The sequence below is a fragment of the Amblyomma maculatum genome, chromosome 10, assembly GCF_055883805.1.
Source record: "Amblyomma maculatum isolate TAMU_Amacu chromosome 10, ASM5588380v1, whole genome shotgun sequence".
Taxonomy (NCBI): domain Eukaryota; kingdom Metazoa; phylum Arthropoda; class Arachnida; order Ixodida; family Ixodidae; genus Amblyomma; species Amblyomma maculatum.
The window spans coordinates 122,502,611-122,646,789 of record NC_139353.1 but is presented as its reverse complement, the minus strand read 5'-3'; positions in this window follow the sequence as shown (position 1 = coordinate 122,646,789).

Sequence of the window (144,179 nt, the reverse complement as noted above, 5' to 3'; positions counted from 1 at the left end):
TCACTGAACAGGGTTGGCCAAGAGAAAAGTGGGCCACAGCTTCGAGATATTTTGTACATGTGGTCACAGGACAGGGTTGGCCAAGAAAAAAGTGGGCCACAGCTTTGAGATATTTTGTACATGTGGTCACAGGACAGGTTTGGCCAAGAGAAAAGTGGGCCACGGCTTTGAAATATTTTTTACGTGTGGTCACAGGACAGCGTTGGTCAAGATAAAAGTGGGCCACAGCTTCGAGATATTTTGTACATGTGGTCACAGGACAGGTTTGACCAAGAGACAAGTGGGCCACAGCTTTGAGATATTTTGTACTTGTGGTCACAGGACAGGGTTGGCCAAGAGAAAAGTGGGCCACAGCTTTGAGATATTTTGTACATGTGGTCACAGGACAGGTTTGGCCAAAAGACAAGTGGTCCACAGCTTTGAGATATTTTGTACATGTGGTCACAGGACAGGGTTGGCCAAGAGACAAGTGGTCCACAGCTTTGAGATATTTTGTACATGTGGTCACAGGACAGGTTTGGCCAAGAGACAAGTGGGCCACAGCATTGAGATATTTTGTACATGTGGTCACAGGACAGGGTTGGCCAAGAGAAAAGTGGGCCACAGCTTTGAGATATTTTGTACATGTGGTCACAGGACAGGTTTGGCCGAAAGTCAAGTGGTCCACAGCTTTGAGATATTTTGTACATGTGGTCACAGGACAGGGTTGGCCAAGAGAAAAGTGGGCCACAGCTTTAGGATATTTTGTACATGTGGTCAGAGGACAGGGTTGGCCAAGAGAAAAGTGGGCCACAGCTTTGAGATATTTTGTACATGTGGTCACAGGACAGGGTTGGCAAAAAGAAAAGTGGGCCACAGCTTTGAGATATTTTGTACATGTGGTCACAGGACAGGGTTGGCCAAGAAAAAAGTGGGCCACAACTTTGAGATATTTTGTACATGTGGTCACAGGACAGGTTTGGCCAAGAGACAAGTGGGCCACAGCTTTGAGATATTTTGTACATGTGTTCACTGGACAGGGTTGGCCAAGAGAAAAGAGGGCCACAGCTTCGAGATATTTTGTACATGTGGTCACAGGACAGGGTTGTCCAAGAGAAATGTGGGCCACAGCTTTGAGATATTTTGTACATGTGGTCACATGACAGGGTTGGCCAAGAAAAAAGTGGGCGCAGCTTTGAGATATTTTGTACATGTGGTCAGAGGACATTGTTGGCCATGAGAAAAGTGGGCCACAGCTTTGAGATATTTTGTACATGTGGTCACAGGACAGGGTTGGCACAGAGAAAAGTGGGCCACAGCTTTGAGATATTTTGTACATGTGGTCACTGGACAGGTTTGACCAAGAGACAAGTGGGCCACAGCTTTGAGATATTTTGTACTTGTGGTCACAGGACAGGGTTGGCCAAGAGACAAGTGGGCCACAGCTTTGAGATATTTTGTACATGTGGTCACAGGACAGGGTTGGCCAAGAGAAAAGTGGGCCACAGCTTTGAGATATTTTCTACATGTGGTCACAGGACAGGTTTGGCCAAGAGACAAGTGGTCCACAGCTTTGAGATATTTTGTACATGTGGTCACAGGACAGGTTTGGCCAAGAGACAAGTGGGCCACAGCTTTGAGATATTTTGTACATGTGGTCACATGACAGGGTTGGCCAAAAAAAAGTGGGTTACAGCTTTGAGATATTTTGTACATGTGGTCAGAGGACATTGTTGGCCAAGAGAAAAGTGGGCCACAGCTTTGAGATATTTTGTACATGTGGTCACAGGACAGGGTTGGCCAAGAGAAAAGTGGGCCGCAGCTTTGAGATATTTTGTACATGTGGTCATAGGACCGGTTTGGCCAAGAGACAAGTGGTCCACAGCTTTGAGATATTTTGTACATGTGGTCACAGGACAGGTTTGGCCAAAAGTCAAGTGGTCCACAGCTTTGAGATATTTTGTACATGTGGTCACAGGACAGGGTTGGCCAAGAGAAAAGTGGGCCACAGCTTTAGGATATTTTGTACATGTGGTCAGAGGACAGGGTTGGCCAAGAGAAAAGTGGGCCACAGCTTTGAGATATTTTGTACATGTGGTCACAGGACAGGGTTGGCAAAAAGAAAAGTGGGCCACAGCTTTGAGATATTTTGTACATGTGGTCACAGGACAGGGTTGGCCAAGAAAAAAGTGGGCCACAACTTTGAGATATTTTGTACATGTGGTCACTGAACAGGGTTGGCCAAGAGAAAAGTGGGCCACAGCTTTGAGGTATTTTGTACATGTGGTCACAGGAAGGGGTTGGCCAAGAGAAAAGTGGGCCACAGCTTTGAGATATTTTTTACGCGTGGTCACAGGACAGCGTTGGCCAAGAGAAAAGTGGTCCACAGCTTTGAGATATTTTGTTCATGTGGTCACAGGACAGAGTTGGCCAAGAGAAAAGTGGGCCACAGCTTTAGGATATTTTGTACATGTGGTCAGAGGACAGGGTTGGCCAAGAGAAAAGTGGGCCACAGCTTTGAGATATTTTGTACATGTGGTCACAGGACAGGGTTGGCAAAAAGAAAAGTGGGCCACAGCTTTGAGATATTTTGTACATGTGGTCACAGGACAGGGTTGGCCAAGAAAAAAGTGGGCCACAACTTTGAGATATTTTGTACATGTGGTCACTGAACAGGGTTGGCCAAGAGAAAAGTGGGCCACAGCTTCGAGATATTTTGTACATGTGGTCACAGGACAGGGTTGGCCAAGAAAAAAGTGGGCCACAGCTTTGAGATATTTTGTACATGTGGTCACAGGACAGGTTTGGCCAAGAGAAAAGTGGGCCACGGCTTTGAAATATTTTTTACGTGTGGTCACAGGACAGCGTTGGTCAAGATAAAAGTGGGCCACAGCTTCGAGATATTTTGTACATGTGGTCACAGGACAGGTTTGACCAAGAGACAAGTGGGCCACAGCTTTGAGATATTTTGTACTTGTGGTCACAGGACAGGGTTGGCCAAGAGAAAAGTGGGCCACAGCTTTGAGATATTTTGTACATGTGGTCACAGGACAGGTTTGGCCAAAAGACAAGTGGTCCACAGCTTTGAGATATTTTGTACATGTGGTCACAGGACAGGGTTGGCCAAGAGACAAGTGGTCCACAGCTTTGAGATATTTTGTACATGTGGTCACAGGACAGGTTTGGCCAAGAGACAAGTGGGCCACAGCATTGAGATATTTTGTACATGTGGTCACAGGACAGGGTTGGCCAAGAGAAAAGTGGGCCACAGCTTTGAGATATTTTGTACATGTGGTCACAGGACAGGTTTGGCCGAAAGTCAAGTGGTCCACAGCTTTGAGATATTTTGTACATGTGGTCACAGGACAGGGTTGGCCAAGAGAAAAGTGGGCCACAGCTTTAGGATATTTTGTACATGTGGTCAGAGGACAGGGTTGGCCAAGAGAAAAGTGGGCCACAGCTTTGAGATATTTTGTACATGTGGTCACAGGACAGGGTTGGCAAAAAGAAAAGTGGGCCACAGCTTTGAGATATTTTGTACATGTGGTCACAGGACAGGGTTGGCCAAGAAAAAAGTGGGCCACAACTTTGAGATATTTTGTACATGTGGTCACAGGACAGGTTTGGCCAAGAGACAAGTGGGCCACAGCTTTGAGATATTTTGTACATGTGTTCACTGGACAGGGTTGGCCAAGAGAAAAGAGGGCCACAGCTTCGAGATATTTTGTACATGTGGTCACAGGACAGGGTTGTCCAAGAGAAATGTGGGCCACAGCTTTGAGATATTTTGTACATGTGGTCACATGACAGGGTTGGCCAAGAAAAAAGTGGGCGCAGCTTTGAGATATTTTGTACATGTGGTCAGAGGACATTGTTGGCCATGAGAAAAGTGGGCCACAGCTTTGAGATATTTTGTACATGTGGTCACAGGACAGGGTTGGCACAGAGAAAAGTGGGCCACAGCTTTGAGATATTTTGTACATGTGGTCACTGGACAGGTTTGACCAAGAGACAAGTGGGCCACAGCTTTGAGATATTTTGTACTTGTGGTCACAGGACAGGGTTGGCCAAGAGACAAGTGGGCCACAGCTTTGAGATATTTTGTACATGTGGTCACAGGACAGGGTTGGCCAAGAGAAAAGTGGGCCACAGCTTTGAGATATTTTCTACATGTGGTCACAGGACAGGTTTGGCCAAGAGACAAGTGGTCCACAGCTTTGAGATATTTTGTACATGTGGTCACAGGACAGGTTTGGCCAAGAGACAAGTGGGCCACAGCTTTGAGATATTTTGTACATGTGGTCACATGACAGGGTTGGCCAAAAAAAAGTGGGTTACAGCTTTGAGATATTTTGTACATGTGGTCAGAGGACATTGTTGGCCAAGAGAAAAGTGGGCCACAGCTTTGAGATATTTTGTACATGTGGTCACAGGACAGGGTTGGCCAAGAGAAAAGTGGGCCGCAGCTTTGAAATATTTTGTACATGTGGTCATAGGACCGGTTTGGCCAAGAGACAAGTGGTCCACAGCTTTGAGATATTTTGTACATATGGTCACAGGACAGAGTTGGCCAATAGAAAAGTGGGCCACAGCTTTGAGATATTTTGTACATGTGGTCAGAGGACAGGGTTGGCCAAGAGAAAAGTGGGCCACAGTTTGAGATATTTTGTACATGTGGTCACAGGACAGGGTTGGCCAAGAGAAAAGTGGGCCACAGCTTTGAGACATTTTGTACATGTGGTCACAGGACAGGTTTGGCCAAGAGACAAGTGGTCCACAGCTTTGAGACATTTTGTACATGTGGTCACAGGACAGGTTTGGCCAAGAGACAAGTGGTCCACAGCTTTGAGATATTTTGTACATGTGGTCACAGGACAGGTTTGGCCAAGAGACAAGTGGGCCACAGCTTTGAGATATTTTTGACATGTGGTCACAGGACAGGGTTGGCCAAGAGAAAAGTGGGCCACAGCATTGAGATATTTTGTACATGTGGTCACAGGACAGGTTTGGCCAAAAGACAAGTGGTCCACAGCTTTGAGATATTTTGTACATGTGGTCACAGGACAGGGTTGGCCAAGAGAAAAGTGGGCCACAGCTTTAAGATATTTTGTACATGTGGTCAGAGGACAGGGTTGGCCAAGAGAAAAGTGGGCCACAGCTTTGAGATATTTTGTACATATGGTCACAGGACAGGTTTGGCAAAGAGAAAAGTGGGCCACAGCTTTGAGATATTTTGTACATGTGGTCACAGGACAGGGTTGGCCAAGAAAAAATTGAGCCACAACTTTGAGATATTTTGTACATGTGGTCACAGAACAGGGTTGGCCAAGAGAAAAGTGGGCCACAGCTTTGAGGTATTTTGTACATGTGGTCACAGGAAGGGGTTGGCCAAGAGAAAAGTGGGCCACAGCTTTGAGATATTTTTTACGCGTGGTCACAGGACAGCGTTGGCCAAGAGAAAAGTGGTCCACAGCTTTGAGATATTTTGTACATGTGGTCACAGGACAGGTTTGGCCAAGAGACAAGTGGGCCACAGCTTTGAGATATTTTTGACATGTGGTCACAGGACAGGGTTGGCCAAGAGAAAAGTGGGCCACAGCATTGAGATATTTTGTACATGTGGTCACAGGACAGGTTTGGCCAAAAGACAAGTGGTCCACAGCTTTGAGATATTTTGTACATGTGGTCACAGGACAGGGTTGGCCAAGAGAAAAGTGGGCCACAGCTTTAAGATATTTTGTACATGTGGTCAGAGGACAGGGTTGGCCAAGAGAAAAGTGGGCCACAGCTTTGAGATATTTTGTACATATGGTCACAGGACAGGTTTGGCAAAGAGAAAAGTGGGCCACAGCTTTGAGATATTTTGTACATGTGGTCACAGGACAGGGTTGGCCAAGAAAAAATTGAGCCACAACTTTGAGATATTTTGTACATGTGGTCACAGAACAGGGTTGGCCAAGAGAAAAGTGGGCCACAGCTTTGAGGTATTTTGTACATGTGGTCACAGGAAGGGGTTGGCCAAGAGAAAAGTGGGCCACAGCTTTGAGATATTTTTTACGCGTGGTCACAGGACAGCGTTGGCCAAGAGAAAAGTGGTCCACAGCTTTGAGATATTTTGTACATGTGGTCACAGGACAGAGTTGGCCAAGACAAAAGTGGGCCACAGCTTTGAGATATTTTGTACATGTGGTCACAGGACAGGGTTGGCCAAGAGAAAAGTGGGCCACAGCTATGAGATATTTTGTACATGTGGTCACAGGACAGGTTTGGCCAAGAGAAAAGTGGGCCACAGCTTTGAGATATTTTTTACGTGTGGTCACAGGACAGCATTGGCCAAGATAAAAGTGGGCCACAGCTTTGAGATATTTTGTACATGTGGTCACAGGACAGGGTTGGCCAAGAGAAAAGTGGGCCACAGCTTCGAGATATTTTGTACATGTGGTCACAGGACAGGGTTGTCCAAGAGAAATGTGGGCCACAGCTTTGAGATATTTTGTACATGTGGTCACATGACAGGGTTGGCCAAGAAAAAAGTGGGCCACAGCTTTGAGATATTTTGTACATGTGGTCAGAGGACATTGTTGGCCATGAGAAAAGTGGGCCACAGCTTTGAGATATTTTGTACATGTGGTCACAGGACAGGGTTGGCCAAGAGACAAGTGGTCCACAGCTTTGAGATATTTTGTACATATGGTCACAGGACAGGGTTGCCCAAGAGAAAAGTGGGCCACAGCTTTCAGATATTTTTACATGTGGTCAGAGGACAGGGTTGGCCAAGAGAAAAGTGGGCCACAGTTTGAGATAATTTGTACATGTGGTCACAGGACAGGGTTGGCAAAGAGAAAAGTGGGCCACAGCTTTGAGATATTTTCTACATGTGGTCACAGGACAGGTTTGGCCAAGAGACAAGTGGTCCACAGCTTTGAGATATTTTGTACATGTGGTCACAGGACAGGTTTGGCCAAAAGTCAAGTGGTCCACAGCTTTGAGATATTTTGTACATGTGGTCACAGGACAGGGTTGGCCAAGAGAAAAGTGGGCCACAGCTTTAGGATATTTTGTACATGTGGTCAGAGGACAGGGTTGGCCAAGAGAAAAGTGGGCCACAGCTTTGAGATATTTTGTACATGTGGTCACAGGACAGGGTTGGCAAAAAGAAAAGTGGGCCACAGCTTTGAGATATTTTGTACATGTGGTCACAGGACAGGGTTGGCCAAGAAAAAAGTGGGCCACAACTTTGAGATATTTTGTACATGTGGTCACTGAACAGGGTTGGCCAAGAGAAAAGTGGGCCACAGCTTTGAGGTATTTTGTACATGTGGTCACAGGAAGGGGTTGGCCAAGAGAAAAGTGGGCCACAGCTTTGAGATATTTTTTACGCGTGGTCACAGGACAGCGTTGGCCAAGAGAAAAGTGGTCCACAGCTTTGAGATATTTTGTTCATGTGGTCACAGGACAGAGTTGGCCAAGAGAAAAGTGGGCCACAGCTTTAGGATATTTTGTACATGTGGTCAGAGGACAGGGTTGGCCAAGAGAAAAGTGGGCCACAGCTTTGAGATATTTTGTACATGTGGTCACAGGACAGGGTTGGCAAAAAGAAAAGTGGGCCACAGCTTTGAGATATTTTGTACATGTGGTCACAGGACAGGGTTGGCCAAGAAAAAAGTGGGCCACAACTTTGAGATATTTTGTACATGTGGTCACTGAACAGGGTTGGCCAAGAGAAAAGTGGGCCACAGCTTCGAGATATTTTGTACATGTGGTCACAGGACAGGGTTGGCCAAGAAAAAAGTGGGCCACAGCTTTGAGATATTTTGTACATGTGGTCACAGGACAGGTTTGGCCAAGAGAAAAGTGGGCCACGGCTTTGAAATATTTTTTACGTGTGGTCACAGGACAGCGTTGGTCAAGATAAAAGTGGGCCACAGCTTCGAGATATTTTGTACATGTGGTCACAGGACAGGTTTGACCAAGAGACAAGTGGGCCACAGCTTTGAGATATTTTGTACTTGTGGTCACAGGACAGGGTTGGCCAAGAGAAAAGTGGGCCACAGCTTTGAGATATTTTGTACATGTGGTCACAGGACAGGTTTGGCCAAAAGACAAGTGGTCCACAGCTTTGAGATATTTTGTACATGTGGTCACAGGACAGGGTTGGCCAAGAGACAAGTGGTCCACAGCTTTGAGATATTTTGTACATGTGGTCACAGGACAGGTTTGGCCAAGAGACAAGTGGGCCACAGCATTGAGATATTTTGTACATGTGGTCACAGGACAGGGTTGGCCAAGAGAAAAGTGGGCCACAGCTTTGAGATATTTTGTACATGTGGTCACAGGACAGGTTTGGCCGAAAGTCAAGTGGTCCACAGCTTTGAGATATTTTGTACATGTGGTCACAGGACAGGGTTGGCCAAGAGAAAAGTGGGCCACAGCTTTAGGATATTTTGTACATGTGGTCAGAGGACAGGGTTGGCCAAGAGAAAAGTGGGCCACAGCTTTGAGATATTTTGTACATGTGGTCACAGGACAGGGTTGGCAAAAAGAAAAGTGGGCCACAGCTTTGAGATATTTTGTACATGTGGTCACAGGACAGGGTTGGCCAAGAAAAAAGTGGGCCACAACTTTGAGATATTTTGTACATGTGGTCACAGGACAGGTTTGGCCAAGAGACAAGTGGGCCACAGCTTTGAGATATTTTGTACATGTGTTCACTGGACAGGGTTGGCCAAGAGAAAAGAGGGCCACAGCTTCGAGATATTTTGTACATGTGGTCACAGGACAGGGTTGTCCAAGAGAAATGTGGGCCACAGCTTTGAGATATTTTGTACATGTGGTCACATGACAGGGTTGGCCAAGAAAAAAGTGGGCGCAGCTTTGAGATATTTTGTACATGTGGTCAGAGGACATTGTTGGCCATGAGAAAAGTGGGCCACAGCTTTGAGATATTTTGTACATGTGGTCACAGGACAGGGTTGGCACAGAGAAAAGTGGGCCACAGCTTTGAGATATTTTGTACATGTGGTCACTGGACAGGTTTGACCAAGAGACAAGTGGGCCACAGCTTTGAGATATTTTGTACTTGTGGTCACAGGACAGGGTTGGCCAAGAGACAAGTGGTCCACAGCTTTGAGATATTTTGTACATGTGGTCACAGGACAGGGTTGGCCAAGAGAAAAGTGGGCCACAGCTTTGAGATATTTTCTACATGTGGTCACAGGACAGGTTTGGCCAAGAGACAAGTGGTCCACAGCTTTGAGATATTTTGTACATGTGGTCACAGGACAGGTTTGGCCAAGAGACAAGTGGGCCACAGCTTTGAGATATTTTGTACATGTGGTCACATGACAGGGTTGGCCAAAAAAAAGTGGGTTACAGCTTTGAGATATTTTGTACATGTGGTCAGAGGACATTGTTGGCCAAGAGAAAAGTGGGCCACAGCTTTGAGATATTTTGTACATGTGGTCACAGGACAGGGTTGGCCAAGAGAAAAGTGGGCCGCAGCTTTGAGATATTTTGTACATGTGGTCATAGGACCGGTTTGGCCAAGAGACAAGTGGTCCACAGCTTTGAGATATTTTGTACATATGGTCACAGGACAGAGTTGGCCAATAGAAAAGTGGGCCACAGCTTTGAGATATTTTGTACATGTGGTCAGAGGACAGGGTTGGCCAAGAGAAAAGTGGGCCACAGTTTGAGATATTTTGTACATGTGGTCACAGGACAGGGTTGGCCAAGAGAAAAGTGGGCCACAGCTTTGAGACATTTTGTACATGTGGTCACAGGACAGGTTTGGCCAAGAGACAAGTGGTCCACAGCTTTGAGACATTTTGTACATGTGGTCACAGGACAGGTTTGGCCAAGAGACAAGTGGGCCACAGCTTTGAGATATTTTGTACGTGTGGTCACAGGACAGGGTTGGCCAAGAGAAAAGTGGGCCACAGCTTTGAGATATTTTGTACATGGGGTCACAGGACAGGTTTGGCCAAGAGACAAGTGGTCCACAGCTTTGAGATATTTTGTACATGTGGTCACAGGACAGGTTTGGCCAAGAGACAAGTGGGCCACAGCTTTGAGATATTTTTGACATGTGGTCACAGGACAGGGTTGGCCAAGAGAAAAGTGGGCCACATCTTTGAGATATTTTGTACATGTGGTCACAGGACAGGTTTGACCAAAAGACAAGTGGTCCACAGCTTTGAGATATTTTGTACATGTGGTCACAGGACAGGGTTGGCCAAGAGAAAAGTGGGCCACAGCTTTAAGATATTTTGTACATGTGGTCAGAGGACAGGGTTGGCCAAGAGAAAAGTGGGCCACAGCTTTGAGATATTTTGTACATATGGTCACAGGACAGGGTTGGCAAAGAGAAAAGTGGGCCACAGCTTTGAGATATTTTGTACATGTGGTCACAGGACAGGGTTGGCCAAGAAAAAATTGAGCCACAACTTTGAGATATTTTTTACATGTGGTCACAGAACAGGGTTGGCCAAGAGAAAAGTGGGCCACAGCTTTGAGGTATTTTGTACATGTGGTCACAGGAAGGGGTTGGCCAAGAGAAAAGTGGCCCACAGCTTTGAGATATTTTTTACGCGTGGTCACAGGACAGCGTTGGCCAAGAGAAAAGTGGTCCACAGCTTTGAGATATTTTGTACATGTGGTCACAGGACAGAGTTGGCCAATACAAAAGTGGGCCACAGCTTTGAGATATTTTGTACATGTGGTCACAGGACAGGGTTGGCCAAGAGAAAAGTGGGCCACAGCTTTGAGATATTTTGTACATGTGGTCACAGGACAGGTTTGGCCAAGAGAAAAGTGGGCCACAGCTTTGAGATATTTTTTACGTGTGGTCACAGGACAGCATTGGCCAAGATAAAAGTGGGCCACAGCTTTGAGATATTTTGTACATGTGGTCACAGGACAGGGTTGGCCAAGAGAAAAGTGGGCCACAGCTTCGAGATATTTTGTACATGTGGTCACAGGACAGGGTTGTCCAAGAGAAATGTGGGCCACAGCTTTGAGATATTTTGTACATGTGGTCACAGGACAGGGTTGGCCAAGAGAAAAGTGGGCCACAGCTTTGAGATATTTTGTACATGTGGTCACAGGACAGGTTTGGCCAAGAGAAAAGTGGGCCACAGCTTTGAGATATTTTTTACGTGTGGTCACAGGACAGCATTGGCCAAGATAAAAGTGGGCCAGGGCTTTGAGATATTTTGTACATGTGGTCACAGGACAGGGTTGGCCAAGAGAAAAGTGGTCCACAGCTTTGAGATATTTTGTACATGTGGTCACAGGACAGGTTTGGCCAAGAGACAAGTGGGCCACAGCATTGAGATATTTTGTACATGTGGTCACAGGACAGGGTTGGCCAAGAGAAAAGTGGGCCACAGCTTTGAGATATTTTGTACATGTGGTCACAGGACAGGTTTGGCCAAAGGTCAAGTGGTCCACAGCTTTGAGATATTTTGTACATGTGGTCACAGGACAGGGTTGGCCAAGAGAAAAGTGGGCCACAGCTTTAGGATATTTTGTACATGTGGTCAGAGGACAGGGTTGGCCAAGAGAAAAGTGGGCCACAGCTTTGAGATATTTTGTACATGTGGTCACAGGACAGGGTTGGCAAAAAGAAAAGTGGGCCACAGCTTTGAGATATTTTGTACATGTGGTCACAGGACAGGGTTGGCCAAGAAAAAAGTGGGCCACAACTTTGAGATATTTTGTACATGTGGTCACTGAACAGGGTTGGCCAAGAGAAAAGTGGGCCACAGCTTTGAGGTATTTTGTACATGTGGTCACAGGAAGGGGTTGGCCAAGAGAAAAGTGGGCCACAGCTTTGAGATATTTTTTACGCGTGGTCACAGGACAGCGTTGGCCAAGAGAAAAGTGGTCCACAGCTTTGAGATATTTTGTTCATGTGGTCACAGGACAGAGTTGGCCAAGAGAAAAGTGGGCCACAGCTTCGAGATATTTTGTACATGTGGTCACAGGACAGGGTTGGCCAAAAAAAAAGTGGGCCACAGCTTTGAGATATTTTGTACATGTGGTCACAGGACAGGTTTGGCCAAGAGAAAAGTGGGCCACGGCTTTGAAATATTTTTTACGTGTGGTCACAGGACAGCGTTGGTCAAGATAAAAGTGGGCCACAGCTTTGAGATATATTGTACATGTGGTCAGAGGACATTGTTGGCCATGAGAAAAGTGGGCCACAGCTTTGAGATATTTTGTACATGTGGTCACAGGACAGGGTTGGCCAAGAGAAATGTGGGCCACAGCTTTGAGATATTTTGTACATGTGGTCACAGGACAGGTTTGGCCAAGAGACAAGTGGTCCACAGCTTTGAGATATTTTGTACATGTGGTCACAGGACAGGTTTGACCAAGAGACAAGTGGGCCACAGCTTTGAGATATTTTGTACTTGTGGTCACAGGACAGGGTTGGCCAAGAGACAAGTGGTCCACAGCTTTGAGATATTTTGTACATGTGGTCACAGGACAGGTTTGGCCAAGAGAAAAGTGGGCCACAGCTTTGAGATATTTTCTACATGTGGTCACAGGACAGGTTTGGCCAAGAGACAAGTGGTCCACAGCTTTGAGATATTTTGTACATGTGGTCACAGGACAGGTTTGGCCAAGAGACAAGTGGGCCACAGCTTTGAGATATTTTGTACATGTGGTCACATGACAGGGTTGGCCAAGAAAAAAGTGGGCCACAGCTTTGAGATATTTTGTACATGTGGTCAGAGGACATTGTTGGCCAAGAGAAAAGTGGGCCACAGCTTTGAGATATTTTGTACATGTGGTCACAGGACAGGGTTGGCCAAGAGAAAAGTGGGCCGCAGCTTTGAGATATTTTGTACATGTGGTCATAGGACCGGTTTGGCCAAGAGACAAGTGGTCCACAGCTTTGAGATATTTTGTACATATGGTCACAGGACAGGGTTGGCCAATAGAAAAGTGGGCCACAGCTTTGAGATATTTTGTACATGTGCTCAGAGGACAGGGTTGGCCAAGAGAAAAGTGGGCCACAGTTTGAGATATTTTGTACATGTGGTCACAGGACAGGGTTGGCCAAGAGAAAAGTGGGCCACAGCTTTGAGACATTTTGTACATGTGGTCACAGGACAGGTTTGGCCAAGAGACAAGTGGTCCACAGCTTTGAGACATTTTGTACATGTGGTCACAGGACAGGTTTGGCCAAGAGACAAGTGGGCCACAGCTTTGAGATATTTTGTACGTGTGGTCACAGGACAGGGTTGGCCAAGAGAAAAGTGGGCCACAGCTTTGAGATATTTTGTACATGGGGTCACAGGACAGGTTTGGCCAAGAGAGAAGTGGTCCACAGCTTTGAGATATTTTGTACATGTGGTCACAGGACAGGTTTGGCCAAGAGACAAGTGGGCCACAGCTTTGAGATATTTTTGACATGTGGTCACAGGACAGGGTTGGCCAAGAGAAAAGTGGGCCACAGCTTTGAGATATTTTGTACATGTGGTCACAGGACAGGTTTGGCCAAAAGACAAGTGGTCCACAGCTTTGAGATATTTTGTACATGTGGTCACAGGACAGGGTTGGCCAAGAGAAAAGTGGGCCACAGCTTTAAGATATTTTGTACATGTGGTCAGAGGACAGGGTTGGCCAAGAGACAAGTGGGCCACAGCTTTGAGATATTTTGTACATGTGTTGACTGGACAGGGTTGGCCAAGAGAAAAGAGGGCCACAGCTTCGAGATATTTTGTACATGTGGTCACAGGACAGGGTTGTCCAAGAGAAATGTGGGCCACAGCTTTGAGATATTTTGTACATGTGGTCACATGACAGGGTTGGCCAAGAAAAAAGTGGTCCACAGCTTTGAGATATTTTGTACATGTGGTCACAGGACAGGTTTGGCCAAAAGTCAAGTGGTCCACAGCTTTGAGATATTTTGTACATGTGGTCACAGGACAGGGTTGGCCAAGAGAAAAGTGGGCCACAGCTTTAGGATATTTTGTACATGTGGTCAGAGGACAGGGTTGGCCAAGAGAAAAGTGGGCCACAGCTTTGAGATATTTTGTACATGTGGTCACAGGACAGGGTTGGCAAAAAGAAAAGTGGGCCACAGCTTTGAGATATTTTGTACATGTGGTCACAGGACAGGGTTGGCCAAGAAAAAAGTGGGCCACAACTTTGAGATATTTTGTACATGTGGTCACTGAACAGGGTTGGCCAAGAGAAAAGTGGGCCACAGCTTTGAGGTATTTTGTACATGTGGTCACAGGAAGGGGTTGGCCAAGAGAAAAGTGGGCCACAGCTTTGAGATATTTTTTACGCGTGGTCACAGGACAGCGTTGGCCAAGAGAAAAGTGGTCCACAGCTTTGAGATATTTTGTTCATGTGGTCACAGGACAGAGTTGGCCAAGAGAAAAGTGGGCCACAGCTTTAGGATATTTTGTACATGTGGTCAGAGGACAGGGTTGGCCAAGAGAAAAGTGGGCCACAGCTTTGAGATATTTTGTACATGTGGTCACAGGACAGGGTTGGCAAAAAGAAAAGTGGGCCACAGCTTTGAGATATTTTGTACATGTGGTCACAGGACAGGGTTGGCCAAGAAAAAAGTGGGCCACAACTTTGAGATATTTTGTACATGTGGTCACTGAACAGGGTTGGCCAAGAGAAAAGTGGGCCACAGCTTCGAGATATTTTGTACATGTGGTCACAGGACAGGGTTGGCCAAGAAAAAAGTGGGCCACAGCTTTGAGATATTTTGTACATGTGGTCACAGGACAGGTTTGGCCAAGAGAAAAGTGGGCCACGGCTTTGAAATATTTTTTACGTGTGGTCACAGGACAGCGTTGGTCAAGATAAAAGTGGGCCACAGCTTCGAGATATTTTGTACATGTGGTCACAGGACAGGTTTGACCAAGAGACAAGTGGGCCACAGCTTTGAGATATTTTGTACTTGTGGTCACAGGACAGGGTTGGCCAAGAGAAAAGTGGGCCACAGCTTTGAGATATTTTGTACATGTGGTCACAGGACAGGTTTGGCCAAAAGACAAGTGGTCCACAGCTTTGAGATATTTTGTACATGTGGTCACAGGACAGGGTTGGCCAAGAGACAAGTGGTCCACAGCTTTGAGATATTTTGTACATGTGGTCACAGGACAGGTTTGGCCAAGAGACAAGTGGGCCACAGCATTGAGATATTTTGTACATGTGGTCACAGGACAGGGTTGGCCAAGAGAAAAGTGGGCCACAGCTTTGAGATATTTTGTACATGTGGTCACAGGACAGGTTTGGCCGAAAGTCAAGTGGTCCACAGCTTTGAGATATTTTGTACATGTGGTCACAGGACAGGGTTGGCCAAGAGAAAAGTGGGCCACAGCTTTAGGATATTTTGTACATGTGGTCAGAGGACAGGGTTGGCCAAGAGAAAAGTGGGCCACAGCTTTGAGATATTTTGTACATGTGGTCACAGGACAGGGTTGGCAAAAAGAAAAGTGGGCCACAGCTTTGAGATATTTTGTACATGTGGTCACAGGACAGGGTTGGCCAAGAAAAAAGTGGGCCACAACTTTGAGATATTTTGTACATGTGGTCACAGGACAGGTTTGGCCAAGAGACAAGTGGGCCACAGCTTTGAGATATTTTGTACATGTGTTCACTGGACAGGGTTGGCCAAGAGAAAAGAGGGCCACAGCTTCGAGATATTTTGTACATGTGGTCACAGGACAGGGTTGTCCAAGAGAAATGTGGGCCACAGCTTTGAGATATTTTGTACATGTGGTCACATGACAGGGTTGGACAAGAAAAAAGTGGGCGCAGCTTTGAGATATTTTGTACATGTGGTCAGAGGACATTGTTGGCCATGAGAAAAGTGGGCCACAGCTTTGAGATATTTTGTACATGTGGTCACAGGACAGGGTTGGCACAGAGAAAAGTGGGCCACAGCTTTGAGATATTTTGTACATGTGGTCACTGGACAGGTTTGACCAAGAGACAAGTGGGCCACAGCTTTGAGATATTTTGTACTTGTGGTCACAGGACAGGGTTGGCCAAGAGACAAGTGGTCCACAGCTTTGAGATATTTTGTACATGTGGTCACAGGACAGGGTTGGCCAAGAGAAAAGTGGGCCACAGCTTTGAGATATTTTCTACATGTGGTCACAGGACAGGTTTGGCCAAGAGACAAGTGGTCCACAGCTTTGAGATATTTTGTACATGTGGTCACAGGACAGGTTTGGCCAAGAGACAAGTGGGCCACAGCTTTGAGATATTTTGTACATGTGGTCACATGACAGGGTTGGCCAAAAAAAAGTGGGTTACAGCTTTGAGATATTTTGTACATGTGGTCAGAGGACATTGTTGGCCAAGAGAAAAGTGGGCCACAGCTTTGAGATATTTTGTACATGTGGTCACAGGACAGGGTTGGCCAAGAGAAAAGTGGGCCGCAGCTTTGAGATATTTTGTACATGTGGTCATAGGACCGGTTTGGCCAAGAGACAAGTGGTCCACAGCTTTGAGATATTTTGTACATATGGTCACAGGACAGAGTTGGCCAATAGAAAAGTGGGCCACAGCTTTGAGATATTTTGTACATGTGGTCAGAGGACAGGGTTGGCCAAGAGAAAAGTGGGCCACAGTTTGAGATATTTTGTACATGTGGTCACAGGACGGGGTTGGCCAAGAGAAAAGTGGGCCACAGCTTTGAGACATTTTGTACATGTGGTCACAGGACAGGTTTGGCCAAGAGACAAGTGGTCCACAGCTTTGAGACATTTTGTACATGTGGTCACAGGACAGGTTTGGCCAAGAGACAAGTGGGCCACAGCTTTGAGATATTTTGTACGTGTGGTCACAGGACAGGGTTGGCCAAGAGAAAAGTGGGCCACAGCTTTGAGATATTTTGTACATGTGGTCACAGGACAGGTTTGGCCAAGAGAAAAGTGGGCCACAGCTTTGAGATATTTTTTACGTGTGGTCACAGGACAGCATTGGCCAAGATAAAAGTGGGCCACAGCTTTGAGATATTTTGTACATGTGGTCACAGGACAGGGTTGGCCAAGAGAAAAGTGGGCCACAGCTTCGAGATATTTTGTACATGTGGTCACAGGACAGGGTTGTCCAAGAGAAATGTGGGCCACAGCTTAGAGATATTTTGTACATGTGGTCACATGACAGGGTTGGCCAAGAAAAAAGTGGGCCACAGCTTTGAGATATTTTGTACATGTGGTCAGAGGACATTGTTGGCCATGAGAAAAGTGGGCCACAGCTTTGAGATATTTTGTACATGTGGTCACAGGACAGGGTTGGCCAAGAGACAAGTGGTCCACAGCTTTGAGATATTTTGTACATATGGTCACAGGACAGGGTTGCCCAAGAGAAAAGTGGGCCACAGCTTTGAGATATTTTTACATGTGGTCAGAGGACAGGGTTGGCCAAGAGAAAAGTGGGCCACAGTTTGAGATATTTTGTACATGTGGTCACAGGACAGGGTTGGCCAAGAGAAAAGTGGGCCACAGCTTTGAGACATTTTGTACATGTGGTCACAGGACAGGTTTGGCCAAGAGACAAGTGGTCCACAGCTTTGAGACATTTTGTACATGTGGTCACAGGACAGGTTTGGCCAAGAGACAAGTGGGCCACAGCTTTGAGATATTTTGTACGTGTGGTCACAGGACAGGGTTGGCCAAGAGAAAAGTGGGCCACAGCTTTGAGATATTTTGTACATGGGGTCACAGGACAGGTTTGGCCAAGAGACAAGTGGTCCACAGCTTTGAGATATTTTGTACATGTGGTCACAGGACAGGTTTGGCCAAGAGACAAGTGGGCCACAGCTTTGAGATATTTTTGACATGTGGTCACAGGACAGGGTTGGCCAAGAGAAAAGTGGGCCACAGCTTTGAGATATTTTGTACATGTGGTCACAGGACAGGTTTGGCCAAAAGACAAGTGGTCCACAGCTTTGAGATATTTTGTACATGTGGTCACAGGACAGGGTTGGCCAAGAGAAAAGTGGGCCACAGCTTTAAGAAATTTTGTACATGTGGTAAGAGGACAGGGTTGGCCAAGAGAAAAGTGGGCCACAGCTTTGAGATATTTTGTACATATGGTCACAGGACAGGGTTGGCAAAGAGAAAAGTGGGCCACAGCTTTCAGATATTTTGTACATGTGGTCACAGGACAGGGTTGGCCAAGAAAAAATTGAGCCACAACTTTGAGATATTTTGTACATGTGGTCACAGAACAGGGTTGGCCAAGAGAAAAGTGGGCCACAGCTTTGAGGTATTTTGTACATGTGGTCACAGGAAGGGGTTGGCCAAGAGAAAAGTGGGCCACAGCTTTGAGATATTTTTTACGCGTGGTCACAGGACAGCGTTGGCCAAGAGAAAAGTGGTCCACAGCTTTGAGATATTTTGTACATGTGGTCACAGGACAGAGTTGGCCAAGACAAAAGTGGGCCACAGCTTTGAGATATTTTGTACATGTGGTCACAGGACAGGGTTGGCCAAGAGAAAAGTGGGCCACAGCTTTGAGATATTTTGTACATGTGGTCACAGGACAGGTTTGGCCAAGAGAAAAGTGGGCCACAGCTTTGAGATATTTTTTACGTGTGGTCACAGGACAGCATTGGCCAAGATAAAAGTGGGCCACAGCTTTGAGATATTTTGTACATGTGGTCACAGGACAGGGTTGGCCAAGAGAAAAGTGGGCCACAGCTTCGAGATATTTTGTACATGTGGTCACAGGACAGGGTTGGCAAAAAGAAAAGTGGGCCACAGCTTTGAGATATTTTGTACATGTGGTCACAGGACAGGGTTGGCCAAGGAAAAAGTGGGCCACAACTTTGAGATATTTTGTACATGTGGTCACAGGACAGGTTTGGCCAAGAGACAAGTGGGCCACAGCTTTGAGATATTTTGTACATGTGGTCACAGGACAGGGTTGGCCAAGAGAAAAGAGGGCCACAGCTTCGAGATATTTTGTACATGTGGTCACAGGACAGGGTTGTCCAAGAGAAATGTGGGCCACAGCTTTGAGATATTTTGTACATGTGGTCACATGACAGGGTTGGCCAAGAAAAAAGTGGGCCACAGCTTTGAGATATTTTGTACATGTGGTCAGAGGACATTGTTGGCCATGAGAAAAGTGGGCCACAGCTTTGAGATATTTTGTACATGTGGTCACAGGACAGGGTTGGCCAAGGAAAAAGTGGGCCACAACTTTGAGATATTTTGTACATGTGGTCACAGGACAGGTTTGGCCAAGAGACAAGTGGGCCACAGCTTTGAGATATTTTGTACATGTGGTCACAGGACAGGGTTGGCCAAGAGAAAAGAGGGCCACAGCTTTGAGATATTTTGTACATGTGGTCACAGGACAGGTTTGGCCAAGAGACAAGTGGTCCACAGCTTTGAGATATTTTGTACATGTGGTCACAGGACAGGTTTGACCAAGAGACAAGTGGGCCACAGCTTTGAGATATTTTGTACTTGTGGTCACAGGACAGGGTTGGCCAAGATACAAGTGGTCCACAGCTTTGAGATATTTTGTACATGTGGTCACAGGACAGGGTTGGCCAAGAGAAAAGTGGGCCACAGCTTTGAGATATTTTCTACATGTGGTCACAGGACAGGTTTGGCCAAGAGACAAGTGGTCCACAGCTTTGAGATATTTTGTACATGTGGTCACAGGACAGGTTTGGCCAAGAGACAAGTGGGCCACAGCTTTGAGATATTTTGTACATGTGGTCACATGACAGGGTTGGCCAAGAAAAAAGTGGGCCACAGCTTTGAGATATTTTGTACATGTGGTCAGAGGACATTGTTGGCCAAGAGAAAAGTGGGCCACAGCTTTGAGATATTTTGTACATGTGGTCACAGGACAGGGCTGGCCAAGAGAAAAGTGGGCCGCAGCTTTGAGATATTTTGTACATGTGGTCATAGGACCGGTTTGGCCAAGAGACAAGTGGTCCACAGCTTTGAGATATTTTGTACATATGGTCACAGGACAGGGTTGGCCAATAGAAAAGTGGGCCACAGCTTTGAGATATTTTGTACATGTGGTCAGAGGACAGGGTTGGCCAAGAGAAAAGTGGGCCACAGTTTGAGATGTTTTGTACATGTGGTCACAGGACAGGGTTGGCCAAGAGAAAAGTGGGCCACAGCTTTGAGACATTTTGTACATGTGGTCACAGGACAGGTTTGGCCAAGAGACAAGTGGTCCACAGCTTTGAGACATTTTGTACATGTGGTCACAGGACAGGTTTGGCCAAGAGACAAGTGGGCCACAGCTTTGAGATATTTTGTACGTGTGGTCACAGGACAGGGTTGGCCAAGAGAAAAGTGGGCCACAGCTTTGAGATATTTTGTACATGGGGTCACAGGACAGGTTTGGCCAAGAGACAAGTGGTCCACAGCTTTGAGATATTTTGTACATGTGGTCACAGGACAGGTTTGGCCAAGAGACAAGTGGGCCACAGCTTTGAGATATTTTTGACATGTGGTCACAGGACAGGGTTGGCCAAGAGAAAAGTGGGCCACAGCTTTGAGATATTTTGTACATGTGTTCACAGGACAGGTTTGGCCAAAAGACAAGTGGTCCACAGCTTTGAGATATTTTGTACATGTGGTCACAGGACAGGGTTGGCCAAGAGAAAAGTGGGCCACAGCTTTAAGATATTTTGTACATGAGTCAGAGGACAGGGTTGGCCAAGAGAAAAGTGGGCCACAGCTTTGAGATATTTTGTACATATGGTCACAGGACAGGGTTGGCAAAGAGAAAAGTGGGCCACAGCTTTGAGATATTTTGTACATGTGGTCACAGGACAGGGTTGGCCAAGAAAAAATTGAGCCACAACTTTGAGATATTTTGTACATGTGGTCACAGGACAGGTTTGGCCAAGAGAAAAGTGGGCCACAGCTTTGAGATATTTTTTACGTGTGGTCACAGGACAGCATTGGCCAAGATAAAAGTGGGCCACAGCTTTGAGATATTTTGTACATGTGGTCACAGGACAGGGTTGGCCAAGAGAAAAGTCGGCCACAGCTTGGAGATATTTTGTACATGTGGTCACAGGAAGGGGTTGGCCAAGAGAAAAGTGGGCCACAGCTTTGAGATATTTTTTACGCGTGGTCACAGGACAGCGTTGGCCAAGAGAAAAGTGGTCCACAGCTTTGAGATATTTTGTACATGTGGTCACAGGACAGATTTGGCCAAGACAAAAGTGGGCCACAGCTTTGAGATATTTTGTACATGTGGTCACAGGACAGGGTTGGCCAAGAGAAAAGTGGGCCACAGCTTTGAGATATTTTGTACATGTGGTCACAGGACAGGTTTGGCCAAGAGAAAAGTGGGCCACAGCTTTGAGATATTTTTTACGTGTGGTCACAGGACAGCATTGGCCAAGATAAAAGTGGGCCACAGCTTTGAGATATTTTGTACATGTGGTCACAGGACAGGGTTGGCCAAGAGAAAAGTGGGCCACAGCTTCGAGATATTTTGTACATGTGGTCACAGGACAGGGTTGTCCAAGAGAAATGTGGGCCACAGCTTTGAAATATTTTGTACATGTGGTCACATGACAGGGTTGGCCAAGAAAAAAGTGGGCCACAGCTTTGAGATATTTTGTACATGTGGTCAGAGGACATTGTTGGCCATGAGAAAAGTGGGCCACAGCTTTGAGATATTTTGTACATGTGGTCACAGGACAGGGTTGGCCAAGAGACAAGTGGTCCACAGCTTTGAGATATTTTGTACATATGGTCACAGGACAGGGTTGCCCAAGAGAAAAGTGGGCCACAGCTTTGAGAAATTTTTACATGTGGTCAGAGGACAGGGTTGGCCAAGAGAAAAGTGGGCCACAGCTTTGAGATATTTTGTACATGTGGTCACAGGACAGGGTTGGCAAAAAGAAAAGTGGGCCACAGCTTTGAGATATTTTGTACATGTGGTCACAGGACAGGGTTGGCCAAGAAAAAAGTGGGCCACAACTTTGAGATATTTTGTACATGTGGTCACTGAACAGGGTTGGCCAAGAGAAAAGTGGTCCACAGCTTTGAGATATTTTGTTCATGTGGTCACAGGACAGAGTTGGCCAAGAGAAAAGTGGGCCACAGCTTCGAGATATTTTGTACATGTGGTCACAGGACAGGGTTGGCCAAGAAAAAAGTGGGCCACAGCTTTGAGATATTTTGTACATGTGGTCACAGGACAGGTTTGGCCAAGAGAAAAGTGGGCCACGGCTTTGAAATATTTTTTACGTGTGGTCACAGGACAGCGTTGGTCAAGATAAAAGTGGGCCACAGCTTTGAGATATTTTGTACATGTGGTCACAGGACAGGTTTGACCAAGAGACAAGTGGGCCACAGCTTTGAGATATTTTGTACTTGTGGTCACAGGACAGGGTTGGCCAAGAGAAAAGTGGGCCACAGCTTTGAGATATTTTGTACATGTGGTCACAGGACAGGTTTGGCCAAAAGACAAGTGGTCCACAGCTTTGAGATATTTTGTACATGTGGTCACAGGACAGGGTTGGCCAAGAGACAAGTGGTCCACAGCTTTGAGATATTTTGTACATGTGGTCACAGGACAGGTTTGGCCAAGAGACAAGTGGGCCACAGCGTTGAGATATTTTGTACATGTGGTCACAGGACAGGGTTGGCCAAGAGAAAAGTGGGCCACAGCTTTGAGATATTTTGTACATGTGGTCACAGGACAGCTTGAGCCAAAAGTCAAGTGGTCCACAGCTTTGAGATATTTTGTACATGTGGTCACAGGACAGGGTTGGCCAAGAGAAAAGTGGGCCACAGCTTTAGGATATTTTGTACATGTGGTCAGAGGACAGGGTTGGCCAAGAGAAAAGTGGGCCACAGCTTTGAGATATTTTGTACATGTGGTCACAGGACAGGGTTGGCAAAAAGAAAAGTGGGCCACAGCTTTGAGATATTTTGTACATGTGGTCACAGGACAGGGTTGGCCAAGAAAAAAGTGGGCCACAACTTTGAGATATTTTGTACATGTGGTCACAGGACAGGTTTGGCCAAGAGACAAGTGGGCCACAGCTTTGAGATATTTTGTACATGTGGTCACAGGACAGGGTTGGCCAAGAGAAAAGAGGGCCACAGCTTCGAGATATTTTGTACATGTGGTCACAGGACAGGGTTGGCCAAGAAAAAAGTGGGCCACAGCTTTGAGATATTTTGTACATGTGGTCACAGGACAGGTTTGGCCAAGAGAAATGTGGGCCACAGCTTTGAGATATTTTGTACATGTGGTCACATGACAGGGTTGGCCAAGAAAAAAGTGGGCCACAGCTTTGAGATATTTTGTACATGTGGTCAGAGGACATTGTTGGCCATGAGAAAAGTGGGCCACAGCTTTGAGATATTTTGTACATGTGGTCACAGGACATGGTTGGCCAAGAGAAAAGTGGGCCACAGCTTTGAGATATTTTGTACATGTGGTCACAGGACAGGTTTGGCCAAGAGACAAGTGGTCCACAGCTTTGAGATATTTTGTACATGTGGTCACAGGACAGGTTTGACCAAGAGACAAGTGGGCCACAGCTTTGAGATATTTTGTACTTGTGGTCACAGGACAGGGTTGGCCAAGAGACAAGTGGTCCACAGCTTTGAGATATTTTGTACATGTGGTCACAGGACAGGGTTGGCCAAGAGAAAAGTGGGCCACAGCTTTGAGATATTTTCTACATGTGGTCACAGGACAGGTTTGGCCAAGAGACAAGTGGTCCACAGCTTTGAGATATTTTGTACATGTGGTCACAGGACAGGTTTGGCCAAGAGACAAGTGGGCCACAGCTTTGAGATATTTTGTACATGTGGTCACATGAGAGGGTTGGCCAAGAAAAAAGTGGGCCACAGCTTTGAGATATTTTGTACATGTGGTCAGAGGACATTGTTGGCCAAGAGAAAAGTGGGCCACAGCTTTGAGATATTTTGTACATGTGGTCACAGGACAGGGTTGGCCAAGAGAAAAGTGGGCCGCAGCTTTGAGATATTTTGTACATGTGGTCATAGGACCGGTTTGGCCAAGAGACAAGTGGTCCACAGCTTTGAGATATTTTGTACATATGGTCACAGGACAGGGTTGGCCAATAGAAAAGTGGGCCACAGCTTTGAGATATTTTGTACATGTGGTCAGAGGACAGGGTTGGCCAAGAGAAAAGTGGGCCACAGTTCGAGATATTTTGTACATGTGGTCACAGGACAGGGTTGGCCAAGAGAAAAGTGGGCCACAGCTTTGAGACATTTTGTACATGTGGTCACAGGACAGGTTTGGCCAAGAGACAAGTGGTCCACAGCTTTGAGACATTTTGTACATGTGGTCACAGGACAGGTTTGGCCAAGAGACAAGTGGGCCACAGCTTTGAGATATTTTGTACGTGTGGTCACAGGACAGGGTTGGCCAAGAGAAAAGTGGGCCACAGCTTTGAGATATTTTGTACATGGGGTCACAGGACAGGTTTGGCCAAGAGACAAGTGGTCCACAGCTTTGAGATATTTTGTACATGTGGTCACAGGACAGGTTTGGCCAAGAGACAAGTGGGCCACAGCTTTGAGATATTTTTGACATGTGGTCACAGGACAGGGTTGGCCAAGAGAAAAGTGGGCCAAAGCTTTGAGATATTTTGTACATGTGGTCACAGGACAGGTTTGGCCAAAAGACAAGTGGTCCACAGCTTTGAGATATTTTGTACATGTGGTCACAGGACAGGGTTGGCCAAGAGAAAAGTGGGCCACAGCTTTAAGATATTTTGTACATGTGGTCAGAGGACAGGGTTGGCCAAGAGAAAAGTGGGCCACAGCTTTGAGATATTTTGTACATATGGTCACAGGACAGGGTTGGCAAAGAGAAAAGTGGGCCACAGCTTTGAGATATTTTGTACATGTGGTCACAGGACAGGTTTGGCCAAGAAAAAATTGAGCCACAACTTTGAGATATTTTGTACATGTGGTCACAGAAGAGGGTTGGCCAAGAGAAAAGTGGGCCACAGCTTTGAGGTATTTTGTACATGTGGTCACAGGAAGGGGTTGGCCAAGAGAAAAGTGGGCCACAGCTTTGAGATATTTTTTACGCGTGGTCACAGGACAGCGTTGGCCAAGAGAAAAGTGGGCCACAGCTTTGAGATATTTTGTACATGTGGTCACCGGACAGGGTTGGCCAAGAGAAAAGTGGGCCACAGCTTTGAGATATTTTGTACATGTGGTCACAGGACAGGTTTGGCCAAGAGAAAAGTGGGCCACAGCTTTGAGATATTTTTTACGTGTGGTCACAGGACAGCATTGGCCAAGATAAAAGTGGGCCACAGCTTTGAGATATTTTGTACATGTGGTCACAGGACAGGGTTGGCCAAGAGAAAAGTGGGCCACAGCTTCGAGATATTTTGTACATGTGGTCACAGGACAGGGTTGTCCAAGAGAAATGTGGGCCACAGCTTAGAGATATTTTGTACATGTGGTCACATGACAGGGTTGGCCAAGAAAAAAGTGGGCCACAGCTTTGAGATATTTTGTACATGTGGTCAGAGGACATTGTTGGCCATGAGAAAAGTGGGCCACAGCTTTGAGATATTTTGTACATGTGGTCACAGGACAGGGTTGGCCAAGAGACAAGTGGTCCACAGCTTTGAGATATTTTGTACATATGGTCACAGGACAGGGTTGCCCAAGAGAAAAGTGGGCCACAGCTTTGAGATATTTTTACATGTGGTCAGAGGACAGGGTTGGCCAAGAGAAAAGTGGGCCACAGTTTGAGATATTTTGTACATGTGGTCACAGGACAGGGTTGGCCAAGAGAAAAGTGGGCCACAGCTTTGAGACATTTTGTACATGTGGTCACAGGACAGGTTTGGCCAAGAGACAAGTGGTCCACAGCTTTGAGACATTTTGTACATGTGGTCACAGGACAGGTTTGGCCAAGAGACAAGTGGGCCACAGCTTTGAGATATTTTGTACGTGTGGTCACAGGACAGGGTTGGCCAAGAGAAAAGTGGGCCACAGCTTTGAGATATTTTGTACATGGGGTCACAGGACAGGTTTGGCCAAGAGACAAGTGGTCCACAGCTTTGAGATATTTTGTACATGTGGTCACAGGACAGGTTTGGCCAAGAGACAAGTGGGCCACAGCTTTGAGATATTTTTGACATGTGGTCACAGGACAGGGTTGGCCAAGAGAAAAGTGGGCCACAGCTTTGAGATATTTTGTACATGTGGTCACAGGACAGGTTTGGCCAAAAGACAAGTGCTCCACAGCTTTGAGATATTTTGTACATGTGGTCACAGGACAGGGTTGGCCAAGAGAAAAGTGGGCCACAGCTTTAAGAAATTTTGTACATGTGGTAAGAGGACAGGGTTGGCCAAGAGAAAAGTGGGCCACAGCTTTGAGATATTTTGTACATATGGTCACAGGACAGGGTTGGCAAAGAGAAAAGTGGGCCACAGCTTTCAGATATTTTGTACATGTGGTCACAGGACAGGGTTGGCCAAGAAAAAATTGAGCCACAACTTTGAGATATTTTGTACATGTGGTCACAGAACAGGGTTGGCCAAGAGAAAAGTGGGCCACAGCTTTGAGGTATTTTGTACATGTGGTCACAGGAAGGGGTTGGCCAAGAGAAAAGTGGGCCACAGCTTTGAGATATTTTTTACGCGTGGTCACAGGACAGCGTTGGCCAAGAGAAAAGTGGTCCACAGCTTTGAGATATTTTGTACATGTGGTCACAGGACAGAGTTGGCCAAGACAAAAGTGGGCCACAGCTTTGAGATATTTTGTACATGTGGTCACAGGACAGGGTTGGCCAAGAGAAAAGTGGGCCACAGCTTTGAGATATTTTGTACATGTGGTCACAGGACAGGTTTGGCCAAGAGAAAAGTGGGCCACAGCTTTGAGATATTTTTTACGTGTGGTCACAGGACAGCATTGGCCAAGATAAAAGTGGGCCACAGCTTTGAGATATTTTGTACATGTGGTCACAGGACAGGGTTGGCCAAGAGAAAAGTGGGCCACAGCTTCGAGATATTTTGTACATGTGGTCACAGGACAGGGTTGTCCAAGAGAAATGTGGGCCACAGCTTTGAGATATTTTGTACATGTGGTCACATGACAGGGTTGGCCAAGAAAAAAGTGGGCCACAGCTTTGAGATATTTTGTACATGTGGTCAGAGGACATTGTTGGCCATGAGAAAAGTGGGCCACAGCTTTGAGATATTTTGTACATGTGGTCACAGGACAGGGTTGGCCAAGAGACAAGTGGTCCACAGCTTTGAGATATTTTGTACATATGGTCACAGGACAGGGTTGCCCAAGAGAAAAGTGGGCCACAGCTTTGAGATATTTTTACATGTGGTCAGAGGACAGGGTTGGCCAAGAGAAAAGTGGGCCACAGTTTGAGATAATTTGTACATGTGGTCACAGGACAGGGTTGGCAAAGAGAAAAGTGGGCCACAGCTTTGAGATATTTTCTACATGTGGTCACAGGACAGGTTTGGCCAAGAGACAAGTGGTCCACAGCTTTGAGATATTTTGTACATGTGGTCACAGGACAGGTTTGGCCAAAAGTCAAGTGGTCCACAGCTTTGAGATATTTTGTACATGTGGTCACAGGACAGGGTTGGCCAAGAGAAAAGTGGGCCACAGCTTTAGGATATTTTGTACATGTGGTCAGAGGACAGGGTTGGCCAAGAGAAAAGTGGGCCACAGCTTTGAGATATTTTGTACATGTGGTCACAGGACAGGGTTGGCAAAAAGAAAAGTGGGCCACAGCTTTGAGATATTTTGTACATGTGGTCACAGGACAGGGTTGGCCAAGAAAAAAGTGGGCCACAACTTTGAGATATTTTGTACATGTGGTCACTGAACAGGGTTGGCCAAGAGAAAAGTGGGCCACAGCTTTGAGGTATTTTGTACATGTGGTCACAGGAAGGGGTTGGCCAAGAGAAAAGTGGGCCACAGCTTTGAGATATTTTTTACGCGTGGTCACAGGACAGCATTGGCCAAGAGAAAAGTGGTCCACAGCTTTGAGATATTTTGTTCATGTGGTCACAGGACAGAGTTGGCCAAGAGAAAAGTGGGCCACAGCTTCGAGATATTTTGTACATGTGGTCACAGGACAGGGTTGGCCAAGAAAAAAGTGGGCCACAGCTTTGAGATATTTTGTACATGTGGTCACAGGACAGGTTTGGCCAAGAGAAAAGTGGGCCACGGCTTTGAAATATTTTTTACGTGTGGTCACAGGACAGCGTTGGTCAAGATAAAAGTGGGCCACAGCTTTGAGATATTTTGTACATGTGGTCACAGGACAGGTTTGACTAGAGACAAGTGGGCCACAGCTTTGAAATATTTTGTACTTGTGGTCACAGGACAGGGTTGGCCAAGAGAAAAGTGGGCCACAGCTTTGAGATATTTTGTACATGTGGTCACAGGACAGGTTTGGCCAAAAGACAAGTGGTCCACAGCTTTGAGATATTTTGTACATGTGGTCACAGGACAGGGTTGGCCAAGAGACAAGTGGTCCACAGCTTTGAGATATTTTTTACATGTGGTCACAGGACAGGTTTGGCCAAGAGACAAGTGGGCCACAGCGTTGAGATATTTTGTACATGTGGTCACAGGACAGGGTTGGCCAAGAGAAAAGTGGGCCACAGCTTTGAGATATTTTGTACATGTGGTCACAGGACAGGTTTGGCCGAAAGTCAAGTGGTCCACAGCTTTGAGATATTTTGTACATGTGGTCACAGGACAGGGTTGGCCAAGAGAAAAGTGGGCCACAGCTTTAGGATATTTTGTACATGTGGTCAGAGGACAGGGTTGGCCAAGAGAAAAGTGGGCCACAGCTTTGAGATATTTTGTACATGTGGTCACAGGACAGGGTTGGCAAAAAGAAAAGTGGGCCACAGCTTTGAGATATTTTGTACATGTGGTCACAGGACAGGGTTGGCCAAGAAAAAAGTGGGCCACAACTTTGAGATATTTTGTACATGTGGTCACAGGACAGGTTTGGCCAAGAGACAAGTGGGCCACAGCTTTGAGATATTTTGTACATGTGTTCACAGGACAGGGTTGGCCAAGAGAAAAGAGGGCCACAGCTTCGAGATATTTTGTACATGTGGTCACAGGACAGGGTTGTCCAAGAGAAATGTGGGCCACAGCTTTGAGATATTTTGTACATGTGGTCACATGACAGGGTTGGCCAAGAAAAAAGTGGGCCACAGCTTTGAGATATTTTGTACATGTGGTCAGAGGACATTGTTGGCCATGAGAAAAGTGGGCCACAGCTTTGAGATATTTTGTACATGTGGTCACAGGACAGGGTTGGCCAAGAGAAAAGTGGGCCACAGCTTTGAGATATTTTGTACATGTGGTCACAGGACAGGTTTGGCCAAGAGACAAGTGGTCCACAGCTTTGAGATATTTTGTACATGTGGTCACAGGACAGGTTTGACCAAGAGACAAGTGGGCCACAGCTTTGAGATATTTTGTACTTGTGGTCACAGGACAGGGTTGGCCAAGAGACAAGTGGTCCACAGCTTTGAGATATTTTGTACATGTGGTCACAGGACAGGGTTGGCCAAGAGAAAAGTGGGCCACAGCTTTGAGATATTTTCTACATGTGGTCACAGGACAGGTTTGGCCAAGAGACAAGTGGTCCACAGCTTTGAGATATTTTGTACATGTGGTCACAGGACAGGTTTGGCCAAGAGACAAGTGGGCCACAGCTTTGAGATATTTTGTACATGTGGTCACATGACAGGGTTGGCCAAGAAAAAAGTGGGCCACAGCTTTGAGATATTTTGTACATGTGGTCAGAGGACATTGTTGGCCAAGAGAAAAGTGGGCCACAGCTTTGAGATATTTTGTACATGTGGTCACAGGACAGGGTTGGCCAAGAGAAAAGTGGGCCGCAGCTTTGAGATATTTTGTACATGTGGTCATAGGACCGGTTTGGCCAAGAGACAAGTGGTCCACAGCTTTGAGATATTTTGTACATATGGTCACAGGACAGGGTTGGCCAATAGAAAAGTGGGCCACAGCTTTGAGATATTTTGTACATGTGGTCAGAGGACAGGGTTGGCCAAGAGAAAAGTGGGCCACAGTTTGAGATATTTTGTACATGTGGTCACAGGACAGGGTTGGCCAAGAGAAAAGTGGGCCACAGCTTTGAGACATTTTGTACATGTGGTCACAGGACAGGTTTGGCCAAGAGACAAGTGGTCCACAGCTTTGAGACATTTTGTACATGTGGTCACAGGACAGGTTTGGCCAAGAGACAAGTGGGCCACAGCTTTGAGATATTTTGTACGTGTGGTCACAGGACAGGGTTGGCCAAGAGAAAAGTGGGCCACAGCTTTGAGATATTTTGTACATGGGGTCACAGGACAGGTTTGGCCAAGAGACAAGTGGTCCACAGCTTTGAGATATTTTGTACATGTGGTCACAGGACAGGTTTGGCCAAGAGACAAGTGGGCCACAGCTTTGAGATATTTTTGACATGTGGTCACAGGACAGGGTTGGCCAAGAGAAAAGTGGGCCACATCTTTGAGATATTTTGTACATGTGGTCACAGGACAGGTTTGGCCAAAAGACAAGTGGTCCACAGCTTTGAGATATTTTGTACATGTGGTCACAGGACAGGGTTGGCCAAGAGAAAAGTGGGCCACAGCTTTAAGATATTTTGTACATGTGGTCAGAGGACAGGGTTGGCCAAGAGAAAAGTGGGCCACAGCTTTGAGATATTTTGTACATATGGTCACAGGACAGGGTTGGCAAAGAGAAAAGTGGGCCACAGCTTTGAGATATTTTGTACATGTGGTCACAGGACAGGGTTGGCCAAGAAAAAATTAAGCCACAACTTTGAGATATTTTGTACATGTGGTCACAGAACAGGGTTGGCCAAGAGAAAAGTGGGCCACAGCTTTGAGGTATTTTGTACATGTGGTCACAGGAAGGGGTTGGCCAAGAGAAAAGTGGGCCACAGCTTTGAGATATTTTTTACGCGTGGTCACAGGACAGCGTTGGCCAAGAGAAAAGTGGTCCACAGCTTTGAGATATTTTGTACATGTGGTCACAACAGAGTTGGCCAACACAAAAGTGGGCCACAGCTTTGAGATATTTTGTACATGTGGTCACAGGACAGGGTTGGCCAAGAGAAAATTGGGCCACAGCTTTGAGATATTTTGTACATGTGGTCACAGGACAGGGTTGGCCAAGAGAAAAGTGGGCCACAGCTTTGAGACATTTTGTACATGTGGTCACAGGACAGGTTTGGCCAAGAGACAAGTGGTCCACAGCTTTGAGACATTTTGTACATGTGGTCACAGGACAGGTTTGGCCAAGAGACAAGTGGGCCACAGCTTTGAGATATTTTGTACGTGTGGTCACAGGACAGGGTTGGCCAAGAGAAAAGTGGGCCACAGCTTTGAGATATTTTGTACATGGGGTCACAGGACAGGTTTGGCCAAGAGACAAGTGGTCCACAGCTTTGAGATATTTTGTACATGTGGTCACAGGACAGGTTTGGCCAAGAGACAAGTGGGCCACAGCTTTGAGATATTTTTGACATGTGGTCACAGGACAGGGTTGGCCAAGAGAAAAGTGGGCCACAGCATTGAGATATTTTGTACATGTGGTCACAGGACAGGTTTGGCCAAAAGACAAGTGGTCCACAGCTTTGAGATATTTTGTACATGTGGTCACAGGACAGGGTTGGCCAAGAGAAAAGTGGGCCACAGCTTTAAGATATTTTGTACATGTGGTCAGAGGACAGGGTTGGCCAAGAGAAAAGTGGGCCACAGCTTTGAGATATTTTGTACATATGGTCACAGGACAGGTTTGGCAAAGAGAAAAGTGGGCCACAGCTTTGAGATATTTTGTGCATGTGGTCACAGGACAGGGTTGGCCAAGAAAAAATTGAGCCACAACTTTGAGATATTTTGTACATGTGGTCACAGAACAGGGTTGGCCAAGAGAAAAGTGGGCCACAGCTTTGAGGTATTTTGTACATGTGGTCACAGGAAGGGGTTGGCCAAGAGAAAAGTGGGCCACAGCTTTGAGATATTTTTTACGCGTGGTCACAGGACAGCGTTGGCCAAGAGAAAAGTGGTCCACAGCTTTGAGATATTTTGTACATGTGGTCACAGGACAGAGTTGGCCAAGACAAAAGTGGGCCACAGCTTTGAGATATTTTGTACATGTGGTCACAGGACAGGGTTGGCCAAGAGAAAAGTGGGCCACAGCTTTGAGATATTTTGTACATGTGGTCACAGGACAGGTTTGGCCAAGAGAAAAGTGGGCCACAGCTTTGAGATATTTTTTACGTGTGGTCACAGGACAGCATTGGCCAAGATAAAAGTGGGCCACAGCTTTGAGATATTTTGTACATGTGGTCACAGGACAGGGTTGGCCAAGAGAAAAGTGGGCCACAGCTTCGAGATATTTTGTACATGTGGTCACAGGACAGGGTTGTCCAAGAGAAATGTGGGCCACAGCTTTGAGATATTTTGTACATGTGGTCACATGACAGGGTTGGCCAAGAAAAAAGTGGGCCACAGCTTTGAGATATTTTGTACATGTGGTCAGAGGACATTGTTGGCCATGAGAAAAGTGGGCCACAGCTTTGAGATATTTTGTACATGTGGTCACAGGACAGGGTTGGCCAAGAGACAAGTGGTCCACAGCTTTGAGATATTTTGTACATATGGTCACAGGACAGGGTTGCCCAAGAGAAAAGTGGGCCACAGCTTTCAGATATTTTTACATGTGGTCAGAGGACAGGGTTGGCCAAGAGAAAAGTGGGCCACAGTTTGAGATAATTTGTACATGTGGTCACAGGACAGGGTTGGCAAAGAGAAAAGTGGGCCACAGCTTTGAGATATTTTCTACATGTGGTCACAGGACAGGTTTGGCCAAGAGACAAGTGGTCCACAGCTTTGAGATATTTTGTACATGTGGTCACAGGACAGGTTTGGCCAAAAGTCAAGTGGTCCACAGCTTTGAGATATTTTGTACATGTGGTCACAGGACAGGGTTGGCCAAGAGCAAAGTGGGCCACAGCTTTAGGATATTTTGTACATGTGGTCAGAGGACAGGGTTGGCCAAGAGAAAAGTGGGCCACAGCTTTGAGATATTTTGTACATGTGGTCACAGGACAGGGTTGGCAAAAAGAAAAGTGGGCCACAGCTTTGAGATATTTTGTACATGTGGTCACAGGACAGGGTTGGCCAAGAAAAAAGTGGGCCACAACTTTGAGATATTTTGTACATGTGGTCACTGAACAGGGTTGGCCAAGAGAAAAGTGGGCCACAGCTTTGAGGTATTTTGTACATGTGGTCACAGGAAGGGGTTGGCCAAGAGAAAAGTGGGCCACAGCTTTGAGATATTTTTTACGCGTGGTCAAAGGACAGCGTTGGCCAAGAGAAAAGTGGTCCACAGCTTTGAGATATTTTGTTCATGTGGTCACAGGACAGAGTTGGCCAAGAGAAAAGTGGGCCACAGCTTTAGGATATTTTGTACATGTGGTCAGAGGACAGGGTTGGCCAAGAGAAAAGTGGGCCACAGCTTTGAGATATTTTGTACATGTGGTCACAGGACAGGGTTGGCAAAAAGAAAAGTGGGCCACAGCTTTGAGATATTTTGTACATGTGGTCACAGGACAGGGTTGGCCAAGAAAAAAGTGGGCCACAACTTTGAGATATTTTGTACATGTGGTCACTGAACAGGGTTGGCCAAGAGAAAAGTGGGCCACAGCTTCGAGATATTTTGTACATGTGGTCACAGGACAGGGTTGGCCAAGAAAAAAGTGGGCCACAGCTTTGAGATATTTTGTACATGTGGTCACAGGACAGGTTTGGCCAAGAGAAAAGTGGGCCACGGCTTTGAAATATTTTTTACGTGTGGTCACAGGACAGCGTTGGTCAAGATAAAAGTGGGCCACAGCTTCGAGATATTTTGTACATGTGGTCACAGGACAGGTTTGACCAAGAGACAAGTGGGCCACAGCTTTGAGATATTTTGTACTTGTGGTCACAGGACAGGGTTGGCCAAGAGAAAAGTGGGCCACAGCTTTGAGATATTTTGTACATGTGGTCACAGGACAGGTTTGGCCAAAAGACAAGTGGTCCACAGCTTTGAGATATTTTGTACATGTGGTCACAGGACAGGGTTGGCCAAGAGACAAGTGGTCCACAGCTTTGAGATATTTTGTACATGTGGTCACAGGACAGGTTTGGCCAAGAGACAAGTGGGCCACAGCATTGAGATATTTTGTACATGTGGTCACAGGACAGGGTTGGCCAAGAGAAAAGTGGGCCACAGCTTTGAGATATTTTGTACATGTGGTCACAGGACAGGTTTGGCCGAAAGTCAAGTGGTCCACAGCTTTGAGATATTTTGTACATGTGGTCACAGGACAGGGTTGGCCAAGAGAAAAGTGGGCCACAGCTTTAGGATATTTTGTACATGTGGTCAGAGGACAGGGTTGGCCAAGAGAAAAGTGGGCCACAGCTTTGAGATATTTTGTACATGTGGTCACAGGACAGGGTTGGCAAAAAGAAAAGTGGGCCACAGCTTTGAGATATTTTGTACATGTGGTCACAGGACAGGGTTGGCCAAGAAAAAAGTGGGCCACAACTTTGAGATATTTTGTACATGTGGTCACAGGACAGGTTTGGCCAAGAGACAAGTGGGCCACAGCTTTGAGATATTTTGTACATGTGTTCACTGGACAGGGTTGGCCAAGAGAAAAGAGGGCCACAGCTTCGAGATATTTTGTACATGTGGTCACAGGACAGGGTTGTCCAAGAGAAATGTGGGCCACAGCTTTGAGATATTTTGTACATGTGGTCACATGACAGGGTTGGCCAAGAAAAAAGTGGGCGCAGCTTTGAGATATTTTGTACATGTGGTCAGAGGACATTGTTGGCCATGAGAAAAGTGGGCCACAGCTTTGAGATATTTTGTACATGTGGTCACAGGACAGGGTTGGCACAGAGAAAAGTGGGCCACAGCTTTGAGATATTTTGTACATGTGGTCACTGGACAGGTTTGACCAAGAGACAAGTGGGCCACAGCTTTGAGATATTTTGTACTTGTGGTCACAGGACAGGGTTGGCCAAGAGACAAGTGGGCCACAGCTTTTAGATATTTTGTACATGTGGTCACAGGACAGGGTTGGCCAAGAGAAAAGTGGGCCACAGCTTTGAGATATTTTCTACATGTGGTCACAGGACAGGTTTGGCCAAGAGACAAGTGGTCCACAGCTTTGAGATATTTTGTACATGTGGTCACAGGACAGGTTTGGCCAAGAGACAAGTGGGCCACAGCTTTGAGATATTTTGTACATGTGGTCACATGACAGGGTTGGCCAAAAAAAAGTGGGTTACAGCTTTGAGATATTTTGTACATGTGGTCAGAGGACATTGTTGGCCAAGAGAAAAGTGGGCCACAGCTTTGAGATATTTTGTACATGTGGTCACAGGACAGGGTTGGCCAAGAGAAAAGTGGGCCGCAGCTTTGAGATATTTTGTACATGTGGTCATAGGACCGGTTTGGCCAAGAGACAAGTGGTCCACAGCTTTGAGATATTTTGTACATATGGTCACAGGACAGAGTTGGCCAATAGAAAAGTGGGCCACAGCTTTGAGATATTTTGTACATGTGGTCAGAGGACAGGGTTGGCCAAGAGAAAAGTGGGCCACAGTTTGAGATATTTTGTACATGTGGTCACAGGACAGGGTTGGCCAAGAGAAAAGTGGGCCACAGCTTTGAGACATTTTGTACATGTGGTCACAGGACAGGTTTGGCCAAGAGACAAGTGGTCCACAGCTTTGAGACATTTTGTACATGTGGTCACAGGACAGGTTTGGCCAAGAGACAAGTGGTCCACAGCTTTGAGATATTTTGTACATGTGGTCACAGGACAGGTTTGGCCAAGAGACAAGTGGGCCACAGCTTTGAGATATTTTTGACATGTGGTCACAGGACAGGGTTGGCCAAGAGAAAAGTGGGCCACAGCATTGAGATATTTTGTACATGTGGTCACAGGACAGGTTTGGCCAAAAGACAAGTGGTCCACAGCTTTGAGATATTTTGTACATGTGGTCACAGGACAGGGTTGGCCAAGAGAAAAGTGGGCCACAGCTTTAAGATATTTTGTACATGTGGTCAGAGGACAGGGTTGGCCAAGAGAAAAGTGGGCCACAGCTTTGAGATATTTTGTACATATGGTCACAGGACAGGTTTGGCAAAGAGAAAAGTGGGCCACAGCTTTGAGATATTTTGTACATGTGGTCACAGGACAGGGTTGGCCAAGAAAAAATTGAGCCACAACTTTGAGATATTTTGTACATGTGGTCACAGAACAGGGTTGGCCAAGAGAAAAGTGGGCCACAGCTTTGAGGTATTTTGTACATGTGGTCACAGGAAGGGGTTGGCCAAGAGAAAAGTGGGCCACAGCTTTGAGATATTTTTTACGCGTGGTCACAGGACAGCGTTGGCCAAGAGAAAAGTGGTCCACAGCTTTGAGATATTTTGTACATGTGGTCACAGGACAGGTTTGGCCAAGAGACAAGTGGGCCACAGCTTTGAGATATTTTTGACATGTGGTCACAGGACAGGGTTGGCCAAGAGAAAAGTGGGCCACAGCATTGAGATATTTTGTACATGTGGTCACAGGACAGGTTTGGCCAAAAGACAAGTGGTCCACAGCTTTGAGATATTTTGTACATGTGGTCACAGGACAGGGTTGGCCAAGAGAAAAGTGGGCCACAGCTTTAAGATATTTTGTACATGTGGTCAGAGGACAGGGTTGGCCAAGAGAAAAGTGGGCCACAGCTTTGAGATATTTTGTACATATGGTCACAGGACAGGTTTGGCAAAGAGAAAAGTGGGCCACAGCTTTGAGATATTTTGTACATGTGGTCACAGGACAGGGTTGGCCAAGAAAAAATTGAGCCACAACTTTGAGATATTTTGTACATGTGGTCACAGAACAGGGTTGGCCAAGAGAAAAGTGGGCCACAGCTTTGAGGTATTTTGTACATGTGGTCACAGGAAGGGGTTGGCCAAGAGAAAAGTGGGCCACAGCTTTGAGATATTTTTTACGCGTGGTCACAGGACAGCGTTGGCCAAGAGAAAAGTGGTCCACAGCTTTGAGATATTTTGTACATGTGGTCACAGGACAGAGTTGGCCAAGACAAAAGTGGGCCACAGCTTTGAGATATTTTGTACATGTGGTCACAGGACAGGGTTGGCCAAGAGAAAAGTGGGCCACAGCTTTGAGATATTTTGTACATGTGGTCACAGGACAGGTTTGGCCAAGAGAAAAGTGGGCCACAGCTTTGAGATATTTTTTACGTGTGGTCACAGGACAGCATTGGCCAAGATAAAAGTGGGCCACAGCTTTGAGATATTTTGTACATGTGGTCACAGGACAGGGTTGGCCAAGAGAAAAGTGGGCCACAGCTTCGAGATATTTTGTACATGTGGTCACAGGACAGGGTTGTCCAAGAGAAATGTGGGCCACAGCTTTGAGATATTTTGTACATGTGGTCACATGACAGGGTTGGCCAAGAAAAAAGTGGGCCACAGCTTTGAGATATTTTGTACATGTGGTCAGAGGACATTGTTGGCCATGAGAAAAGTGGGCCACAGCTTTGAGATATTTTGTACATGTGGTCACAGGACAGGGTTGGCCAAGAGACAAGTGGTCCACAGCTTTGAGATATTTTGTACATATGGTCACAGGACAGGGTTGCCCAAGAGAAAAGTGGGCCACAGCTTTCAGATATTTTTACATGTGGTCAGAGGACAGGGTTGGCCAAGAGAAAAGTGGGCCACAGTTTGAGATAATTTGTACATGTGGTCACAGGACAGGGTTGGCAAAGAGAAAAGTGGGCCACAGCTTTGAGATATTTTCTACATGTGGTCACAGGACAGGTTTGGCCAAGAGACAAGTGGTCCACAGCTTTGAGATATTTTGTACATGTGGTCACAGGACAGGTTTGGCCAAAAGTCAAGTGGTCCACAGCTTTGAGATATTTTGTACATGTGGTCACAGGACAGGGTTGGCCAAGAGAAAAGTGGGCCACAGCTTTAGGATATTTTGTACATGTGGTCAGAGGACAGGGTTGGCCAAGAGAAAAGTGGGCCACAGCTTTGAGATATTTTGTACATGTGGTCACAGGACAGGGTTGGCAAAAAGAAAAGTGGGCCACAGCTTTGAGATATTTTGTACATGTGGTCACAGGACAGGGTTGGCCAAGAAAAAAGTGGGCCACAACTTTGAGATATTTTGTACATGTGGTCACTGAACAGGGTTGGCCAAGAGAAAAGTGGGCCACAGCTTTGAGGTATTTTGTACATGTGGTCACAGGAAGGGGTTGGCCAAGAGAAAAGTGGGCCACAGCTTTGAGATATTTTTTACGCGTGGTCACAGGACAGCGTTGGCCAAGAGAAAAGTGGTCCACAGCTTTGAGATATTTTGTTCATGTGGTCACAGGACAGAGTTGGCCAAGAGAAAAGTGGGCCACAGCTTTAGGATATTTTGTACATGTGGTCAGAGGACAGGGTTGGCCAAGAGAAAAGTGGGCCACAGCTTTGAGATATTTTGTACATGTGGTCACAGGACAGGGTTGGCCAAGAGAAAAGTGGGCCACAGCTTTAGGATATTTTGTACATGTGGTCAGAGGACAGGGTTGGCCAAGAGTAAAGTGGGCCACAGCTTTGAGATATTTTGTACATGTGGTCACAGGACAGGGTTGGCAAAAAGAAAAGTGGGCCACAGCTTTGAGATATTTTGTACATGTGGTCACAGGACAGGGTTGGCCAAGAAAAAAGTGGGCCACAACTTTGAGATATTTTGTACATGTGGTCACTGAACAGGGTTGGCCAAGAGAAAAGTGGGCCACAGCTTTGAGGTATTTTGTACATGTGGTCACAGGAAGGGGTTGGCCAAGAGAAAAGTGGGCCACAGCTTTGAGATATTTTTTACGCGTGGTCACAGGACAGCGTTGGCCAAGAGAAAAGTGGTCCACAGCTTTGAGATATTTTGTTCATGTGGTCACAGGACAGAGTTGGCCAAGAGAAAAGTGGGCCACAGCTTTAGGATATTTTGTACATGTGGTCAGAGGACAGGGTTGGCCAAGAGAAAAGTGGGCCACAGCTTTGAGATATTTTGTACATGTGGTCACAGGACAGGGTTGGCAAAAAGAAAAGTGGGCCACAGCTTTGAGATATTTCGTACATGTGGTCACAGGACAGGGTTGGCCAAGAAAAAAGTGGGCCACAACTTTGAGATATTTTGTACATGTGGTCACTGAACAGGGTTGGCCAAGAGAAAAGTGGGCCACAGCTTCGAGATATTTTGTACATGTGGTCACAGGACAGGGTTGGCCAAGAAAAAAGTGGGCCACAGCTTTGAGATATTTTGTACATGTGGTCACAGGACAGGTTTGGCCAAGAGAAAAGTGGGCCACGGCTTTGAAATATTTTTTACGTGTGGTCACAGGACAGCGTTGGTCAAGATAAAAGTGGGCCACAGCTTCGAGATATTTTGTACATGTGGTCACAGGACAGGTTTGACCAAGAGACAAGTGGGCCACAGCTTTGAGATATTTTGTACTTGTGGTCACAGGACAGGGTTGGCCAAGAGAAAAGTGGGCCACAGCTTTGAGATATTTTGTACATGTGGTCACAGGACAGGTTTGGCCAAAAGACAAGTGGTCCACAGCTTTGAGATATTTTGTACATGTGGTCACAGGACAGGGTTGGCCAAGAGACAAGTGGTCCACAGCTTTGAGATATTTTGTACATGTGGTCACAGGACAGGTTTGGCCAAGAGACAAGTGGGCCACAGCATTGAGATATTTTGTACATGTGGTCACAGGACAGGGTTGGCCAAGAGAAAAGTGGGCCACAGCTTTGAGATATTTTGTACATGTGGTCACAGGACAGGTTTGGCCGAAAGTCAAGTGGTCCACAGCTTTGAGATATTTTGTACATGTGGTCACAGGACAGGGTTGGCCAAGAGAAAAGTGGGCCACAGCTTTAGGATATTTTGTACATGTGGTCAGAGGACAGGGTTGGCCAAGAGAAAAGTGGGCCACAGCTTTGAGATATTTTGTACATGTGGTCACAGGACAGGGTTGGCAAAAAGAAAAGTGGGCCACAGCTTTGAGATATTTTGTACATGTGGTCACAGGACAGGGTTGGCCAAGAAAAAAGTGGGCCACAACTTTGAGATATTTTGTACATGTGGTCACAGGACAGGTTTGGCCAAGAGACAAGTGGGCCACAGCTTTGAGATATTTTGTACATGTGTTCACTGGACAGGGTTGGCCAAGAGAAAAGAGGGCCACAGCTTCGAGATATTTTGTACATGTGGTCACAGGACAGGGTTGTCCAAGAGAAATGTGGGCCACAGCTTTGAGATATTTTGTACATGTGGTCACATGACAGGGTTGGCCAAGAAAAAAGTGGGCGCAGCTTTGAGATATTTTGTACATGTGGTCAGAGGACATTGTTGGCCATGAGAAAAGTGGGCCACAGCTTTGAGATATTTTGTACATGTGGTCACAGGACAGGGTTGGCACAGAGAAAAGTGGGCCACAGCTTTGAGATATTTTGTACATGTGGTCACTGGACAGGTTTGACCAAGAGACAAGTGGGCCACAGCTTTGAGATATTTTGTACTTGTGGTCACAGGACAGGGTTGGCCAAGAGACAAGTGGGCCACAGCTTTGAGATATTTTGTACATGTGGTCACAGGACAGGGTTGGCCAAGAGAAAAGTGGGCCACAGCTTTGAGATATTTTCTACATGTGGTCACAGGACAGGTTTGGCCAAGAGACAAGTGGTCCACAGCTTTGAGATATTTTGTACATGTGGTCACAGGACAGGTTTGGCCAAGAGACAAGTGGGCCACAGCTTTGAGATATTTTGTACATGTGGTCACATGACAGGGTTGGCCAAAAAAAAGTGGGTTACAGCTTTGAGATATTTTGTACATGTGGTCAGAGGACATTGTTGGCCAAGAGAAAAGTGGGCCACAGCTTTGAGATATTTTGTACATGTGGTCACAGGACAGGGTTGGCCAAGAGAAAAGTGGGCCGCAGCTTTGAGATATTTTGTACATGTGGTCATAGGACCGGTTTGGCCAAGAGACAAGTGGTCCACAGCTTTGAGATATTTTGTACATGTGGTCACAGGACAGGTTTGGCCAAAAGTCAAGTGGTCCACAGCTTTGAGATATTTTGTACATGTGGTCACAGGACAGGGTTGGCCAAGAGAAAAGTGGGCCACAGCTTTAGGATATTTTGTACATGTGGTCAGAGGACAGGGTTGGCCAAGAGAAAAGTGGGCCACAGCTTTGAGATATTTTGTACATGTGGTCACAGGACAGGGTTGGCAAAAAGAAAAGTGGGCCACAGCTTTGAGATATTTTGTACATGTGGTCACAGGACAGGGTTGGCCAAGAAAAAAGTGGGCCACAACTTTGAGATATTTTGTACATGTGGTCACTGAACAGGGTTGGCCAAGAGAAAAGTGGGCCACAGCTTTGAGGTATTTTGTACATGTGGTCACAGGAAGGGGTTGGCCAAGAGAAAAGTGGGCCACAGCTTTGAGATATTTTTTACGCGTGGTCACAGGACAGCGTTGGCCAAGAGAAAAGTGGTCCACAGCTTTGAGATATTTTGTTCATGTGGTCACAGGACAGAGTTGGCCAAGAGAAAAGTGGGCCACAGCTTTAGGATATTTTGTACATGTGGTCAGAGGACAGGGTTGGCCAAGAGAAAAGTGGGCCACAGCTTTGAGATATTTTGTACATGTGGTCACAGGACAGGGTTGGCAAAAAGAAAAGTGGGCCACAGCTTTGAGATATTTTGTACATGTGGTCACAGGACAGGGTTGGCCAAGAAAAAAGTGGGCCACAACTTTGAGATATTTTGTACATGTGGTCACTGAACAGGGTTGGCCAAGAGAAAAGTGGGCCACAGCTTCGAGATATTTTGTACATGTGGTCACAGGACAGGGTTGGCCAAGAAAAAAGTGGGCCACAGCTTTGAGATATTTTGTACATGTGGTCACAGGACAGGTTTGGCCAAGAGAAAAGTGGGCCACGGCTTTGAAATATTTTTTACGTGTGGTCACAGGACAGCGTTGGTCAAGATAAAAGTGGGCCACAGCTTCGAGATATTTTGTACATGTGGTCACAGGACAGGTTTGACCAAGAGACAAGTGGGCCACAGCTTTGAGATATTTTGTACTTGTGGTCACAGGACAGGGTTGGCCAAGAGAAAAGTGGGCCACAGCTTTGAGATATTTTGTACATGTGGTCACAGGACAGGTTTGGCCAAAAGACAAGTGGTCCACAGCTTTGAGATATTTTGTACATGTGGTCACAGGACAGGGTTGGCCAAGAGACAAGTGGTCCACAGCTTTGAGATATTTTGTACATGTGGTCACAGGACAGGTTTGGCCAAGAGACAAGTGGGCCACAGCATTGAGATATTTTGTACATGTGGTCACAGGACAGGGTTGGCCAAGAGAAAAGTGGGCCACAGCTTTGAGATATTTTGTACATGTGGTCACAGGACAGGTTTGGCCGAAAGTCAAGTGGTCCACAGCTTTGAGATATTTTGTACATGTGGTCACAGGACAGGGTTGGCCAAGAGAAAAGTGGGCCACAGCTTTAGGATATTTTGTACATGTGGTCAGAGGACAGGGTTGGCCAAGAGAAAAGTGGGCCACAGCTTTGAGATATTTTGTACATGTGGTCACAGGACAGGGTTGGCAAAAAGAAAAGTGGGCCACAGCTTTGAGATATTTTGTACATGTGGTCACAGGACAGGGTTGGCCAAGAAAAAAGTGGGCCACAACTTTGAGATATTTTGTACATGTGGTCACAGGACAGGTTTGGCCAAGAGACAAGTGGGCCACAGCTTTGAGATATTTTGTACATGTGTTCACTGGACAGGGTTGGCCAAGAGAAAAGAGGGCCACAGCTTCGAGATATTTTGTACATGTGGTCACAGGACAGGGTTGTCCAAGAGAAATGTGGGCCACAGCTTTGAGATATTTTGTACATGTGGTCACATGACAGGGTTGGCCAAGAAAAAAGTGGGCGCAGCTTTGAGATATTTTGTACATGTGGTCAGAGGACATTGTTGGCCATGAGAAAAGTGGGCCACAGCTTTGAGATATTTTGTACATGTGGTCACAGGACAGGGTTGGCACAGAGAAAAGTGGGCCACAGCTTTGAGATATTTTGTACATGTGGTCACTGGACAGGTTTGACCAAGAGACAAGTGGGCCACAGCTTTGAGATATTTTGTACTTGTGGTCACAGGACAGGGTTGGCCAAGAGACAAGTGGGCCACAGCTTTGAGATATTTTGTCATGTGGTCACAGGACAGGGTTGGCCAAGAGAAAAGTGGGCCACAGCTTTGAGATATTTTCTACATGTGGTCACAGGACAGGTTTGGCCAAGAGACAAGTGGTCCACAGCTTTGAGATATTTTGTACATGTGGTCACAGGACAGGTTTGGCCAAGAGACAAGTGGGCCACAGCTTTGAGATATTTTGTACATGTGGTCACATGACAGGGTTGGCCAAAAAAAAGTGGGTTACAGCTTTGAGATATTTTGTACATGTGGTCAGAGGACATTGTTGGCCAAGAGAAAAGTGGGCCACAGCTTTGAGATATTTTGTACATGTGGTCACAGGACAGGGTTGGCCAAGAGAAAAGTGGGCCGCAGCTTTGAAATATTTTGTACATGTGGTCATAGGACCGGTTTGGCCAAGAGACAAGTGGTCCACAGCTTTGAGATATTTTGTACATATGGTCACAGGACAGAGTTGGCCAATAGAAAAGTGGGCCACAGCTTTGAGATATTTTGTACATGTGGTCAGAGGACAGGGTTGGCCAAGAGAAAAGTGGGCCACAGTTTGAGATATTTTGTACATGTGGTCACAGGACAGCGTTGGCCAAGAAAAAAGTGGGCCACAACTTTGAGATATTTTGTACATGTGGTCACTGAACAGGGTTGGCCAAGAGAAAAGTGGGCCACAGCTTTGAGGTATTTTGTACATGTGGTCACAGGAAGGGGTTGGCCAAGAGAAAAGTGGGCCACAGCTTTGAGATATTTTTTACGCGTGGTCACAGGACAGCGTTGGCCAAGAGAAAAGTGGTCCACAGCTTTGAGATATTTTGTTCATGTGGTCACAGGACAGAGTTGGCCAAGAGAAAAGTGGGCCACAGCTTTAGGATATTTTGTACATGTGGTCAGAGGACAGGGTTGGCCAAGAGAAAAGTGGGCCACAGCTTTGAGATATTTTGTACATGTGGTCACAGGACAGGGTTGGCAAAAAGAAAAGTGGGCCACAGCTTTGAGATATTTTGTACATGTGGTCACAGGACAGGGTTGGCCAAGAAAAAAGTGGGCCACAACTTTGAGATATTTTGTACATGTGGTCACTGAACAGGGTTGGCCAAGAGAAAAGTGGGCCACAGCTTCGAGATATTTTGTACATGTGGTCACAGGACAGGGTTGGCCAAGAAAAAAGTGGGCCACAGCTTTGAGATATTTTGTACATGTGGTCACAGGACAGGTTTGGCCAAGAGAAAAGTGGGCCACGGCTTTGAAATATTTTTTACGTGTGGTCACAGGACAGCGTTGGTCAAGATAAAAGTGGGCCACAGCTTCGAGATATTTTGTACATGTGGTCACAGGACAGGTTTGACCAAGAGACAAGTGGGCCACAGCTTTGAGATATTTTGTACTTGTGGTCACAGGACAGGGTTGGCCAAGAGAAAAGTGGGCCACAGCTTTGAGATATTTTGTACATGTGGTCACAGGACAGGTTTGGCCAAAAGACAAGTGGTCCACAGCTTTGAGATATTTTGTACATGTGGTCACAGGACAGGGTTGGCCAAGAGACAAGTGGTCCACAGCTTTGAGATATTTTGTACATGTGGTCACAGGACAGGTTTGGCCAAGAGACAAGTGGGCCACAGCATTGAGATATTTTGTACATGTGGTCACAGGACAGGGTTGGCCAAGAGAAAAGTGGGCCACAGCTTTGAGATATTTTGTACATGTGGTCACAGGACAGGTTTGGCCGAAAGTCAAGTGGTCCACAGCTTTGAGATATTTTGTACATGTGGTCACAGGACAGGGTTGGCCAAGAGAAAAGTGGGCCACAGCTTTAGGATATTTTGTACATGTGGTCAGAGGACAGGGTTGGCCAAGAGAAAAGTGGGCCACAGCTTTGAGATATTTTGTACATGTGGTCACAGGACAGGGTTGGCAAAAAGAAAAGTGGGCCACAGCTTTGAGATATTTTGTACATGTGGTCACAGGACAGGGTTGGCCAAGAAAAAAGTGGGCCACAACTTTGAGATATTTTGTACATGTGGTCACAGGACAGGTTTGGCCAAGAGACAAGTGGGCCACAGCTTTGAGATATTTTGTACATGTGTTCACTGGACAGGGTTGGCCAAGAGAAAAGAGGGCCACAGCTTCGAGATATTTTGTACATGTGGTCACAGGACAGGGTTGTCCAAGAGAAATGTGGGCCACAGCTTTGAGATATTTTGTACATGTGGTCACATGACAGGGTTGGCCAAGAAAAAAGTGGGCGCAGCTTTGAGATATTTTGTACATGTGGTCAGAGGACATTGTTGGCCATGAGAAAAGTGGGCCACAGCTTTGAGATATTTTGTACATGTGGTCACAGGACAGGGTTGGCACAGAGAAAAGTGGGCCACAGCTTTGAGATATTTTGTACATGTGGTCACTGGACAGGTTTGACCAAGAGACAAGTGGGCCACAGCTTTGAGATATTTTGTACTTGTGGTCACAGGACAGGGTTGGCCAAGAGACAAGTGGGCCACAGCTTTGAGATATTTTGTCATGTGGTCACAGGACAGGGTTGGCCAAGAGAAAAGTGGGCCACAGCTTTGAGATATTTTCTACATGTGGTCACAGGACAGGTTTGGCCAAGAGACAAGTGGTCCACAGCTTTGAGATATTTTGTACATGTGGTCACAGGACAGGTTTGGCCAAGAGACAAGTGGGCCACAGCTTTGAGATATTTTGTACATGTGGTCACATGACAGGGTTGGCCAAAAAAAAGTGGGTTACAGCTTTGAGATATTTTGTACATGTGGTCAGAGGACATTGTTGGCCAAGAGAAAAGTGGGCCACAGCTTTGAGATATTTTGTACATGTGGTCACAGGACAGGGTTGGCCAAGAGAAAAGTGGGCCGCAGCTTTGAAATATTTTGTACATGTGGTCATAGGACCGGTTTGGCCAAGAGACAAGTGGTCCACAGCTTTGAGATATTTTGTACATATGGTCACAGGACAGAGTTGGCCAATAGAAAAGTGGGCCACAGCTTTGAGATATTTTGTACATGTGGTCAGAGGACAGGGTTGGCCAAGAGAAAAGTGGGCCACAGTTTGAGATATTTTGTACATGTGGTCACAGGACAGCGTTGGCCAAGAGAAAAGTGGGCCACAGCTTTGAGACATTTTGTACATGTGGTCACAGGACAGGTTTGGCCAAGAGACAAGTGGTCCACAGCTTTGAGACATTTTGTACATGTGGTCACAGGACAGGTTTGGCCAAGAGACAAGTGGTCCACAGCTTTGAGATATTTTGTACATGTGGTCACAGGACAGGTTTGGCCAAGAGACAAGTGGGCCACAGCTTTGAGATATTTTTGACATGTGGTCACAGGACAGGGTTGGCCAAGAGAAAAGTGGGCCACAGCATTGAGATATTTTGTACATGTGGTCACAGGACAGGTTTGGCCAAAAGACAAGTGGTCCACAGCTTTGAGATATTTTGTACATGTGGTCACAGGACAGGGTTGGCCAAGAGAAAAGTGGGCCACAGCTTTAAGATATTTTGTACATGTGGTCAGAGGACAGGGTTGGCCAAGAGAAAAGTGGGCCACAGCTTTGAGATATTTTGTACATATGGTCACAGGACAGGTTTGGCAAAGAGAAAAGTGGGCCACAGCTTTGAGATATTTTGTACATGTGGTCACAGGACAGGGTTGGCCAAGAAAAAATTGAGCCACAACTTTGAGATATTTTGTACATGTGGTCACAGAACAGGGTTGGCCAAGAGAAAAGTGGGCCACAGCTTTGAGGTATTTTGTACATGTGGTCACAGGAAGGGGTTGGCCAAGAGAAAAGTGGGCCACAGCTTTGAGATATTTTTTACGCGTGGTCACAGGACAGCGTTGGCCAAGAGAAAAGTGGTCCACAGCTTTGAGATATTTTGTACATGTGGTCACAGGACAGGTTTGGCCAAGAGACAAGTGGGCCACAGCTTTGAGATATTTTTGACATGTGGTCACAGGACAGGGTTGGCCAAGAGAAAAGTGGGCCACAGCATTGAGATATTTTGTACATGTGGTCACAGGACAGGTTTGGCCAAAAGACAAGTGGTCCACAGCTTTGAGATATTTTGTACATGTGGTCACAGGACAGGGTTGGCCAAGAGAAAAGTGGGCCACAGCTTTAAGATATTTTGTACATGTGGTCAGAGGACAGGGTTGGCCAAGAGAAAAGTGGGCCACAGCTTTGAGATATTTTGTACATATGGTCACAGGACAGGTTTGGCAAAGAGAAAAGTGGGCCACAGCTTTGAGATATTTTGTACATGTGGTCACAGGACAGGGTTGGCCAAGAAAAAATTGAGCCACAACTTTGAGATATTTTGTACATGTGGTCACAGAACAGGGTTGGCCAAGAGAAAAGTGGGCCACAGCTTTGAGGTATTTTGTACATGTGGTCACAGGAAGGGGTTGGCCAAGAGAAAAGTGGGCCACAGCTTTGAGATATTTTTTACGCGTGGTCACAGGACAGCGTTGGCCAAGAGAAAAGTGGTCCACAGCTTTGAGATATTTTGTACATGTGGTCACAGGACAGAGTTGGCCAAGACAAAAGTGGGCCACAGCTTTGAGATATTTTGTACATGTGGTCACAGGACAGGGTTGGCCAAGAGAAAAGTGGGCCACAGCTATGAGATATTTTGTACATGTGGTCACAGGACAGGTTTGGCCAAGAGAAAAGTGGGCCACAGCTTTGAGATATTTTTTACGTGTGGTCACAGGACAGCATTGGCCAAGATAAAAGTGGGCCACAGCTTTGAGATATTTTGTACATGTGGTCACAGGACAGGGTTGGCCAAGAGAAAAGTGGGCCACAGCTTCGAGATATTTTGTACATGTGGTCACAGGACAGGGTTGTCCAAGAGAAATGTGGGCCACAGCTTTGAGATATTTTGTACATGTGGTCACATGACAGGGTTGGCCAAGAAAAAAGTGGGCCACAGCTTTGAGATATTTTGTACATGTGGTCAGAGGACATTGTTGGCCATGAGAAAAGTGGGCCACAGCTTTGAGATATTTTGTACATGTGGTCACAGGACAGGGTTGGCCAAGAGACAAGTGGTCCACAGCTTTGAGATATTTTGTACATATGGTCACAGGACAGGGTTGCCCAAGAGAAAAGTGGGCCACAGCTTTCAGATATTTTTACATGTGGTCAGAGGACAGGGTTGGCCAAGAGAAAAGTGGGCCACAGTTTGAGATAATTTGTACATGTGGTCACAGGACAGGGTTGGCAAAGAGAAAAGTGGGCCACAGCTTTGAGATATTTTCTACATGTGGTCACAGGACAGGTTTGGCCAAGAGACAAGTGGTCCACAGCTTTGAGATATTTTGTACATGTGGTCACAGGACAGGTTTGGCCAAAAGTCAAGTGGTCCACAGCTTTGAGATATTTTGTACATGTGGTCACAGGACAGGGTTGGCCAAGAGAAAAGTGGGCCACAGCTTTAGGATATTTTGTACATGTGGTCAGAGGACAGGGTTGGCCAAGAGAAAAGTGGGCCACAGCTTTGAGATATTTTGTACATGTGGTCACAGGACAGGGTTGGCAAAAAGAAAAGTGGGCCACAGCTTTGAGATATTTTGTACATGTGGTCACAGGACAGGGTTGGCCAAGAAAAAAGTGGGCCACAACTTTGAGATATTTTGTACATGTGGTCACTGAACAGGGTTGGCCAAGAGAAAAGTGGGCCACAGCTTTGAGGTATTTTGTACATGTGGTCACAGGAAGGGGTTGGCCAAGAGAAAAGTGGGCCACAGCTTTGAGATATTTTTTACGCGTGGTCACAGGACAGCGTTGGCCAAGAGAAAAGTGGTCCACAGCTTTGAGATATTTTGTTCATGTGGTCACAGGACAGAGTTGGCCAAGAGAAAAGTGGGCCACAGCTTTAGGATATTTTGTACATGTGGTCAGAGGACAGGGTTGGCCAAGAGAAAAGTGGGCCACAGCTTTGAGATATTTTGTACATGTGGTCACAGGACAGGGTTGGCAAAAAGAAAAGTGGGCCACAGCTTTGAGATATTTTGTACATGTGGTCACAGGACAGGGTTGGCCAAGAAAAAAGTGGGCCACAACTTTGAGATATTTTGTACATGTGGTCACTGAACAGGGTTGGCCAAGAGAAAAGTGGGCCACAGCTTCGAGATATTTTGTACATGTGGTCACAGGACAGGGTTGGCCAAGAAAAAAGTGGGCCACAGCTTTGAGATATTTTGTACATGTGGTCACAGGACAGGTTTGGCCAAGAGAAAAGTGGGCCACGGCTTTGAAATATTTTTTACGTGTGGTCACAGGACAGCGTTGGTCAAGATAAAAGTGGGCCACAGCTTCGAGATATTTTGTACATGTGGTCACAGGACAGGTTTGACCAAGAGACAAGTGGGCCACAGCTTTGAGATATTTTGTACTTGTGGTCACAGGACAGGGTTGGCCAAGAGAAAAGTGGGCCACAGCTTTGAGATATTTTGTACATGTGGTCACAGGACAGGTTTGGCCAAAAGACAAGTGGTCCACAGCTTTGAGATATTTTGTACATGTGGTCACAGGACAGGGTTGGCCAAGAGACAAGTGGTCCACAGCTTTGAGATATTTTGTACATGTGGTCACAGGACAGGTTTGGCCAAGAGACAAGTGGGCCACAGCATTGAGATATTTTGTACATGTGGTCACAGGACAGGGTTGGCCAAGAGAAAAGTGGGCCACAGCTTTGAGATATTTTGTACATGTGGTCACAGGACAGGTTTGGCCGAAAGTCAAGTGGTCCACAGCTTTGAGATATTTTGTACATGTGGTCACAGGACAGGGTTGGCCAAGAGAAAAGTGGGCCACAGCTTTAGGATATTTTGTACATGTGGTCAGAGGACAGGGTTGGCCAAGAGAAAAGTGGGCCACAGCTTTGAGATATTTTGTACATGTGGTCACAGGACAGGGTTGGCAAAAAGAAAAGTGGGCCACAGCTTTGAGATATTTTGTACATGTGGTCACAGGACAGGGTTGGCCAAGAAAAAAGTGAGCCACAACTTTGAGATATTTTGTACATGTGGTCACAGGACAGGTTTGGCCAAGAGACAAGTGGGCCACAGCTTTGAGATATTTTGTACATGTGTTCACTGGACAGGGTTGGCCAAGAGAAAAGAGGGCCACAGCTTCGAGATATTTTGTACATGTGGTCACAGGACAGGGTTGTCCAAGAGAAATGTGGGCCACAGCTTTGAGATATTTTGTACATGTGGTCACATGACAGGGTTGGCCAAGAAAAAAGTGGGCGCAGCTTTGAGATATTTTGTACATGTGGTCAGAGGACATTGTTGGCCATGAGAAAAGTGGGCCACAGCTTTGAGATATTTTGTACATGTGGTCACAGGACAGGGTTGGCACAGAGAAAAGTGGGCCACAGCTTTGAGATATTTTGTACATGTGGTCACTGGACAGGTTTGACCAAGAGACAAGTGGGCCACAGCTTTGAGATATTTTGTACTTGTGGTCACAGGACAGGGTTGGCCAAGAGACAAGTGGTCCACAGCTTTGAGATATTTTGTACATGTGGTCACAGGACAGGGTTGGCCAAGAGAAAAGTGGGCCACAGCTTTGAGATATTTTCTACATGTGGTCACAGGACAGGTTTGGCCAAGAGACAAGTGGTCCACAGCTTTGAGATATTTTGTACATGTGGTCACAGGACAGGTTTGGCCAAGAGACAAGTGGGCCACAGCTTTGAGATATTTTGTACATGTGGTCACATGACAGGGTTGGCCAAAAAAAAGTGGGTTACAGCTTTGAGATATTTTGTACATGTGGTCAGAGGACATTGTTGGCCAAGAGAAAAGTGGGCCACAGCTTTGAGATATTTTGTACATGTGGTCACAGGACAGGGTTGGCCAAGAGAAAAGTTGGCCGCAGCTTTGAGATATTTTGTACATGTGGTCATAGGACCGGTTTGGCCAAGAGACAAGTGGTCCACAGCTTTGAGATATTTTGTACATATGGTCACAGGACAGAGTTGGCCAATAGAAAAGTGGGCCACAGCTTTGAGATATTTTGTACATGTGGTCAGAGGACAGGGTTGGCCAAGAGAAAAGTGGGCCACAGTTTGAGATATTTTGTACATGTGGTCACAGGACAGGGTTGGCCAAGAGAAAAGTGGGCCACAGCTTTGAGACATTTTGTACATGTGGTCACAGGACAGGTTTGGCCAAGAGACAAGTGGTCCACAGCTTTGAGACATTTTGTACATGTGGTCACAGGACAGGTTTGGCCAAGAGACAAGTGGGCCACAGCTTTGAGATATTTTGTACGTGTGGTCACAGGACAGGGTTGGCCAAGAGAAAAGTGGGCCACAGCTTTGAGATATTTTGTACATGGGGTCACAGGACAGGTTTGGCCAAGAGACAAGTGGTCCACAGCTTTGAGATATTTTGTACATGTGGTCACAGGACAGGTTTGGCCAAGAGACAAGTGGGCCACAGCTTTGAGATATTTTTGACATGTGGTCACAGGACAGGGTTGGCCAAGAGAAAAGTGGGCCACATCTTTGAGATATTTTGTACATGTGGTCACAGGACAGGTTTGACCAAAAGACAAGTGGTCCACAGCTTTGAGATATTTTGTACATGTGGTCACAGGACAGGGTTGGCCAAGAGAAAAGTGGGCCACAGCTTTAAGATATTTTGTACATGTGGTCAGAGGACAGGGTTGGCCAAGAGAAAAGTGGGCCACAGCTTTGAGATATTTTGTACATATGGTCACAGGACAGGGTTGGCAAAGAGAAAAGTGGGCCACAGCTTTGAGATATTTTGTACATGTGGTCACAGGACAGGGTTGGCCAAGAAAAAATTGAGCCACAACTTTGAGATATTTTTTACATGTGGTCACAGAACAGGGTTGGCCAAGAGAAAAGTGGGCCACAGCTTTGAGGTATTTTGTACATGTGGTCACAGGAAGGGGTTGGCCAAGAGAAAAGTGGCCCACAGCTTTGAGATATTTTTTACGCGTGGTCACAGGACAGCGTTGGCCAAGAGAAAAGTGGTCCACAGCTTTGAGATATTTTGTACATGTGGTCACAGGACAGAGTTGGCCAATACAAAAGTGGGCCACAGCTTTGAGATATTTTGTACATGTGGTCACAGGACAGGGTTGGCCAAGAGAAAAGTGGGCCACAGCTTTGAGATATTTTGTACATGTGGTCACAGGACAGGTTTGGCCAAGAGAAAAGTGGGCCACAGCTTTGAGATATTTTTTACGTGTGGTCACAGGACAGCATTGGCCAAGATAAAAGTGGGCCACAGCTTTGAGATATTTTGTACATGTGGTCACAGGACAGGGTTGGCCAAGAGAAAAGTGGGCCACAGCTTCGAGATATTTTGTACATGTGGTCACAGGACAGGGTTGTCCAAGAGAAATGTGGGCCACAGCTTTGAGATATTTTGTACATGTGGTCACAGGACAGGGTTGGCCAAGAGAAAAGTGGGCCACAGCTTTGAGATATTTTGTACATGTGGTCACAGGACAGGTTTGGCCAAGAGAAAAGTGGGCCACAGCTTTGAGATATTTTTTACGTGTGGTCACAGGACAGCATTGGCCAAGATAAAAGTGGGCCAGGGCTTTGAGATATTTTGTACATGTGGTCACAGGACAGGGTTGGCCAAGAGAAAAGTGGTCCACAGCTTTGAGATATTTTGTACATGTGGTCACAGGACAGGTTTGGCCAAGAGACAAGTGGGCCACAGCATTGAGATATTTTGTACATGTGGTCACAGGACAGGGTTGGCCAAGAGAAAAGTGGGCCACAGCTTTGAGATATTTTGTACATGTGGTCACAGGACAGGTTTGGCCAAAGGTCAAGTGGTCCACAGCTTTGAGATATTTTGTACATGTGGTCACAGGACAGGGTTGGCCAAGAGAAAAGTGGGCCACAGCTTTAGGATATTTTGTACATGTGGTCAGAGGACAGGGTTGGCCAAGAGAAAAGTGGGCCACAGCTTTGAGATATTTTGTACATGTGGTCACAGGACAGGGTTGGCAAAAAGAAAAGTGGGCCACAGCTTTGAGATATTTTGTACATGTGGTCACAGGACAGGGTTGGCCAAGAAAAAAGTGGGCCACAACTTTGAGATATTTTGTACATGTGGTCACTGAACAGGGTTGGCCAAGAGAAAAGTGGGCCACAGCTTTGAGGTATTTTGTACATGTGGTCACAGGAAGGGGTTGGCCAAGAGAAAAGTGGGCCACAGCTTTGAGATATTTTTTACGCGTGGTCACAGGACAGCGTTGGCCAAGAGAAAAGTGGTCCACAGCTTTGAGATATTTTGTTCATGTGGTCACAGGACAGAGTTGGCCAAGAGAAAAGTGGGCCACAGCTTCGAGATATTTTGTACATGTGGTCACAGGACAGGGTTGGCCAAAAAAAAAGTGGGCCACAGCTTTGAGATATTTTGTACATGTCGTCACAGGACAGGTTTGGCCAAGAGAAAAGTGGGCCACGGCTTTGAAATATTTTTTACGTGTGGTCACAGGACAGCGTTGGTCAAGATAAAAGTGGGCCACAGCTTTGAGATATATTGTACATGTGGTCAGAGGACATTGTTGGCCATGAGAAAAGTGGGCCACAGCTTTGAGATATTTTGTACATGTGGTCACAGGACAGGGTTGGCCAAGAGAAATGTGGGCCACAGCTTTGAGATATTTTGTACATGTGGTCACAGGACAGGTTTGGCCAAGAGACAAGTGGTCCACAGCTTTGAGATATTTTGTACATGTGGTCACAGGACAGGTTTGACCAAGAGACAAGTGGGCCACAGCTTTGAGATATTTTGTACTTGTGGTCACAGGACAGGTTGGCCAAGAGACAAGTGGTCCACAGCTTTGAGATATTTTGTACATGTGGTCACAGGACAGGTTTGGCCAAGAGAAAAGTGGGCCACAGCTTTGAGATATTTTCTACATGTGGTCACAGGACAGGTTTGGCCAAGAGACAAGTGGTCCACAGCTTTGAGATATTTTGTACATGTGGTCACAGGACAGGTTTGGCCAAGAGACAAGTGGGCCACAGCTTTGAGATATTTTGTACATGTGGTCACATGACAGGGTTGGCCAAGAAAAAAGTGGGCCACAGCTTTGAGATATTTTGTACATGTGGTCAGAGGACATTGTTGGCCAAGAGAAAAGTGGGCCACAGCTTTGAGATATTTTGTACATGTGGTCACAGGACAGGGTTGGCCAAGAGAAAAGTGGGCCGCAGCTTTGAGATATTTTGTACATGTGGTCATAGGACCGGTTTGGCCAAGAGACAAGTGGTCCACAGCTTTGAGATATTTTGTACATATGGTCACAGGACAGGGTTGGCCAATAGAAAAGTGGGCCACAGCTTTGAGATATTTTGTACATGTGCTCAGAGGACAGGGTTGGCCAAGAGAAAAGTGGGCCACAGTTTGAGATATTTTGTACATGTGGTCACAGGACAGGGTTGGCCAAGAGAAAAGTGGGCCACAGCTTTGAGACATTTTGTACATGTGGTCACAGGACAGGTTTGGCCAAGAGACAAGTGGTCCACAGCTTTGAGACATTTTGTACATGTGGTCACAGGACAGGTTTGGCCAAGAGACAAGTGGGCCACAGCTTTGAGATATTTTGTACGTGTGGTCACAGGACAGGGTTGGCCAAGAGAAAAGTGGGCCACAGCTTTGAGATATTTTGTACATGGGGTCACAGGACAGGTTTGGCCAAGAGAGAAGTGGTCCACAGCTTTGAGATATTTTGTACATGTGGTCACAGGACAGGTTTGGCCAAGAGACAAGTGGGCCACAGCTTTGAGATATTTTTGACATGTGGTCACAGGACAGGGTTGGCCAAGAGAAAAGTGGGCCACAGCTTTGAGATATTTTGTACATGTGGTCACAGGACAGGTTTGGCCAAAAGACAAGTGGTCCACAGCTTTGAGATATTTTGTACATGTGGTCACAGGACAGGGTTGGCCAAGAGAAAAGTGGGCCACAGCTTTAAGATATTTTGTACATGTGGTCAGAGGACAGGGTTGGCCAAGAGACAAGTGGGCCACAGCTTTGAGATATTTTGTACATGTGTTCACTGGACAGGGTTGGCCAAGAGAAAAGAGGGCCACAGCTTCGAGATATTTTGTACATGTGGTCACAGGACAGGGTTGTCCAAGAGAAATGTGGGCCACAGCTTTGAGATATTTTGTACATGTGGTCACATGACAGGGTTGGCCAAGAAAAAAGTGGTCCACAGCTTTGAGATATTTTGTACATGTGGTCACAGGACAGGTTTGGCCAAAAGTCAAGTGGTCCACAGCTTTGAGATATTTTGTACATGTGGTCACAGGACAGGGTTGGCCAAGAGAAAAGTGGGCCACAGCTTTAGGATATTTTGTACATGTGGTCAGAGGACAGGGTTGGCCAAGAGAAAAGTGGGCCACAGCTTTGAGATATTTTGTACATGTGGTCACAGGACAGGGTTGGCAAAAAGAAAAGTGGGCCACAGCTTTGAGATATTTTGTACATGTGGTCACAGGACAGGGTTGGCCAAGAAAAAAGTGGGCCACAACTTTGAGATATTTTGTACATGTGGTCACTGAACAGGGTTGGCCAAGAGAAAAGTGGGCCACAGCTTTGAGGTATTTTGTACATGTGGTCACAGGAAGGGGTTGGCCAAGAGAAAAGTGGGCCACAGCTTTGAGATATTTTTTACGCGTGGTCACAGGACAGCGTTGGCCAAGAGAAAAGTGGTCCACAGCTTTGAGATATTTTGTTCATGTGGTCACAGGACAGAGTTGGCCAAGAGAAAAGTGGGCCACAGCTTTAGGATATTTTGTACATGTGGTCAGAGGACAGGGTTGGCCAAGAGAAAAGTGGGCCACAGCTTTGAGATATTTTGTACATGTGGTCACAGGACAGGGTTGGCAAAAAGAAAAGTGGGCCACAGCTTTGAGATATTTTGTACATGTGGTCACAGGACAGGGTTGGCCAAGAAAAAAGTGGGCCACAACTTTGAGATATTTTGTACATGTGGTCACTGAACAGGGTTGGCCAAGAGAAAAGTGGGCCACAGCTTCGAGATATTTTGTACATGTGGTCACAGGACAGGGTTGGCCAAGAAAAAAGTGGGCCACAGCTTTGAGATATTTTGTACATGTGGTCACAGGACAGGTTTGGCCAAGAGAAAAGTGGGCCACGGCTTTGAAATATTTTTTACGTGTGGTCACAGGACAGCGTTGGTCAAGATAAAAGTGGGCCACAGCTTCGAGATATTTTGTACATGTGGTCACAGGACAGGTTTGACCAAGAGACAAGTGGGCCACAGCTTTGAGATATTTTGTACTTGTGGTCACAGGACAGGGTTGGCCAAGAGAAAAGTGGGCCACAGCTTTGAGATATTTTGTACATGTGGTCACAGGACAGGTTTGGCCAAAAGACAAGTGGTCCACAGCTTTGAGATATTTTGTACATGTGGTCACAGGACAGGGTTGGCCAAGAGACAAGTGGTCCACAGCTTTGAGATATTTTGTACATGTGGTCACAGGACAGGTTTGGCCAAGAGACAAGTGGGCCACAGCATTGAGATATTTTGTACATGTGGTCACAGGACAGGGTTGGCCAAGAGAAAAGTGGGCCACAGCTTTGAGATATTTTGTACATGTGGTCACAGGACAGGTTTGGCCGAAAGTCAAGTGGTCCACAGCTTTGAGATATTTTGTACATGTGGTCACAGGACAGGGTTGGCCAAGAGAAAAGTGGGCCACAGCTTTAGGATATTTTGTACATGTGGTCAGAGGACAGGGTTGGCCAAGAGAAAAGTGGGCCACAGCTTTGAGATATTTTGTACATGTGGTCACAGGACAGGGTTGGCAAAAAGAAAAGTGGGCCACAGCTTTGAGATATTTTGTACATGTGGTCACAGGACAGGGTTGGCCAAGAAAAAAGTGGGCCACAACTTTGAGATATTTTGTACATGTGGTCACAGGACAGGTTTGGCCAAGAGACAAGTGGGCCACAGCTTTGAGATATTTTGTACATGTGGTCACATGACAGGGTTGGCCAAGAAAAAAGTGGGCGCAGCTTTGAGATATTTTGTACATGTGGTCAGAGGACATTGTTGGCCATGAGAAAAGTGGGCCACAGCTTTGAGATATTTTGTACATGTGGTCACAGGACAGGGTTGGCACAGAGAAAAGTGGGCCACAGCTTTGAGATATTTTGTACATGTGGTCACTGGACAGGTTTGACCAAGAGACAAGTGGGCCACAGCTTTGAGATATTTTGTACTTGTGGTCACAGGACAGGGTTGGCCAAGAGACAAGTGGTCCACAGCTTTGAGATATTTTGTACATGTGGTCACAGGACAGGGTTGGCCAAGAGAAAAGTGGGCCACAGCTTTGAGATATTTTCTACATGTGGTCACAGGACAGGTTTGGCCAAGAGACAAGTGGTCCACAGCTTTGAGATATTTTGTACATGTGGTCACAGGACAGGTTTGGCCAAGAGACAAGTGGGCCACAGCTTTGAGATATTTTGTACATGTGGTCACATGACAGGGTTGGCCAAAAAAAAGTGGGTTACAGCTTTGAGATATTTTGTACATGTGGTCAGAGGACATTGTTGGCCAAGAGAAAAGTGGGCCACAGCTTTGAGATATTTTGTACATGTGGTCACAGGACAGGGTTGGCCAAGAGAAAAGTGGGCCGCAGCTTTGAGATATTTTGTACATGTGGTCATAGGACCGGTTTGGCCAAGAGACAAGTGGTCCACAGCTTTGAGATATTTTGTACATATGGTCACAGGACAGAGTTGGCCAATAGAAAAGTGGGCCACAGCTTTGAGATATTTTGTACATGTGGTCAGAGGACAGGGTTGGCCAAGAGAAAAGTGGGCCACAGTTTGAGATATTTTGTACATGTGGTCACAGGACGGGGTTGGCCAAGAGAAAAGTGGGCCACAGCTTTGAGACATTTTGTACATGTGGTCACAGGACAGGTTTGGCCAAGAGACAAGTGGTCCACAGCTTTGAGACATTTTGTACATGTGGTCACAGGACAGGTTTGGCCAAGAGACAAGTGGGCCACAGCTTTGAGATATTTTGTACGTGTGGTCACAGGACAGGGTTGGCCAAGAGAAAAGTGGGCCACAGCTTTGAGATATTTTGTACATGGGGTCACAGGACAGGTTTGGCCAAGAGACAAGTGGTCCACAGCTTTGAGATATTTTGTACATGTGGTCACAGGACAGGTTTGGCCAAGAGAGAAGTGGGCCACAGCTTTGAGATATTTTTGACATGTGGTCACAGGACAGGGTTGGCCAAGAGAAAAGTGGGCCACATCTTTGAGATATTTTGTACATGTGGTCACAGGACAGGTTTGACCAAAAGACAAGTGGTCCACAGCTTTGAGATATTTTGTACATGTGGTCACAGGACAGGGTTGGCCAAGAGAAAAGTGGGCCACAGCTTTAAGATATTTTGTACATGTGGTCAGAGGACAGGGTTGGCCAAGAGAAAAGTGGGCCACAGCTTTGAGATATTTTGTACATATGGTCACAGGACAGGGTTGGCAAAGAGAAAAGTGGGCCACAGCTTTGAGATATTTTGTACATGTGGTCACAGGACAGGGTTGGCCAAGAAAAAATTGAGCCACAACTTTGAGATATTTTTTACATGTGGTCACAGAACAGGGTTGGCCAAGAGAAAAGTGGGCCACAGCTTTGAGGTATTTTGTACATGTGGTCACAGGAAGGGGTTGGCCAAGAGAAAAGTGGCCCACAGCTTTGAGATATTTTTTACGCGTGGTCACAGGACAGCGTTGGCCAAGAGAAAAGTGGTCCACAGCTTTGAGATATTTTGTACATGTGGTCACAGGACAGAGTTGGCCAATACAAAAGTGGGCCACAGCTTTGAGATATTTTGTACATGTGGTCACAGGACAGGGTTGGCCAAGAGAAAAGTGGGCCACAGCTTTGAGATATTTTGTACATGTGGTCACAGGACAGGTTTGGCCAAGAGAAAAGTGGGCCACAGCTTTGAGATATTTTTTACGTGTGGTCACAGGACAGCATTGGCCAAGATAAAAGTGGGCCACAGCTTTGAGATATTTTGTACATGTGGTCACAGGACAGGGTTGGCCAAGAGAAAAGTGGGCCACAGCTTCGAGATATTTTGTACATGTGGTCACAGGACAGGGTTGTCCAAGAGAAATGTGGGCCACAGCTTTGAGATATTTTGTACATGTGGTCACAGGACAGGGTTGGCCAAGAGAAAAGTGGGCCACAGCTTTGAGATATTTTGTACATGTGGTCACAGGACAGGTTTGGCCAAGAGAAAAGTGGGCCACAGCTTTGAGATATTTTTTACGTGTGGTCACAGGACAGCATTGGCCAAGATAAAAGTGGGCCAGGGCTTTGAGATATTTTGTACATGTGGTCACAGGACAGGGTTGGCCAAGAGAAAAGTGGTCCACAGCTTTGAGATATTTTGTACATGTGGTCACAGGACAGGTTTGGCCAAGAGACAAGTGGGCCACAGCATTGAGATATTTTGTACATGTGGTCACAGGACAGGGTTGGCCAAGAGAAAAGTGGGCCACAGCTTTGAGATATTTTGTACATGTGGTCACAGGACAGGTTTGGCCAAAGGTCAAGTGGTCCACAGCTTTGAGATATTTTGTACATGTGGTCACAGGACAGGGTTGGCCAAGAGAAAAGTGGGCCACAGCTTTAGGATATTTTGTACATGTGGTCAGAGGACAGGGTTGGCCAAGAGAAAAGTGGGCCACAGCTTTGAGATATTTTGTACATGTGGTCACAGGACAGGGTTGGCAAAAAGAAAAGTGGGCCACAGCTTTGAGATATTTTGTACATGTGGTCACAGGACAGGGTTGGCCAAGAAAAAAGTGGGCCACAACTTTGAGATATTTTGTACATGTGGTCACTGAACAGGGTTGGCCAAGAGAAAAGTGGGCCACAGCTTTGAGATATTTTTTACGCGTGGTCACAGGACAGCGTTGGCCAAGAGAAAAGTGGTCCACAGCTTTGAGATATTTTGTTCATGTGGTCACAGGACAGAGTTGGCCAAGAGAAAAGTGGGCCACAGCTTCGAGATATTTTGTACATGTGGTCACAGGACAGGGTTGGCCAAAAAAAAAGTGGGCCACAGCTTTGAGATATTTTGTACATGTGGTCACAGGACAGGTTTGGCCAAGAGAAAAGTGGGCCACGGCTTTGAAATATTTTTTACGTGTGGTCACAGGACAGCGTTGGTCAAGATAAAAGTGGGCCACAGCTTTGAGATATATTGTACATGTGGTCAGAGGACATTGTTGGCCATGAGAAAAGTGGGCCACAGCTTTGAGATATTTTGTACATGTGGTCACAGGACAGGGTTGGCCAAGAGAAATGTGGGCCACAGCTTTGAGATATTTTGTACATGTGGTCACAGGACAGGTTTGGCCAAGAGACAAGTGGTCCACAGCTTTGAGATATTTTGTACATGTGGTCACAGGACAGGTTTGACCAAGAGACAAGTGGGCCACAGCTTTGAGATATTTTGTACTTGTGGTCACAGGACAGGGTTGGCCAAGAGACAAGTGGTCCACAGCTTTGAGATATTTTGTACATGTGGTCACAGGACAGGGTTGGCCAAGAGAAAAGTGGGCCACAGCTTTGAGATATTTTCTACATGTGGTCACAGGACAGGTTTGGCCAAGAGACAAGTGGTCCACAGCTTTGAGATATTTTGTACATGTGGTCACAGGACAGGTTTGGCCAAGAGACAAGTGGGCCACAGCTTTGAGATATTTTGTACATGTGGTCACATGACAGGGTTGGCCAAGAAAAAAGTGGGCCACAGCTTTGAGATATTTTGTACATGTGGTCAGAGGACATTGTTGGCCAAGAGAAAAGTGGGCCACAGCTTTGAGATATTTTGTACATGTGGTCACAGGACAGGGTTGGCCAAGAGAAAAGTGGGCCGCAGCTTTGAGATATTTTGTACATGTGGTCATAGGACCGGTTTGGCCAAGAGACAAGTGGTCCACAGCTTTGAGATATTTTGTACATATGGTCACAGGAGAGGGTTGGCCAATAGAAAAGTGGGCCACAGCTTTGAGATATTTTGTACATGTGCTCAGAGGACAGGGTTGGCCAAGAGAAAAGTGGGCCACAGTTTGAGATATTTTGTACATGTGGTCACAGGACAGGGTTGGCCAAGAGAAAAGTGGGCCACAGCTTTGAGACATTTTGTACATGTGGTCACAGGACAGGTTTGGCCAAGAGACAAGTGGTCCACAGCTTTGAGACATTTTGTACATGTGGTCACAGGACAGGTTTGGCCAAGAGACAAGTGGGCCACAGCTTTGAGATATTTTGTACGTGTGGTCACAGGACAGGGTTGGCCAAGAGAAAAGTGGGCCACAGCTTTGAGATATTTTGTACATGGGGTCACAGGACAGGTTTGGCCAAGAGAGAAGTGGTCCACAGCTTTGAGATATTTTGTACATGTGGTCACAGGACAGGTTTGGCCAAGAGACAAGTGGGCCACAGCTTTGAGATATTTTTGACATGTGGTCACAGGACAGGGTTGGCCAAGAGAAAAGTGGGCCACAGCTTTGAGATATTTTGTACATGTGGTCACAGGACAGGTTTGGCCAAAAGACAAGTGGTCCACAGCTTTGAGATATTTTGTACATGTGGTCACAGGACAGGGTTGGCCAAGAGAAAAGTGGGCCACAGCTTTAAGATATTTTGTACATGTGGTCAGAGGACAGGGTTGGCCAAGAGACAAGTGGGCCACAGCTTTGAGATATTTTGTACATGTGTTCACTGGACAGGGTTGGCCAAGAGAAAAGAGGGCCACAGCTTCGAGATATTTTGTACATGTGGTCACAGGACAGGGTTGTCCAAGAGAAATGTGGGCCACAGCTTTGAGATATTTTGTACATGTGGTCACATGACAGGGTTGGCCAAGAAAAAAGTGGGCGCAGCTTTGAGATATTTTGTACATGTGGTCAGAGGACATTGTTGGCCATGAGAAAAGTGGGCCACAGCTTTGAGATATTTTGTACATGTGGTCACAGGACAGGGTTGGCACAGAGAAAAGTGGGCCACAGCTTTGAGATATTTTGTACATGTGGTCACTGGACAGGTTTGACCAAGAGACAAGTGGGCCACAGCTTTGAGATATTTTGTACTTGTGGTCACAGGACAGGGTTGGCCAAGAGACAAGTGGTCCACAGCTTTGAGATATTTTGTACATGTGGTCACAGGACAGGGTTGGCCAAGAGAAAAGTGGGCCACAGCTTTGAGATATTTTCTACATGTGGTCACAGGACAGGTTTGGCCAAGAGACAAGTGGTCCACAGCTTTGAGATATTTTGTACATGTGGTCACAGGACAGGTTTGGCCAAGAGACAAGTGGGCCACAGCTTTGAGATATTTTGTACATGTGGTCACATGACAGGGTTGGCCAAAAAAAAGTGGGTTACAGCTTTGAGATATTTTGTACATGTGGTCAGAGGACATTGTTGGCCAAGAGAAAAGTGGGCCACAGCTTTGAGATATTTTGTACATGTGGTCACAGGACAGGGTTGGCCAAGAGAAAAGTGGGCCGCAGCTTTGAGATATTTTGTACATGTGGTCATAGGACCGGTTTGGCCAAGAGACAAGTGGCCCACAGCTTTGAGATATTTTTTACGCGTGGTCACAGGACAGCGTTGGCCAAGAGAAAAGTGGTCCACAGCTTTGAGATATTTTGTACATGTGGTCACAGGACAGAGTTGGCCAATACAAAAGTGGGCCACAGCTTTGAGATATTTTGTACATGTGGTCACAGGACAGGGTTGGCCAAGAGAAAAGTGGGCCACAGCTTTGAGATATTTTGTACATGTGGTCACAGGACAGGTTTGGCCAAGAGAAAAGTGGGCCACAGCTTTGAGATATTTTTTACGTGTGGTCACAGGACAGCATTGGCCAAGATAAAAGTGGGCCACAGCTTTGAGATATTTTGTACATGTGGTCACAGGACAGGGTTGGCCAAGAGAAAAGTGGGCCACAGCTTCGAGATATTTTGTACATGTGGTCACAGGACAGGGTTGTCCAAGAGAAATGTGGGCCACAGCTTTGAGATATTTTGTACATGTGGTCACAGGACAGGGTTGGCCAAGAGAAAAGTGGGCCACAGCTTTGAGATATTTTGTACATGTGGTCACAGGACAGGTTTGGCCAAGAGAAAAGTGGGCCACAGCTTTGAGATATTTTTTACGTGTGGTCACAGGACAGCATTGGCCAAGATAAAAGTGGGCCAGGGCTTTGAGATATTTTGTACATGTGGTCACAGGACAGGGTTGGCCAAGAGAAAAGTGGTCCACAGCTTTGAGATATTTTGTACATGTGGTCACAGGACAGGTTTGGCCAAGAGACAAGTGGGCCACAGCATTGAGATATTTTGTACATGTGGTCACAGGACAGGGTTGGCCAAGAGAAAAGTGGGCCACAGCTTTGAGATATTTTGTACATGTGGTCACAGGACAGGTTTGGCCAAAGGTCAAGTGGTCCACAGCTTTGAGATATTTTGTACATGTGGTCACAGGACAGGGTTGGCCAAGAGAAAAGTGGGCCACAGCTTTAGGATATTTTGTACATGTGGTCAGAGGACAGGGTTGGCCAAGAGAAAAGTGGGCCACAGCTTTGAGATATTTTGTACATGTGGTCACAGGACAGGGTTGGCAAAAAGAAAAGTGGGCCACAGCTTTGAGATATTTTGTACATGTGGTCACAGGACAGGGTTGGCCAAGAAAAAAGTGGGCCACAACTTTGAGATATTTTGTACATGTGGTCACTGAACAGGGTTGGCCAAGAGAAAAGTGGGCCACAGCTTTGAGGTATTTTGTACATGTGGTCACAGGAAGGGGTTGGCCAAGAGAAAAGTGGGCCACAGCTTTGAGATATTTTTTACGCGTGGTCACAGGACAGCGTTGGCCAAGAGAAAAGTGGTCCACAGCTTTGAGATATTTTGTTCATGTGGTCACAGGACAGAGTTGGCCAAGAGAAAAGTGGGCCACAGCTTCGAGATATTTTGTACATGTGGTCACAGGACAGGGTTGGCCAAAAAAAAAGTGGGCCACAGCTTTGAGATATTTTGTACATGTGGTCACAGGACAGGTTTGGCCAAGAGAAAAGTGGGCCACGGCTTTGAAATATTTTTTACGTGTGGTCACAGGACAGCGTTGGTCAAGATAAAAGTGGGCCACAGCTTTGAGATATATTGTACTAGTGGTCAGAGGACATTGTTGGCCATGAGAAAAGTGGGCCACAGCTTTGAGATATTTTGTACATGTGGTCACAGGACAGGGTTGGCCAAGAGAAATGTGGGCCACAGCTTTGAGATATTTTGTACATGTGGTCACAGGACAGGTTTGGCCAAGAGACAAGTGGTCCACAGCTTTGAGATATTTTGTACATGTGGTCACAGGACAGGTTTGACCAAGAGACAAGTGGGCCACAGCTTTGAGATATTTTGTACTTGTGGTCACAGGACAGGGTTGGCCAAGAGACAAGTGGTCCACAGCTTTGAGATATTTTGTACATGTGGTCACAGGACAGGGTTGGCCAAGAGAAAAGTGGGCCACAGCTTTGAGATATTTTCTACATGTGGTCACAGGACAGGTTTGGCCAAGAGACAAGTGGTCCACAGCTTTGAGATATTTTGTACATGTGGTCACAGGACAGGTTTGGCCAAGAGACAAGTGGGCCACAGCTTTGAGATATTTTGTACATGTGGTCACATGACAGGGTTGGCCAAGAAAAAAGTGGGCCACAGCTTTGAGATATTTTGTACATGTGGTCAGAGGACATTGTTGGCCAAGAGAAAAGTGGGCCACAGCTTTGAGATATTTTGTACATGTGGTCACAGGACAGGGTTGGCCAAGAGAAAAGTGGGCCGCAGCTTTGAGATATTTTGTACATGTGGTCATAGGACCGGTTTGGCCAAGAGACAAGTGGTCCACAGCTTTGAGATATTTTGTACATATGGTCACAGGAGAGGGTTGGCCAATAGAAAAGTGGGCCACAGCTTTGAGATATTTTGTACATGTGCTCAGAGGACAGGGTTGGCCAAGAGAAAAGTGGGCCACAGTTTGAGATATTTTGTACATGTGGTCACAGGACAGGGTTGGCCAAGAGAAAAGTGGGCCACAGCTTTGAGACATTTTGTACATGTGGTCACAGGACAGGTTTGGCCAAGAGACAAGTGGTCCACAGCTTTGAGACATTTTGTACATGTGGTCACAGGACAGGTTTGGCCAAGAGACAAGTGGGCCACAGCTTTGAGATATTTTGTACGTGTGGTCACAGGACAGGGTTGGCCAAGAGAAAAGTGGGCCACAGCTTTGAGATATTTTGTACATGGGGTCACAGGACAGGTTTGGCCAAGAGAGAAGTGGTCCACAGCTTTGAGATATTTTGTACATGTGGTCACAGGACAGGTTTGGCCAAGAGACAAGTGGGCCACAGCTTTGAGATATTTTTGACATGTGGTCACAGGACAGGGTTGGCCAAGAGAAAAGTGGGCCACAGCTTTGAGATATTTTGTACATGTGGTCACAGGACAGGTTTGGCCAAAAGACAAGTGGTCCACAGCTTTGAGATATTTTGTACATGTGGTCACAGGACAGGGTTGGCCAAGAGAAAAGTGGGCCACAGCTTTAAGATATTTTGTACATGTGGTCAGAGGACAGGGTTGGCCAAGAGACAAGTGGGCCACAGCTTTGAGATATTTTGTACATGTGTTCACTGGACAGGGTTGGCCAAGAGAAAAGAGGGCCACAGCTTCGAGATATTTTGTACATGTGGTCACAGGACAGGGTTGTCCAAGAGAAATGTGGGCCACAGCTTTGAGATATTTTGTACATGTGGTCACATGACAGGGTTGGCCAAGAAAAAAGTGGGCGCAGCTTTGAGATATTTTGTACATGTGGTCAGAGGACATTGTTGGCCATGAGAAAAGTGGGCCACAGCTTTGAGATATTTTGTACATGTGGTCACAGGACAGGGTTGGCACAGAGAAAAGTGGGCCACAGCTTTGAGATATTTTGTACATGTGGTCACTGGACAGGTTTGACCAAGAGACAAGTGGGCCACAGCTTTGAGATATTTTGTACTTGTGGTCACAGGACAGGGTTGGCCAAGAGACAAGTGGTCCACAGCTTTGAGATATTTTGTACATGTGGTCACAGGACAGGGTTGGCCAAGAGAAAAGTGGGCCACAGCTTTGAGATATTTTCTACATGTGGTCACAGGACAGGTTTGGCCAAGAGACAAGTGGTCCACAGCTTTGAGATATTTTGTACATGTGGTCACAGGACAGGTTTGGCCAAGAGACAAGTGGGCCACAGCTTTGAGATATTTTGTACATGTGGTCACATGACAGGGTTGGCCAAAAAAAAGTGGGTTACAGCTTTGAGATATTTTGTACATGTGGTCAGAGGACATTGTTGGCCAAGAGAAAAGTGGGCCACAGCTTTGAGATATTTTGTACATGTGGTCACAGGACAGGGTTGGCCAAGAGAAAAGTGGGCCGCAGCTTTGAGATATTTTGTACATGTGGTCATAGGACCGGTTTGGCCAAGAGACAAGTGGTCCACAGCTTTGAGATATTTTGTACATATGGTCACAGGACAGAGTTGGCCAATAGAAAAGTGGGCCACAGCTTTGAGATATTTTGTACATGTGGTCAGAGGACAGGGTTGGCCAAGAGAAAAGTGGGCCACAGTTTGAGATATTTTGTACATGTGGTCACAGGACAGGGTTGGCCAAGAGAAAAGTGGGCCACAGCTTTGAGACATTTTGTACATGTGGTCACAGGACAGGTTTGGCCAAGAGACAAGTGGTCCACAGCTTTGAGACATTTTGTACATGTGGTCACAGGACAGGTTTGGCCAAGAGACAAGTGGGCCACAGCTTTGAGATATTTTGTACGTGTGGTCACAGGACAGGGTTGGCCAAGAGAAAAGTGGGCCACAGCTTTGAGATATTTTGTACATGGGGTCACAGGACAGGTTTGGCCAAGAGACAAGTGGTCCACAGCTTTGAGATATTTTGTACATGTGGTCACAGGACAGGTTTGGCCAAGAGACAAGTGGGCCACAGCTTTGAGATATTTTTGACATGTGGTCACAGGACAGGGTTGGCCAAGAGAAAAGTGGGCCACATCTTTGAGATATTTTGTACATGTGGTCACAGGACAGGTTTGACCAAAAGACAAGTGGTCCACAGCTTTGAGATATTTTGTACATGTGGTCACAGGACAGGGTTGGCCAAGAGAAAAGTGGGCCACAGCTTTAAGATATTTTGTACATGTGGTCAGAGGACAGGGTTGGCCAAGAGAAAAGTGGGCCACAGCTTTGAGATATTTTGTACATATGGTCACAGGACAGGGTTGGCAAAGAGAAAAGTGGGCCACAGCTTTGAGATATTTTGTACATGTGGTCACAGGACAGGGTTGGCCAAGAAAAAATTGAGCCACAACTTTGAGATATTTTTTACATGTGGTCACAGAACAGGGTTGGCCAAGAGAAAAGTGGGCCACAGCTTTGAGGTATTTTGTACATGTGGTCACAGGAAGGGGTTGGCCAAGAGAAAAGTGGCCCACAGCTTTGAGATATTTTTTACGCGTGGTCACAGGACAGCGTTGGCCAAGAGAAAAGTGGTCCACAGCTTTGAGATATTTTGTACATGTGGTCACAGGACAGAGTTGGCCAATACAAAAGTGGGCCACAGCTTTGAGATATTTTGTACATGTGGTCACAGGACAGGGTTGGCCAAGAGAAAAGTGGGCCACAGCTTTGAGATATTTTGTACATGTGGTCACAGGACAGGTTTGGCCAAGAGAAAAGTGGGCCACAGCTTTGAGATATTTTTTACGTGTGGTCACAGGACAGCATTGGCCAAGATAAAAGTGGGCCACAGCTTTGAGATATTTTGTACATGTGGTCACAGGACAGGGTTGGCCAAGAGAAAAGTGGGCCACAGCTTCGAGATATTTTGTACATGTGGTCACAGGACAGGGTTGTCCAAGAGAAATGTGGGCCACAGCTTTGAGATATTTTGTACATGTGGTCACTGAACAGGGTTGGCCAAGAGAAAAGTGGGCCACAGCTTTGAGATATTTTGTACATGTGGTCACAGGACAGGGTTGGCCAAGAGAAAAGTGGGCCACAGCTTTGAGATATTTTGTACATGTGGTCACAGGACAGGTTTGGCCAAGAGAAAAGTGGGCCACAGCTTTGAGATATTTTTTACGTGTGGTCACAGGACAGCATTGGCCAAGATAAAAGTGGGCCAGGGCTTTGAGATATTTTGTACATGTGGTCACAGGACAGGGTTGGCCAAGAGAAAAGTGGTCCACAGCTTTGAGATATTTTGTACATGTGGTCACAGGACAGGTTTGGCCAAGAGACAAGTGGGCCACAGCATTGAGATATTTTGTACATGTGGTCACAGGACAGGGTTGGCCAAGAGAAAAGTGGGCCACAGCTTTGAGATATTTTGTACATGTGGTCACAGGACAGGTTTGGCCAAAGGTCAAGTGGTCCACAGCTTTGAGATATTTTGTACATGTGGTCACAGGACAGGGTTGGCCAAGAGAAAAGTGGGCCACAGCTTTAGGATATTTTGTACATGTGGTCAGAGGACAGGGTTGGCCAAGAGAAAAGTGGGCCACAGCTTTGAGATATTTTGTACATGTGGTCACAGGACAGGGTTGGCAAAAAGAAAAGTGGGCCACAGCTTTGAGATATTTTGTACATGTGGTCACAGGACAGGGTTGGCCAAGAAAAAAGTGGGCCACAACTTTGAGATATTTTGTACATGTGGTCACTGAACAGGGTTGGCCAAGAGAAAAGTGGGCCACAGCTTTGAGGTATTTTGTACATGTGGTCACAGGAAGGGGTTGGCCAAGAGAAAAGTGGGCCACAGCTTTGAGATATTTTTTACGCGTGGTCACAGGACAGCGTTGGCCAAGAGAAAAGTGGTCCACAGCTTTGAGATATTTTGTTCATGTGGTCACAGGACAGAGTTGGCCAAGAGAAAAGTGGGCCACAGCTTCGAGATATTTTGTACATGTGGTCACAGGACAGGGTTGGCCAAAAAAAAAGTGGGCCACAGCTTTGAGATATTTTGTACATGTGGTCACAGGACAGGTTTGGCCAAGAGAAAAGTGGGCCACGGCTTTGAAATATTTTTTACGTGTGGTCACAGGACAGCGTTGGTCAAGATAAAAGTGGGCCACAGCTTTGAGATATATTGTACATGTGGTCAGAGGACATTGTTGGCCATGAGAAAAGTGGGCCACAGCTTTGAGATATTTTGTACATGTGGTCACAGGACAGGGTTGGCCAAGAGAAATGTGGGCCACAGCTTTGAGATATTTTGTACATGTGGTCACAGGACAGGTTTGGCCAAGAGACAAGTGGTCCACAGCTTTGAGATATTTTGTACATGTGGTCACAGGACAGGTTTGACCAAGAGACAAGTGGGCCACAGCTTTGAGATATTTTGTACTTGTGGTCACAGGACAGGGTTGGCCAAGAGACAAGTGGTCCACAGCTTTGAGATATTTTGTACATGTGGTCACAGGACAGGGTTGGCCAAGAGAAAAGTGGGCCACAGCTTTGAGATATTTTCTACATGTGGTCACAGGACAGGTTTGGCCAAGAGACAAGTGGTCCACAGCTTTGAGATATTTTGTACATGTGGTCACAGGACAGGTTTGGCCAAGAGACAAGTGGGCCACAGCTTTGAGATATTTTGTACATGTGGTCACATGACAGGGTTGGCCAAGAAAAAAGTGGGCCACAGCTTTGAGATATTTTGTACATGTGGTCAGAGGACATTGTTGGCCAAGAGAAAAGTGGGCCACAGCTTTGAGATATTTTGTACATGTGGTCACAGGACAGGGTTGGCCAAGAGAAAAGTGGGCCGCAGCTTTGAGATATTTTGTACATGTGGTCATAGGACCGGTTTGGCCAAGAGACAAGTGGTCCACAGCTTTGAGATATTTTGTACATATGGTCACAGGACAGGGTTGGCCAATAGAAAAGTGGGCCACAGCTTTGAGATATTTTGTACATGTGCTCAGAGGACAGGGTTGGCCAAGAGAAAAGTGGGCCACAGTTTGAGATATTTTGTACATGTGGTCACAGGACAGGGTTGGCCAAGAGAAAAGTGGGCCACAGCTTTGAGACATTTTGTACATGTGGTCACAGGACAGGTTTGGCCAAGAGACAAGTGGTCCACAGCTTTGAGACATTTTGTACATGTGGTCACAGGACAGGTTTGGCCAAGAGACAAGTGGGCCACAGCTTTGAGATATTTTGTACGTGTGGTCACAGGACAGGGTTGGCCAAGAGAAAAGTGGGCCACAGCTTTGAGATATTTTGTACATGGGGTCACAGGACAGGTTTGGCCAAGAGAGAAGTGGTCCACAGCTTTGAGATATTTTGTACATGTGGTCACAGGACAGGTTTGGCCAAGAGACAAGTGGGCCACAGCTTTGAGATATTTTTGACATGTGGTCACAGGACAGGGTTGGCCAAGAGAAAAGTGGGCCACAGCTTTGAGATATTTTGTACATGTGGTCACAGGACAGGTTTGGCCAAAAGACAAGTGGTCCACAGCTTTGAGATATTTTGTACATGTGGTCACAGGACAGGGTTGGCCAAGAGAAAAGTGGGCCACAGCTTTAAGATATTTTGTACATGTGGTCAGAGGACAGGGTTGGCCAAGAGAAAAGTGGGCCACAGCTTTGAGATATTTTGTACATATGGTCACAGGACAGGGTTGGCAAAGAGAAAAGTGGGCCACAGCTTTGAGATATTTTGTACATGTGGTCACAGGACAGGGTTGGCCAAGAAAAAATTGAGCCACAACTTTGAGATATTTTGTACATGTGGTCACAGAACAGGGTTGGCCAAGAGAAAAGTGGGCCACAGCTTTGAGGTATTTTGTACATGTGGTCACAGGAAGGGGTTGGCCAAGAGAAAAGTGGGCCACAGCTTTGAGATATTTTTTACGCGTGGTCACAGGACAGCGTTGGCCAAGAGAAAAGTGGTCCACAGCTTTGAGATATTTTGTACATGTGGTCACAGGACAGAGTTGGCCAAGACAAAAGTGGGCCACAGCTTTGAGATATTTTGTACATGTGGTCACAGGACAGGGTTGGCCAAGAGAAAAGTGGGCCACAGCTTTGAGATATTTTGTACATGTGGTCACAGGACAGGTTTGGCCAAGAGAAAAGTGGGCCACAGCTTTGAGATATTTTTTACGTGTGGTCACAGGACAGCATTGGCCAAGATAAAAGTGGGCCACAGCTTTGAGATATTTTGTACATGTGGTCACAGGACAGGTTTGGCCAAGAGAAAAGTGGGCCACAGCTTCGAGATATTTTGTACATGTGGTCACAGAACAGGGTTGTCCAAGAGAATTGTGGGCCACAGCTTTGAGATATTTTGTACATGTGGTCACATGACAGGGTTGGCCAAGAAAAAAGTGGGCCACAGCTTTGAGATATTTTGTACATGTGGTCAGAGGACATTGTTGGCCATGAGAAAAGTGGGCCACAGCTTTGAGATATTTTGTACATGTGGTCACAGGACAGGGTTGGCCAAGAGACAAGTGGTCCACAGCTTTGAGATATTTTGTACATATGGTCACAGGACAGGGTTGCCCAAGAGAAAAGTGGGCCACAGCTTTGAGATATTTTTACATGTGGTCAGAGGACAGGGTTGGCCAAGAGAAAAGTGGGCCACAGTTTGAGATAATTTGTACATGTGGTCACAGGACAGGGTTGGCAAAGAGAAAAGTGGGCCACAGCTTTGAGATATTTTCTACATGTGGTCACAGGACAGGTTTGGCCAAGAGACAAGTGGTCCACAGCTTTGAGATATTTTGTACATGTGGTCACAGGACAGGTTTGGCCAAAAGTCAAGTGGTCCACAGCTTTGAGATATTTTGTACATGTGGTCACAGGACAGGGTTGGCCAAGAGAAAAGTGGGCCACAGCTTTAGGATATTTTGTACATGTGGTCAGAGGACAGGGTTGGCCAAGAGAAAAGTGGGCCACAGCTTTGAGATATTTTGTACATGTGGTCACAGGACAGGGTTGGCAAAACGAAAAGTGGGCCACAGCTTTGAGATATTTTGTACATGTGGTCACAGGACAGGGTTGGCCAAGAAAAAAGTGGGCCACAACTTTGAGATATTTTGTACATGTGGTCACTGAACAGGGTTGGCCAAGAGAAAAGTGGGCCACAGCTTTGAGGTATTTTGTACATGTGGTCACAGGAAGGGGTTGGCCAAGAGAAAAGTGGGCCACAGCTTTGAGATATTTTTTACGCGTGGTCACAGGACAGCGTTGGCCAAGAGAAAAGTGGTCCACAGCTTTGAGATATTTTGTTCATGTGGTCACAGGACAGAGTTGGCCAAGAGAAAAGTGGGCCACAGCTTCGAGATATTTTGTACATGTGGTCACAGGACAGGGTTGGCCAAGAAAAAAGTGGGCCACAGCTTTGAGATATTTTGTACATGTGGTCACAGGACAGGTTTGGCCAAGAGAAAAGTGGGCCACGGCTTTGAAATATTTTTTACGTGTGGTCACAGGACAGTGTTGGTCAAGATAAAAGTGGGCCACAGCTTTGAGATATTTTGTACATGTGGTCACAGGACAGGTTTGACCAAGAGACAAGTGGGCCACAGCTTTGAGATATTTTGTACTTGTGGTCACAGGACAGGGTTGGCCAAGAGAAAAGTGGGCCACAGCTTTGAGATATTTTGTACATGTGGTCACAGGACAGGTTTGGCCAAAAGACAAGTGGTCCACAGCTTTGAGATATTTTGTACATGTGGTCACAGGACAGGGTTGGCCAAGAGACAAGTGGTCCACAGCTTTGAGATATTTTGTACATGTGGTCACAGGACAGGTTTGGCCAAGAGACAAGTGGGCCACAGCGTTGAGATATTTTGTACATGTGGTCACAGGACAGGTTTGGCCAAAAGTCAAGTGGTCCACAGCTTTGAGATATTTTGTACGTGTGGTCACAGGACAGGGTTGGCCAAGAGAAAAGTGGGCCACAGCTTTAGGATATTTTTTACATGTGGTCAGAGGACAGGGTTGGCCAAGAGAAAAGTGGGCCACAGCTTTGAGATATTTTGTACATGTGGTCACAGGACAGGGTTGGCAAAAAGAAAAGTGGGCCACAGCTTTGAGATATTTTGTACATGTGGTCACAGGACAGGGTTGGCCAAGAAAAAAGTGGGCCACAACTTTGAGATATTTTGTACATGTGGTCACAGGACAGGTTTGGCCAAGAGACAAGTGGGCCACAGCTTTGAGATATTTTGTACATGTGGTCACAGGACAGGGTTGGCCAAGAGAAAAGAGGGCCACAGCTTCGAGATATTTTGTACATGTGGTCACAGGACAGGGTTGTCCAAGAGAAATGTGGGCCACAGCTTTGAGATATTTTGTACATGTGGTCACATGACAGGGTTGGCCAAGAAAAAAGTGGGCCACAGCTTTGAGATATTTTGTACATGTGGTCAGAGGACATTGTTGGCCATGAGAAAAGTGGGCCACAGCTTTGAGATATTTTGTACATGTGGTCACAGGACAGGGTTGGCCAAGAGAAAAGTGGGCCACAGCTTTGAGATATTTTGTACATGTGGTCACAGGACAGGTTTGGCCAAGAGACAAGTGGTCCACAGCTTTGAGATATTTTGTACATGTGGTCACAGGACAGGTTTGACCAAGAGACAAGTGGGCCACAGCTTTGAGATATTTTGTACTTGTGGTCACTGGACAGGGTTGGCCAAGAGACAAGTGGTCCACAGCTTTGAGATATTTTGTACATGTGGTCACAGGACAGGGTTGGCCAAGAGAAAAGTGGGCCACAGCTTTGAGATATTTTCTACATGTGGTCACAGGACAGGTTTGGCCAAGAGACAAGTGGTCCACAGCTTTGAGATATTTTGTACATGTGGTCACAGGACAGGTTTGGCCAAGAGACAAGTGGGCCACAGCTTTGAGATATTTTGTACATGTGGTCACATGACAGGGTTGGCCAAGAAAAAAGTGGGCCACAGCTTTGAGATATTTTGTACATGTGGTCAGAGGACATTGTTGGCCAAGAGAAAAGTGGGCCACAGCTTTGAGATATTTTGTACATGTGGTCACAGGACAGGGTTGGCCAAGAGAAAAGTGGGCCGCAGCTTTGAGATATTTTGTACATGTGGTCATAGGACCGGTTTGGCCAAGAGACAAGTGGTCCACAGCTTTGAGATATTTTGTACATATGGTCACAGGACAGGGTTGGCCAATAGAAAAGTGGGCCACAGCTTTGAGATATTCTGTACATGTGGTCAGAGGACAGGGTTGGCCAAAAGAAAAGTGGGCCACAGTTTGAGATATTTTGTACATGTGGTCACAGGACAGGGTTGGCCAAGAGAAAAGTGGGCCACAGCTTTGAGACATTTTGTACATGTGGTCACAGGACAGGTTTGGCCAAGAGACAAGTGGTCCACAGCTTTGAGACATTTTGTACATGTGGTCACAGGACAGGTTTGGCCAAGAGACAAGTGGGCCACAGCTTTGAGATATTTTGTACGTGTGGTCACAGGACAGGGTTGGCCAAGAGAAAAGTGGGCCACAGCTTTGAGATATTTTGTACATGGGGTCACAGGACAGGTTTGGCCAAGAGACAAGTGGTCCACAGCTTTGAGATATTTTGTACATGTGGTCACAGGACAGGTTTGGCCAAAAGACAAGTGGTCCACAGCTTTGAGATATTTTGTACATGTGGTCACAGGACAGGGTTGGCCAAGAGACAAGTGGTCCACAGCTTTGAGATATTTTGTACATGTGGTCACAGGACAGGTTTGGCCAAGAGACAAGTGGGCCACAGCGTTGAGATATTTTGTACATGTGGTCACAGGACAGGTTTGGCCAAAAGTCAAGTGGTCCACAGCTTTGAGATATTTTGTACGTGTGGTCACAGGACAGGGTTGGCCAAGAGAAAAGTGGGCCACAGCTTTAGGATATTTTTTACATGTGGTCAGAGGACAGGGTTGGCCAAGAGAAAAGTGGGCCACAGCTTTGAGATATTTTGTACATGTGGTCACAGGACAGGGTTGGCAAAAAGAAAAGTGGGCCACAGCTTTGAGATATTTTGTACATGTGGTCACAGGACAGGGTTGGCCAAGAAAAAAGTGGGCCACAACTTTGAGATATTTTGTACATGTGGTCACAGGACAGGTTTGGCCAAGAGACAAGTGGGCCACAGCTTTGAGATATTTTGTACATGTGGTCACAGGACAGGGTTGGCCAAGAGAAAAGAGGGCCACAGCTTCGAGATATTTTGTACATGTGGTCACAGGACAGGGTTGTCCAAGAGAAATGTGGGCCACAGCTTTGAGATATTTTGTACATGTGGTCACATGACAGGGTTGGCCAAGAAAAAAGTGGGCCACAGCTTTGAGATATTTTGTACATGTGGTCAGAGGACATTGTTGGCCATGAGAAAAGTGGGCCACAGCTTTGAGATATTTTGTACATGTGGTCACAGGACAGGGTTGGCCAAGAGAAAAGTGGGCCACAGCTTTGAGATATTTTGTACATGTGGTCACAGGACAGGTTTGGCCAAGAGACAAGTGGTCCACAGCTTTGAGATATTTTGTACATGTGGTCACAGGACAGGTTTGACCAAGAGACAAGTGGGCCACAGCTTTGAGATATTTTGTACTTGTGGTCACTGGACAGGGTTGGCCAAGAGACAAGTGGTCCACAGCTTTGAGATATTTTGTACATGTGGTCACAGGACAGGGTTGGCCAAGAGAAAAGTGGGCCACAGCTTTGAGATATTTTCTACATGTGGTCACAGGACAGGTTTGGCCAAGAGACAAGTGGTCCACAGCTTTGAGATATTTTGTACATGTGGTCACAGGACAGGTTTGGCCAAGAGACAAGTGGGCCACAGCTTTGAGATATTTTGTACATGTGGTCACATGACAGGGTTGGCCAAGAAAAAAGTGGGCCACAGCTTTGAGATATTTTGTACATGTGGTCAGAGGACATTGTTGGCCAAGAGAAAAGTGGGCCACAGCTTTGAGATATTTTGTACATGTGGTCACAGGACAGGGTTGGCCAAGAGAAAAGTGGGCCGCAGCTTTGAGATATTTTGTACATGTGGTCATAGGACCGGTTTGGCCAAGAGACAAGTGGTCCACAGCTTTGAGATATTTTGTACATATGGTCACAGGACAGGGTTGGCCAATAGAAAAGTGGGCCACAGCTTTGAGATATTCTGTACATGTGGTCAGAGGACAGGGTTGGCCAAAAGAAAAGTGGGCCACAGTTTGAGATATTTTGTACATGTGGTCACAGGACAGGGTTGGCCAAGAGAAAAGTGGGCCACAGCTTTGAGACATTTTGTACATGTGGTCACAGGACAGGTTTGGCCAAGAGACAAGTGGTCCACAGCTTTGAGACATTTTGTACATGTGGTCACAGGACAGGTTTGGCCAAGAGACAAGTGGGCCACAGCTTTGAGATATTTTGTACGTGTGGTCACAGGACAGGGTTGGCCAAGAGAAAAGTGGGCCACAGCTTTGAGATATTTTGTACATGGGGTCACAGGACAGGTTTGGCCAAGAGACAAGTGGTCCACAGCTTTGAGATATTTTGTACATGTGGTCACAGGACAGGTTTGGCCAAGAGACAAGTGGGCCACAGCTTTGAGATATTTTTGACATGTGGTCACAGCACAGGGTTGGCCAAGAGAAAAGTGGGCCACAGCTTTGAGATATTTTGTACATGTGGTCACAGGACAGGTTTGGCCAAAAGACAAGTGGTCCACAGCTTTGAGATATTTTGTACATGTGGTCACAGGACAGGGTTGGCCAAGAGAAAAGTGGGCCACAGCTTTAAGATATTTTGTACATGTGGTCAGAGGACAGAGTTGGCCAAGAGAAAAGTGGGCCACAGCTTTGAGATATTTTGTACATGTGGTCACAGGACAGGGTTGGCCAAGAAAAAATTGAGCCACAACTTTGAGATATTTTGTACATGTGGTCACAGAACAGGGTTGGCCAAGAGAAAACTGGGCCACAGCTTTGAGGTATTTTGTACATGTGGTCACAGGAAGGGGTTGGCCAAGAGAAAAGTGGGCCACAGCTTTGAGATATTCTGTACATGTGGTCAGAGGACAGGGTTGGCCAAAAGAAAAGTGGGCCACAGTTTGAGATATTTTGTACATGTGGTCACAGGACAGGGTTGGCCAAGAGAAAAGTGGGCCACAGCTTTGAGACATTTTGTACATGTGGTCACAGGACAGGTTTGGCCAAGAGACAAGTGGTCCACAGCTTTGAGACATTTTGTACATGTGGTCACAGGACAGGTTTGGCCAAGAGACAAGTGGGCCACAGCTTTGAGATATTTTGTACGTGTGGTCACAGGACAGGGTTGGCCAAGAGAAAAGTGGGCCACAGCTTTGAGATATTTTGTACATGGGGTCACAGGACAGGTTTGGCCAAGAGACAAGTGGTCCACAGCTTTGAGATATTTTGTACATGTGGTCACAGGACAGGTTTGGCCAAGAGACAAGTGGGCCACAGCTTTGAGATATTTTTGACATGTGGTCACAGGACAGGGTTGGCCAAGAGAAAAGTGGGCCACAGCTTTGAGATATTTTGTACATGTGGTCACAGGACAGGTTTGGCCAAAAGACAAGTGGTCCACAGCTTTGAGATATTTTGTACATGTGGTCACAGGACAAAGTTGGCCAAGAGAAAAGTGGGCCACAGCTTTAAGATATTTTGTACATGTGGTCAGAGGACAGAGTTGGCCAAGAGAAAAGTGGGCCACAGCTTTGAGATATTTTGTACATGTGGTCACAGGACAGGGTTGGCCAAGAAAAAATTGAGCCACAACTTTGAGATATTTTGTACATGTGGTCACAGAACAGGGTTGGCCAAGAGAAAACTGGGCCACAGCTTTGAGGTATTTTGTACATGTGGTCACAGGAAGGGGTTGGCCAAGAGAAAAGTGGGCCACAGCTTTGAGATAATTTTTACGCGTGGTCACAGGACAGTGTTGGCCAAGAGAAAAGTGGTCCACAGCTTTGAGATATTTTGTACATGTGGTCACAGGACAGAGTTGGCCAAGACAAAAGTGGGCCACAGCTTTGAGATATTTTGTACATGTGGTCACAGGACAGGGTTGGCCAAGAGAAAAGTGGGCCACAGCTTTGAGATATTTTGTACATGTGGTCACAGGACAGGTTTGGCCAAGAGAAAAGTGGGCCACAGCTTTGAGATATTTTTTACGTGTGGTCACAGGACAGCATTGGCCAAGATAAAAGTGGGCCACAGCTTTGAGATATTTTGTACATGTGGTCACAGGACAGGGTTGGCCAAGAGAAAAGTGGGCCACAGCTTCGAGATATTTTGTACATGTGGTCACAGGACAGGGTTGTCCAAGAGAAATGTGGGCCACAGCTTTGAGATATTTTGTACATGTGGTCACATGACAGGGTTGGCCAAGAAAAAAGTGGGCCACAGCTTTGAGATATTTTGTACATGTGGTCAGAGGACATTGTTGGCCATGAGAAAAGTGGGCCACAGCTTTGAGATATTTTGTACATGTGGTCACAGGACAGGGTTGGCCAAGAGACAAGTGGTCCACAGCTTTGAGATATTTTGTACATATGGTCACAGGACAGGGTTGCCCAAGAGAAAAGTGGGCCACAGCTTTGAGATATTTTTACATGTGGTCAGAGGACAGGGTTGGCCAAGAGAAAAGTGGGCCACAGTTTGAGATATTTTGTACATGTGGTCACAGGACAGGGTTGGCCAAGAGAAAAGTGGGCCACAGCTTTGAGACATTTTGTACATGTGGTCACAGGACAGGTTTGGCCAAGAGACAAGTGGTCCACAGCTTTGAGACATTTGTACATGTGGTCACAGGACAGGTTTGGCCAAGAGACAAGTGGGCCACAGCTTTGAGATATTTTGTACGTGTGGTCACAGGACAGGGTTGGCCAAGAGAAAAGTGGGCCACAGCTTTGAGATATTTTGTACATGGGGTCACAGGACAGGTTTGGCCAAGAGACAAGTGGTCCACAGCTTTGAGATATTTTGTACATGTGGTCACAGGACAGGTTTGGCCAAGAGACAAGTGGGCCACAGCTTTGAGATATTTTTGACATGTGGTCACAGGACAGGGTTGGCCAAGAGAAAAGTGGGCCACAGCTTTGAGATATTTTGTACATGTGGTCACAGGACAGGTTTGGCCAAAAGACAAGTGGTCCACAGCTTTAAGATATTTTGTACATGTGGTCACAGGACAGGGTTGGCCAAGAGAAAAGTGGGCCACAGCTTTAAGATATTTTGTACATGTGGTCAGAGGACAGGGTTGGCCAAGAGAAAAGTGGGCCACAGCTTTGAGATATTTTGTACTATGGTCACAGGACAGGGTTGGCAAAGAGAAAAGTGGGCCACAGCTTTGAGATATTTTGTACATGTGGTCACAGGACAGGGTTGGCCAAGAAAAAATTGAGCCACAACTTTGAGATATTTTGTACATGTGGTCACAGAACAGGGTTGGCCAAGAGAAAAGTGGGCCACAGCTTTGAGGTATTTTGTACATGTGGTCACAGGAAGGGGTTGGCCAAGAGAAAAGTGGGCCACAGCTTTGAGATATTTTTTACGCGTGGTCACAGGACAGTGTTGGCCAAGAGAAAAGTGGTCCACAGCTTTGAGATATTTTGTACATGTGGTCACAGGACAGAGTTGGCCAAGACAAAAGTGGGCCACAGCTTTGAGATATTTTGTACATGTGGTCACAGGACAGGGTTGGCCAAGAGAAAAGTGGGCCACAGCTTTGAGATATTTTGTACATGTGGTCACAGGACAGGGTTGGCCAAGAGAAAAGTGGGCCACAGCTTCGAGATATTTTGTACATGTGGTCACAGGACAGGGTTGTCCAAGAGAAATGTGGGCCACAGCTTTGAGATATTTTGTACATGTGGTCACATGACAGGGTTGGCCAAGAAAAAAGTGGGCCACAGCTTTGAGATATTTTGTACATGTGGTCAGAGGACATTGTTGGCGATGAGAAAAGTGGGCCACAGCTTTGAGATATTTTGTACATGTGGTCACAGGACAGGGTTGGCCAAGAGACAAGTGGTCCACAGCTTTGAGATATTTTGTACATATGGTCACAGGACAGGGTTGCCCAAGAGAAAAGTGGGCCACAGCTTTGAGATATTTTTACATGTGGTCAGAGGACAGGGTTGGCCAAGAGAAAAGTGGGCCACAGTTTGAGATAATTTGTACATGTGGTCACAGGACAGGGTTGGCAAAGAGAAAAGTGGGCCACAGCTTTGAGATATTTTCTACATGTGGTCACAGGACAGGTTTGGCCAAGAGACAAGTGGTCCACAGCTTTGAGATATTTTGTACATGTGGTCACAGGACAGGTTTGGCCAAGAGACAAGTGGGCCACAGCTTTGAGATATTTTGTACATGTGGTCACAGGACAGGGTTGGCCAAGAGAAAAGTGGGCCACAGCTTTGAGATATTTTTTACATGTGGTCACAGGACAGGTTTGGCAAGGAGACAAGTGGTCCACAGCTTTGAGATATTTTGTACATGTGGTCACAGGACAGGTTTGACCAAGAGACAAGTGGGCCACAGCTTTGAGATATTTTGTACATGTGGTCACAGGACAGGGTTGGCCAAGAGAAAAGTGGGCCACAGCTTTGAGATATTTTGTACATGTGGTCACAGGACAGGTTTGGCCAAAAGACAAGTGGTCCACAGCTTTGAGATATTTTGTACATGTGGTCACAGGACAGGGTTGGCCAAGAGAAAAGTGGGCCACAACTTTGAGATATTTTCTACATGTTGTCACAGGACAGGTTTGGCCAAGAGACAAGTGGTCCACAGCTTTGAGATATTTTGTACATGTGGTCACAGGACAGGGTTGGCCAAGAGACAAGTGGTCCACAGCTTTGAGATATTTTGTACATGTGGTCACAGGACAGGGTTGGCCAAGAGAAAAGTGGGCCACAGCTTTGAGATATTTTGTACATGTGGTCACAGGACAGGTTTGGCCGAAAGTCAAGTGGTCTACAGCTTTGAGATATTTTGTACATGTGGTCACAGGACAGGGTTGGCCAAGAGAAAAGTGGGCCACAGCTTTAGGGTATTTTGTACATGTGGTCAGAGGACAGGGTTGGCCAAGAGAAAAGTGGGCCACAGCTTTGAGATATTTTGTACATGTGGTCACAGGACAGGGTTGGCAAAAAGAAAAGTGGGCCACAGCTTTGAGATATTTTGTACATGTGGTCACAGGACAGGGTTGGCCAAGAAAAAAGTGGGCCACAACTTTGAGATATTTTGTACATATGGTCACAGGACAGGTTTGGCCAAGAGACAAGTGGGCCACAGCTTTGAGATATTTTGTACATGTGTTCACAGGACAGGGTTGGCCAAGAGAAAAGAGGGCCACAGCTTCGAGATATTTTGTACATGTGGTCACAGGACAGGGTTGTCCAAGAGAAATGTGGGCCACAGCTTTGAGATATTTTGTACATGTGGTCACATGACAGGGTTGGATAAGAAAAAAGTGGGCCACAGCTTTGAGATATTTTGTACATGTGGTCAGAGGACATTGTTGGCCATGAGAAAAGTGGGCCACAGCTTTGAGATATTTTGTACATGTGGTCACAGGACAGGGTTGGCCAAGAGAAAAGTGGGCCACAGCTTTGAGATATTTTGTACATGTGGTCACAGGACAGGTTTGACCAAGAGACAAGTGGTCCACAGCTTTGAGATATTTTGTACATGTGGTCACAGGACAGGGTTGGCCAAGAGAAAAGTGGGCCACAGCTTTGAGATATTTTCTACATGTGGTCACAGGACAGGTTTGGCCAAGAGACAAGTGGTCCACAGCTTTGAGATATTTTGTACATGTGGTCACAGGACAGGTTTGGCCAAGAGACAAGTGGGCCACAGCTTTGAGATATTTTGTACATGTGGTCACATGACAGGGTTGGCCAAGAAAAAAGTGGGACACAGCTTTGAGATATTTTGTACATGTGGTCAGAGGACATTGTTGGCCAAGAGAAAAGTGGGCCACAGCTTTGAGATATTTTGTACATGTGGTCACAGGACAGGGTTGGCCAAGAGAAAAGTGGGCCGCAGCTTTGAGATATTTTGTACATGTGGTCATAGGACCGGTTTGGCCAAGAGACAAGTGGTCCACAGCTTTGAGATATTTTGTACATATGGTCACAGGACAGGGTTGGCCAATAGAAAAGTGGGCCACAGCTTTGAGATATTTTGTACATGTGGTCACAGGACAGGGTTGGCAAAGAGAAAAGTGGGCCACAGCTTTGAGATATTTTCTACATGTGGTCACAGGACAGGTTTGGCCAAGAGACAAGTGGTCCACAGCTTTGAGATATTTTGTACATGTGGTCACAGGACAGGTTTGGCCAAGAGACAAGTGGGCCACAGCTTTGAGATATTTTGTACATGTGGTCACAGGACAGGGTTGGCCAAGAGAAAAGTGGGCCACAGCTTTGAGATATTTTTTACATGTGGTCACAGGACAGGTTTGGCAAGGAGACAAGTGGTCCACAGCTTTGAGATATTTTGTACATGTGGTTACAGGACAGGTTTGACCAAGAGACAAGTGGGCCACAGCTTCGAGATATTTTGTACATGTGGTCACAGGACAGGGTTGGCCAAGAGAAAAGTGGGCCACAGCTTTGAGACATTTTGTACATGTGGTCACAGGACAGGTTTGGCCAAGAGACAAGTGGTCCACAGCTTTGAGACATTTGTACATGTGGTCACAGGACAGGGTTGGCCAAGAGACAAGTGGTCCACAGCTTTGAGATATTTTGTACATATGGTCACAGGACAGGGTTGCCCAAGAGAAAAGTGGGCCACAGCTTTGAGATATTTTTACATGTGGTCAGAGGACGGGGTTGGCCAAGAGAAAAGTGGGCCACAGTTTGAGATATTTTGTACATGTGGTCACAGGACAGGGTTGGCCAAGAGAAAAGTGGGCCACAGCTTTGAGACATTTTGTACATGTGGTCACAGGACAGGTTTGGCCAAGAGACAAGTGGTCCACAGCTTTGAGACATTTGTACATGTGGTCACAGGACAGGTTTGGCCAAGAGACAAGTGGGCCACAGCTTTGAGATATTTTGTACGTGTGGTCACAGGACAGGGTTGGCCAAGAAAAAAGTGGGCCACAGCTTTGAGATATTTTGTACATGGGGTCACAGGACAGGTTTGGCCAAGAGACAAGTGGTCCACAGCTTTGAGATATTTTGTACATGTGGTCACAGGACAGGTTTGGCCAAGAGACAAGTGGGCCACAGCTTTGAGATATTTTTGACATGTGGTCACAGGACAGGGTTGGCCAAGAGAAAAGTGGGCCACAGCTTTGAGATATTTTGTACATGTGGTCACAGGACAGGTTTGGCCAAAAGACAAGTGGTCCACAGCTTTAAGATATTTTGTACATGTGGTCACAGGACAGGGTTGGCCAAGAGAAAAGTGGGCCACAGCTTTAAGATATTTTGTACATGTGGTCAGAGGACAGGGTTGGCCAAGAGAAAAGTGGGCCACAGCTTTGAGATATTTTGTACATATGGTCACAGGACAGGGTTGCCCAAGAGAAAAGTGGGCCACAGCTTTGAGATATTTTTACATGTGGTCAGAGGACAGGGTTGGCCAAGAGAAAAGTGGGCCACAGTTTGAGATAATTTGTACATGTGGTCACAGGACAGGGTTGGCAAAGAGAAAAGTGGGCCACAGCTTTGAGATATTTTCTACATGTGGTCACAGGACAGGTTTGGCCAAGAGACAAGTGGTCCACAGCTTTGAGATATTTTGTACATGTGGTCACAGGACAGGTTTGGCCAAGAGACAAGTGGGCCACAGCTTTGAGATATTTTGTACATGTGGTCACAGGACAGGGTTGGCCAAGAGAAAAGTGGGCCACAGCTTTGAGATATTTTTTACATGTGGTCACAGGACAGGTTTGGCAAGGAGACAAGTGGTCCACAGCTTTGAGATATTTTGTACATGTGGTCACAGGACAGGTTTGACCAAGAGACAAGTGGGCCACAGCTTTGAGATATTTTGTACATGTGGTCACAGGACAGGGTTTGCCAAGAGAAAAGTGGGCCACAGCTTTGAGATATTTTGTACATGTGGTCACAGGACAGGTTTGGCCAAAAGACAAGTGCTCCACAGCTTTGAGATATTTTGTACATGTGGTCACAGGACAGGGTTGGCCAAGAGAAAAGTGGGCCACAACTTTGAGATATTTTCTACATGTTGTCACAGGACAGGTTTGGCCAAGAGACAAGTGGTCCACAGCTTTGAGATATTTTGTACATGTGGTCACAGGACAGGGTTGGCCAAGAGACAAGTGGTCCACAGCTTTGAGATATTTTGTACATGTGGTCACAGGACAGGTTTGGCCAAGAGACAAGTGGGCCACAGCGTTGAGATATTTTGTACATGTGGTCACAGGACAGGGTTGGCCAAGAGAAAAGTGGGCCACAGCTTTGAGATATTTTGTACATGTGGTCACAGGACAGGTTTGGCCGAAAGTCAAGTGGTCTACAGCTTTGAGATATTTTGTACATGTGGTCACAGGACAGGGTTGGCCAAGAGAAAAGTGGGCCACAGCTTTAGGGTATTTTGTACATGTGGTCAGAGGACAGGGTTGGCCAAGAGAAAAGTGGGCCACAGCTTTGAGATATTTTGTACATGTGGTCACAGGACAGGGTTGGCAAAAAGAAAAGTGGGCCACAGCTTTGAGATATTTTGTACATGTGGTCACAGGACAGGGTTGGCCAAGAAAAAAGTGGGCCACAACTTTGAGATATTTTGTACATGTGGTCACAGGACAGGTTTGGCCAAGAGACAAGTGGGCCACAGCTTTGAGATATTTTGTACATGTGTTCACAGGACAGGGTTGGCCAAGAGAAAAGAGGGCCACAGCTTCGAGATATTTTGTACATGTGGTCACAGGACAGGGTTGTCCAAGAGAAATGTGGGCCACAGCTTTGAGATATTTTGTACATGTGGTCACATGACAGGGTTGGATAAGAAAAAAGTGGGCCACAGCTTTGAGATATTTTGTACATGTGGTCAGAGGACATTGTTGGCCATGAGAAAAGTGGGCCACAGCTTTGAGATATTTTGTACATGTGGTCACAGGACAGGGTTGGCCAAGAGAAAAGTGGGCCACAGCTTTGAGATATTTTGTACATGTGGTCACAGGACAGGTTTGACCAAGAGACAAGTGGTCCACAGCTTTGAGATATTTTGTACATGTGGTCACAGGACAGGGTTGGCCAAGAGAAAAGTGGGCCACAGCTTTGAGATATTTTCTACATGTGGTCACAGGACAGGTTTGGCCAAGAGACAAGTGGTCCACAGCTTTGAGATATTTTGTACATGTGGTCACAGGACAGGTTTGGCCAAGAGACAAGTGGGCCACAGCTTTGAGATATTTTGTACATGTGGTCACATGACAGGGTTGGCCAAGAAAAAAGTGGGACACAGCTTTGAGATATTTTGTACATGTGGTCAGAGGACATTGTTGGCCAAGAGAAAAGTGGGCCACAGCTTTGAGATATTTTGTACATGTGGTCACAGGACAGGGTTGGCCAAGAGAAAAGTGGGCCGCAGCTTTGAGATATTTTGTACATGTGGTCATAGGACCGGTTTGGCCAAGAGACAAGTGGTCCACAGCTTTGAGATATTTTGTACATATGGTCACAGGACAGGGTTGGCCAATAGAAAAGTGGGCCACAGCTTTGAGATATTTTGTACATGTGGTCACAGGACAGGGTTGGCAAAGAGAAAAGTGGGCCACAGCTTTGAGATATTTTCTACATGTGGTCACAGGACAGGTTTGGCCAAGAGACAAGTGGTCCACAGCTTTGAGATATTTTGTACATGTGGTCACAGGACAGGTTTGGCCAAGAGACAAGTGGGCCACAGCTTTGAGATATTTTGTACATGTGGTCACAGGACAGGGTTGGCCAAGAGAAAAGTGGGCCACAGCTTTGAGATATTTTTTACATGTGGTCACAGGACAGGTTTGGCAAGGAGACAAGTGGTCCACAGCTTTGAGATATTTTGTACATGTGGTTACAGGACAGGTTTGACCAAGAGACAAGTGGGCCACAGCTTCGAGATATTTTGTACATGTGGTCACAGGACAGGGTTGGCCAAGAGAAAAGTGGGCCACAGCTTTGAGACATTTTGTACATGTGGTCACAGGACAGGTTTGGCCAAGAGACAAGTGGTCCACAGCTTTGAGACATTTGTACATGTGGTCACAGGACAGGGTTGGCCAAGAGACAAGTGGTCCACAGCTTTGAGATATTTTGTACATATGGTCACAGGACAGGGTTGCCCAAGAGAAAAGTGGGCCACAGCTTTGAGATATTTTTACATGTGGTCAGAGGACGGGGTTGGCCAAGAGAAAAGTGGGCCACAGTTTGAGATATTTTGTACATGTGGTCACAGGACAGGGTTGCCAAGAGAAAAGTGGGCCACAGCTTTGAGACATTTTGTACATGTGGTCACAGGACAGGTTTGGCCAAGAGACAAGTGGTCCACAGCTTTGAGACATTTGTACATGTGGTCACAGGACAGGTTTGGCCAAGAGACAAGTGGGCCACAGCTTTGAGATATTTTGTACGTGTGGTCACAGGACAGGGTTGGCCAAGAAAAAAGTGGGCCACAGCTTTGAGATATTTTGTACATGGGGTCACAGGACAGGTTTGGCCAAGAGACAAGTGGTCCACAGCTTTGAGATATTTTGTACATGTGGTCACAGGACAGGTTTGGCCAAGAGACAAGTGGGCCACAGCTTTGAGATATTTTTGACATGTGGTCACAGGACAGGGTTGGCCAAGAGAAAAGTGGGCCACAGCTTTGAGATATTTTGTACATGTGGTCACAGGACAGGTTTGGCCAAAAGACAAGTGGTCCACAGCTTTAAGATATTTTGTACATGTGGTCACAGGACAGGGTTGGCCAAGAGAAAAGTGGGCCACAGCTTTAAGATATTTTGTACATGTGGTCAGAGGACAGGGTTGGCCAAGAGAAAAGTGGGCCACAGCTTTGAGATATTTTGTACATATGGTCACAGGACAGGGTTGGCAAAGAGAAAAGTGGGCCACAGCTTTGAGATATTTTGTACATGTGGTCACAGGACAGGGTTGGCCAAGAAAAAATTGAGCCACAACTTTGAGATATTTTGTACATGTGGTCACAGAACAGGGTTGGCCAAGAGAAAAGTGGGCCACAGCTTTGAGGTATTTTGTACATGTGGTCACAGGAAGGGGTTGGCCAAGAGAAAAGTGGGCCACAGCTTTGAGATATTTTTTACGCGTGGTCACAGGACAGTGTTGGCCAAGAGAAAAGTGGTCCACAGCTTTGAGATATTTTGTACATGTGGTCACAGGACAGAGTTGGCCAAGACAAAAGTGGGCCACAGCTTTGAGATATTTTGTACATGTGGTCACAGGACAGGGTTGGCCAAGAGAAAAGTGGGCCATAGCTTTGAGATATTTTGTACATGTGGTCACAGGACAGGTTTGGCCAAGAGAAAAGTGGGCCACAGCTTTGAGATATTTTTTACGTGTGGTCACAGGACAGCATTGGCCAAGATAAAAGTGGGCCACAGCTTTGAGATATTTTGTACATGTGGTCACAGGACAGGGTTGGCCAAGAGAAAAGTGGGCCACAGCTTCGAGATATTTTGTACATGTGGTCACAGGACAGGGTTGTCCAAGAGAAATGTGGGCCACAGCTTTGAGATATTTTGTACATGTGGTCACATGACAGGGTTGGCCAAGAAAAAAGTGGGCCACAGCTTTGAGATATTTTGTACATGTGGTCAGAGGACATTGTTGGCCATGAGAAAAGTGGGCCACAGCTTTGAGATATTTTGTACATGTGGTCACAGGACAGGGTTGGCCAAGAGACAAGTGGTCCACAGCTTTGAGATATTTTGTACATATGGTCACAGGACAGGGTTGCCCAAGAGAAAAGTGGGCCACAGCTTTGAGATATTTTTACATGTGGTCAGAGGACAGGGTTGGCCAAGAGAAAAGTGGGCCACAGTTTGAGATAATTTGTACATGTGGTCACAGGACAGGGTTGGCAAAGAGAAAAGTGGGCCACAGCTTTGAGATATTTTCTACATGTGGTCACAGGACAGGTTTGGCCAAGAGACAAGTCTTCCACAGCTTTGAGATATTTTGTACATGTGGTCACAGGACAGGTTTGGCCAAGAGACAAGTGGGCCACAGCTTTGAGATATTTTGTACATGTGGTCACAGGACAGGGTTGGCCAAGAGAAAAGTGGGCCACAGCTTTGAGATATTTTTTACATGTGGTCACAGGACAGGTTTGGCAAGGAGACAAGTGGTCCACAGCTTTGAGATATTTTGTACATGTGGTCACAGGACAGGTTTGAACAAGAGACAAGTGGGCCACAGCTTTGAGATATTTTGTACATGTGGTCACAGGACAGGGTTGGCCAAGAGAAAAGTGGGCCACAGCTTTGAGATATTTTGTACATGTGGTCACTGGACAGGTTTGGCCGAAAGTCAAGTGGTCCACAGCTTTGAGATATTTTGTACATGTGGTCACAGGACAGGGTTGGCCAAGAGAAAAGTGGGCCACAGCTTTAGGATATTTTGTACATGTGGTCAGAGGACAGGGTTGGCCAAGAGAAAAGTGGGCCACAGCTTTGAGATATTTTGTACATGTGGTCACAGGACAGGGTTGGCAAAAAGAAAAGTGGGCCACAGCTTTGAGATATTTTGTACATGTGGTCACAGGACAGGGTTGGCCAAGAAAAAAGTGGGCCAAAACTTTGAGATATTTTGTACATGTGGTCACAGGACAGGTTTGGCCAAGAGACAAGTGGGCCACAGCTTTGAGATATTTTGTACATGTGTTCACAGGACAGGGTTGGCCAAGAGAAAAGAGGGCCACAGCTTCGAGATATTTTGTACATGTGGTCACAGGACAGGGTTGTCCAAGAGAAATGTGGGCCACAGCTTTGAGATATTTTGTACATGTGGTCACATGACAGGGTTGGATAAGAAAAAAGTGGGCCACAGCTTTGAGATATTTTGTACATGTGGTCAGAGGACATTGTTGGCCATGAGAAAAGTGGGCCACAGCTTTGAGATATTTTGTACATGTGGTCACAGGACAGGGTTGGCCAAGAGAAAAGTGGGCCACAGCTTTGAGATATTTTGTACATGTGGTCACAGGACAGGTTTGACCAAGAGACAAGTGGGCCACAGCTTTGAGATATTTTGTACTTGTGGTCACAGGACAGGGTTGGCCAAGAGACAAGTGGTCCACAGCTTTGAGATATTTTGTACATGTGGTCACAGGACAGGGTTGGCCAAGAGAAAAGTGGGCCACAGCTTTGAGATATTTTCTACATGTGGTCACAGGACAGGTTTGGCCAAGAGACAAGTGGTCCACAGCTTTGAGATATTTTGTACATGTGGTCACAGGACAGGTTTGTCCAAGAGACAAGTGGGCCACAGCTTTGAGATATTTTGTACATGTGGTCACATGACAGGGTTGGCCAAGAAAAAAGTGGGCCACAGCTTTGAGATATTTTGTACATGTGGTCAGAGGACATTGTTGGCCAAGAGAAAAGTGGGCCACAGCTTTGAGATATTTTGTACATGTGGTCACAGGACAGGGTTGGCCAAGAGAAAAGTGGGCCGCAGCTTTGAGATATTTTGTACATGTGGTCATAGGACCGGTTTGGCCAAGAGACAAGTGGTCCACAGCTTTGAGATATTTTGTACATATGGTCACAGGACAGGGTTGGCCAATAGAAAAGTGGGCCACAGCTTTGAGATATTTTGTACATGTGGTCACAGGACAGGGTTGGCAAAGAGAAAAGTGGGCCACAGCTTTGAGATATTTTCTACATGTGGTCACAGGACAGGTTTGGCCAAGAGACAAGTGGTCCACAGCTTTGAGATATTTTGTACATGTGGTCACAGGACAGGTTTGGCCAAGAGACAAGTGGGCCACAGCTTTGAGATATTTTGTACATGTGGTCACAGGACAGGGTTGGCCAAGAGAAAAGTGGGCCACAGCTTTGAGATATTTTTTACATGTGGTCACAGGACAGGTTAGGCAAGGAGACAAGTGGTCCACAGCTTTGAGATATTTTGTACATGTGGTTACAGGACAGGTTTGACCAAGAGACAAGTGGGCCACAGCTTTGAGATATTTTGTACATGTGGTCACAGGACAGGGTTGGCCAAGAGAAAAGTGGGCCACAGCTTTGAGATATTTTGTACATGTGGTCACAGGACAGGTTTGGCAAGGAGACAAGTGGTCCACAGCTTTGAGATATTTTGTACATGTGGTTACAGGACAGGTTTGACCAAGAGACAAGTGGGCCACAGCTTTGAGATATTTTGTACATGTGGTCACAGGACAGGGTTGGCCAAGAGACAAGTGGGCCACAGCTTTGAGATATTTTGTACATGTGGTCACATGACAGGGTTGGCCAAGAAAAAAGTGGGCCACAGCTTTGAGATATTTTGTACATGTGGTCAGAGGACATTGTTGGCCAAGAGAAAAGTGGGCCACAGCTTTGAGATATTTTGTACATGTGGTCACAGGACAGGGTTGGCCAAGAGAAAAGTGGGCCGCAGCTTTGAGATATTTTGTACATGTGGTCATAGGACCGGTTTGGCCAAGAGACAAGTGGTCCACAGCTTTGAGATATTTTGTACATATGGTCACAGGACAGGGTTGGCCAATAGAAAAGTGGGCCACAGCTTTGAGATATTTTGTACATGTGGTCACAGGACAGGGTTGGCAAAGAGAAAAGTGGGCCACAGCTTTGAGATATTTTCTACATGTGGTCACAGGACAGGTTTGGCCAAGAGACAAGTGGTCCACAGCTTTGAGATATTTTGTACATGTGGTCACAGGACAGGTTTGGCCAAGAGACAAGTGGGCCACAGCTTTGAGATATTTTGTACATGTGGTCACAGGACAGGGTTGGCCAAGAGAAAAGTGGGCCACAGCTTTGAGATATTTTTTACATGTGGTCACAGGACAGGTTTGGCAAGGAGACAAGTGGTCCACAGCTTTGAGATATTTTGTACATGTGGTTACAGGACAGGTTTGACCAAGAGACAAGTGGGCCACAGCTTTGAGATATTTTGTACATGTGGTCACAGGACAGGGTTGGCCAAGAGAAAAGTGGGCCACAGCTTTGAGATATTTTGTACATGTGGTCACAGGACAGGTTTGGCCAAAAGACAAGTGGTCCACAGCTTTGAGATATTTTGTACATGTGGTCACAGGACAGGGTTGGCCAAGAGAAAAGTGGGCCACAACTTTGAGATATTTTCTACATGTGGTCACAGGACAGGTTTGGCCAAGAGACAAGTGGTCCACAGCTTTGAGATATTTTGTACATGTGGTCACAGGACAGGGTTGGCCAAGAGACAAGTGGTCCACAGCTTTGAGATATTTTGTACATGTGGTCACAGGACAGGTTTGGCCAAGAGACAAGTGGGCCACAGCGTTGAGATATTTTGTACATGTGGTCACAGGACAGGGTTGGCCAAGAGAAAAGTGGGCCACAGCTTTGAGATATTTTGTACATGTGGTCACAGGACAGGTTTGGCCGAAAGTCAAGTGGTCCACAGCTTTGAGATATTTTGTACATGTGGTCACAGGACAGGGTTGGCCAAGAGAAAAGTGGGCCACAGCTTTAGGATATTTTGTACATGTGGTCAGAGGACAGGGTTGGCCAAGAGAAAAGTGGGCCACAGCTTTGAGATATTTTGTACATGTGGTCACAGGACAGGGTTGGCAAAAAGAAAAGTGGGCCACAGCTTTGAGATATTTTGTACATGTGGTCACAGGACAGGGTTGGCCAAGAAAAAAGTGGGCCACAACTTAGAGATATTTTGTACATGTGGTCACAGGACAGGTTTGGCCAAGAGACAAGTGGGCCACAGCTTTGAGATATTTTGTACATGTGTTCACAGGACAGGGTTGGCCAAGAGAAAAGAGGGCCACAGCTTCGAGATATTTTGTACATGTGGTCACAGGACAGGGTTGTCCAAGAGAAATGTGGGCCACAGCTTTGAGATATTTTGTACATGTGGTCACATGACAGGGTTGGCCAAGAAAAAAGTGGGCCACAGCTTTGAGATATTTTGTACATGTGGTCAGAGGACATTGTTGGCCATGAGAAAAGTGGGCCACAGCTTTGAGATATTTTGTACATGTGGTCACAGGACAGGGTTGGCCAAGAGAAAAGTGGGCCACAGCTTTGAGATATTTTTTACATGTGGTCACAGGACAGGTTTGGCAAGGAGACAAGTGGTCCACAGCTTTGAGATATTTTGTACATGTGGTTACAGGACAGGTTTGACCAAGAGACAAGTGGGCCACAGCTTTGAGATATTTTGTACATGTGGTCACAGGACAGGGTTGGCCAAGAGAAAAGTGGGCCACAGCTTTGAGATATTTTGTACATGTGGTCACAGGACAGGTTTGGCCAAAAGACAAGTGGTCCACAGCTTTGAGATATTTTGTACATGTGGTCACAGGACAGGGTTGGCCAAGAGAAAAGTGGGCCACAACTTTGAGATATTTTCTACATGTGGTCACAGGACAGGTTTGGCCAAGAGACAAGTGGTCCACAGCTTTGAGATATTTTGTACATGTGGTCACAGGACAGGGTTGGCCAAGAGACAAGTGGTCCACAGCTTTGAGATATTTTGTACATGTGGTCACAGGACAGGTTTGGCCAAGAGACAAGTGGGCCACAGCGTTGAGATATTTTGTACATGTGGTCACAGGACAGGGTTGGCCAAGAGAAAAGTGGGCCACAGCTTTGAGATATTTTGTACATGTGGTCACAGGACAGGTTTGGCCGAAAGTCAAGTGGTCCACAGCTTTGAGATATTTTGTACATGTGGTCACAGGACAGGGTTGGCCAAGAGAAAAGTGGGCCACAGCTTTAGGATATTTTGTACATGTGGTCAGAGGACAGGGTTGGCCAAGAGAAAAGTGGGCCACAGCTTTGAGATATTTTGTACATGTGGTCACAGGACAGGGTTGGCAAAAAGAAAAGTGGGCCACAGCTTTGAGATATTTTGTACATGTGGTCACAGGACAGGGTTGGCCAAGAAAAAAGTGGGCCACAACTTTGAGATATTTTGTACATGTGGTCACAGGACAGGTTTGGCCAAGAGACAAGTGGGCCACAGCTTTGAGATATTTTGTACATGTGTTCACAGGACAGGGTTGGCCAAGAGAAAAGAGGGCCACAGCTTCGAGATATTTTGTACATGTGGTCACAGGACAGGGTTGTCCAAGAGAAATGTGGGCCACAGCTTTGAGATATTTTGTACATGTGGTCACATGACAGGGTTGGCCAAGAAAAAAGTGGGCCACAGCTTTGAGATATTTTGTACATGTGGTCAGAGGACATTGTTGGCCATGAGAAAAGTGGGCCACAGCTTTGAGATATTTTCTACATGTGGTCACAGGACAGGTTTGGCCAAGAGACAAGTGGTCCACAGCTTTGAGATATTTTGTACATGTGGTCACAGGACAGGTTTGGCCAAGAGACAAGTGGGCCACAGCTTTGAGATATTTTGTACATGTGGTCACATGACAGGGTTGGCCAAGAAAAAAGTGGGCCACAGCTTTGAGATATTTTGTACATGTGGTCAGAGGACATTGTTGGCCAAGAGAAAAGTGGGCCACAGCTTTGAGATATTTTGTACATGTGGTCACAGGACAGGGTTGGCCAAGAGAAAAGTGGGCCGCAGCTTTGAGATATTTTGTACATGTGGTCATAGGACCGGTTTGGCCAAGAGACAAGTGGTCCACAGCTTTGAGATATTTTGTACATATGGTCACAGGACAGGGTTGGCCAATAGAAAAGTGGGCCACAGCTTTGAGATATTTTGTACATGTGGTCAGAAGACAGGGTTGGCCAAGAGAAAAGTGGGCCACAGTTTGAGATATTTTGTACATGTGGTCACAGGACAGGGTTGGCCAAGAGAAAAGTGGGCCACAGCTTTGAGACATTTTGTACATGTGGTCACAGGACAGGTTTGGCCAAGAGACAAGTGGTCCACAGCTTTGAGACATTTTGTACATGTGGTCACAGGACAGGTTTGGCCAAGAGACAAGTGGGCCACAGCTTTGAGATATTTTGTACGTGTGGTCACAGGACAGGGTTGGCCAAGAGAAAAGTGGGCCACAGCTTTGAGATATTTTGTACATGGGGTCACAGGACAGGTTTGGCCAAGAGACAAGTGGTCCACAGCTTTGAGATATTTTGTACATGTGGTCACAGGACAGGTTTGGCCAAGAGACAAGTGGGCCACAGCTTTGAGATATTTTGTACATGTGGTTACAGGACAGGTTTGACCAAGAGACAAGTGGGCCACAGCTTTGAGATATTTTGTACATGTGGTCACAGGACAGGGTTGGCCAAGAGACAAGTGGGCCACAGCTTTGAGATATTTTGTACATGTGGTCACATGACAGGGTTGGCCAAGAAAAAAGTGGGCCACAGCTTTGAGATATTTTGTACATGTGGTCAGAGGACATTGTTGGCCAAGAGAAAAGTGGGCCACAGCTTTGAGATATTTTGTACATGTGGTCACAGGACAGGGTTGGCCAAGAGAAAAGTGGGCCGCAGCTTTGAGATATTTTGTACATGTGGTCATAGGACCGGTTTGGCCAAGAGACAAGTGGTCCACAGCTTTGAGATATTTTGTACATATGGTCACAGGACAGGGTTGGCCAATAGAAAAGTGGGCCACAGCTTTGAGATATTTTGTACATGTGGTCACAGGACAGGGTTGGCAAAGAGAAAAGTGGGCCACAGCTTTGAGATATTTTCTACATGTGGTCACAGGACAGGTTTGGCCAAGAGACAAGTGGTCCACAGCTTTGAGATATTTTGTACATGTGGTCACAGGACAGGTTTGGCCAAGAGACAAGTGGGCCACAGCTTTGAGATATTTTGTACATGTGGTCACAGGACAGGGTTGGCCAAGAGAAAAGTGGGCCACAGCTTTGAGATATTTTTTACATGTGGTCACAGGACAGGTTTGGCAAGGAGACAAGTGGTCCACAGCTTTGAGATATTTTGTACATGTGGTTACAGGACAGGTTTGACCAAGAGACAAGTGGGCCACAGCTTTGAGATATTTTGTACATGTGGTCACAGGACAGGGTTGGCCAAGAGAAAAGTGGGCCACAGCTTTGAGATATTTTGTACATGTGGTCACAGGACAGGTTTGGCCAAAAGACAAGTGGTCCACAGCTTTGAGATATTTTGTACATGTGGTCACAGGACAGGGTTGGCCAAGAGAAAAGTGGGCCACAACTTTGAGATATTTTCTACATGTGGTCACAGGACAGGTTTGGCCAAGAGACAAGTGGTCCACAGCTTTGAGATATTTTGTACATGTGGTCACAGGACAGGGTTGGCCAAGAGACAAGTGGTCCACAGCTTTGAGATATTTTGTACATGTGGTCACAGGACAGGTTTGGCCAAGAGACAAGTGGGCCACAGCGTTGAGATATTTTGTACATGTGGTCACAGGACAGGGTTGGCCAAGAGAAAAGTGGGCCACAGCTTTGAGATATTTTGTACATGTGGTCACAGGACAGGTTTGGCCGAAAGTCAAGTGGTCCACAGCTTTGAGATATTTTGTACATGTGGTCACAGGACAGGGTTGGCCAAGAGAAAAGTGGGCCACAGCTTTAGGATATTTTGTACATGTGGTCAGAGGACAGGGTTGGCCAAGAGAAAAGTGGGCCACAGCTTTGAGATATTTTGTACATGTGGTCACAGGACAGGGTTGGCAAAAAGAAAAGTGGGCCACAGCTTTGAGATATTTTGTACATGTGGTCACAGGACAGGGTTGGCCAAGAAAAAAGTGGGCCACAACTTTGAGATATTTTGTACATGTGGTCACAGGACAGGTTTGGCCAAGAGACAAGTGGGCCACAGCTTTGAGATATTTTGTACATGTGTTCACAGGACAGGGTTGGCCAAGAGAAAAGAGGGCCACAGCTTCGAGATATTTTGTACATGTGGTCACAGGACAGGGTTGTCCAAGAGAAATGTGGGCCACAGCTTTGAGATATTTTGTACATGTGGTCACATGACAGGGTTGGCCAAGAAAAAAGTGGGCCACAGCTTTGAGATATTTTGTACATGTGGTCAGAGGACATTGTTGGCCATGAGAAAAGTGGGCCACAGCTTTGAGATATTTTGTACATGTGGTCACAGGACAGGGTTGGCCAAGAGAAAAGTGGGCCACAGCTTTGAGATATTTTGTACATGTGGTCACAGGACAGGTTTGACCAAGAGACAAGTGGGCCACAGCTTTGAGATATTTTGTACTTGTGGTCACAGGACAGGGTTGGCCAAGAGACAAGTGGTCCACAGCTTTGAGATATTTTGTACATGTGGTCACAGGACAGGGTTGGCCAAGAGAAAAGTGGGCCACAGCTTTGAGATATTTTCTACATGTGGTCACAGGACAGGTTTGGCCAAGAGACAAGTGGTCCACAGCTTTGAGATATTTTGTACATGTGGTCACAGGACAGGTTTGGCCATGAGACAAGTGGGCCACAGCTTTGAGATATTTTGTACATGTGGTCACATGACAGGGTTGGCCAAGAAAAAAGTGGGCCACAGCTTTGAGATATTTTGTACATGTGGTCAGAGGACATTGTTGGCCAAGAGAAAAGTGGGCCACAGCTTTGAGATATTTTGTACATGTGGTCACAGGACAGGGTTGGCCAAGAGAAAAGTGGGCCGCAGCTTTGAGATATTTTGTACATGTGGTCATAGGACCGGTTTGGCCAAGAGACAAGTGGTCCACAGCTTTGAGATATTTTGTACATATGGTCACAGGACAGGGTTGGCCAATAGAAAAGTGGGCCACAGCTTTGAGATATTTTGTACATGTGGTCAGAAGACAGGGTTGGCCAAGAGAAAAGTGGGCCACAGTTTGAGATATTTTGTACATGTGGTCACAGGACAGGGTTGGCCAAGAGAAAAGTGGGCCACAGCTTTGAGACATTTTGTACATGTGGTCACAGGACAGGTTTGGCCAAGAGACAAGTGGTCCACAGCTTTGAGACATTTTGTACATGTGGTCACAGGACAGGTTTGGCCAAGAGACAAGTGGGCCACAGCTTTGAGATATTTTGTACGTGTGGTCACAGGACAGGGTTGGCCAAGAGAAAAGTGGGCCACAGCTTTGAGATATTTTGTACATGGGGTCACAGGACAGGTTTGGCCAAGAGACAAGTGGTCCACAGCTTTGAGATATTTTGTACATGTGGTCACAGGACAGGTTTGGCCAAGAGACAAGTGGGCCACAGCTTTGAGATATTTTTGACATGTGGTCACAGGACAGGGTTGGCCAAGAGAAAAGTGGGCCACATCTTTGAGATATTTTGTACATGTGGTCACAGGACAGGTTTGGCCAAAAGACAAGTGGTCCACAGCTTTGAGATATTTTGTACATGTGGTCACAGGACAGGGTTGGCCAAGAGAAAAGTGGGCCACAGCTTTAAGATATTTTGTACATGTGGTCAGAGGACAGGGTTGGCCAAGAGAAAAGTGGGCCACAGCTTTGAGATATTTTGTACATATGGTCACAGGACAGGGTTGGCAAAGAGAAAAGTGGGCCACAGCTTTGAGATATTTTGTACATGTGGTCACAGGACAGGGTTGGCCAAGAAAAAATTGAGCCACAAATTTGAGATATTTTGTACATGTGGTCACAGAACAGGGTTGGCCAAGAGAAAAGTGGGCCACAGCTTTGAGGTATTTTGTACATGTGGTCACAGGAAGGGGTTGGCCAAGAGAAAAGTGGGCCACAGCTTTGAGATATTTTTTACGCGTGGTCACAGGACAGCGTTGGCCAAGAGAAAAGTGGTCCACAGCTTTGAGATATTTTGTACATGTGGTCACAGGACAGAGTTGGCCAAGACAAAAGTGGGCCACAGCTTTGAGATATTTTGTACATGTGGTCACAGGACAGGGTTGGGCAAGAGAAAAGTGGGCCACAGCTTTGAGATATTTTGTACATGTGGTCACAGGACAGGTTTGGCCAAGAGAAAAGTGGGCCACAGCTTTGAGATATTTTTTACGTGTGGTCACAGGACAGCATTGGCCAAGATAAAAGTGGGCCACAGCTTTGAGATATTTTGTACATGTGGTCACAGGACAGGGTTGGCCAAGAGAAAAGTGGGCCACAGCTTCGAGATATTTTGTACATGTGGTCACAGGACAGGGTTGTCCAAGAGAAATGTGGGCCACAGCTTTGAGATATTTTGTACATGTGGTCACTGAACAGGGTTGGCCAAGAGAAAAGTGGGCCACAGCTTTGAGATATTTTGTACATGTGGTCACAGGACAGGGTTGGCCAAGAGAAAAGTGGGCCACAGCTTTGAGATATTTTGTACATGTGGTCACAGGACAGGTTTGGCCAAGAGAAAAGTGGGCCACAGCTTTGAGATATTTTTTACGTGTGGTCACAGGACAGCATTGGCCAAGATAAAAGTGGGCCACAGCTTTGAGATATTTTGTACATGTGGTCACAGGACAGGGTTGGCCAAGAGAAAAGTGGTCCACAGCTTTGAGATATTTTGTACATGTGGTCACAGGACAGGTTTGGCCAAGAGACAAGTGGGCCACAGCGTTGAGATATTTTGTACATGTGGTCACAGGACAGGGTTGGCCAAGAGAAAAGTGGGCCACAGCTTTGAGATATTTTGTACATGTGGTCACAGGACAGGTTTGGCCAAAGGTCAAGTGGTCCACAGCTTTGAGATATTTTGTACATGTGGTCACAGGACAGGGTTGGCCAAGAGAAAAGTGGGCCACAGCTTTAGGATATTTTGTACATGTGGTCAGAGGACAGGGTTGGCCAAGAGAAAAGTGGGCCACAGCTTTGAGATATTTTGTACATGTGGTCACAGGACAGGGTTGGCAAAAAGAAAAGTGGGCCACAGCTTTGAGATATTTTGTACATGTGGTCACAGGACAGGGTTGGCCAAGAAAAAAGTGGGCCACAACTTTGAGATATTTTGTACATGTGGTCACTGAACAGGGTTGGCCAAGAGAAAAGTGGGCCACAGCTTTGAGGTATTTTGTACATGTGGTCACAGGAAGGGGTTGGCCAAGAGAAAAGTGGGCCACAGCTTTGAGATATTTTTTACGCGTGGTCATAGGACAGCGTTGGCCAAGAGAAAAGTGGTCCACAGCTTTGAGATATTTTGTTCATGTGGTCACAGGACAGAGTTGGCCAAGAGAAAAGTGGGCCACAGCTTCGAGATATTTTGTACATGTGGTCACAGGACAGGGTTGGCCAAGAAAAAAGTGGGCCACAGCTTTGAGATATTTTGTACATGTGGTCACAGGACAGGTTTGGCCAAGAGAAAAGTGGGCCACGGCTTTGAAATATTTTTTACGTGTGGTCACAGGACAGCGTTGGTCAAGATAAAAGTGGGCCACAGCTTTGAGATATTTTGTACATGTGGTCAGAGGACATTGTTGGCCATGAGAAAAGTGGGCCACAGCTTTGAGATATTTTGTACATGTGGTCACAGGACAGGTTTGGCCAAGAGAAAAGTGGGCCACAGCTTTGAGATATTTTTTACGTGTGGTCACAGGACAGCATTGGCCAAGATAAAAGTGGGCCACAGCTTTGAGATATTTTGTACATGTGGTCACAGGACAGGGTTGGCCAAGAGAAAAGTGGGCCACAGCTTCGAGATATTTTGTACATGTGGTCACAGGACAGGGTTGTCCAAGAGAAATGTGGGCCACAGCTTTGAGATATTTTGTACATGTGGTCACTGAACAGGGTTGGCCAAGAGAAAAGTGGGCCACAGCTTTGAGATATTTTGTACATGTGGTCACAGGACAGGGTTGGCCAAGAGAAAAGTGGGCCACAGCTTTGAGATATTTTGTACATGTGGTCACAGGACAGGTTTGGCCAAGAGACAAGTGGGCCACAGCTTTGAGATATTTTGTACGTGTGGTCACAGGACAGGGTTGGCCAAGAGAAAAGTGGGCCACAGCTTTGAGATATTTTGTACATGGGGTCACAGGACAGGTTTGGCCAAGAGACAAGTGGTCCACAGCTTTGAGATATTTTGTACATGTGGTCACAGGACAGGTTTGGCCAAGAGACAAGTGGGCCACAGCTTTGAGATATTTTTGACATGTGGTCACAGGACAGGGTTGGCCAAGAGAAAAGTGGGCCACATCTTTGAGATATTTTGTACATGTGGTCACAGGACAGGTTTGGCCAAAAGACAAGTGGTCCACAGCTTTGAGATATTTTGTACATGTGGTCACAGGACAGGGTTGGCAAAGAGAAAAGTGGGCCACAGCTTTAAGATATTTTGTACATGTGGTCAGAGGACAGGGTTGGCCAAGAGAAAAGTGGGCCACAGCTTTGAGATATTTTGTACATATGGTCACAGGACAGGGTTGGCAAAGAGAAAAGTGGGCCACAGCTTTGAGATATTTTGTACATGTGGTCACAGGACAGGGTTGGCCAAGAAAAAATTGAGCCACAACTTTGAGATATTTTGTACATGTGGTCACAGAACAGGGTTGGCCAAGAGAAAAGTGGGCCACAGCTTTGAGGTATTTTGTACATGTGGTCACAGGAAGGGGTTGGCCAAGAGAAAAGTGGGCCACAGCTTTGAGATATTTTTTACGCGTGGTCACAGGACAGCGTTGGCCAAGAGAAAAGTGGTCCACAGCTTTGAGATATTTTGTACATGTGGTCACAGGACAGAGTTGGCCAAGACAAAAGTGGGCCACAGCTTTGAGATATTTTGTACATGTGGTCACAGGACAGGGTTGGCCAAGAGAAAAGTGGGCCACAGCTTTGAGATATTTTGTACATGTGGTCACAGGACAGGTTTGGCCAAGAGAAAAGTGGGCCACAGCTTTGAGATATTTTTTACGTGTGGTCACAGGACAGCATTGGCCAAGATAAAAGTGGGCCACAGCTTTGAGATATTTTGTACATGTGGTCACAGGACAGGGTTGGCCAAGAGAAAAGTGGGCCACAGCTTCGAGATATTTTGTACATGTGGTCACAAGACAGGGTTGTCCAAGAGAAATGTGGGCCACAGCTTTGAGATATTTTGTACATGTGGTCACTGAACAGGGTTGGCCAAGAGAAAAGTGGGCCACAGCTTTGAGATATTTTGTACATGTGGTCACAGGACAGGGTTGGCCAAGAGAAAAGTGGGCCACAGCTTTGAGATATTTTGTACATGTGGTCACAGGACAGGTTTGGCCAAGAGAAAAGTGGGCCACAGCTTTGAGATATTTTTTACGTGTGGTCACAGGACAGCATTGGCCAAGATAAAAGTGGGCCACAGCTTTGAGATATTTTGTACATGTGGTCACAGGACAGGGTTGGCCAAGAGAAAAGTGGTCCACAGCTTTGAGATATTTTGTACATGTGGTCACAGGACAGGTTTGGCCAAGAGACAAGTGGGCCACAGCGTTGAGATATTTTGTACATGTGGTCACAGGACAGGGTTGGCCAAGAGAAAAGTGGGCCACAGCTTTGAGATATTTTGTACATGTGGTCACAGGACAGGTTTGGCCAAAGGTCAAGTGGTCCACAGCTTTGAGATATTTTGTACATGTGGTCACAGGACAGGGTTGGCCAAGAGAAAAGTGGGCCACAGCTTTAGGATATTTTGTACATGTGGTCAGAGGACAGGGTTGGCCAAGAGAAAAGTGGGCCACAGCTTTGAGATATTTTGTACATATGGTCACAGGACAGGGTTGGCAAAGAGAAAAGTGGGCTACAGCTTTGAGATATTTTGTACATGTGGTCACAGGACAGGGTTGGCCAAGAAAAAATTAAGCCACAACTTTGAGATATTTTGTACATGTGGTCACCGAACAGGGTTGGCCAAGAGAAAAGTGGGCCACAGCTTTGAGGTATTTTGTACATGTGGTCACAGGAAGGGGTTGGCCAAGAGAAAAGTGGGCCACAGCTTTGAGATATTTTTTACGCGTGGTCACAGGACAGCGTTGGCCAAGAGAAAAGTGGTCCACAGCTTTGAGATATTTTGTACATGTGGTCACAGGACAGAGTTGGCCAAGACAAAAGTGGGCCACAGCTTTGAGATATTTTGTACATGTGGTCACAGGACAGGGTTGGCCAAGAGAAAAGTGGGCCACAGCTTCGAGATATTTTGTACATGTGGTCACAGGACAGGGTTGTCCAAGAGAAATGTGGGCCACAGCTTTGAGATATTTTGTACATGTGGTCACTGAACAGGGTTGGCCAAGAGAAAAGTGGGCCACAGCTTTGAGATATTTTGTACATGTGGTCACAGGACAGGGTTGGCCAAGAGAAAAGTGGGCCACAGCTTTGAGATATTTTGTACATGTTGTCACAGGACAGGTTTGGCCAAGAGAAAAGTGGGCCACAGCTTTGAGATATTTTTTACGTGTGGTCACAGGACAGCATTGGCCAAGATAAAAGTGGGCCACAGCTTTGAGATATTTTGTACATGTGGTCACAGGACAGGGTTGGCCAAGAGACAAGTGGGCCACAGCATTGAGATATTTTGTACATGTGGTCACAGGACAGGGTTGGCCAAGAGAAAAGTGGGCCACAGCTTTGAGATATTTTGTACATGTGGTCACTGGACAGGTTTGTCCAAAGGTCAAGTGGTCCACAGCTTTGAGATATTTTGTACATGTGGTCACAGGACAGGGTTGGCCAAGAGAAAAGTGGGCCACAGCTTTAGGATATTTTGTACATGTGGTCAGAGGACAGGGTTGGCCAAGAGAAAAGTGGGCCACAGCTTTGAGGTATTTTGTACATGTGGTCACAGGAAGGGGTTGGCCAAGAGAAAAGTGGGCCACAGCTTTGAGATATTTTTTACGCGTGGTCACAGGACAGCGTTGGCCAAGAGAAAAGTGGTCCACAGCTTTGAGATATTTTGTTCATGTGGTCACAGGACAGAGTTGGCCAAGAGAATAGTGGGCCACAGCTTCGAGATATTTTGTACATGTGGTCACAGGACAGGGTTGGCCAAGAAAAAAGTGGGCCACAGCTTTGAGATATTTTGTACATGTGGTCACAGGACAGGTTTCGCCAAGAGAAAAGTGGGCCACGGCTTTGAAATATTTTTTACGTGTGGTCACAGGACAGCGTTGGTCAAGATAAAAGTGGGCCACAGCTTTGAGATATTTTGTACATGTGGTCAGAGGACATTGTTGGCCATGAGAAAAGTGGGCCACAGCTTTGAGATATTTTGTACATGTGGTCACAGGACAGGGTTGGCCAAGAGAAATGTGGGCCACAGCTTTGAGATATTTTGTACATGTGGTCACAGGACAGGTTTGGCCAAGAGACAAGTGGTACACAGCTTTGAGATATTTTGTACATGTGGTCACAGGACAGGTTTGACCAAGAGACAAGTGGGCCACAGCTTTGAGATATTTTGTACTTGTGGTCACAGGACAGGGTTGGCCAAGAGACAAGTGGTCCACAGCTTTGAGATATTTTGTACATGTGGTCACAGGACAGGGTTGGCCAAGAGAAAAGTGGGCCACAGCTTTGAGATATTTTCTACATGTGGTCACAGGACAGGTTTGGCCAAGAGACAAGTGGTCCACAGCTTTGAGATATTTTGTACATGTGGTCACAGGACAGGTTTGGCCAAGAGACAAGTGGGCCACAGCTTTGAGATATTTTGTACATGTGGTCACATGACAGGTTGGCCAAGAAAAAAGTGGGCCACAGCTTTGAGATATTTTGTACATGTGGTCAGAGGACATTGTTGGCCAAGAGAAAAGTGGGCCACAGCTTTGAGATATTTTGTACATGTGGTCACAGGACAGGGTTGGCCAAGAGAAAAGTGGGCCGCAGCTTTGAGATATTTTGTACATGTGGTCATAGGACCGGTTTGGCCAAGAGACAAGTGGTCCACAGCTTTGAGATATTTTGTACATATGGTCACAGGACAGGGTTGGCTAATAGAAAAGTGGGCCACAGCTTTGAGATATTTTGTACATGTGGTCAGAGGACAGGGTTGGCCAAGAGAAAAGTGGGCCACAGTTTGAGATATTTTGTACATGTGGTCACAGGACAGGTTTGGCCAAGAGACAAGTGGGCCACAGCTTTGAGATATTTTTGACATGTGGTCACAGGACAGGGTTGGCCAAGAGAAAAGTGGGCCACATCTTTGAGATATTTTGTACATGTGGTCACAGGACAGGTTTGGCCAAAAGACAAGTGGTCCACAGCTTTGAGATATTTTGTACATGTGGTCACAGGACAGGGTTGGCAAAGAGAAAAGTGGGCCACAGCTTTAAGATATTTTGTACATGTGGTCAGAGGACAGGGTTGGCCAAGAGAAAAGTGGGCCACAGCTTTGAGATATTTTGTACATATGGTCACAGGACAGGGTTGGCAAAGAGAAAAGTGGGCCACAGCTTTGAGATATTTTGAACATGTGGTCACAGGACAGGGTTGGCCAAGAAAAAATTGAGCCACAACTTTGAGATATTTTGTACATGTGGTCACAGAACAGGGTTGGCCAAGAGAAAAGTGGGCCACAGCTTTGAGGTATTTTGTACATGTGGTCACAGGAAGGGGTTGGCCAAGAGAAAAGTGGGCCACAGCTTTGAGATATTTTTTACGCGTGGTCACAGGACAGCGTTGGCCAAGAGAAAAGTGGTCCACAGCTTTGAGATATTTTGTACATGTGGTCACAGGACAGAGTTGGCCAAGACAAAAGTGGGCCACAGCTTTGAGATATTTTGTACATGTGGTCACAGGACAGGGTTGGCCAAGAGAAAAGTGGGCCACAGCTTTGAGATATTTTGTACATGTGGTCACAGGACAGGTTTGGCCAAGAGAAAAGTGGGCCACAGCTTTGAGATATTTTTTACGTGTGGTCACAGGACAGCATTGGCCAAGATAAAAGTGGGCCACAGCTTTGAGATATTTTGTACATGTGGTCACAGGACAGGGTTGGCCAAGAGAAAAGTGGGCCACAGCTTCGAGATATTTTGTACATGTGGTCACAGGACAGGGTTGTCCAAGAGAAATGTGGGCCACAGCTTTGAGATATTTTGTACATGTGGTCACTGAACAGGGTTGGCCAAGAGAAAAGTGGGCCACAGCTTTGAGATATTTTGTACATGTGGTCACAGGACAGGGTTGGCCAAGAGAAAAGTGGGCCACAGCTTTGAGATATTTTGTACATGTGGTCACAGGACAGGTTTGGCCAAGAGAAAAGTGGGCCACAGCTTTGAGATATTTTTTACGTGTGGTCACAGGACAGCATTGGCCAAGATAAAAGTGGGCCACAGCTTTGAGATATTTTGTACATGTGGTCACAGGACAGGGTTGGCCAAGAGAAAAGTGGTCCACAGCTTTGAGATATTTTGTACATGTGGTCACAGGACAGGTTTGGCCAAGAGACAAGTGGGCCACAGCGTTGAGATATTTTGTACATGTGGTCACAGGACAGGGTTGGCCAAGAGAAAAGTGGGCCACAGCTTTGAGATATTTTGTACATGTGGTCACAGGACAGGTTTGGCCAAAGGTCAAGTGGTCCACAGCTTTGAGATATTTTGTACATGTGGTCACAGGACAGGGTTGGCCAAGAGAAAAGTGGGCCACAGCTTTAGGATATTTTGTACATGTGGTCAGAGGACAGGGTTGGCCAAGAGAAAAGTGGGCCACAGCTTTGAGATATTTTGTACATATGGTCACAGGACAGGGTTGGCAAAGAGAAAAGTGGGCCACAGCTTTGAGATATTTTGTACATGTGGTCACAGGACAGGGTTGGCCAAGAAAAAATTGAGCCACAACTTTGAGATATTTTGTACATGTGGTCACCGAACAGGGTTGGCCAAGAGAAAAGTGGGCCACAGCTTTGAGGTATTTTGTACATGTGGTCACAGGAAGGGGTTGGCCAAGAGAAAAGTGGGCCACAGCTTTGAGATATTTTTTACGCGTGGTCACAGGACAGCGTTGGCCAAGAGAAAAGTGGTCCACAGCTTTGAGATATTTTGTACATGTGGTCACAGGACAGAGTTGGCCAAGACAAAAGTGGGCCACAGCTTTGAGATATTTTGTACATGTGGTCACAGGACAGGGTTGGCCAAGAGAAAAGTGGGCCACAGCTTCGAGATATTTTGTACATGTGGTCACAGGACAGGGTTGTCCAAGAGAAATGTGGGCCACAGCTTTGAGATATTTTGTACATGTGGTCACTGAACAGGGTTGGCCAAGAGAAAAGTGGGCCACAGCTTTGAGATATTTTGTACATGTGGTCACAGGACAGGGTTGGCCAAGAGAAAAGTGGGCCACAGCTTTGAGATATTTTGTACATGTGGTCACAGGACAGGTTTGGCCAAGAGAAAAGTGGGCCACAGCTTTGAGATATTTTTTACGTGTGGTCACAGGACAGCATTGGCCAAGATAAAAGTGGGCCACAGCTTTGAGATATTTTGTACATGTGGTCACAGGACAGGGTTGGCCAAGAGAAAAGTGGTCCACAGCTTTGAGATATTTTGTACATGTGGTCACAGGACAGGTTTGGCCAAGAGACAAGTGGGCCACAGCGTTGAGATATTTTGTACATGTGGTCACAGGACAGGGTTGGCCAAGAGAAAAGTGGGCCACAGCTTTGAGATATTTTGTACATGTGGTCACAGGACAGGTTTGTCCAAAGGTCAAGTGGTCCACAGCTTTGAGATATTTTGTACATGTGGTCACAGGACAGGGTTGGCCAAGAGAAAAGTGGGCCACAGCTTTAGGATATTTTGTACATGTGGTCAGAGGACAGGGTTGGCCAAGAGAAAAGTGGGCCACAGCTTTGAGATATTTTGTACATGTGGTCACAGGACAGGGTTGGCAAAAAGAAAAGTGGGCCACAGCTTTGAGATATTTTGTACATGTGGTCACAGGACAGGGTTGGCCAAGAAAAAAGTGGGCCACAACTTTGAGATATTTTGTACATGTGGTCACTGAACAGGGTTGGCCAAGAGAAAAGTGGGCCACAGCTTTGAGGTATTTTGTACATGTGGTCACAGGAAGGGGTTGGCCAAGAGAAAAGTGGGCCACAGCTTTGAGATATTTTTTACGCGTGGTCACAGGACAGCGTTGGCCAAGAGAAAAGTGGTCCACAGCTTTGAGATATTTTGTTCATGTGGTCACAGGACAGAGTTGGCCAAGAGAAAAGTGGGCCACAGCTTCGAGATATTTTGTACATGTGGTCACAGGACAGGGTTGGCCAAGAAAAAAGTGGGCCACAGCTTTGAGATATTTTGTACATGTGGTCACAGGACAGGTTTGGCCAAGAGAAAAGTGGGCCACGGCTTTGAAATATTTTTTACGTGTGGTCACAGGACAGCGTTGGTCAAGATAAAAGTGGGCCACAGCTTTGAGATATTTTGTACATGTGGTCAGAGGACATTGTTGGCCATGAGAAAAGTGGGCCACAGCTTTGAGATATTTTGTACATGTGGTCACAGGACAGGGTTGGCCAAGAGAAATGTGGGCCACAGCTTTGAGATATTTTGTACATGTGGTCACAGGACAGGTTTGGCCAAGAGACAAGTGGTCCACAGCTTTGAGATATTTTGTACATGTGGTCACAGGACAGGTTTGACCAAGAGACAAGTGGGCCACAGCTTTGAGATATTTTCTACATGTGGTCACAGGACAGGTTTGGCCAAGAGACAAGTGGTCCACAGCTTTGAGATATTTTGTACATGTGGTCACAGGACAGGTTTGGCCAAGAGACAAGTGGGCCACAGCTTTGAGATATTTTGTACATGTGGTCACATGACAGGTTGGCCAAGAAAAAAGTGGGCCACAGCTTTGAGATATTTTGTACATGTGGTCAGAGGACATTGTTGGCCAAGAGAAAAGTGGGCCACAGCTTTGAGATATTTTGTACATGTGGTCACAGGACAGGGTTGGCCAAGAGAAAAGTGGGCCGCAGCTTTGAGATATTTTGTACATGTGGTCATAGGACCGGTTTGGCCAAGAGACAAGTGGTCCACAGCTTTGAGATATTTTGTACATATGGTCACAGGACAGGGTTGGCTAATAGAAAAGTGGGCCACAGCTTTGAGATATTTTGTACATGTGGTCAGAGGACAGGGTTGGCCAAGAGAAAAGTGGGCCACAGTTTGAGATATTTTGTACATGTGGTCACAGGACAGGGTTGGCCAAGAGAAAAGTGGGCCACAGCTTTGAGACATTTTGTACATGTGGTCACAGGACAGGTTTGGCCAAGAGACAAGTGGTCCACAGCTTTGAGACATTTTGTACATGTGGTCACAGGACAGGTTTGGCCAATAGACAAGTGGGCCACAGCTTTGAGATATTTTGTACGTGTGGTCACAGGACAGGGTTGGCCAAGAGAAAAGTGGGCCACAGCTTTGAGATATTTTGTACATGGGGTCACAGGACAGGTTTGGCCAAGAGAGAAGTGGTCCACAGCTTTGAGATATTTTGTACATGTGGTCACAGGACAGGTTTGGCCAAGAGACAAGTGGGCCACAGCTTTGAGATATTTTTGACATGTGGTCACAGGACAGGGTTGGCCAAGAGAAAAGTGGGCCACAGCTTTGAGATATTTTGTACATGTGGTCACAGGACAGGTTTGGCCAAGAGAAAAGTGGGCCACAGCTTTGAGATATTTTTTACGTGTGGTCACAGGACAGCATTGGCCAAGATAAAAGTGGGCCACAGCTTTGAGATATTTTGTACATGTGGTCACAGGACAGGGTTGGCCAAGAGAAAAGTGGTCCACAGCTTTGAGATATTTTGTACATGTGGTCACAGGACAGGTTTGGCCAAGAGACAAGTGGGCCACAACGTTGAGATATTTTGTACATGTGGTCACAGGACAGGGTTGGCCAAGAGAAAAGTGGGCCACAGCTTTGAGATATTTTGTACATGTGGTCACAGGACAGGTTTGTCCAAAGGTCAAGTGGTCCACAGCTTTGAGATATTTTGTACATGTGGTCACAGGACAGGGTTGGCCAACAGAAAAGTGGGCCACAGCTTTAGGATATTTTGTACATGTGGTCAGAGGACAGGGTTGGCCAAGAGAAAAGTGGGCCACAGCTTTGAGATATTTTGTACATGTGGTCACAGGACAGGGTTGGCAAAAAGAAAAGTGGGCCACAGCTTTGAGATATTTTGTACATGTGGTCACAGGACAGGGTTGGCCAAGAAAAAAGTGGGCCACAACTTTGAGATATTTTGTACATGTGGTCACTGAACAGGGTTGGCCAAGAGAAAAGTGGGCCACAGCTTTGAGGTATTTTGTACATGTGGTCACAGGAAGGGGTTGGCCAAGAGAAAAGTGGGCCACAGCTTTGAGATATTTTTTACGCGTGGTCACAGGACAGCGTTGGCCAAGAGAAAAGTGGTCCACAGCTTTGAGATATTTTGTTCATGTGGTCACAGGACAGAGTTGGCCAAGAGAAAAGTGGGCCACAGCTTCGAGATATTTTGTACATGTGGTCACAGGACAGGGTTGGCCAAGAAAAAAGTGGGCCACAGCTTTGAGATATTTTGTACATGTGGTCACAGGACAGGTTTGGCCAAGAGAAAAGTGGGCCACGGCTTTGAAATATTTTTTACGTGTGGTCACAGGACAGCGTTGGTCAAGATAAAAGTGGGCCACAGCTTTGAGATATTTTGTACATGTGGTCAGAGGACATTGTTGGCCATGAGAAAAGTGGGCCACAGCTTTGAGATATTTTGTACATGTGGTCACAGGACAGGTTTGGCCAAGAGAAAAGTGGGCCACAGCTTTGAGATATTTTTTACGTGTGGTCACAGGACAGCATTGGCCAAGATAAAAGTGGGCCACAGCTTTGAGATATTTTGTACATGTGGTCACAGGACAGGGTTGGCCAAGAGAAAAGTGGGCCACAGCTTCGAGATATTTTGTACATGTGGTCACAGGACAGGGTTGTCCAAGAGAAATGTGGGCCACAGCTTTGAGATATTTTGTACATGTGGTCACTGAACAGGGTTGGCCAAGAGAAAAGTGGGCCACAGCTTTGAGATATTTTGTACATGTGGTCACAGGACAGGGTTGGCCAAGAGAAATGTGGGCCACAGCTTTGAGATATTTTGTACATGTGGTCACAGGACAGGTTTGGCCAAGAGACAAGTGGTCCACAGCTTTGAGATATTTTGTACATGTGGTCACAGGACAGGTTTGACCAAGAGACAAGTGGGCCACAGCTTTGAGATATTTTGTACTTGTGGTCACAGGACAGGGTTGGCCAAGAGACAAGTGGTCCACAGCTTTGAGATATTTTGTACATGTGGTCACAGGACAGGGTTGGCCAAGAGAAAAGTGGGCCACAGCTTTGAGATATTTTCTACATGTGGTCACAGGACAGGTTTGGCCAAGAGACAAGTGGTCCACAGCTTTGAGATATTTTGTACATGTGGTCACAGGACAGGGTTGGCCAAGAGAAAAGTGGGCCACAGCTTTGAGATATTTTCTACATGTGGTCACAGGACAGGTTTGGCCAAGAGACAAGTGGTCCACAGCTTTGAGATATTTTGTACATGTGGTCATAGGACCGGTTTGGCCAAGAGACAAGTGGTCCACAGCTTTGAGATATTTTGTACATATGGTCACAGGACAGGGTTGGCTAATAGAAAAGTGGGCCACAGCTTTGAGATATTTTGTACATGTGGTCAGAGGACAGGGTTGGCCAAGAGAAAAGTGGGCCACAGTTTGAGATATTTTGTACATGTGGTCACAGGACAGGGTTGGCCAAGAGAAAAGTGGGCCACAGCTTTGAGACATTTTGTACATGTGGTCACAGGACAGGTTTGGCCAAGAGACAAGTGGTCCACAGCTTTGAGACATTTTGTACATGTGGTCACAGGACAGGTTTGGCCAAGAGACAAGTGGGCCACAGCTTTGAGATATTTTGTACGTGTGGTCACAGGACAGGGTTGGCCAAGAGAAAAGTGGGCCACAGCTTTGAGATATTTTGTACATGGGGTCACAGGACAGGTTTGGCCAAGAGAGAAGTGGTCCACAGCTTTGAGATATTTTGTACATGTGGTCACAGGACAGGTTTGGCCAAGAGACAAGTGGGCCACAGCTTTGAGATATTTTTGACATGTGGTCACAGGACAGGGTTGGCCAAGAGAAAAGTGGGCCACAGCTTTGAGATATTTTGTACATGTGGTCACAGGACAGGTTTGGCCAAGAGAAAAGTGGGCCACAGCTTTGAGATATTTTTTACGTGTGGTCACAGGACAGCATTGGCCAAGATAAAAGTGGGCCACAGCTTTGAGATATTTTGTACATGTGGTCACAGGACAGGGTTGGCCAAGAGAAAAGTGGTCCACAGCTTTGAGATATTTTGTACATGTGGTCACAGGACAGGTTTGGCCAAGAGACAAGTGGGCCACAACGTTGAGATATTTTGTACATGTGGTCACAGGACAGGGTTGGCCAAGAGAAAAGTGGGCCACAGCTTTGAGATATTTTGTACATGTGGTCACGGGACAGGTTTGTCCAAAGGTCAAGTGGTCCACAGCTTTGAGATATTTTGTACATGTGGTCACAGGACAGGGTTGGCCAACAGAAAAGTGGGCCACAGCTTTAGGATATTTTGTACATGTGGTCAGAGGACAGGGTTGGCCAAGAGAAAAGTGGGCCACAGCTTTGAGATATTTTGTACATGTGGTCACAGGACAGGGTTGGCAAAAAGAAAAGTGGGCCACAGCTTTGAGATATTTTGTACATGTGGTCACAGGACAGGGTTGGCCAAGAAAAAAGTGGGCCACAACTTTGAGATATTTTGTACATGTGGTCACTGAACAGGGTTGGCCAAGAGAAAAGTGGGCCACAGCTTTGAGGTATTTTGTACATGTGGTCACAGGAAGGGGTTGGCCAAGAGAAAAGTGGGCCACAGCTTTGAGATATTTTTTACGCGTGGTCACAGGACAGCGTTGGCCAAGAGAAAAGTGGTCCACAGCTTTGAGATATTTTGTTCATGTGGTCACAGGACAGAGTTGGCCAAGAGAAAAGTGGGCCACAGCTTCGAGATATTTTGTACATGTGGTCACAGGACAGGGTTGGCCAAGAAAAAAGTGGGCCACAGCTTTGAGATATTTTGTACATGTGGTCACAGGACAGGTTTGGCCAAGAGAAAAGTGGGCCACGGCTTTGAAATATTTTTTACGTGTGGTCACAGGACAGCGTTGGTCAAGATAAAAGTGGGCCACAGCTTTGAGATATTTTGTACATGTGGTCAGAGGACATTGTTGGCCATGAGAAAAGTGGGCCACAGCTTTGAGATATTTTGTACATGTGGTCACAGGACAGGTTTGGCCAAGAGAAAAGTGGGCCACAGCTTTGAGATATTTTTTACGTGTGGTCACAGGACAGGGTTGGCCAAGAGAAAAGTGGTCCACAGCTTTGAGATATTTTGTACATGTGGTCACAGGACAGGTTTGGCCAAGAGACAAGTGGGCCACAGCGTTGAGATATTTTGTACATGTGGTCACAGGACAGGGTTGGCCAAGAGAAAAGTGGGCCACAGCTTTGAGATATTTTGTACATGTGGTCACAGGACAGGTTTGGCCAAAGGTCAAGTGGTCCACAGCTTTGAGATATTTTGTACATGTGGTCACAGGACAGGGTTGGCCAAGAGAAAAGTGGGCCACAGCTTTAGGATATTTTGTACATGTGGTCAGAGGACAGGGTTGGCCAAGAGACAAGTGGTCCACAGCTTTGAGATATTTTGTACATGTGGTCACAGGACAGGTTTGGCCAAGAGACAAGTGGGCCACAGCTTTGAGATATTTTGTACATGTGGTCACGTGACAGGTTGGCCAAGAAAAAAGTGGGCCACAGCTTTGAGATATTTTGTACATGTGGTCAGAGGACATTGTTGGCCAAGAGAAAAGTGGGCCACAGCTTTGAGATATTTTGTACATGTGGTCACAGGACAGGGTTGGCCAAGACAAAAGTGGGCCGCAGCTTTGAGATATTTTGTACATGTGGTCATAGGACCGGTTTGGCCAAGAGACAAGTGGTCCACAGCTTTGAGATATTTTGTACATATGGTCACAGGACAGGGTTGGCTAATAGAAAAGTGGGCCACAGCTTTGAGATATTTTGTACATGTGGTCAGAGGACAGGGTTGGCCAAGAGAAAAGTGGGCCACAGTTTGAGATATTTTGTACATGTGGTCACAGGACAGGGTTGGCCAAGAGAAAAGTGGGCCACAGCTTTGAGACATTTTGTACATGTGGTCACAGGACAGGTTTGGCCAAGAGACAAGTGGTCCACAGCTTTGAGACATTTTGTACATGTGGTCACAGGACAGGTTTGGCCAAGAGACAAGTGGGCCACAGCTTTGAGATATTTTGTACGTGTGGTCACAGGACAGGGTTGGCCAAGAGAAAAGTGGGCCACAGCTTTGAGATATTTTGTACATGGGGTCACAGGACAGGTTTGGCCAAGAGAGAAGTGGTCCACAGCTTTGAGATATTTTGTACATGTGGTCACAGGACAGGTTTGGCCAAGAGACAAGTGGGCCACAGCTTTGAGATATTTTTGACATGTGGTCACAGGACAGGGTTGGCCAAGAGAAAAGTGGGCCACAGCTTTGAGATATTTTGTACATGTGGTCACAGGACAGGTTTGGCCAAGAGAAAAGTGGGCCACAGCTTTGAGATATTTTTTACGTGTGGTCACAGGACAGCATTGGCCAAGATAAAAGTGGGCCACAGCTTTGAGATATTTTGTACATGTGGTCACAGGACAGGGTTGGCCAAGAGAAAAGTGGTCCACAGCTTTGAGATATTTTGTACATGTGGTCACAGGACAGGTTTGGCCAAGAGACAAGTGGGCCACAACGTTGAGATATTTTGTACATGTGGTCACAGGACAGGGTTAGCCAAGAGAAAAGTGGGCCACAGCTTTGAGATATTTTGTACATGTGGTCACGGGACAGGTTTGTCCAAAGGTCAAGTGGTCCACAGCTTTGAGATATTTTGTACATGTGGTCACAGGACAGGGTTGGCCAACAGAAAAGTGGGCCACAGCTTTAGGATATTTTGTACATGTGGTCAGAGGACAGGGTTGGCCAAGAGAAAAGTGGGCCACAGCTTTGAGATATTTTGTACATGTGGTCACAGGACAGGGTTGGCAAAAAGAAAAGTGGGCCACAGCTTTGAGATATTTTGTACATGTGGTCACAGGACAGGGTTGGCCAAGAAAAAAGTGGGCCACAACTTTGAGATATTTTGTACATGTGGTCACTGAACAGGGTTGGCCAAGAGAAAAGTGGGCCACAGCTTTGAGGTATTTTGTACATGTGGTCACAGGAAGGGGTTGGCCAAGAGAAAAGTGGGCCACAGCTTTGAGATATTTTTTACGCGTGGTCACAGGACAGCGTTGGCCAAGAGAAAAGTGGTCCACAGCTTTGAGATATTTTGTTCATGTGGTCACAGGACAGAGTTGGCCAAGAGAAAAGTGGGCCACAGCTTCGAGATATTTTGTACATGTGGTCACAGGACAGGGTTGGCCAAGAAAAAAGTGGGCCACAGCTTTGAGATATTTTGTACATGTGGTCACAGGACAGGTTTGGCCAAGAGAAAAGTGGGCCACGGCTTTGAAATATTTTTTACGTGTGGTCACAGGACAGCGTTGGTCAAGATAAAAGTGGGCCACAGCTTTGAGATATATTGTACATGTGGTCAGAGGACATTGTTGGCCATGAGAAAAGTGGGCCACAGCTTTGAGATATTTTGTACATGTGGTCACAGGACAGGTTTGGCCAAGAGAAAAGTGGGCCACAGCTTTGAGATATTTTTTACGTGTGGTCACAGGACAGGGTTGGCCAAGAGAAAAGTGGTCCACAGCTTTGAGATATTTTGTACATGTGGTCACAGGACAGGTTTGGCCAAGAGACAAGTGGGCCACAGCGTTGAGATATTTTGTACATGTGGTCACAGGACAGGGTTGGCCAAGAGAAAAGTGGGCCACAGCTTTGAGATATTTTGTACATGTGGTCACAGGACAGGTTTGGCCAAAGGTCAAGTGGTCCACAGCTTTGAGATATTTTGTACATGTGGTCACAGGACAGGGTTGGCCAAGAGAAAAGTGGGCCACAGCTTTAGGATATTTTGTACATGTGGTCAGAGGACAGGGTTGGCCAAGAGAAAAGTGGGCCACAGCTTTAAGATATTTTGTACATGTGGTCAGAGGACAGGGTTGGCCAAGAGAAAAGTGGGCCACAGCTTTGAGATATTTTGTACATATGGTCACAGGACAGGGTTGGCAAAGAGAAAAGTGGGCCACAGCTTTGAGATATTTTGTACATGTGGTCACAGGACAGGGTTGGCCAAGAAAAAATTGAGCCACAACTTTGAGATATTTTGTACATGTGGTCACAGAACAGGGTTGGCCAAGAGAAAAGTGGGCCACAGCTTTGAGGTATTTTGTACATGTGGTCACAGGAAGGGGTTGGCCAAGAGAAAAGTGGGCCACAGCTTTGAGATATTTTTTACGCGTGGTCACAGGACAGCGTTGGCCAAGAGAAAAGTGGTCCACAGCTTTGAGATATTTTGTACATGTGGTCACAGGACAGAGTTGGCCAAGACAAAAGTGGGCCACAGCTTTGAGATATTTTGTACATGTGGTCACAGGACAGGGTTGGCCAAGAGAAAAGTGGGCCACAGCTTTGAGATATTTTGTACATGTGGTCACAGGACAGGTTTGGCCAAGAGAAAAGTGGGCCACAGCTTTGAGATATTTTTTACGTGTGGTCACAGGACAGCATTGGCCAAGATAAAAGTGGGCCACAGCTTTGAGATATTTTGTACATGTGGTCACAGGACAGGGTTGGCCAAGAGAAAAGTGGGCCACAGCTTCGAGATATTTTGTACATGTGGTCACAGGACAGGGTTGTCCAAGAGAAATGTGGGCCACAGCTTTGAGATATTTTGTACATGTGGTCACTGAACAGGGTTGGCCAAGAGAAAAGTGGGCCACAGCTTTGAGATATTTTGTACATGTGGTCACAGGACAGGGTTGGCCAAGAGAAAAGTGGGCCACAGCTTTGAGATATTTTGTACATGTGGTCACAGGACAGGTTTGGCCAAGAGAAAAGTGGGCCACAGCTTTGAGATATTTTTTACGTGTGGTCACAGGACAGCATTGGCCAAGATAAAAGTGGGCCACAGCTTTGAGATATTTTGTACATGTGGTCACAGGACAGGGTTGGCCAAGAGAAAAGTGGTCCACAGCTTTGAGATATTTTGTACATGTGGTCACAGGACAGGTTTGGCCAAGAGACAAGTGGGCCACAGCGTTGAGATATTTTGTACATGTGGTCACAGGACAGGGTTGGCCAAGAGAAAAGTGGGCCACAGCTTTGAGATATTTTGTACATGTGGTCACAGGACAGGTTTGGCCAAAGGTCAAGTGGTCCACAGCTTTGAGATATTTTGTACATGTGGTCACAGGACAGGGTTGGCCAAGAGAAAAGTGGGCCACAGCTTTAGGATATTTTGTACATGTGGTCAGAGGACAGGGTTGGCCAAGAGAAAAGTGGGCCACAGCTTTGAGATATTTTGTACATATGGTCACAGGACAGGGTTGGCAAAGAGAAAAGTGGGCCACAGCTTTGAGATATTTTGTACATGTGGTCACAGGACAGGGTTGGCCAAGAAAAAATTGAGCCACAACTTTGAGATATTTTGTACATGTGGTCACCGAACAGGGTTGGCCAAGAGAAAAGTGGGCCACAGCTTTGAGGTATTTTGTACATGTGGTCACAGGAAGGGGTTGGCCAAGAGAAAAGTGGGCCACAGCTTTGAGATATTTTTTACGCGTGGTCACAGGACAGCGTTGGCCAAGAGAAAAGTGGTCCACAGCTTTGAGATATTTTGTACATGTGGTCACAGGACAGAGTTGGCCAAGACAAAAGTGGGCCACAGCTTTGAGATATTTTGTACATGTGGTCACAGGACAGGGTTGGCCAAGAGAAAAGTGGGCCACAGCTTCGAGATATTTTGTACATGTGGTCACAGGACAGCATTGGCCAAGATAAAAGTGGGCCACAGCTTTGAGATATTTTGTACATGTGGTCACAGGACAGGGTTGGCCAAGAGAAAAGTGGTCCACAGCTTTGAGATATTTTGTACATGTGGTCACAGGACAGGTTTGGCCAAGAGACAAGTGGGCCACAGCGTTGAGATATTTTGTACATGTGGTCACAGGACAGGGTTGGCCAAGAGAAAAGTGGGCCACAGCTTTGAGATATTTTGTACATGTGGTCACAGGACAGGTTTGTCCAAAGGTCAAGTGGTCCACAGCTTTGAGATATTTTGTACATGTGGTCACAGGACAGGGTTGGCCAAGAGAAAAGTGGGCCACAGCTTTAGGATATTTTGTACATGTGGTCAGAGGACAGGGTTGGCCAAGAGAAAAGTGGGCCACAGCTTTGAGATATTTTGTACATGTGGTCACAGGACAGGGTTGGCAAAAAGAAAAGTGGGCCACAGCTTTGAGATATTTTGTACATGTGGTCACAGGACAGGGTTGGCCAAGAAAAAAGTGGGCCACAACTTTGAGATATTTTGTACATGTGGTCACTGAACAGGGTTGGCCAAGAGAAAAGTGGGCCACAGCTTTGAGGTATTTTGTACATGTGGTCACAGGAAGGGGTTGGCCAAGAGAAAAGTGGGCCACAGCTTTGAGATATTTTTTACGCGTGGTCACAGGACAGCGTTGGCCAAGAGAAAAGTGGTCCACAGCTTTGAGATATTTTGTTCATGTGGTCACAGGACAGAGTTGGCCAAGAGAAAAGTGGGCCACAGCTTCGAGATATTTTGTACATGTGGTCACAGGACAGGGTTGGCCAAGAAAAAAGTGGGCCACAGCTTTGAGATATTTTGTACATGTGGTCACAGGACAGGTTTGGCCAAGAGAAAAGTGGGCCACGGCTTTGAAATATTTTTTACGTGTGGTCACAGGACAGCGTTGGTCAAGATAAAAGTGGGCCACAGCTTTGAGATATTTTGTACATGTGGTCAGAGGACATTGTTGGCCATGAGAAAAGTGGGCCACAGCTTTGAGATATTTTGTACATGTGGTCACAGGACAGGGTTGGCCAAGAGAAATGTGGGCCACAGCTTTGAGATATTTTGTACATGTGGTCACAGGACAGGTTTGGCCAAGAGACAAGTGGTCCACAGCTTTGAGATATTTTGTACATGTGGTCACAGGACAGGTTTGACCAAGAGACAAGTGGGCCACAGCTTTGAGATATTTTGTACTTGTGGTCACAGGACAGGGTTGGCCAAGAGACAAGTGGTCCACAGCTTTGAGATATTTTGTACATGTGGTCACAGGACAGGGTTGGCCAAGAGAAAAGTGGGCCACAGCTTTGAGATATTTTCTACATGTGGTCACAGGACAGGTTTGGCCAAGAGACAAGTGGTCCACAGCTTTGAGATATTTTGTACATGTGGTCACAGGACAGGTTTGGCCAAGAGACAAGTGGGCCACAGCTTTGAGATATTTTGTACATGTGGTCACATGACAGGTTGGCCAAGAAAAAAGTGGGCCACAGCTTTGAGATATTTTGTACATGTGGTCAGAGGACATTGTTGGCCAAGAGAAAAGTGGGCCACAGCTTTGAGATATTTTGTACATGTGGTCACAGGACAGGGTTGGCCAAGAGAAAAGTGGGCCGCAGCTTTGAGATATTTTGTACATGTGGTCATAGGACCGGTTTGGCCAAGAGACAAGTGGTCCACAGCTTTGAGATATTTTGTACATATGGTCACAGGACAGGGTTGGCTAATAGAAAAGTGGGCCACAGCTTTGAGATATTTTGTACATGTGGTCAGAGGACAGGGTTGGCCAAGAGAAAAGTGGGCCACAGTTTGAGATATTTTGTACATGTGGTCACAGGACAGGGTTGGCCAAGAGAAAAGTGGGCCACAGCTTTGAGACATTTTGTACATGTGGTCACAGGACAGGTTTGGCCAAGAGACAAGTGGTCCACAGCTTTGAGACATTTTGTACATGTGGTCACAGGACAGGTTTGGCCAATAGACAAGTGGGCCACAGCTTTGAGATATTTTGTACGTGTGGTCACAGGACAGGGTTGGCCAAGAGAAAAGTGGGCCACAGCTTTGAGATATTTTGTACATGGGGTCACAGGACAGGTTTGGCCAAGAGAGAAGTGGTCCACAGCTTTGAGATATTTTGTACATGTGGTCACAGGACAGGTTTGGCCAAGAGACAAGTGGGCCACAGCTTTGAGATATTTTTGACATGTGGTCACAGGACAGGGTTGGCCAAGAGAAAAGTGGGCCACAGCTTTGAGATATTTTGTACATGTGGTCACAGGACAGGTTTGGCCAAGAGAAAAGTGGGCCACAGCTTTGAGATATTTTTTACGTGTGGTCACAGGACAGCATTGGCCAAGATAAAAGTGGGCCACAGCTTTGAGATATTTTGTACATGTGGTCACAGGACAGGGTTGGCCAAGAGAAAAGTGGTCCACAGCTTTGAGATATTTTGTACATGTGGTCACAGGACAGGTTTGGCCAAGAGACAAGTGGGCCACAACGTTGAGATATTTTGTACATGTGGTCACAGGACAGGGTTGGCCAAGAGAAAAGTGGGCCACAGCTTTGAGATATTTTGTACATGTGGTCACAGGACAGGTTTGTCCAAAGGTCAAGTGGTCCACAGCTTTGAGATATTTTGTACATGTGGTCACAGGACAGGGTTGGCCAACAGAAAAGTGGGCCACAGCTTTAGGATATTTTGTACATGTGGTCAGAGGACAGGGTTGGCCAAGAGAAAAGTGGGCCACAGCTTTGAGATATTTTGTACATGTGGTCACAGGACAGGGTTGGCAAAAAGAAAAGTGGGCCACAGCTTTGAGATATTTTGTACATGTGGTCACTGAACAGGGTTGGCCAAGAGAAAAGTGGGCCACAGCTTTGAGGTATTTTGTACATGTGGTCACAGGAAGGGGTTGGCCAAGAGAAAAGTGGGCCACAGCTTTGAGATATTTTTTACGCGTGGTCACAGGACAGCGTTGGCCAAGAGAAAAGTGGTCCACAGCTTTGAGATATTTTGTTCATGTGGTCACAGGACAGAGTTGGCCAAGAGAAAAGTGGGCCACAGCTTCGAGATATTTTGTACATGTGGTCACAGGACAGGGTTGGCCAAGAAAAAAGTGGGCCACAGCTTTGAGATATTTTGTACATGTGGTCACAGGACAGGTTTGGCCAAGAGAAAAGTGTTCCACGGCTTTGAAATATTTTTTACGTGTGGTCACAGGACAGCGTTGGTCAAGATAAAAGTGGGCCACAGCTTTGAGATATTTTGTACATGTGGTCAGAGGACATTGTTGGCCATGAGAAAAGTGGGCCACAGCTTTGAGATATTTTGTACATGTGGTCACAGGACAGGTTTGGCCAAGAGAAAAGTGGGCCACAGCTTTGAGATATTTTTTACGTGTGGTCACAGGACAGCATTGGCCAAGATAAAAGTGGGCCACAGCTTTGAGATATTTTGTACATGTGGTCACAGGACAGGGTTGGCCAAGAGAAAAGTGGGCCACAGCTTCGAGATATTTTGTACATGTGGTCACAGGACAGGGTTGTCCAAGAGAAATGTGGGCCACAGCTTTGAGATATTTTGTACATGTGGTCACTGAACAGGGTTGGCCAAGAGAAAAGTGGGCCACAGCTTTGAGATATTTTGTACATGTGGTCACAGGACAGGGTTGGCCAAGAGAAATGTGGGCCACAGCTTTGAGATATTTTGTACATGTGGTCACAGGACAGGTTTGGCCAAGAGACAAGTGGTCCACAGCTTTGAGATATTTTGTACATGTGGTCACAGGACAGGTTTGACCAAGAGACAAGTGGGCCACAGCTTTGAGATATTTTGTACTTGTGGTCACAGGACAGGGTTGGCCAAGAGACAAGTGGTCCACAGCTTTGAGATATTTTGTACATGTGGTCACAGGACAGGGTTGGCCAAGAGAAAAGTGGGCCACAGCTTTGAGATATTTTCTACATGTGGTCACAGGACAGGTTTGGCCAAGAGACAAGTGGTCCACAGCTTTGAGATATTTTGTACATGTGGTCACAGGACAGGTTTGGCCAAGAGACAAGTGGGCCACAGCTTTGAGATATTTTGTACATGTGGTCACGTGACAGGTTGGCCAAGAAAAAAGTGGGCCACAGCTTTGAGATATTTTGTACATGTGGTCAGAGGACATTGTTGGCCAAGAGAAAAGTGGGCCACAGCTTTGAGATATTTTGTACATGTGGTCACAGGACAGGGTTGGCCAAGAGAAAAGTGGGCCGCAGCTTTGAGATATTTTGTACATGTGGTCATAGGACCGGTTTGGCCAAGAGACAAGTGGTCCACAGCTTTGAGATATTTTGTACATATGGTCACAGGACAGGGTTGGCTAATAGAAAAGTGGGCCACAGCTTTGAGATATTTTGTACATGTGGTCAGAGGACAGGGTTGGCCAAGAGAAAAGTGGGCCACAGTTTGAGATATTTTGTACATGTGGTCACAGGACAGGGTTGGCCAAGAGAAAAGTGGGCCACAGCTTTGAGACATTTTGTACATGTGGTCACAGGACAGGCTTGGCCAAGAGACAAGTGGTCCACAGCTTTGAGACATTTTGTACATGTGGTCACAGGACAGGTTTGGCCAAGAGACAAGTGGGCCACAGCTTTGAGATATTTTGTACGTGTGGTCACAGGACAGGGTTGGCCAAGAGAAAAGTGGGCCACAGCTTTGAGATATTTTGTACATGGGGTCACAGGACAGGTTTGGCCAAGAGAGAAGTGGTCCACAGCTTTGAGATATTTTGTACATGTGGTCACAGGACAGGTTTGGCCAAGAGACAAGTGGGCCACAGCTTTGAGATATTTTTGACATGTGGTCACAGGACAGGGTTGGCCAAGAGAAAAGTGGGCCACAGCTTTGAGATATTTTGTACATGTGGTCACAGGACAGGTTTGGCCAAGAGAAAAGTGGGCCACAGCTTTGAGATATTTTTTACGTGTGGTCACAGGACAGCATTGGCCAAGATAAAAGTGGGCCACAGCTTTGAGATATTTTGTACATGTGGTCACAGGACAGGGTTGGCCAAGAGAAAAGTGGTCCACAGCTTTGAGATATTTTGTACATGTGGTCACAGGACAGGTTTGGCCAAGAGACAAGTGGGCCACAACGTTGAGATATTTTGTACATGTGGTCACAGGACAGGGTTGGCCAAGAGAAAAGTGGGCCACAGCTTTGAGATATTTTGTACATGTGGTCACGGGACAGGTTTGTCCAAAGGTCAAGTGGTCCACAGCTTTGAGATATTTTGTACATGTGGTCACAGGACAGGGTTGGCCAACAGAAAAGTGGGCCACAGCTTTAGGATATTTTGTACATGTGGTCAGAGGACAGGGTTGGCCAAGAGAAAAGTGGGCCACAGCTTTGAGATATTTTGTACATGTGGTCACAGGACAGGGTTGGCAAAAAGAAAAGTGGGCCACAGCTTTGAGATATTTTGTACATGTGGTCACAGGACAGGGTTGGCCAAGAAAAAAGTGGGCCACAACTTTGAGATATTTTGTACATGTGGTCACTGAACAGGGTTGGCCAAGAGAAAAGTGGGCCACAGCTTTGAGGTATTTTGTACATGTGGTCACAGGAAGGGGTTGGCCAAGAGAAAAGTGGGCCACAGCTTTGAGATATTTTTTACGCGTGGTCACAGGACAGCGTTGGCCAAGAGAAAAGTGGTCCACAGCTTTGAGATATTTTGTTCATGTGGTCACAGGACAGAGTTGGCCAAGAGAAAAGTGGGCCACAGCTTCGAGATATTTTGTACATGTGGTCACAGGACAGGGTTGGCCAAGAAAAAAGTGGGCCACAGCTTTGAGATATTTTGTACATGTGGTCACAGGACAGGTTTGGCCAAGAGAAAAGTGGGCCACGGCTTTGAAATATTTTTTACGTGTGGTCACAGGACAGCGTTGGTCAAGATAAAAGTGGGCCACAGCTTTGAGATATTTTGTACATGTGGTCAGAGGACATTGTTGGCCATGAGAAAAGTGGGCCACAGCTTTGAGATATTTTGTACATGTGGTCACAGGACAGGTTTGGCCAAGAGAAAAGTGGGCCACAGCTTTGAGATATTTTTTACGTGTGGTCACAGGACAGGGTTGGCCAAGAGAAAAGTGGTCCACAGCTTTGAGATATTTTGTACATGTGGTCACAGGACAGGTTTGGCCAAGAGACAAGTGGGCCACAGCGTTGAGATATTTTGTACATGTGGTCACAGGACAGGGTTGGCCAAGAGAAAAGTGGGCCACAGCTTTGAGATATTTTGTACATGTGGTCACAGGACAGGTTTGGCCAAAGGTCAAGTGGTCCACAGCTTTGAGATATTTTGTACATGTGGTCACAGGACAGGGTTGGCCAAGAGAAAAGTGGGCCACAGCTTTAGGATATTTTGTACATGTGGTCAGAGGACAGGGTTGGCCAAGAGACAAGTGGTCCACAGCTTTGAGATATTTTGTACATGTGGTCACAGGACAGGTTTGGCCAAGAGACAAGTGGGCCACAGCTTTGAGATATTTTGTACATGTGGTCACGTGACAGGTTGGCCAAGAAAAAAGTGGGCCACAGCTTTGAGATATTTTGTACATGTGGTCAGAGGACATTGTTGGCCAAGAGAAAAGTGGGCCACAGCTTTGAGATATTTTGTACATGTGGTCACAGGACAGGGTTGGCCAAGAGAAAAGTGGGCCGCAGCTTTGAGATATTTTGTACATGTGGTCATAGGACCGGTTTGGCCAAGAGACAAGTGGTCCACAGCTTTGAGATATTTTGTACATATGGTCACAGGACAGGGTTGGCTAATAGAAAAGTGGGCCACAGCTTTGAGATATTTTGTACATGTGGTCAGAGGACAGGGTTGGCCAAGAGAAAAGTGGGCCACAGTTTGAGATATTTTGTACATGTGGTCACAGGACAAGGTTGGCCAAGAGAAAAGTGGGCCACAGCTTTGAGACATTTTGTACATGTGGTCACAGGACAGGTTTGGCCAAGAGACAAGTGGTCCACAGCTTTGAGACATTTTGTACATGTGGTCACAGGACAGGTTTGGCCAAGAGACAAGTGGGCCACAGCTTTGAGATATTTTGTACGTGTGGTCACAGGACAGGGTTGGCCAAGAGAAAAGTGGGCCACAGCTTTGAGATATTTTGTACATGGGGTCACAGGACAGGTTTGGCCAAGAGAGAAGTGGTCCACAGCTTTGAGATATTTTGTACATGTGGTCACAGGACAGGTTTGGCCAAGAGACAAGTGGGCCACAGCTTTGAGATATTTTTGACATGTGGTCACAGGACAGGGTTGGCCAAGAGAAAAGTGGGCCACAGCTTTGAGATATTTTGTACATGTGGTCACAGGACAGGTTTGGCCAAGAGAAAAGTGGGCCACAGCTTTGAGATATTTTTTACGTGTGGTCACAGGACAGCATTGGCCAAGATAAAAGTGGGCCACAGCTTTGAGATATTTTGTACATGTGGTCACAGGACAGGGTTGGCCAAGAGAAAAGTGGTCCACAGCTTTGAGATATTTTGTACATGTGGTCACAGGACAGGTTTGGCCAAGAGACAAGTGGGCCACAACGTTGAGATATTTTGTACATGTGGTCACAGGACAGGGTTGGCCAAGAGAAAAGTGGGCCACAGCTTTGAGATATTTTGTACATGTGGTCACGGGACAGGTTTGTCCAAAGGTCAAGTGGTCCACAGCTTTGAGATATTTTGTACATGTGGTCACAGGACAGGGTTGGCCAACAGAAAAGTGGGCCACAGCTTTAGGATATTTTGTACATGTGGTCAGAGGACAGGGTTGGCCAAGAGAAAAGTGGGCCACAGCTTTGAGATATTTTGTACATGTGGTCACAGGACAGGGTTGGCAAAAAGAAAAGTGGGCCACAGCTTTGAGATATTTTGTACATGTGGTCACAGGACAGGGTTGGCCAAGAAAAAAGTGGGCCACAACTTTGAGATATTTTGTACATGTGGTCACTGAACAGGGTTGGCCAAGAGAAAAGTGGGCCACAGCTTTGAGGTATTTTGTACATGTGGTCACAGGAAGGGGTTGGCCAAGAGAAAAGTGGGCCACAGCTTTGAGATATTTTTTACGCGTGGTCACAGGACAGCGTTGGCCAAGAGAAAAGTGGTCCACAGCTTTGAGATATTTTGTTCATGTGGTCACAGGACAGAGTTGGCCAAGAGAAAAGTGGGCCACAGCTTCGAGATATTTTGTACATGTGGTCACAGGACAGGGTTGGCCAAGAAAAAAGTGGGCCACAGCTTTGAGATATTTTGTACATGTGGTCACAGGACAGGTTTGGCCAAGAGAAAAGTGGGCCACGGCTTTGAAATATTTTTTACGTGTGGTCACAGGACAGCGTTGGTCAAGATAAAAGTGGGCCACAGCTTTGAGATATTTTGTACATGTGGTCAGAGGACATTGTTGGCCATGAGAAAAGTTGGCCACAGCTTTGAGATATTTTGTACATGTGGTCACAGGACAGGTTTGGCCAAGAGAAAAGTGGGCCACAGCTTTGAGATATTTTTTACGTGTGGTCACAGGACAGGGTTGGCCAAGAGAAAAGTGGTCCACAGCTTTGAGATATTTTGTACATGTGGTCACAGGACAGGTTTGGCCAAGAGACAAGTGGGCCACAGTGTTGAGATATTTTGTACATGTGGTCACAGGACAGGGTTGGCCAAGAGAAAAGTGGGCCACAGCTTTGAGATATTTTGTACATGTGGTCACAGGACAGGTTTGGCCAAAGGTCAAGTGGTCCACAGCTTTGAGATATTTTGTACATGTGGTCACAGGACAGGGTTGGCCAAGAGAAAAGTGGGCCACAGCTTTAGGATATTTTGTACATGTGGTCAGAGGACAGGGTTGGCCAAGAGAAAAGTGGGCCACAGCTTTAAGATATTTTGTACATGTGGTCAGAGGACAGGGTTGGCCAAGAGAAAAGTGGGCCACAGCTTTGAGGTATTTTGTACATGTGGTCACAGGACAGGGTTGGCCAAGAAAAAATTGAGCCACAACTTTGAGATATTTTGTACATGTGGTCACAGAACAGGGTTGGCCAAGAGAAAAGTGGGCCACAGCTTTGAGGTATTTTGTACATGTGGTCACAGGAAGGGGTTGGCCAAGAGAAAAGTGGGCCACAGCTTTGAGATATTTTTTACGCGTGGTCACAGGACAGCGTTGGCCAAGAGAAAAGTGGTCCACAGCTTTGAGATATTTTGTACATGTGGTCACAGGACAGAGTTGGCCAAGACAAAAGTGGGCCACAGCTTTGAGATATTTTGTACATGTGGTCACAGGACAGGGTTGGCCAAGAGAAAAGTGGGCCACAGCTTTGAGATATTTTGTACATGTGGTCACAGGACAGGTTTGGCCAAGAGAAAAGTGGGCCACAGCTTTGAGATATTTTTTACGTGTGGTCACAGGACAGCATTGGCCAAGATAAAAGTGGGCCACAGCTTTGAGATATTTTGTACATGTGGTCACAGGACAGGGTTGGCCAAGAGAAAAGTGGGCCACAGCTTCGAGATATTTTGTACATGTGGTCACAGGACAGGGTTGTCCAAGAGAAATGTGGGCCACAGCTTTGAGATATTTTGTACATGTGGTCACTGAACAGGGTTGGCCAAGAGAAAAGTGGGCCACAGCTTTGAGATATTTTGTACATGTGGTCACAGGACAGGGTTGGCCAAGAGAAAAGTGGGCCACAGCTTTGAGATATTTTGTACATGTGGTCACAGGACAGGTTTGGCCAAGAGAAAAGTGGGCCACAGCTTTGAGATATTTTTTACGTGTGGTCACAGGACAGCATTGGCCAAGATAAAAGTGGGCCACAGCTTTGAGATATTTTGTACATGTGGTCACAGGACAGGGTTGGCCAAGAGAAAAGTGGTCCACAGCTTTGAGATATTTTGTACATGTGGTCACAGGACAGGGTTGGCCAAGAGAAAAGTGGGCCGCAGCTTTGAGATATTTTGTACATGTGGTCATAGGACCGGTTTGGCCAAGAGACAAGTGGTCCACAGCTTTGAGATATTTTGTACATATGGTCACAGGACAGGGTTGGCTAATAGAAAAGTGGGCCACAGCTTTGAGATATTTTGTACATGTGGTCAGAGGACAGGGTTGGCCAAGAGAAAAGTGGGCCACAGTTTGAGATATTTTGTACATGTGGTCACAGGACAGGGTTGGCCAAGAGAAAAGTGGGCCACAGCTTTGAGACATTTTGTACATGTGGTCACAGGACAGGTTTGGACAAGAGACAAGTGGTCCACAGCTTTGAGACATTTTGTACATGTGGTCACAGGACAGGTTTGGCCAAGAGACAAGTGGGCCACAGCTTTGAGATATTTTGTACGTGTGGTCACAGGACAGGGTTGGCCAAGAGAAAAGTGGGCCACAGCTTTGAGATATTTTGTACATGGGGTCACAGGACAGGTTTGGCCAAGAGAGAAGTGGTCCACAGCTTTGAGATATTTTGTACATGTGGTCACAGGACAGGTTTGGCCAAGAGACAAGTGGGCCACAGCTTTGAGATATTTTTGACATGTGGTCACAGGACAGGGTTGGCCAAGAGAAAAGTGGGCCACAGCTTTGAGATATTTTGTACATGTGGTCACAGGACAGGTTTGGCCAAGAGAAAAGTGGGCCACAGCTTTGAGATATTTTTTACGTGTGGTCACAGGACAGCATTGGCCAAGATAAAAGTGGGCCACAGCTTTGAGATATTTTGTACATGTGGTCACAGGACAGGGTTGGCCAAGAGAAAAGTGGTCCACAGCTTTGAGATATTTTGTACATGTGGTCACAGGACAGGTTTGGCCAAGAGACAAGTGGGCCACAACGTTGAGATATTTTGTACATGTGGTCACAGGACAGGGTTGGCCAAGAGAAAAGTGGGCCACAGCTTTGAGATATTTTGTACATGTGGTCACGGGACAGGTTTGTCCAAAGGTCAAGTGGTCCACAGCTTTGAGATATTTTGTACATGTGGTCACAGGACAGGGTTGGCCAACAGAAAAGTGGGCCACAGCTTTAGGATATTTTGTACATGTGGTCAGAGGACAGGGTTGGCCAAGAGAAAAGTGGGCCACAGCTTTGAGATATTTTGTACATGTGGTCACAGGACAGGGTTGGCAAAAAGAAAAGTGGGCCACAGCTTTGAGATATTTTGTACATGTGGTCACAGGACAGGGTTGGCCAAGAAAAAAGTGGGCCACAACTTTGAGATATTTTGTACATGTGGTCACTGAACAGGGTTGGCCAAGAGAAAAGTGGGCCACAGCTTTGAGGTATTTTGTACATGTGGTCACAGGAAGGGGTTGGCCAAGAGAAAAGTGGGCCACAGCTTTGAGATATTTTTTACGCGTGGTCACAGGACAGCGTTGGCCAAGAGAAAAGTGGTCCACAGCTTTGAGATATTTTGTTCATGTGGTCACAGGACAGAGTTGGCCAAGAGAAAAGTGGGCCACAGCTTCGAGATATTTTGTACATGTGGTCACAGGACAGGGTTGGCCAAGAAAAAAGTGGGCCACAGCTTTGAGATATTTTGTACATGTGGTCACAGGACAGGTTTGGCCAAGAGAAAAGTGGGCCACGGCTTTGAAATATTTTTTACGTGTGGTCACAGGACAGCGTTGGTCAAGATAAAAGTGGGCCACAGCTTTGAGATATTTTGTACATGTGGTCAGAGGACATTGTTGGCCATGAGAAAAGTGGGCCACAGCTTTGAGATATTTTGTACATGTGGTCACAGGACAGGTTTGGCCAAGAGAAAAGTGGGCCACAGCTTTGAGATATTTTTTACGTGTGGTCACAGGACAGGGTTGGCCAAGAGAAAAGTGGTCCACAGCTTTGAGATATTTTGTACATGTGGTCACAGGACAGGTTTGGCCAAGAGACAAGTGGGCCACAGCGTTGAGATATTTTGTACATGTGGTCACAGGACAGGGTTGGCCAAGAGAAAAGTGGGCCACAGCTTTGAGATATTTTGTACATGTGGTCACAGGACAGGTTTGGCCAAAGGTCAAGTGGTCCACAGCTTTGAGATATTTTGTACATGTGGTCACAGGACAGGGTTGGCCAAGAGAAAAGTGGGCCACAGCTTTAGGATATTTTGTACATGTGGTCAGAGGACAGGGTTGGCCAAGAGAAAAGTGGGCCACAGCTTTAAGATATTTTGTACATGTGGTCAGAGGACAGGGTTGGCCAAGAGAAAAGTGGGCCACAGCTTTGAGATATTTTGTACATATGGTCACAGGACAGGGTTGGCAAAGAGAAAAGTGGGCCACAGCTTTGAGATATTTTGTACATGTGGTCACAGGACAGGGTTGGCCAAGAAAAAATTGAGCCACAACTTTGAGATATTTTGTACATGTGGTCACAGAACAGGGTTGGCCAAGAGAAAAGTGGGCCACAGCTTTGAGGTATTTTGTACATGTGGTCACAGGAAGGGGTTGGCCAAGAGAAAAGTGGGCCACAGCTTTGAGATATTTTTTACGCGTGGTCACAGGACAGCGTTGGCCAAGAGAAAAGTGGTCCACAGCTTTGAGATATTTTGTACATGTGGTCACAGGACAGAGTTGGCCAAGACAAAAGTGGGCCACAGCTTTGAGATATTTTGTACATGTGGTCACAGGACAGGGTTGGCCAAGAGAAAAGTGGGCCACAGCTTTGAGATATTTTGTACATGTGGTCACAGGACAGGTTTGGCCAAGAGAAAAGTGGGCCACAGCTTTGAGATATTTTTTACGTGTGGTCACAGGACAGCATTGGCCAAGATAAAAGTGGGCCACAGCTTTGAGATATTTTGTACATGTGGTCACAGGACAGGGTTGGCCAAGAGAAAAGTGGGCCACAGCTTCGAGATATTTTGTACATGTGGTCACAGGACAGGGTTGTCCAAGAGAAATGTGGGCCACAGCTTTGAGATATTTTGTACATGTGGTCACTGAACAGGGTTGGCCAAGAGAAAAGTGGGCCACAGCTTTGAGATATTTTGTACATGTGGTCACAGGACAGGGTTGGCCAAGAGAAAAGTGGGCCACAGCTTTGAGATATTTTGTACATGTGGTCACAGGACAGGTTTGGCCAAGAGAAAAGTGGGCCACAGCTTTGAGATATTTTTTACGTGTGGTCACAGGACAGCATTGGCCAAGATAAAAGTGGGCCACAGCTTTGAGATATTTTGTACATGTGGTCACAGGACAGGGTTGGCCAAGAGAAAAGTGGTCCACAGCTTTGAGATATTTTGTACATGTGGTCACAGGACAGGTTTGGCCAAGAGACAAGTGGGCCACAGCGTTGAGATATTTTGTACATGTGGTCACAGGACAGGGTTGGCCAAGAGAAAAGTGGGCCACAGCTTTGAGATATTTTGTACATGTGGTCACAGGACAGGTTTGGCCAAAGGTCAAGTGGTCCACAGCTTTGAGATATTTTGTACATGTGGTCACAGGACAGGGTTGGCCAAGAGAAAAGTGGGCCACAGCTTTAGGATATTTTGTACATGTGGTCAGAGGACAGGGTTGGCCAAGAGAAAAGTGGGCCACAGCTTTGAGATATTTTGTACATATGGTCACAGGACAGGGTTGGCAAAGAGAAAAGTGGGCCACAGCTTTGAGATATTTTGTACATGTGGTCACAGGACAGGGTTGGCCAAGAAAAAATTGAGCCACAACTTTGAGATATTTTGTACATGTGGTCACCGAACAGGGTTGGCCAAGAGAAAAGTGGGCCACAGCTTTGAGGTATTTTGTACATGTGGTCACAGGAAGGGGTTGGCCAAGAGAAAAGTGGGCCACAGCTTTGAGATATTTTTTACGCGTGGTCACAGGACAGCGTTGGCCAAGAGAAAAGTGGTCCACAGCTTTGAGATATTTTGTACATGTGGTCACAGGACAGAGTTGGCCAAGACAAAAGTGGGCCACAGCTTTGAGATATTTTGTACATGTGGTCACAGGACAGGGTTGGCCAAGAGAAAAGTGGGCCACAGCTTCGAGATATTTTGTACATGTGGTCACAGGACAGGGTTGTCCAAGAGAAATGTGGGCCACAGCTTTGAGATATTTTGTACATGTGGTCACTGAACAGGGTTGGCCAAGAGAAAAGTGGGCCACAGCTTTGAGATATTTTGTACATGTGGTCACAGGACAGGGTTGGCCAAGAGAAAAGTGGGCCACAGCTTTGAGATATTTTGTACATGTGGTCACAGGACAGGTTTGGCCAAGAGAAAAGTGGGCCACAGCTTTGAGATATTTTTTACGTGTGGTCACAGGACAGCATTGGCCAAGATAAAAGTGGGCCACAGCTTTGAGATATTTTGTACATGTGGTCACAGGACAGGGTTGGCCAAGAGAAAAGTGGTCCACAGCTTTGAGATATTTTGTACATGTGGTCACAGGACAGGTTTGGCCAAGAGACAAGTGGGCCACAGCATTGAGATATTTTGTACATGTGGTCACAGGACAGGGTTGGCCAAGAGAAAAGTGGGCCACAGCTTTGAGATATTTTGTACATGTGGTCACAGGACAGGTTTGTCCAAAGGTCAAGTGGTCCACAGCTTTGAGATATTTTGTACATGTGGTCACAGGACAGGGTTGGCCAAGAGAAAAGTGGGCCACAGCTTTAGGATATTTTGTACATGTGGTCAGAGGACAGGGTTGGCCAAGAGAAAAGTGGGCCACAGCTTTGAGATATTTTGTACATGTGGTCACAGGACAGGGTTGGCAAAAAGAAAAGTGGGCCACAGCTTTGAGATATTTTGTACATGTGGTCACAGGACAGGGTTGGCCAAGAAAAAAGTGGGCCACAACTTTGAGATATTTTGTACATGTGGTCACTGAACAGGGTTGGCCAAGAGAAAAGTGGGCCACAGCTTTGAGGTATTTTGTACATGTGGTCACAGGAAGGGGTTGGCCAAGAGAAAAGTGGGCCACAGCTTTGAGATATTTTTTACGCGTGGTCACAGGACAGCGTTGGCCAAGAGAAAAGTGGTCCACAGCTTTGAGATATTTTGTTCATGTGGTCACAGGACAGAGTTGGCCAAGAGAATAGTGGGCCACAGCTTCGAGATATTTTGTACATGTGGTCACAGGACAGGAATGGCCAAGAAAAAAGTGGGCCACAGCTTTGAGATATTTTGTACATGTGGTCACAGGACAGGTTTGTCCAAAGGTCAAGTGGTCCACAGCTTTGAGATATTTTGTACATGTGGTCACAGGACAGGGTTGGCCAACAGAAAAGTGGGCCACAGCTTTAGGATATTTTGTACATGTGGTCAGAGGACAGGGTTGGCCAAGAGAAAAGTGGGCCACAGCTTTGAGATATTTTGTACATGTGGTCACAGGACAGGGTTGGCAAAAAGAAAAGTGGGCCACAGCTTTGAGATATTTTGTACATGTGGTCACAGGACAGGGTTGGCCAAGAAAAAAGTGGGCCACAACTTTGAGATATTTTGTACATGTGGTCACTGAACAGGTTTGGCCAAGAGACAAGTGGGCCACAGCTTTGAGATATTTTTGACATGTGGTCACAGGACAGGGTTGGCCAAGAGAAAAGTGGGCCACAGCTTTGAGATATTTTGTACATGTGGTCACAGGACAGGTTTGGCCAAAAGACAAGTGGTCCACAGCTTTAAGATATTTTGTACATGTGGTCACAGGACAGGGTTGGCCAAGAGAAAAGTGGGCCACAGCTTTGAGATATTTTGTACATGTGGTCACAGGACAGGGTTGGCAAAAAGAAAAGTGGGCCACAGCTTTGAGATATTTTGTACATGTGGTCACAGGACAGGGTTGGCCAAGAAAAAAGTGGGCCACAACTTTGAGATATTTTGTACATGTGGTCACTGAACAGGGTTGGCCAAGAGAAAAGTGGGCCACAGCTTTGAGGTATTTTGTACATGTGGTCACAGGAAGGGGTTGGCCAAGAGAAAAGTGGGCCACAGCTTTGAGATATTTTTTACGCGTGGTCACAGGACAGCGTTGGCCAAGAGAAAAGTGGTCCACAGCTTTGAGATATTTTGTTCATGTGGTCACAGGACAGAGTTGGCCAAGAGAAAAGTGGGCCACAGCTTCGAGATATTTTGTACATGTGGTCACAGGACAGGGTTGGCCAAGAAAAAAGTGGGCCACAGCTTTGAGATATTTTGTACATGTGGTCACAGGACAGGTTTGGCCAAGAGAAAAGTGGGCCACGGCTTTGAAATATTTTTTACGTGTGGTCACAGGACAGCGTTGGTCAAGATAAAAGTGGGCCACAGCTTTGAGATATTTTGTACATGTGGTCAGAGGACATTGTTGGCCATGAGAAAAGTGGGCCACAGCTTTGAGATATTTTGTACATGTGGTCACAGGACAGGTTTGGCCAAGAGAAAAGTGGGCCACAGCTTTGAGATATTTTTTACGTGTGGTCACAGGACAGGGTTGGCCAAGAGAAAAGTGGTCCACAGCTTTGAGATATTTTGTACATGTGGTCACAGGACAGGTTTGGCCAAGAGACAAGTGGGCCACAGCGTTGAGATATTTTGTACATGTGGTCACAGGACAGGGTTGGCCAAGAGAAAAGTGGGCCACAGCTTTGAGATATTTTGTACATGTGGTCACAGGACAGGTTTGGCCAAAGGTCAAGTGGTCCACAGCTTTGAGATATTTTGTACATGTGGTCACAGGACAGGGTTGGCCAAGAGAAAAGTGGGCCACAGCTTTAGGATATTTTGTACATGTGGTCAGAGGACAGGGTTGGCCAAGAGAAAAGTGGGCCACAGCTTTAAGATATTTTGTACATGTGGTCAGAGGACAGGGTTGGCCAAGAGAAAAGTGGGCCACAGCTTTGAGATATTTTGTACATATGGTCACAGGACAGGGTTGGCAAAGAGAAAAGTGGGCCACAGCTTTGAGATATTTTGTACATGTGGTCACAGGACAGGGTTGGCCAAGAAAAAATTGAGCCACAACTTTGAGATATTTTGTACATGTGGTCACAGAACAGGGTTGGCCAAGAGAAAAGTGGGCCACAGCTTTGAGGTATTTTGTACATGTGGTCACAGGAAGGGGTTGGCCAAGAGAAAAGTGGGCCACAGCTTTGAGATATTTTTTACGCGTGGTCACAGGACAGCGTTGGCCAAGAGAAAAGTGGTCCACAGCTTTGAGATATTTTGTACATGTGGTCATAGGACAGAGTTGGCCAAGACAAAAGTGGGCCACAGCTTTGAGATATTTTGTACATGTGGTCACAGGACAGGGTTGGCCAAGAGAAAAGTGGGCCACAGCTTTGAGATATTTTGTACATGTGGTCACAGGACAGGTTTGGCCAAGAGAAAAGTGGGCCACAGCTTTGAGATATTTTTTACGTGTGGTCACAGGACAGCATTGGCCAAGATAAAAGTGGGCCACAGCTTTGAGATATTTTGTACATGTGGTCACAGGACAGGGTTGGCCAAGAGAAAAGTGGGCCACAGCTTCGAGATATTTTGTACATGTGGTCACAGGACAGGGTTGTCCAAGAGAAATGTGGGCCACAGCTTTGAGATATTTTGTACATGTGGTCACTGAACAGGGTTGGCCAAGAGAAAAGTGGGCCACAGCTTTGAGATATTTTGTACATGTGGTCACAGGACAGGGTTGGCCAAGAGAAAAGTGGGCCACAGCTTTGAGATATTTTGTACATGTGGTCACAGGACAGGTTTGGCCAAGAGAAAAGTGGGCCACAGCTTTGAGATATTTTTTACGTGTGGTCACAGGACAGCATTGGCCAAGATAAAAGTGGGCCACAGCTTTGAGATATTTTGTACATGTGGTCACAGGACAGGGTTGGCCAAGAGAAAAGTGGTCCACAGCTTTGAGATATTTTGTACATGTGGTCACAGGACAGGTTTGGCCAAGAGACAAGTGGGCCACAGCGTTGAGATATTTTGTACATGTGGTCACAGGACAGGGTTGGCCAAGAGAAAAGTGGGCCACAGCTTTGAGATATTTTGTACATGTGGTCACAGGACAGGTTTGGCCAAAGGTCAAGTGGTCCACAGCTTTGAGATATTTTGTACATGTGGTCACAGGACAGGGTTGGCCAAGAGAAAAGTGGGCCACAGCTTTAGGATATTTTGTACATGTGGTCAGAGGACAGGGTTGGCCAAGAGAAAAGTGGGCCACAGCTTTGAGATATTTTGTACATATGGTCACAGGACAGGGTTGGCAAAGAGAAAAGTGGGCCACAGCTTTGAGATATTTTGTACATGTGGTCACAGGACAGGGTTGGCCAAGAAAAAATTGAGCCACAACTTTGAGATATTTTGTACATGTGGTCACCGAACAGGGTTGGCCAAGAGAAAAGTGGGCCACAGCTTTGAGGTATTTTGTACATGTGGTCACAGGAAGGGGTTGGCCAAGAGAAAAGTGGGCCACAGCTTTGAGATATTTTTTACGCGTGGTCACAGGACAGCGTTGGCCAAGAGAAAAGTGGTCCACAGCTTTGAGATATTTTGTACATGTGGTCACAGGACAGAGTTGGCCAAGACAAAAGTGGGCCACAGCTTTGAGATATTTTGTACATGTGGTCACAGGACAGGGTTGGCCAAGAGAAAAGTGGGCCACAGCTTCGAGATATTTTGTACATGTGGTCACAGGACAGGGTTGTCCAAGAGAAATGTGGGCCACAGCTTTGAGATATTTTGTACATGTGGTCACTGAACAGGGTTGGCCAAGAGAAAAGTGGGCCACAGCTTTGAGATATTTTGTACATGTGGTCACAGGACAGGGTTGGCCAAGAGAAAAGTGGGCCACAGCTTTGAGATATTTTGTACATGTGGTCACAGGACAGGTTTGGCCAAGAGAAAAGTGGGCCACAGCTTTGAGATATTTTTTACGTGTGGTCACAGGACAGCATTGGCCAAGATAAAAGTGGGCCACAGCTTTGAGATATTTTGTACATGTGGTCACAGGACAGGGTTGGCCAAGAGAAAAGTGGTCCACAGCTTTGAGATATTTTGTACATGTGGTCACAGGACAGGTTTGGCCAAGAGACAAGTGGGCCACAGCATTGAGATATTTTGTACATGTGGTCACAGGACAGGGTTGGCCAAGAGAAAAGTGGGCCACAGCTTTGAGATATTTTGTACATGTGGTCACAGGACAGGTTTGTCCAAAGGTCAAGTGGTCCACAGCTTTGAGATATTTTGTACATGTGGTCACAGGACAGGGTTGGCCAAGAGAAAAGTGGGCCACAGCTTTAGGATATTTTGTACATGTGGTCAGAGGACAGGGTTGGCCAAGAGAAAAGTGGGCCGCAGCTTTGAGATATTTTGTACATGTGGTCACAGGACAGGGTTGGCAAAAAGAAAAGTGGGCCACAGCTTTGAGATATTTTGTACATGTGGTCACAGGACAGGGTTGGCCAAGAAAAAAGTGGGCCACAACTTTGAGATATTTTGTACATGTGGTCACTGAACAGGGTTGGCCAAGAGAAAAGTGGGCCACAGCTTTGAGGTATTTTGTACATGTGGTCACAGGAAGGGGTTGGCCAAGAGAAAAGTGGGCCACAGCTTTGAGATATTTTTTACGCGTGGTCACAGGACAGCGTTGGCCAAGAGAAAAGTGGTCCACAGCTTTGAGATATTTTGTTCATGTGGTCACAGGACAGAGTTGGCCAAGAGAATAGTGGGCCACAGCTTCGAGATATTTTGTACATGTGGTCACAGGACAGGGTTGGCCAAGAAAAAAGTGGGCCACAGCTTTGAGATATTTTGTACATGTGGTCACAGGACAGGTTTGTCCAAAGGTCAAGTGGTCCACAGCTTTGAGATATTTTGTACATGTGGTCACAGGACAGGGTTGGCCAACAGAAAAGTGGGCCACAGCTTTAGGATATTTTGTACATGTGGTCAGAGGACAGGGTTGGCCAAGAGAAAAGTGGGCCACAGCTTTGAGATATTTTGTACATGTGGTCACAGGACAGGGTTGGCAAAAAGAAAAGTGGGCCACAGCTTTGAGATATTTTGTACATGTGGTCACAGGACAGGGTTGGCCAAGAAAAAAGTGGGCCACAACTTTGAGATATTTTGTACATGTGGTCACTGAACAGGTTTGGCCAAGAGACAAGTGGGCCACAGCTTTGAGATATTTTTGACATGTGGTCACAGGACAGGGTTGGCCAAGAGAAAAGTGGGCCACAGCTTTGAGATATTTTGTACATGTGGTCACAGGACAGGTTTGGCCAAAAGACAAGTGGTCCACAGCTTTAAGATATTTTGTACATGTGGTCACAGGACAGGGTTGGCCAAGAGAAAAGTGGGCCACAGCTTTAAGATATTTTGTACATGTGGTCAGAGGACAGGGTTGGCCAAGAGAAAAGTGGGCCACAGCTTTGAGATATTTTGTACATATGGTCACAGGACAGGGTTGGCAAAGAGAAAAGTGGGCCACAGCTTTGAGATATTTTGTACATGTGGTCACAGGACAGGGTTGGCCAAGAAAAAATTGAGCCACAACTTTGAGATATTTTGTACATGTGGTCACAGAACAGGGTTGGCCAAGAGAAAAGTGGGCCACAGCTTTGAGGTATTTTGTACATGTGGTCACAGGAAGGGGTTGGCCAAGAGAAAAGTGGGCCACAGCTTTGAGATATTTTTTACGCGTGGTCACAGGACAGTGTTGGCCAAGAGAAAAGTGGTCCACAGCTTTGAGATATTTTGTACATGTGGTCACAGGACAGAGTTGGCCAAGACAAAAGTGGGCCACAGCTTTGAGATATTTTGTACATGTGGTCACAGGACAGGGTTGGCCAAGAGAAAAGTGGGCCATAGCTTTGAGATATTTTGTACATGTGGTCACAGGACAGGTTTGGCCAAGAGAAAAGTGGGCCACAGCTTTGAGATATTTTTTACGTGTGGTCACAGGACAGCATTGGCCAAGATAAAAGTGGGCCACAGCTTTGAGATATTTTGTACATGTGGTCACAGGACAGGGTTGGCCAAGAGAAAAGTGGGCCACAGCTTCGAGATATTTTGTACATGTGGTCACAGGACAGGGTTGTCCAAGAGAAATGTGGGCCACAGCTTTGAGATATTTTGTACATGTGGTCACATGACAGGGTTGGCCAAGAAAAAAGTGGGCCACAGCTTTGAGATATTTTGTACATGTGGTCAGAGGACATTGTTGGCCATGAGAAAAGTGGGCCACAGCTTTGAGATATTTTGTACATGTGGTCACAGGACAGGGTTGGCCAAGAGACAAGTGGTCCACAGCTTTGAGATATTTTGTACATATGGTCACAGGACAGGGTTGCCCAAGAGAAAAGTGGGCCACAGCTTTGAGATATTTTTACATGTGGTCAGAGGACAGGGTTGGCCAAGAGAAAAGTGGGCCACAGTTTGAGATAATTTGTACATGTGGTCACAGGACTGGGTTGGCAAAGAGAAAAGTGGGCCACAGCTTTGAGATATTTTCTACATGTGGTCACAGGACAGGTTTGGCCAAGAGACAAGTGGTCCACAGCTTTGAGATATTTTGTACATGTGGTCACAGGACAGGTTTGGCCAAGAGACAAGTGGGCCACAGCTTTGAGATATTTTGTACATGTGGTCACAGGACAGGGTTGGCCAAGAGAAAAGTGGGCCACAGCTTTGAGATATTTTTTACATGTGGTCACAGGACAGGTTTGGCAAGGAGACAAGTGGTCCACAGCTTTGAGATATTTTGTACATGTGGTCACAGGACAGGTTTGAACAAGAGACAAGTGGGCCACAGCTTTGAGATATTTTGTACATGTGGTCACAGGACAGGGTTGGCCAAGAGAAAAGTGGGCCACAGCTTTGAGATATTTTGTACATGTGGTCACAGGACAGGTTTGGCCGAAAGTCAAGTGGTCCACAGCTTTGAGATATTTTGTACATGTGGTCACAGGACAGGGTTGGCCAAGAGAAAAGTGGGCCACAGCTTTAGGATATTTTGTACATGTGGTCAGAGGACAGGGTTGGCCAAGAGAAAAGTGGGCCACAGCTTTGAGATATTTTGTACATGTGGTCACAGGACAGGGTTGGCAAAAAGAAAAGTGGGCCACAGCTTTGAGATATTTTGTACATGTGGTCACAGGACAGGGTTGGCCAAGAAAAAAGTGGGCCACAACTTTGAGATATTTTGTACATGTGGTCACAGGACAGGTTTGGCCAAGAGACAAGTGGGCCACAGCTTTGAGATATTTTGTACATGTGTTCACAGGACAGGGTTGGCCAAGAGAAAAGAGGGCCACAGCTTCGAGATATTTTGTACATGTGGTCACAGGACAGGGTTGTCCAAGAGAAATGTGGGCCACAGCTTTGAGATATTTTGTACATGTGGTCACATGACAGGGTTGGATAAGAAAAAAGTGGGCCACAGCTTTGAGATATTTTGTACATGTGGTCAGAGGACATTGTTGGCCATGAGAAAAGTGGGCCACAGCTTTGAGATATTTTGTACATGTGGTCACAGGACAGGGTTGGCCAAGAGAAAAGTGGGCCACAGCTTTGAGATATTTTGTACATGTGGTCACAGGACAGGTTTGACCAAGAGACAAGTGGGCCACAGCTTTGAGATATTTTGTACTTGTGGTCACAGGACAGGGTTGGCCAAGAGACAAGTGGTCCACAGCTTTGAGATATTTTGTACATGTGGTCACAGGACAGGGTTGGCCAAGAGAAAAGTGGGCCACAGCTTTGAGATATTTTCTACATGTGGTCACAGGACAGGTTTGGCCAAGAGACAAGTGGTCCACAGCTTTGAGATATTTTGTACATGTGGTCACAGGACAGGTTTGTCCAAGAGACAAGTGGGCCACAGCTTTGAGATATTTTGTACATGTGGTCACATGACAGGGTTGGCCAAGAAAAAAGTGGGCCACAGCTTTGAGATATTTTGTACATGTGGTCAGAGGACATTGTTGGCCAAGAGAAAAGTGGGCCACAGCTTTGAGATATTTTGTACATGTGGTCACAGGACAGGGTTGGCCAAGAGAAAAGTGGGCCGCAGCTTTGAGATATTTTGTACATGTGGTCATAGGACCGGTTTGGCCAAGAGACAAGTGGTCCACAGCTTTGAGATATTTTGTACATATGGTCACAGGACAGGGTTGGCCAATAGAAAAGTGGGCCACAGCTTTGAGATATTTTGTACATGTGGTCACAGGACAGGGTTGGCAAAGAGAAAAGTGGGCCACAGCTTTGAGATATTTTCTACATGTGGTCACAGGACAGGTTTGGCCAAGAGACAAGTGGTCCACAGCTTTGAGATATTTTGTACATGTGGTCACAGGACAGGTTTGGCCAAGAGACAAGTGGGCCACAGCTTTGAGATATTTTGTACATGTGGTCACAGGACAGGGTTGGCCAAGAGAAAAGTGGGCCACAGCTTTGAGATATTTTTTACATGTGGTCACAGGACAGGTTAGGCAAGGAGACAAGTGGTCCACAGCTTTGAGATATTTTGTACATGTGGTTACAGGACAGGTTTGACCAAGAGACAAGTGGGCCACAGCTTTGAGATATTTTGTACATGTGGTCACAGGACAGGGTTGGCCAAGAGAAAAGTGGGCCACAGCTTTGAGATATTTTGTACATGTGGTCACAGGACAGGTTTGGCAAGGAGACAAGTGGTCCACAGCTTTGAGATATTTTGTACATGTGGTTACAGGACAGGTTTGACCAAGAGACAAGTGGGCCACAGCTTTGAGATATTTTGTACATGTGGTCACAGGACAGGGTTGGCCAAGAGACAAGTGGGCCACAGCTTTGAGATATTTTGTACATGTGGTCACATGACAGGGTTGGCCAAGAAAAAAGTGGGCCACAGCTTTGAGATATTTTGTACATGTGGTCAGAGGACATTGTTGGCCAAGAGAAAAGTGGGCCACAGCTTTGAGATATTTTGTACATGTGGTCACAGGACAGGGTTGGCCAAGAGAAAAGTGGGCCGCAGCTTTGAGATATTTTGTACATGTGGTCATAGGACCGGTTTGGCCAAGAGACAAGTGGTCCACAGCTTTGAGATATTTTGTACATATGGTCACAGGACAGGGTTGGCCAATAGAAAAGTGGGCCACAGCTTTGAGATATTTTGTACATGTGGTCACAGGACAGGGTTGGCAAAGAGAAAAGTGGGCCACAGCTTTGAGATATTTTCTACATGTGGTCACAGGACAGGTTTGGCCAAGAGACAAGTGGTCCACAGCTTTGAGATATTTTGTACATGTGGTCACAGGACAGGTTTGGCCAAGAGACAAGTGGGCCACAGCTTTGAGATATTTTGTACATGTGGTCACAGGACAGGGTTGGCCAAGAGAAAAGTGGGCCACAGCTTTGAGATATTTTTTACATGTGGTCACAGGACAGGTTTGGCAAGGAGACAAGTGGTCCACAGCTTTGAGATATTTTGTACATGTGGTTACAGGACAGGTTTGACCAAGAGACAAGTGGGCCACAGCTTTGAGATATTTTGTACATGTGGTCACAGGACAGGGTTGGCCAAGAGAAATGTGGGCCACAGCTTTGAGATATTTTGTACATGTGGTCACAGGACAGGTTTGGCCAAAAGACAAGTGGTCCACAGCTTTGAGATATTTTGTACATGTGGTCACAGGACAGGGTTGGCCAAGAGAAAAGTGGGCCACAACTTTGAGATATTTTCTACATGTGGTCACAGGACAGGTTTGGCCAAGAGACAAGTGGTCCACAGCTTTGAGATATTTTGTACATGTGGTCACAGGACAGGGTTGGCCAAGAGACAAGTGGTCCACAGCTTTGAGATATTTTGTACATGTGGTCACAGGACAGGTTTGGCCAAGAGACAAGTGGGCCACAGCGTTGAGATATTTTGTACATGTGGTCACAGGACAGGGTTGGCCAAGAGAAAAGTGGGCCACAGCTTTGAGATATTTTGTACATGTGGTCACAGGACAGGTTTGGCCGAAAGTCAAGTGGTCCACAGCTTTGAGATATTTTGTACATGTGGTCACAGGACAGGGTTGGCCAAGAGAAAAGTGGGCCACAGCTTTAGGATATTTTGTACATGTGGTCAGAGGACAGGGTTGGCCAAGAGAAAAGTGGGCCACAGCTTTGAGATATTTTGTACATGTGGTCACAGGACAGGGTTGGCAAAAAGAAAAGTGGGCCACAGCTTTGAGATATTTTGTACATGTGGTCACAGGACAGGGTTGGCCAAGAAAAAAGTGGGCCACAACTTTGAGATATTTTGTACATGTGGTCACAGGACAGGTTTGGCCAAGAGACAAGTGGGCCACAGCTTTGAGATATTTTGTACATGTGTTCACAGGACAGGGTTGGCCAAGAGAAAAGAGGGCCACAGCTTCGAGATATTTTGTACATGTGGTCACAGGACAGGGTTGTCCAAGAGAAATGTGGGCCACAGCTTTGAGATATTTTGTACATGTGGTCACATGACAGGGTTGGCCAAGAAAAAAGTGGGCCACAGCTTTGAGATATTTTGTACATGTGGTCAGAGGACATTGTTGGCCATGAGAAAAGTGGGCCACAGCTTTGAGATATTTTGTACATGTGGTCACAGGACAGGGTTGGCCAAGAGAAAAGTGGGCCACAGCTTTGAGATATTTTGTACATGTGGTCACAGGACAGGTTTGACCAAGAGACAAGTGGGCCACAGCTTTGAGATATTTTGTACTTGTGGTCACAGGACAGGGTTGGCCAAGAGACAAGTGGTCCACAGCTTTGAGATATTTTGTACATGTGGTCACAGGACAGGGTTGGCCAAGAGAAAAGTGGGCCACAGCTTTGAGATATTTTCTACATGTGGTCACAGGACAGGTTTGGCCAAGAGACAAGTGGTCCACAGCTTTGAGATATTTTGTACATGTGGTCACAGGTCAGGTTTGGCCAAGAGACAAGTGGGCCACAGCTTTGAGATATTTTGTACATGTGGTCACATGACAGGGTTGGCCAAGAAAAAAGTGGGCCACAGCTTTGAGATATTTTGTACATGTGGTCAGAGGACATTGTTGGCCAAGAGAAAAGTGGGCCACAGCTTTGAGATATTTTGTACATGTGGTCACAGGACAGGGTTGGCCAAGAGAAAAGTGGGCCGCAGCTTTGAGATATTTTGTACATGTGGTCATAGGACCGGTTTGGCCAAGAGACAAGTGGTCCACAGCTTTGAGATATTTTGTACATATGGTCACAGGACAGGGTTGGCCAATAGAAAAGTGGGCCACAGCTTTGAGATATTTTGTACATGTGGTCAGAAGACAGGGTTGGCCAAGAGAAAAGTGGGCCACAGTTTGAGATATTTTGTACATGTGGTCACAGGACAGGGTTGGCCAAGAGAAAAGTGGGCCACAGCTTTGAGACATTTTGTACATGTGGTCACAGGACAGGTTTGGCCAAGAGACAAGTGGTCCACAGCTTTGAGACATTTTGTACATGTGGTCACAGGACAGGTTT